Source organism: Lissotriton helveticus, chromosome 8 (genome assembly GCF_964261635.1).
Source record: "Lissotriton helveticus chromosome 8, aLisHel1.1, whole genome shotgun sequence".
Taxonomy (NCBI): domain Eukaryota; kingdom Metazoa; phylum Chordata; class Amphibia; order Caudata; family Salamandridae; genus Lissotriton; species Lissotriton helveticus.
Genome location: NC_136069.1, coordinates 108,273,293 through 108,417,471, shown reverse-complemented (window position 1 = coordinate 108,417,471; position 144,179 = coordinate 108,273,293).

The following is a 144,179-nucleotide window of genomic DNA, read 5'->3' as shown; positions in this document are numbered from 1 at the left end:
CCTCCAGCCAGGGGGATTACCTAAAATCTTACCCTGCTCTGAGCTCCATAACCCTGGGTAGAAAGTGTGACTTCGTCCCCTTGAAGCTTAACACCACCAAATGTCACAGGTATCAGTACAATTGGTGCCTGGAGGCTGGAAGTAGGCCCAGGGCCTTGCAGGCCTTTCCTGATACCGTGAAGGTGTGAAATAGACTTTCTTGGGCATGTGGAGTGTTTGGCTTTAACACCTCAATCCAGGGGGATAACCTGAAATCTTACCCTGCGCTGAGCTCCATGACCCTGGGTAAAAGGTGTGACTACATCCCCTTGAAGCTTAACACCACCACCTGTCACAGGTATCAGTAACATTGGTGCCTGGAGGCTGGAAGTAGGCCCAATGCCTTGCAGGCCTTTCCTGATACTGTGAAGAGGTGAAATAGACTTTATTGGGCATGTGGAGTGTTTGGCTTTAACACCTCAAGCCAGGGGGATAACCTGAAATCTTACCCTGCGCTGAGCTCCATAACCCTGGGTAGAAGGTGTGACTTAATCCCCTTGAAGCTTAACACCACCACATGTCACAGGTATCAGTAACATTGGTGCCTGGAGGCTGGAAGTAGGCACAAGGCCTTGCAGGCCTTTCCTGATACTGTGAAGGGGTGAAATAGACTTTAATGGGCGTGCAAAGTGTTTTCCTTTAACACCTCCAGCCAGGGGGATAACCTGAAATCTTACCCTGCGCTGAGCTCCATAACCCTGGGTAGAAGATGTGACTTCTTCCCCTTGAAGCTTAACACCACCAAATGTCACAGGTATCAGTAACATTGGTGCCTGGAGGCTGGAAGTAGGCACAAGGCCTTTCCTGATACAGTGAAGGGGTGAAATAGACTTTATTGGGCATGTGGAGTGTTTTGCTTTAACACCTCCAGCCAGGGGGATAACCTGAAATCTTACCCTGCACTGAGCTCCATAACCCAGGGTAGAAGGTGTGACTTCATACCCTTCAAGCTTAACACCTCCAAATGTCACAGGTATCAGTAAAATTGGTGCCTGGAGGCTGGAAGTAGGCCCAAGGCCTTGCAGGCCTTTTCTGATACTGAGAAAGGGGTGAAATAGACTTTATTGGGCATGTGAAGTGTTTTGCTTTAACACCTCAAGCCAGGGCGATAACCTGAATTCTTACCCTGCGCTGAGCTCCATAACCCTGGGTAAAAGGTGTGACTTCATCCCCTTGAAGCGTAACACCACCACATGTCACAGGTATCAGTAACATTGGTGCCTGGGGGCTGGAAGTAGGCCCAAGGCCTTGCAGGCCTTTCCTGATACTGTGAAGGGGTGAAATAGACTTTAATGGGCATGCGGAGTGTTTTGCTTTAACACCTCCAGCGAGGGGGATAACCTGAATTCTTACCCTGCACTGAGCTCCATAACACTTGGTAGAAGGTGTGACTTCTTCCCCTTGAAGCTTAACACCACCAAATGTCACAGGTATCAGTAACATTGGTGCCTGGAGGCTGGAAGTAGGCAGAAGGCCGTGCAGGCTTTTCCTGATACTGGGAAAGGGTGAAATAGACTTTATTGGGCATGTGGAGTGTTTTGCTTTAACACCTCCAGCCGGGGGGATAACCTGAATTCTTACCCTGCACTGAGCTCCATAACCCTGGGTGAGAGGTGTGACGTCATCCCCTTGAAGCTTAACACCACCATATGTCACAGGTATCAGTAACATTGGTGCCTGGAGGCTGGAAGTAAGCACAAGGCCTTGCAGGCCTTTCCTGATACTGTGAATGGGCGGAATACACTTTAATGGGCATGTGACGTGTTTTGCTTTACCCCCTCCAGCCGGGGGGATAACCTGAAATCTTACCCTGCGCTGAGCTCCATAACCCTGGGTAAAAGGTGAGACTTCATCCCCTTGAAGCTTAACACCTCCAAATGTCACAGGTATCGGTAACATTGGTGCCTGGAGGCTGGAAGTAGGCACAAGGCCTTGCAGGCCTTTCCTGATATCGTGAAAGGGGTGAAATAGACTTTGTTTGGCATGTGAAGTGTTTTGCTATAACACCTCAGGCCAGGGGGATAAACTGAAATCTTACCCTGCACTGAGCTCCATAACCCTGGGTAGAAGGTGTGACTTCATCCCCTTGAAGCTGAGCACCTCCAAATGTCACAAGTATCACAAAAACAGGTGCCTGGGGGCTGGAAGGAGGCCCAAGGCCTTGCAGGCCTTTCCTGATACTGTGAAGGGGTGAAATAGACTTTATTGGGCATGTGAAGTGTTTTGCTTTAACAACTCCAGCCAGGGGGATAACCTAAAATCTTACCCTGCGCTGAGCTCCATAACCCTGGGTATAAAGTGTGACTTCATCCCCTTGAAGCTTAAGACCACCAAATGTCACAGGTATCAGTCACATTGGTGCCTGGAGGCTGGAAGTAGGCACAAGGCCTTGCAGGACTATCCTGATACTGGGAAAGCGTGAAATACACTGTACTGGGCATGTGAGGTGTTTTGCTTAAACACCTCCAGCCAGGGGGATAACCTAAAATCTTACCCTGTGCTGAGCTCCATAACCCTGGGTAGAAAGTGTGACTTCATCCCCTTGAAGCTTAACACTACCAAATGTCACAGGTATCAGTAACATTGGTGCCTGGAAGTAGGCCCAAGGCCTTGCAGGCCTTTCCTGATACTGTGAATGGGTGAAATACACATTGTTGTGTATGGTAACTGTTCTATTTTCACGCCTTAAGCCTGGGGTGAAGCCTGAAATCTTACCCTGCGCGGAGCTCCATAACCCTGGGTAGAAGGTGCGACTTCATCCCCTTGAAGCTTAACACCACCAAATGTCACAGGTATCAGTAACATTGGTGCCTGGAGGCTGGAAGTAGGCACAAGGCCTTGCAGGCCTTTACTGATACTGGGAAAGGGTGAAATACACTGTACTGGGCATGTGAGGTGTTTTGCTTAAACACCTCCAGCCAGGGGGATAACCTGAATTCTTACCCTGCACTGAGCTCCATAACCCTGGGTAGAAGGTGTGACTTCTTCCCCTTGAAGCTTAACACCACCACATGTCACAGGTATCAGTAACATTGGTGCCTGGGGGCTGGAAGTAGGCCCAGGGCCTTGCAGGCCTTTCCTGATACTGTGAAAGGGGTGAAATAGACTTTATTGGGCATGTGAAGTGTTTTGCTTTAGCAACTCAAGCCCGGGCGATAACCTGAAATCTTACCCTGCGCTGAGCTCCATAACCCTGGGTAGAAGGTGTGACTTCTTCCCCTTGAAGCTTAACACCACCAAATGTCACAGGTATCAGTAACATTGGTGCCTGGGGGCTGGAAGTTGGCCCAAGGCCTTGCAGGCCTTTCCTGATACTGTGAAGGACTGAAATACAACGTATTGGGCATGTGAAGTGTTTTGCTTTAACACCTCCAGCCAGAGGGATGACCTGAAATCGTACCCTGCACTGAGCTCCATAACCCTGGGTAGAAGGTGTGACTTCTTCCCCTTGAAGCTTAACACCACCAAATGTCACAGGTATCAGTAACATTGGTGCCTGGAGGCTGGAAGTAGGCACAAGGCCTTGCAGGCCTTTCCTGATACTGGGAAAGGGTGAAATACACTGTACTGGGCATGTGAGGTGTTTTGCTTAAACACCTCCAGCCAGGGGGATAACCAAAAAATCTTACCCTGCGCTGAGCTCCATAACCCTGGGTATAAAGTGTGACTTCATCCCCTTGAAGCTTAACACCACCAAATGTCACAGGTATCAGTAAAATTGGTGCCTGGAGGCTGGAAGTAGGCCCACGGCCTTGCAGGCCTTTCCTGATACAGTAAAGGGGTGAAATAGACTTTATTGGGCATGTGGAGTGTTTTGCTTTAACACCTCCAGCCAGGGGGATAACCTGAATTCTTACCCTGTGCTGAGCTCCATAACCCTGGGTAGAAGGTGCGACTTCATCCCCTTGAAGCTTAACACCACCAAATGTCACAGGTATCAGTAACATTGGTGCCTGGAGGCTGGAAGTAGGCACAAGGCCTTGCAGGCCTTTACTGATACTGGGAAAGGGTGAAATACACTGTACTGGGCATGTGAGGTGTTTTGCTTAAACACCTCCAGCCAGGGGGATAACCTAAAATCTTACCCTGCGCTGAGCTCCATAACCCTGGGTAGAAGGTGTGACTTCATCCCCTTGAAGCTGAACACCACCAAATGTCACAGGTATCAGTACATTGGTGCCTGGAGGCTGGAAGTAGGCACAAGGCCTTGCAGGCCTTTCCTGATACAGTGAAGGGGTGAAATAGACTTTATTGGGCATGTGGAGTGTTTTGCTTTAACACCTCCAGCCAGGGGGATAACCTGAAATCTTACCCTGCACTGAGCTCCATAACCCTGGGTAGAAGGTGTGACTTCTTCCCCTTGAAGCTTAACACCACCAAATGTCACAGGTATCAGTAACATTGGTGCCTGGAGGCTGGAAGTAGGCACAAGGCCTTGCAGGCCTTTCCTGATACTGGGAAAGGGTTAAATACACTGTACTGGGCATGTGAGGTGTTTTGCTTAAACACCTCCAGCCAGGGGGATAACCTGAAATCTTACCCTGCGCGGAGCTCCATAACCCTGGGTAGAAGGTGCGACTTCATCCCCTTGAAGCTTAACACCACCACATGTCACAGGTATCAGTAACATTGGTGCCTGGAGGCTGGAGGTAGGCCCAAGGCCTTGCAGGCCTTTCCTGATACAGTGAAGGGGTGAAATGGACTTTATTGGGCATGTGGAGTGTTTTGCTTTAACACCTCCAGCCAGGCGGATAACCTGAAATCTTACCCTGCGCAGAGCTCCATAACCCTGGGTAGAAGGTGCGACTTCATCCCCTTGAAGCTTTACACCACAAATGTCACAGGCATCAGTAACATTGGTGCCTGGGGGCTGGAAGTAGGCACAAGGCCTTGCAGGCCTTTCCTGATACTGTGAAGGGGTGAAATAGAGTTTAATGGGCATGTGAAGTATTTTGCTTTAACACCTCCAGCCAGGGGGATAACCTGAATTCTTACCCTGCGCTGAGCTCCATAACCCTGGGTAGAAAGTGTGACTTCATCCCCTTGAAGCTTAACACCACCACATGTCACAGGTATCAGTAACATTGGTGCCTGGAGGCTGGAAGTAGGCCCAAGGCCTAGCAGGCCTTTCCTGATACTGTGAATGGGTGAAATACACATTGTTGTGTATGGTAATTGTTCTATGTTCACGCCTTAAGCCTGGGGTGAAGCCTGAAATCTTTCCCTGCGCGGAGCTCCATAACCCTGGGTAGAAGGTGCGACTTCATCCCCTTGAAGCTTAACACCACCAAATGTCACAGGTATCAGTAACATTGGTGCCTGGAGGCTGGAAGTAGGCACAAGGCCTTGCAGGCCTTTACTGATACTGGGAAAGGGTGAAATACACTGTACTGGGCATGTGAGGTGTTTTGCTTAAACACCTCCAGCCAGGGGGATAACCTAAAATCATACCCTGCGCTGAGCTCCATAACCCTGGGTAGAAGGTGTGACATCTTCCCCTTGAAGCTTAACACCACCAAATGTCACAGGTGTCAGTAACATTGGTGCCTGGGGGCTGCAAGTAGGCCCAAGGCCTTGCAGGCCTTTCCTGATACTGTGAAGGGGTGAAATACAATTTATTGGGCATGTGAAGTGTTTTGCTTTAACACCTCGAGCCAGGGGGAATAACCTGAATTCTTACCCTGCGCTGAGCTCCATAACCCTGGGTAGAAGGTGTGACTTCTTCCCCATGAAGCTTAACACCACCAAATGTCACAGGTGTCAGTAACATTGGTGCCTGGGGGCTGGAAGTAGGCACGAGGCCTTGCAGGCCTTTCCTGATACTGTGAAGGGGTGAAATACAATTTATTGGGCATGTGAAGTGTTTTGCTTTAACACCTCGAGCCAGGGGGAATAACCTGAAATCTTACCCTGCGCTGAGCTCCATAACCCTGGGTAGAAGGTGTGACTTCTTCCCCATGAAGCTTAACACCACCAAATGTCACAGGTGTCAGTAACATTGGTGCCTGGAGAATGGATGTAGGCCCAAGGCCTTACAGGCCTTTCCTGATACTGTGAAGGGTTGAAATAGACTTTATTGGGCATGAGAAGTGTTTTGCTTCAACACATCCAGCTAGGGGTGAAAAGCTGAAATCTTACCCTGCGCTGAGCTCCATAACCCTGGGTAGAAGGTGTGACTTCATCCCCTTGAAGCTGAACACCTCCAAATGTCACAAGTATCACAAACACAGGTGCCTGGACGCTGGAAGTAGGCCCAAGGCCTTGCAGGCCTTTCCTGATACTGTGAAGGGTTGAAATAGACTTTATTGGGCATGAGAAGTGTTTTGCTTCAACACATCCAGCTAGGGGTGAAAAGCTGAAATCTTACCCTGCGCTGAGCTCCATAACCCTGGGTAGAAGGTGTGACTTCTTCCCCTTGAAGCTTAACACCTCCAAATGTCCCAGGTATCAGTAACATTGGTGCCTGGAGGCTGGAAGTAGGCCCAAGGCCTTGCAGGCCTTTCCTGATACTGTGAAGGGGTGAAATAGACTTTATTGGGCATGTGAAGTGTTTTAATTTAACACCTCTAGCCAGGGGGATAACCCACATTCTTACCCTGCGCTGAGCTCCATAACCCTGGGTAGAAGATTTGACTTCTTCCCATTGAAGCTTAACACCACCAAATGTCACAGGTATCAGTAACATTGGTGCCTGGAGGCTGGAAGTAGGCACAAGGCCTTGCAAGCCTTCCCTGATACTGTGGAGGGGTGAAATAGACTTTATTGGGCATGTGAAGTGTTTTCCTTTAACACCTCCAGCCAGGGGGATGACCTAAATTCTTACCCTGCGCGGAGCTCCATAACCCTGGGTAGAAGGTGCAACTTCATCCCCTTGAAGCTTAACACCTCCAAATGTCACAGGTATCAGTATAATTGGTGCCAGGAGGCTGGAAGTAGGCCCAAGGCCTTGCAGGCCTTTCCTGATACTGTGGAGGGGTGAAATAGACTTTATTGGGCATGAGAAGTGTTTTGCTTTAACACCTCCAGTCAGGGGTGAAGCCTGGAATCTTACCCTGCGCTGAGTTCCATAACCCTGGATAGAAGGTGCAACTTCATCCCCTTGAAGTTGAACACCTACAAATGTCACAAGTTTCAGTGAAATTGGTGCCTAGAGGCTGGAAGAAGGCACAAGGCCTTTCCTAATACTGTGAAGGGGTGAAATAGACTTTATAGGGCATGTGAAGTGTTTTGCTTTAACACCTCAAGCCAGGGGGATAACCTGAATTCTTACCCTGCGCTGAGCTCCATAACCCTGGGTAGAAGGTGTTGACTTCATCCCCTTGAAGCTTAACACCACCACATGTCACAGGTATCAGTAACATTGGTGCCTGGAGGCTGGAAGTAGGCACACGGCCTTGCCTGCCTTTCCTGATACTGTGAAGGGGTGAAATAGACTTTAATGGGCATGCAAAGTGTTTTGCTTTAACACCTCCAGCCAGGGGGATAACCTGAATTCTTACCCTGCGCTGAGCTCCATAACCCTGGGTAGAAGGTGTGACTTCTTCCCCTTGAAGCTTAACACCACCAAATGTCACAGGTATCAGTAACATTGGTGCCTGGAGGCTGGAAGTAGGCACAAGGCCTTGCAGGCCTTTCCTGATACTGTGAAGGCGTGAAATAGACTTTATTGGGCATGTGGAGTGTTTGGCTTTAACACCTCAAGCCAGGGGGATAACCTGAAATCTTACCCTGCGCTGAGCTCCATAACCCTGGGTAAAAGGTGTGACTTCATCCCCTTGAAGCTTAACACCACCACATGTCACAGGTAACAGTAATATTGGTGCCTGGAGGCTGGAAGTAGGCACAAGGCCTTGCAGGCCTTTCCTGATACTGTGAAGGGGTGAAATAGACTTTAATGGGCATGTGAAGTGTTTTGCTTTAACACCTCCAGCCAGGGGGATAACCTGAATTCTTACCCTGCACTGAGCTCCATAACCCTGGGTAGAAGGCGTGACTTCTTCCCCTTGAAGCTTAACACCACCAAATGTCACAGGTATCAGTAACTTTGGTGCCTGGAGGCTGGAAGTAGGCCCAAGGCCTTGCAGGCCTTTCCTGATACTGTGAAGGGGTGAAATAGACTTTATTTGGCATGTGGAGTGTTTTGCTTTAACACCTCAAGCCAGGGCGATAACCTGAAATCTTACCCTGCGCTGAGCTCCATAACCCTGGGTAAAAGGTGTGACTTCATCCCCTTGAAGCTTACACCACCACATGTCACAGGTATCAGTAACATTGGTGCCTGGAGGCTGGAAGTAGGCACAAGGCCTTGCAGGCCTTTCCTGATACTGTGAAGGGGTGAACTAGACTTTATTGGGCATGTGAAGTGTTTTGCTTTAACACCTCAAGCCAGGGCGATAACCTGAAATCTTACTCTGCGCTGAGCTCCATAACCCTGGGTAAAAGGTGTGACTTCATCCCCTTGAAGCTTAACACCTCCAAATGTCACAGGTATCAGTATAATTGGTGCCAGGAGGCTGGAAGTAGGCCCAAGGCCTTGCAGGCCTTTCCTGATACTGTGAAGGGGTGAACTAGACTTTATTGGGCATGTGAAGTGTTTTCCTTTAACACCTCCAGCCAGGGGGATGACCTAAATTCTTACCCTGCGCGGAGCTCCATAACCCTGGGTAGAAGGTGCAACTTCATCCCCTTGAAGCTTAACACCTCCAAATGTCACAGGTATCAGTATAATTGGTGCCAGGAGGCTGGAAGTAGGCCCAAGGCCTTGCAGGCCTTTCCTGATACTGTGGAGGGGTGAAATAGACTTTATTGGGCATGAGAAGTGTTTTGCTTGAACACCTCCAGTCAGGGGTGAAGCCTGGAATCTTACCCTGCGCTGAGTTCCATAACCCTGGGTAGAAGGCGTGACTTCTTCCCCTTGAAGTTGAACACCTACAAATGTCACAAGTTTCAGTGAAATTGGTGCCTAGAGGCTGGAAGAAGGCACAAGGCCTTTCCTGATACTGTGAAGGGGTGAAATAGACTTTATAGGGCATGTGAAGTGTTTTGCTTTAACACCTCAAGCCAGGGGGATAACCTGAATTCTTACCCTGCGCTGAGCTCCATAACCCTGGGTAGAAGGTGTGACTTCATCCCCTTGAAGCTTAACACCACCACATGTCACAGGTATCAGTAACATTGGTGCCTGGAGGCTGGAAGTAGGCACACGACCTTGCCTGCCTTTCCTGATACTGTGAAGGGGTGAAATAGACCTTAATGGGCATGCAAAGTGTTTTGCTTTAACACCTCCAGCCAGGGGGATAACCTGAATTCTTACCCTGCGCTGAGCTCCATAACCCTGGGTAGAAGGTGTGACTTCTTCCCCTTGAAGCTTAACACCACCAAATGTCACAGGTATCAGTAACATTGGTGCCTGGAGGCTGGAAGTAGGCACAAGGCCTTGCAGGCCTTTCCTGATACTGTGAAGGCGTGAAATAGACTTTATTGGGCATGTGGAGTGTTTGGCTTTAACACCTCAAGCCAGGGGGATTACCTGAAATCTTACCCTGCGCTGAGCTCCATAACCCTGGGTAAAAGGTGTGACTTCATCCCCTTGAAGCTTAACACCACCACATGTCACAGGTAACAGTAACATTGGTGCCTGGACGCTGGAAGTAGGCCCAAGGCCTTGCAGGCCTTTCCTGATACTGTGAAGGGTTGAAATAGACTTTATTGGGCATGAGAAGTGTTTTGCTTCAACACATCCAGCTAGGGGTGAAAAGCTGAAATCTTACCCTGCGCTGAGCTCCATAACCCTGGGTAGAAGGTGTGACTTCTTCCCCTTGAAGCTTAACACCTCCAAATGTCCCAGGTATCAGTAACATTGGTGCCTGGAGGCTGGAAGTAGGCCCAAGGCCTTGCAGGCCTTTCCTGATACTGTGAAGGGGTGAAATAGACTTTATTGGGCATGTGAAGTGTTTTAATTTAACACCTCCAGCCAGGGGGATAACCCACATTCTTACCCTGCGCTGAGCTCCATAACCCTGGGTAGAAGATTTGACTTCTTCCCATTGAAGCTTAACACCACCAAATGTCACAGGTATCAGTAACATTGGTGCCTGGAGGCTGGAAGTAGGCACAAGGCCTTGCAAGCCTTCCCTGATACTGTGGAGGGGTGAAATAGACTTTATTGGGCATGTGAAGTGTTTTCCTTTAACACCTCCAGCCAGGGGGATGACCTAAATTCTTACCCTGCGCGGAGCTCCATAACCCTGGGTAGAAGGTGCAACTTCATCCCCTTGAAGCTTAACACCTCCAAATGTCACAGGTATCAGTATAATTGGTGCCAGGAGGCTGGAAGTAGGCCCAAGGCCTTGCAGGCCTTTCCTGATACTGTGGAGGGGTGAAATAGACTTTATTGGGCATGAGAAGTGTTTTGCTTTAACACCTCCAGTCAGGGGTGAAGCCTGGAATCTTACCCTGCGCTGAGTTCCATAACCCTGGATAGAAGGTGCAACTTCATCCCCTTGAAGTTGAACACCTACAAATGTCACAAGTTTCAGTGAAATTGGTGCCTAGAGGCTGGAAGAAGGCACAAGGCCTTTCCTAATACTGTGAAGGGGTGAAATAGACTTTATAGGGCATGTGAAGTGTTTTGCTTTAACACCTCAAGCCAGGGGGATAACCTGAATTCTTACCCTGCGCTGAGCTCCATAACCCTGGGTAGAAGGTGTTGACTTCATCCCCTTGAAGCTTAACACCACCACATGTCACAGGTATCAGTAACATTGGTGCCTGGAGGCTGGAAGTAGGCACACGGCCTTGCCTGCCTTTCCTGATACTGTGAAGGGGTGAAATAGACTTTAATGGGCATGCAAAGTGTTTTGCTTTAACACCTCCAGCCAGGGGGATAACCTGAATTCTTACCCTGCGCTGAGCTCCATAACCCTGGGTAGAAGGTGTGACTTCTTCCCCTTGAAGCTTAACACCACCAAATGTCACAGGTATCAGTAACATTGGTGCCTGGAGGCTGGAAGTAGGCACAAGGCCTTGCAGGCCTTTCCTGATACTGTGAAGGCGTGAAATAGACTTTATTGGGCATGTGGAGTGTTTGGCTTTAACACCTCAAGCCAGGGGGATAACCTGAAATCTTACCCTGCGCTGAGCTCCATAACCCTGGGTAAAAGGTGTGACTTCATCCCCTTGAAGCTTAACACCACCACATGTCACAGGTAACAGTAATATTGGTGCCTGGAGGCTGGAAGTAGGCACAAGGCCTTGCAGGCCTTTCCTGATACTGTGAAGGGGTGAAATAGACTTTAATGGGCATGTGAAGTGTTTTGCTTTAACACCTCCAGCCAGGGGGATAACCTGAATTCTTACCCTGCACTGAGCTCCATAACCCTGGGTAGAAGGCGTGACTTCTTCCCCTTGAAGCTTAACACCACCAAATGTCACAGGTATCAGTAACTTTGGTGCCTGGAGGCTGGAAGTAGGCCCAAGGCCTTGCAGGCCTTTCCTGATACTGTGAAGGGGTGAAATAGACTTTATTTGGCATGTGGAGTGTTTTGCTTTAACACCTCAAGCCAGGGCGATAACCTGAAATCTTACCCTGCGCTGAGCTCCATAACCCTGGGTAAAAGGTGTGACTTCATCCCCTTGAAGCTTACACCACCACATGTCACAGGTATCAGTAACATTGGTGCCTGGAGGCTGGAAGTAGGCACAAGGCCTTGCAGGCCTTTCCTGATACTGTGAAGGGGTGAACTAGACTTTATTGGGCATGTGAAGTGTTTTGCTTTAACACCTCAAGCCAGGGCGATAACCTGAAATCTTACTCTGCGCTGAGCTCCATAACCCTGGGTAAAAGGTGTGACTTCATCCCCTTGAAGCTTAACACCTCCAAATGTCACAGGTATCAGTATAATTGGTGCCAGGAGGCTGGAAGTAGGCCCAAGGCCTTGCAGGCCTTTCCTGATACTGTGAAGGGGTGAACTAGACTTTATTGGGCATGTGAAGTGTTTTCCTTTAACACCTCCAGCCAGGGGGATGACCTAAATTCTTACCCTGCGCGGAGCTCCATAACCCTGGGTAGAAGGTGCAACTTCATCCCCTTGAAGCTTAACACCTCCAAATGTCACAGGTATCAGTATAATTGGTGCCAGGAGGCTGGAAGTAGGCCCAAGGCCTTGCAGGCCTTTCCTGATACTGTGGAGGGGTGAAATAGACTTTATTGGGCATGAGAAGTGTTTTGCTTGAACACCTCCAGTCAGGGGTGAAGCCTGGAATCTTACCCTGCGCTGAGTTCCATAACCCTGGGTAGAAGGCGTGACTTCTTCCCCTTGAAGTTGAACACCTACAAATGTCACAAGTTTCAGTGAAATTGGTGCCTAGAGGCTGGAAGAAGGCACAAGGCCTTTCCTGATACTGTGAAGGGGTGAAATAGACTTTATAGGGCATGTGAAGTGTTTTGCTTTAACACCTCAAGCCAGGGGGAAAACCTGAATTCTTACCCTGCGCTGAGCTCCATAACCCTGGGTAGAAGGTGTGACTTCATCCCCTTGAAGCTTAACACCACCACATGTCACAGGTATCAGTAACATTGGTGCCTGGAGGCTGGAAGTAGGCACACGACCTTGCCTGCCTTTCCTGATACTGTGAAGGGGTGAAATAGACCTTAATGGGCATGCAAAGTGTTTTGCTTTAACACCTCCAGCCAGGGGGATAACCTGAATTCTTACCCTGCGCTGAGCTCCATAACCCTGGGTAGAAGGTGTGACTTCTTCCCCTTGAAGCTTAACACCACCAAATGTCACAGGTATCAGTAACATTGGTGCCTGGAGGCTGGAAGTAGGCACAAGGCCTTGCAGGCCTTTCCTGATACTGTGAAGGCGTGAAATAGACTTTATTGGGCATGTGGAGTGTTTGGCTTTAACACCTCAAGCCAGGGGGATTACCTGAAATCTTACCCTGCGCTGAGCTCCATAACCCTGGGTAAAAGGTGTGACTTCATCCCCTTGAAGCTTAACACCACCACATGTCACAGGTAACAGTAACATTGGTGCCTGGACGCTGGAAGTAGGCCCAAGGCCTTGCAGGCCTTTCCTGATACTGTGAAGGGTTGAAATAGACTTTATTGGGCATGAGAAGTGTTTTGCTTCAACACATCCAGCTAGGGGTGAAAAGCTGAAATCTTACCCTGCGCTGAGCTCCATAACCCTGGGTAGAAGGTGTGACTTCTTCCCCTTGAAGCTTAACACCTCCAAATGTCCCAGGTATCAGTAACATTGGTGCCTGGAGGCTGGAAGTAGGCCCAAGGCCTTGCAGGCCTTTCCTGATACTGTGAAGGGGTGAAATAGACTTTATTGGGCATGTGAAGTGTTTTAATTTAACACCTCCAGCCAGGGGGATAACCCACATTCTTACCCTGCGCTGAGCTCCATAACCCTGGGTAGAAGATTTGACTTCTTCCCATTGAAGCTTAACACCACCAAATGTCACAGGTATCAGTAACATTGGTGCCTGGAGGCTGGAAGTAGGCACAAGGCCTTGCAAGCCTTCCCTGATACTGTGGAGGGGTGAAATAGACTTTATTGGGCATGTGAAGTGTTTTCCTTTAACACCTCCAGCCAGGGGGATGACCTAAATTCTTACCCTGCGCGGAGCTCCATAACCCTGGGTAGAAGGTGCAACTTCATCCCCTTGAAGCTTAACACCTCCAAATGTCACAGGTATCAGTATAATTGGTGCCAGGAGGCTGGAAGTAGGCCCAAGGCCTTGCAGGCCTTTCCTGATACTGTGGAGGGGTGAAATAGACTTTATTGGGCATGAGAAGTGTTTTGCTTTAACACCTCCAGTCAGGGGTGAAGCCTGGAATCTTACCCTGCGCTGAGTTCCATAACCCTGGATAGAAGGTGCAACTTCATCCCCTTGAAGTTGAACACCTACAAATGTCACAAGTTTCAGTGAAATTGGTGCCTAGAGGCTGGAAGAAGGCACAAGGCCTTTCCTAATACTGTGAAGGGGTGAAATAGACTTTATAGGGCATGTGAAGTGTTTTGCTTTAACACCTCAAGCCAGGGGGATAACCTGAATTCTTACCCTGCGCTGAGCTCCATAACCCTGGGTAGAAGGTGTTGACTTCATCCCCTTGAAGCTTAACACCACCACATGTCACAGGTATCAGTAACATTGGTGCCTGGAGGCTGGAAGTAGGCACACGGCCTTGCCTGCCTTTCCTGATACTGTGAAGGGGTGAAATAGACTTTAATGGGCATGCAAAGTGTTTTGCTTTAACACCTCCAGCCAGGGGGATAACCTGAATTCTTACCCTGCGCTGAGCTCCATAACCCTGGGTAGAAGGTGTGACATCTTCCCCTTGAAGCTTAACACCACCAAATGTCACAGGTATCAGTAACATTGGTGCCTGGAGGCTGGAAGTAGGCACAAGGCCTTGCAGGCCTTTCCTGATACTGTGAAGGCGTGAAATAGACTTTATTGGGCATGTGGAGTGTTTGGCTTTAACACCTCAAGCCAGGGGGATAACCTGAAATCTTACCCTGCGCTGAGCTCCATAACCCTGGGTAAAAGGTGTGACTTCATCCCCTTGAAGCTTAACACCACCACATGTCACAGGTAACAGTAATATTGGTGCCTGGAGGCTGGAAGTAGGCACAAGGCCTTGCAGGCCTTTCCTGATACTGTGAAGGGGTGAAATAGACTTTAATGGGCATGTGAAGTGTTTTGCTTTAACACCTCCAGCCAGGGGGATAACCTGAATTCTTACCCTGCACTGAGCTCCATAACCCTGGGTAGAAGGCGTGACTTCTTCCCCTTGAAGCTTAACACCACCAAATGTCACAGGTATCAGTAACTTTGGTGCCTGGAGGCTGGAAGTAGGCCCAAGGCCTTGCAGGCCTTTCCTGATACTGTGAAGGGGTGAAATAGACTTTATTTGGCATGTGGAGTGTTTTGCTTTAACACCTCAAGCCAGGGCGATAACCTGAAATCTTACCCTGCGCTGAGCTCCATAACCCTGGGTAAAAGGTGTGACTTCATCCCCTTGAAGCTTACACCACCACATGTCACAGGTATCAGTAACATTGGTGCCTGGAGGCTGGAAGTAGGCACAAGGCCTTGCAGGCCTTTCCTGATACTGTGAAGGGGTGAACTAGACTTTATTGGGCATGTGAAGTGTTTTGCTTTAACACCTCAAGCCAGGGCGATAACCTGAAATCTTACTCTGCGCTGAGCTCCATAACCCTGGGTAAAAGGTGTGACTTCATCCCCTTGAAGCTTAACACCTCCAAATGTCACAGGTATCAGTATAATTGGTGCCAGGAGGCTGGAAGTAGGCCCAAGGCCTTGCAGGCCTTTCCTGATACTGTGAAGGGGTGAACTAGACTTTATTGGGCATGTGAAGTGTTTTCCTTTAACACCTCCAGCCAGGGGGATGACCTAAATTCTTACCCTGCGCGGAGCTCCATAACCCTGGGTAGAAGGTGCAACTTCATCCCCATGAAGCTTAACACCTCCAAATGTCACAGGTATCAGTATAATTGGTGCCAGGAGGCTGGAAGTAGGCCCAAGGCCTTGCAGGCCTTTCCTGATACTGTGGAGGGGTGAAATAGACTTTATTGGGCATGAGAAGTGTTTTGCTTGAACACCTCCAGTCAGGGGTGAAGCCTGGAATCTTACCCTGCGCTGAGTTCCATAACCCTGGGTAGAAGGCGTGACTTCTTCCCCTTGAAGTTGAACACCTACAAATGTCACAAGTTTCAGTGAAATTGGTGCCTAGAGGCTGGAAGAAGGCACACGGCCTTTCCTGATACTGTGAAGGGGTGAAATAGACTTTATAGGGCATGTGAAGTGTTTTGCTTTAACACCTCAAGCCAGGGGGATAACCTGAATTCTTACCCTGCGCTGAGCTCCATAACCCTGGGTAGAAGGTGTGACTTCATCCCCTTGAAGCTTAACACCACCACATGTCACAGGTATCAGTAACATTGGTGCCTGGAGGCTGGAAGTAGGCACACGGCCTTGCCTGCCTTTCCTGATACTGTGAAGGGGTGAAATAGACTTTAATGGGCATGCAAAGTGTTTTGCTTTAACACCTCCAGCCAGGGGGATAACCTGAATTCTTACCCTGCGCTGAGCTCCATAACCCTGGGTAGAAGGTGTGACTTCTTCCCCTTGAAGCTTAACACCACCAAATGTCACAGGTATCAGTAACATTGGTGCCTGGAGGCTGGAAGTAGGCACAAGGCCTTGCAGGCCTTTCCTGATACTGTGAAGGCGTGAAATAGACTTTATTGGGTATGTGGAGTGTTTGGCTTTAACACCTCAAGCCAGGGGGATTACCTGAAATCTTACCCTGCGCTGAGCTCCATAACCCTGGGTAAAAGGTGTGACTTCATCCCCTTGAAGCTTAACACCACCACATGTCACAGGTAACAGTAACATTGGTGCCTGGAGGCTGGAAGTAGGCACAAGGCCTTGCAGGCCTTTCCTGATACTGTGAAGGGGTGAAATAGACTTTAATGGGCATGTGAAGTGTTTTGCTTTAACACCTCCAGCCAGGGGGATAACCTGAATTCTTACCCTGCACTGAGCTCCATAACCCTGGGTAGAAGGCGTGACTTCTTCCCCTTGAAGCTTAACACCACCAAATGTCACAGGTATCAGTAACTTTGGTGCCTGGAGGCTGGAAGTAGGCCCAAGGCCTTGCAGGCCTTTCCTGATACTGTGAAGGGGTGAAATAGACTTTATTTGGCATGTGGAGTGTTTTGCTTTAACACCTCAAGCCAGGGCGATAACCTGAAATCTTACCCTGCGCTGAGCTCCATAACCCTGGGTAAAAGGTGTGACTTCATCCCCTTGAAGCTTACACCAGCACATGTCACAGGTATCAGTAACATTGGTGCCTGGAGGCTGAAAGTAGGCACAAGGCCTTGCAGGCCTTTCCTGATACTGTGAAGGGGTGAACTAGACTTTATTGGGCATGTGAAGTGTTTTGCTTTAACACCTCAAGCCAGGGCGATAACCTGAAATCTTACTCTGCGCTGAGCTCCATAACCCTGGGTAAAAGGTGTGGCTTCATCCCCTTGAAGCTTAACACCACCAAATATCACAGGTATCAGTAACATTGGTGCCTGGAGGCTGGAAGTAGGCCCAAGGCCTTGCAGGCCTTTCCTGATACTGTGAAGGGGTGAAATAGACTTTATTGGGCATGTGAAGTGTTTTGCTTTAACACCTCAAGCCAGGGGGGATAACCTGAAATCTTACCCTGCGCTGAGCTCCATAACCCTGGGTAGAAGGTGCGACTTCATCCCATTGAAGCTTAACACCACCACATGTCACAGGTATCAGTAACATTGGTGCCTGGAGGCTGGAAGTAGGCACAAGGCCTTGCAGGCCTTTCCTGATACTGTGAAGGGGTGAAACAGACTTTATTGGGCATGTGAAGTGTTTTGCTTTAACACCTCCAGCCAGGGGGATAACCCAAATTCTTACCCTGCACTGAGCTCCATAACCCTGGGTAGAAGGTGTGACTTCATCCCATTGAAGCTTAACACCACCACATGTCACAGGTATCAGTAACATTGGTGCCTGGAGCTTGAAGTAGGCACAAGGCCTTGCAGGCCTTTCATGATACTGTGAAGGGGTGAAACAGACTTTATTGGGCATGTGAAGTGTTTTAATTTAACACCTCCAGCCAGGGGGATAACCCAAATTCTTACCCTGCGCTGAGCTCCATAACCCTGGGTAGAAGATTTGACTTCTTCCCATTGAAGCTTAACACCACCAAATGTCACAGGTATCAGTAACATTGGTGCCTGGAGGCTGGAAGTAGGCACAAGGCCTTGCAGGCCTTTCCTGATACTGGGAAAGGGTTAAATACACTGTACTGGGCATGTGAGGTGTTTTGCTTAAACACCTCCAGCCAGGGGGATAACCTGAAATCTTACCCTGCGCGGAGCTCCATAACCCTGGGTAGAAGGTGCGACTTCATCCCCTTGGAGCTTAACACCACCAAAGGTCACAGGTATCAGTAACATTGGTGCCTGGAGGCTGGAAGTAGGCACAAGGCCTTGCAGGCCTTTACTGATCCTGGGAAAGGGTGAAATACACTGTACTGGGCATGTGAGGTGTTTTGCTTAAACACCTCCAGCCAGGGGGATAACCTAAAATCTTACCCTGTGCTGAGCTCCATAACCCTGGGTAGAAAGTGTGACTTCATCCCCTTGAAGCTTAACACTACCAAAATGTCACAGGTATCAGTAACATTGGTGCCTGGAGGCTGGAAGTAGGCCCAAGGCCTTGCAGGCCTTTCCTGATACTGTGAAGGGGTGAAATAGAGTTTAATGGGCATGTGAAGTGTTTTGCTTTAACACCTCCAGCCAGGGGGATAACCTGAATTCTTACCCTGCGCTGAGCTCCATAACCCTGGGTAGAAAGTGTGACTTCATCCCCTTGAAGCTTAACACTACCAAATGTCACAGGTATCAGTAACATTGGTGCCTGGAGGCTGGAAGTAGGCCCAAGGCCTTGCAGGCCTTTCCTGATACTGTGAATGGGTGAAATACACATTGTTGTGTATGGTAACTGTTCTATTTTCACGCCTTAAGCCTGGGGTGAAGCCTGAAATCTTACCCTGCGCGGAGCTCCATAACCCTGGGTAGAAGGTGCGACTTCATCCCCTTGAAGCTTAACACCACCAAATGTCACAGGTATCAGTAACATTGGTGCCTGGAGGCTGGAAGTAGGCACAAGGCCTTGCAGGCCTTTCCTGATACTGGGAAAGGGTGAAATACACTGTACTGGGCGTGTGAGGTGTTTTGCTTAAACACCTCCAGCCAGGGGGATTACCTAAAATCTTACCCTGCTCTGAGCTCCATAACCCTGGGTAGAAAGTGTGACTTCGTCCCCTTGAAGCTTAACACCACCAAATGTCACAGGTATCAGTACAATTGGTGCCTGGAGGCTGGAAGTAGGCCCAGGGCCTTGCAGGCCTTTCCTGATACCGTGAAGGTGTGAAATAGACTTTCTTGGGCATGTGGAGTGTTTGGCTTTAACACCTCAATCCAGGGGGATAACCTGAAATCTTACCCTGCGCTGAGCTCCATGACCCTGGGTAAAAGGTGTGACTACATCCCCTTGAAGCTTAACACCACCACCTGTCACAGGTATCAGTAACATTGGTGCCTGGAGGCTGGAAGTAGGCCCAATGCCTTGCAGGCCTTTCCTGATACTGTGAAGAGGTGAAATAGACTTTATTGGGCATGTGGAGTGTTTGGCTTTAACACCTCAAGCCAGGGGGATAACCTGAAATCTTACCCTGCGCTGAGCTCCATAACCCTGGGTAGAAGGTGTAACTTAATCCCCTTGAAGCTTAACACCACCACATGTCACAGGTATCAGTAACATTGGTGCCTGGAGGCTGGAAGTAGGCACAAGGCCTTGCAGGCCTTTCCTGATACTGTGAAGGGGTGAAATAGACTTTAATGGGCGTGCAAAGTGTTTTCCTTTAACACCTCCAGCCAGGGGGATAACCTGAAATCTTACCCTGCGCTGAGCTCCATAACCCTGGGTAGAAGATGTGACTTCTTCCCCTTGAAGCTTAACACCACCAAATGTCACAGGTATCAGTAACATTGGTGCCTGGAGGCTGGAAGTAGGCACAAGGCCTTTCCTGATACAGTGAAGGGGTGAAATAGACTTTATTGGGCATGTGGAGTGTTTTGCTTTAACACCTCCAGCCAGGGGGATAACCTGACATCTTACCCTGCACTGAGCTCCATAACCCAGGGTAGAAGGTGTGACTTCATACCCTTCAAGCTTAACACCTCCAAATGTCACAGGTATCAGTAAAATTGGTGCCTGGAGGCTGGAAGTAGGCCCAAGGCCTTGCAGGCCTTTTCTGATACTGAGAAAGGGGTGAAATAGACTTTATTGGGCATGTGAAGTGTTTTGCTTTAACACCTCAAGCCAGGGCGATAACCTGAATTCTTACCCTGCGCTGAGCTCCATAACCCTGGGTAAAAGGTGTGACTTCATCCCCTTGAAGCGTAACACCTCCAAATGTCACAGGTATCAGTAAAATTGGTGCCTGGAGGCTGGAAGTAGGCCCAAGGCCTTGCAGGCCTTTCCTGATACTGAGAAAGGGGTGAAATAGACTGTATTGGGCATGTCAAGTGTTTTGCTTTAACACCTCAAGCCAGGGCGATAACCTGAATTCTTACCCTGCGCTGAGCTCCATAACCCTGGGTAAAAGGTGTGACTTCATCCCCTTGAAGCGTAACACCACCACATGTCACAGGTATCAGTAACATTGGTGCCTGGGGGCTGGAAGTAGGCCCAAGGCCTTGCAGGCCTTTCCTGATACTGTGAAGGGGTGAAATAGACTTTAATGGGCATGCAGAGTGTTTTGCTTTAACACCTCCAGCGAGGGGGATAACCTGAATTCTTACCCTGCACTGAGCTCCATAACACTTGGTAGAAGGTGTGACTTCTTCCCCTTGAAGCTTAACACCACCAAATGTCACAGGTATCAGTAACATTGGTGCCTGGAGGCTGGAAGTAGGCAGAAGGCCGTGCAGGCTTTCCTGATACTGGGAAAGGGTGAAATAGACTTTATTGGGCATGTGGAGTGTTTTGCTTTAACACCTCCAGCCGGGGGGATAACCTGAATTCTTACCCTGCACTGAGCTCCATAACCCTGGGTGAGAGGTGTGACGTCATCCCCTTGAAGCTTAACACCACCATATGTCACAGGTATCAGTAACATTGGTGCCTGGAGGCTGGAAGTAAGCACAAGGCCTTGCAGGCCTTTCCTGATACTGTGAATGGGCGGAATACACTTTAATGGGCATGTGACGTGTTTTGCTTTACCCCCTCCAGCCGGGGGGATAACCTGAAATCTTACCCTGCGCTGAGCTCCATAACCCTGGGTAAAAGGTGAGACTTCATCCCCTTGAAGCTTAACACCTCCAAATGTCACAGGTATCGGTAACATTGGTGCCTGGAGGCTGGAAGTAGGCACAAGGCCTTGCAGGCCTTTCCTGATATCGTGAAAGGGGTGAAATAGACTTTGTTTGGCATGTGAAGTGTTTTGCTATAACACCTCAGGCCAGGGGGATAAACTGAAATCTTACCCTGCACTGAGCTCCATAACCCTGGGTAGAAGGTGTGACTTCATCCCCTTGAAGCTGAGCACCTCCAAATGTCACAAGTATCACAAAAACAGGTGCCTGGGGGCTGGAAGGAGGCCCAAGGCCTTGCAGGCCTTTCCTGATACTGTGAAGGGGTGAAATAGACTTTATTGGGCATGTGAAGTGTTTTGCTTTAACAACTCCAGCCAGGGGGATAACCTAAAATCTTACCCTGCGCTGAGCTCCATAACCCTGGGTATAAAGTGTGACTTCATCCCCTTGAAGCTTAAGACCACCAAATGTCACAGGTATCAGTCACATTGGTGCCTGGAGGCTGGAAGTAGGCACAAGGCCTTGCAGGACTATCCTGATACTGGGAAAGCGTGAAATACACTGTACTGGGCATGTGAGGTGTTTTGCTTAAACACCTCCAGCCAGGGGGATAACCTAAAATCTTACCCTGTGCTGAGCTCCATAACCCTCGGTAGAAAGTGTGACTTCATCCCCTTGAAGCTTAACACTACCAAATGTCACAGGTATCAGTAACATTGGTGCCTGGAAGTAGGCCCAAGGCCTTGCAGGCCTTTCCTGATACTGTGAATGGGTGAAATACACATTGTTGTGTATGGTAACTGTTCTATTTTCACGCCTTAAGCCTGGGGTGAAGCCTGAAATCTTACCCTGCGCGGAGCTCCATAACCCTGGGTAGAACGTGCGACTTCATCCCCTTGAAGCTTAACACCACCAAATGTCACAGGTATCAGTAACATTGGTGCCTGGAGGCTGGAAGTAGGCACAAGGCCTTGCAGGCCTTTACTGATACTGGGAAAGGGTGAAATACACTGTACTGGGCATGTGAGGTGTTTTGCTTAAACACCTCCAGCCAGGGGGATAACCTGAATTCTTACCCTGCACTGAGCTCCATAACCCTGGGTAGAAGGTGTGACTTCTTCCCCTTGAAGCTTAACACCACCACATGTCACAGGTATCAGTAACATTGGTGCCTGGGGGCTGGAAGTAGGCCCAGGGCCTTGCAGGCCTTTCCTGATACTGTGAAAGGGGTGAAATAGACTTTATTGGGCATGTGAAGTGTTTTGCTTTAGCAACTCAAGCCCGGGCGATAACCTGAAATCTTACCCTGCGCTGAGCTCCATAACCCTGGGTAGAAGGTGTGACTTCTTCCCCTTGAAGCTTAACACCACCAAATGTCACAGGTATCAGTAACATTGGTGCCTGGGGGCTGGAAGTTGGCCCAAGGCCTTGCAGGCCTTTCCTGATACTGTGAAGGACTGAAATACAACGTATTGGGCATGTGAAGTGTTTTGCTTTAACACCTCCAGCCAGAGGGATGACCTGAAATCGTACCCTGCACTGAGCTCCATAACCCTGGGTAGAAGGTGTGACTTCTTCCCCTTGAAGCTTAACACCACCAAATGTCACAGGTATCAGTAACATTGGTGCCTGGAGGCTGGAAGTAGGCACAAGGCCTTGCAGGCCTTTCCTGATACTGGGAAAGGGTGAAATACACTGTACTGGGCATGTGAGGTGTTTTGCTTAAACACCTCCAGCCAGGGGGATAACCAAAAAATCTTACCCTGCGCTGAGCTCCATAACCCTGGGTATAAAGTGTGACTTCATCCCCTTGAAGCTTAACACCACCAAATGTCACAGGTATCAGTAAAATTGGTGCCTGGAGGCTGGAAGTAGGCCCACGGCCTTGCAGGCCTTTCCTGATACAGTAAAGGGGTGAAATAGACTTTATTGGGCATGTGGAGTGTTTTGCTTTAACACCTCCAGCCAGGGGGATAACCTGAATTCTTACCCTGTGCTGAGCTCCATAACCCTGGGTAGAAGGTGCGACTTCATCCCCTTGAAGCTTAACACCACCAAATGTCACAGGTATCAGTAACATTGGTGCCTGGAGGCTGGAAGTAGGCACAAGGCCTTGCAGGCCTTTACTGATACTGGGAAAGGGTGAAATACACTGTACTGGGCATGTGAGGTGTTTTGCTTAAACACCTCCAGCCAGGGGGATAACCTAAAATCTTACCCTGCGCTGAGCTCCATAACCCTGGGTAGAAGGTGTGACTTCATCCCCTTGAAGCTGAACACCACCAAATGTCACAGGTATCAGTACATTGGTGCCTGGAGGCTGGAAGTAGGCACAAGGCCTTGCAGGCCTTTCCTGATACAGTGAAGGGGTGAAATAGACTTTATTGGGCATGTGGAGTGTTTTGCTTTAACACCTCCAGCCAGGGGGATAACCTGAAATCTTACCCTGCACTGAGCTCCATAACCCTGGGTAGAAGGTGTGACTTCTTCCCCTTGAAGCTTAACACCACCAAATGTCACAGGTATCAGTAACATTGGTGCCTGGAGGCTGGAAGTAGGCACAAGGCCTTGCAGGCCTTTCCTGATACTGGGAAAGGGTTAAATACACTGTACTGGGCATGTGAGGTGTTTTGCTTAAACACCTCCAGCCAGGGGGATAACCTGAAATCTTACCCTGCGCGGAGCTCCATAACCCTGGGTAGAAGGTGCGACTTCATCCCCTTGAAGCTTAACACCACCACATGTCACAGGTATCAGTAACATTGGTGCCTGGAGGCTGGAGGTAGGCCCAAGGCCTTGCAGGCCTTTCCTGATACAGTGAAGGGGTGAAATGGACTTTATTGGGCATGTGGAGTGTTTTGCTTTAACACCTCCAGCCAGGCGGATAACCTGAAATCTTACCCTGCGCAGAGCTCCATAACCCTGGGTAGAAGGTGCGACTTCATCCCCTTGAAGCTTTACACCACAAATGTCACAGGCATCAGTAACATTGGTGCCTGGGGGCTGGAAGTAGGCACAAGGCCTTGCAGGCCTTTCCTGATACTGTGAAGGGGTGAAATAGAGTTTAATGGGCATGTGAAGTATTTTGCTTTAACACCTCCAGCCAGGGGGATAACCTGAATTCTTACCCTGCGCTGAGCTCCATAACCCTGGGTAGAAAGTGTGACTTCATCCCCTTGAAGCTTAACACCACCACATGTCACAGGTATCAGTAACATTGGTGCCTGGAGGCTGGAAGTAGGCCCAAGGCCTAGCAGGCCTTTCCTGATACCGTGAATGGGTGAAATACACATTGTTGTGTATGGTAATTGTTCTATGTTCACGCCTTAAGCCTGGGGTGAAGCCTGAAATCTTTCCCTGCGCGGAGCTCCATAACCCTGGGTAGAAGGTGCGACTTCATCCCCTTGAAGCTTAACACCACCAAATGTCACAGGTATCAGTAACATTGGTGCCTGGAGGCTGGAAGTAGGCACAAGGCCTTGCAGGCCTTTACTGATACTGGGAAAGGGTGAAATACACTGTACTGGGCATGTGAGGTGTTTTGCTTAAACACCTCCAGCCAGGGGGATAACCTAAAATCATACCCTGCGCTGAGCTCCATAACCCTGGGTAGAAGGTGTGACATCTTCCCCTTGAAGCTTAACACCACCAAATGTCACAGGTGTCAGTAACATTGGTGCCTGGGGGCTGCAAGTAGGCCCAAGGCCTTGCAGGCCTTTCCTGATACTGTGAAGGGGTGAAATACAATTTATTGGGCATGTGAAGTGTTTTGCTTTAACACCTCGAGCCAGGGGGAATAACCTGAATTCTTACCCTGCGCTGAGCTCCATAACCCTGGGTAGAAGGTGTGACTTCTTCCCCATGAAGCTTAACACCACCAAATGTCACAGGTGTCAGTAACATTGGTGCCTGGGGGCTGGAAGTAGGCACGAGGCCTTGCAGGCCTTTCCTGATACTGTGAAGGGGTGAAATACAATTTATTGGGCATGTGAAGTGTTTTGCTTTAACACCTCGAGCCAGGGGGAATAACCTGAAATCTTACCCTGCGCTGAGCTCCATAACCCTGGGTAGAAGGTGTGACTTCTTCCCCATGAAGCTTAACACCACCAAATGTCACAGGTGTCAGTAACATTGGTGCCTGGAGAATGGATGTAGGCCCAAGGCCTTACAGGCCTTTCCTGATACTGTGAAGGGTTGAAATAGACTTTATTGGGCATGAGAAGTGTTTTGCTTCAACACATCCAGCTAGGGGTGAAAAGCTGAAATCTTACCCTGCGCTGAGCTCCATAACCCTGGGTAGAAGGTGTGACTTCATCCCCTTGAAGCTGAACACCTCCAAATGTCACAAGTATCACAAACACAGGTGCCTGGACGCTGGAAGTAGGCCCAAGGCCTTGCAGGCCTTTCCTGATACTGTGAAGGGTTGAAATAGACTTTATTGGGCATGAGAAGTGTTTTGCTTCAACACATCCAGCTAGGGGTGAAAAGCTGAAATCTTACCCTGCGCTGAGCTCCATAACCCTGGGTAGAAGGTGTGACTTCTTCCCCTTGAAGCTTAACACCTCCAAATGTCCCAGGTATCAGTAACATTGGTGCCTGGAGGCTGGAAGTAGGCCCAAGGCCTTGCAGGCCTTTCCTGATACTGTGAAGGGGTGAAATAGACTTTATTGGGCATGTGAAGTGTTTTAATTTAACACCTCCAGCCAGGGGGATAACCCACATTCTTACCCTGCGCTGAGCTCCATAACCCTGGGTAGAAGATTTGACTTCTTCCCATTGAAGCTTAACACCACCAAATGTCACAGGTATCAGTAACATTGGTGCCTGGAGGCTGGAAGTAGGCACAAGGCCTTGCAAGCCTTCCCTGATACTGTGGAGGGGTGAAATAGACTTTATTGGGCATGTGAAGTGTTTTCCTTTAACACCTCCAGCCAGGGGGATGACCTAAATTCTTACCCTGCGCGGAGCTCCATAACCCTGGGTAGAAGGTGCAACTTCATCCCCTTGAAGCTTAACACCTCCAAATGTCACAGGTATCAGTATAATTGGTGCCAGGAGGCTGGAAGTAGGCCCAAGGCCTTGCAGGCCTTTCCTGATACTGTGGAGGGGTGAAATAGACTTTATTGGGCATGAGAAGTGTTTTGCTTTAACACCTCCAGTCAGGGGTGAAGCCTGGAATCTTACCCTGCGCTGAGTTCCATAACCCTGGATAGAAGGTGCAACTTCATCCCCTTGAAGTTGAACACCTACAAATGTCACAAGTTTCAGTGAAATTGGTGCCTAGAGGCTGGAAGAAGGCACAAGGCCTTTCCTAATACTGTGAAGGGGTGAAATAGACTTTATAGGGCATGTGAAGTGTTTTGCTTTAACACCTCAAGCCAGGGGGATAACCTGAATTCTTACCCTGCGCTGAGCTCCATAACCCTGGGTAGAAGGTGTTGACTTCATCCCCTTGAAGCTTAACACCACCACATGTCACAGGTATCAGTAACATTGGTGCCTGGAGGCTGGAAGTAGGCACACGGCCTTGCCTGCCTTTCCTGATACTGTGAAGGGGTGAAATAGACTTTAATGGGCATGCAAAGTGTTTTGCTTTAACACCTCCAGCCAGGGGGATAACCTGAATTCTTACCCTGCGCTGAGCTCCATAACCCTGGGTAGAAGGTGTGACTTCTTCCCCTTGAAGCTTAACACCACCAAATGTCACAGGTATCAGTAACATTGGTGCCTGGAGGCTGGAAGTAGGCACAAGGCCTTGCAGGCCTTTCCTGATACTGTGAAGGCGTGAAATAGACTTTATTGGGCATGTGGAGTGTTTGGCTTTAACACCTCAAGCCAGGGGGATAACCTGAAATCTTACCCTGCGCTGAGCTCCATAACCCTGGGTAAAAGGTGTGACTTCATCCCCTTGAAGCTTAACACCACCACATGTCACAGGTAACAGTAATATTGGTGCCTGGAGGCTGGAAGTAGGCACAAGGCCTTGCAGGCCTTTCCTGATACTGTGAAGGGGTGAAATAGACTTTAATGGGCATGTGAAGTGTTTTGCTTTAACACCTCCAGCCAGGGGGATAACCTGAATTCTTACCCTGCACTGAGCTCCATAACCCTGGGTAGAAGGCGTGACTTCTTCCCCTTGAAGCTTAACACCACCAAATGTCACAGGTATCAGTAACTTTGGTGCCTGGAGGCTGGAAGTAGGCCCAAGGCCTTGCAGGCCTTTCCTGATACTGTGAAGGGGTGAAATAGACTTTATTTGGCATGTGGAGTGTTTTGCTTTAACACCTCAAGCCAGGGCGATAACCTGAAATCTTACCCTGCGCTGAGCTCCATAACCCTGGGTAAAAGGTGTGACTTCATCCCCTTGAAGCTTACACCACCACATGTCACAGGTATCAGTAACATTGGTGCCTGGAGGCTGGAAGTAGGCACAAGGCCTTGCAGGCCTTTCCTGATACTGTGAAGGGGTGAACTAGACTTTATTGGGCATGTGAAGTGTTTTGCTTTAACACCTCAAGCCAGGGCGATAACCTGAAATCTTACTCTGCGCTGAGCTCCATAACCCTGGGTAAAAGGTGTGACTTCATCCCCTTGAAGCTTAACACCTCCAAATGTCACAGGTATCAGTATAATTGGTGCCAGGAGGCTGGAAGTAGGCCCAAGGCCTTGCAGGCCTTTCCTGATACTGTGAAGGGGTGAACTAGACTTTATTGGGCATGTGAAGTGTTTTCCTTTAACACCTCCAGCCAGGGGGATGACCTAAATTCTTACCCTGCGCGGAGCTCCATAACCCTGGGTAGAAGGTGCAACTTCATCCCCTTGAAGCTTAACACCTCCAAATGTCACAGGTATCAGTATAATTGGTGCCAGGAGGCTGGAAGTAGGCCCAAGGCCTTGCAGGCCTTTCCTGATACTGTGGAGGGGTGAAATAGACTTTATTGGGCATGAGAAGTGTTTTGCTTGAACACCTCCAGTCAGGGGTGAAGCCTGGAATCTTACCCTGCGCTGAGTTCCATAACCCTGGGTAGAAGGCGTGACTTCTTCCCCTTGAAGTTGAACACCTACAAATGTCACAAGTTTCAGTGAAATTGGTGCCTAGAGGCTGGAAGAAGGCACAAGGCCTTTCCTGATACTGTGAAGGGGTGAAATAGACTTTATAGGGCATGTGAAGTGTTTTGCTTTAACACCTCAAGCCAGGGGGATAACCTGAATTCTTACCCTGCGCTGAGCTCCATAACCCTGGGTAGAAGGTGTGACTTCATCCCCTTGAAGCTTAACACCACCACATGTCACAGGTATCAGTAACATTGGTGCCTGGAGGCTGGAAGTAGGCACACGGCCTTGCCTGCCTTTCCTGATACTGTGAAGGGGTGAAATAGACCTTAATGGGCATGCAAAGTGTTTTGCTTTAACACCTCCAGCCAGGGGGATAACCTGAATTCTTACCCTGCGCTGAGCTCCATAACCCTGGGTAGAAGGTGTGACTTCTTCCCCTTGAAGCTTAACACCACCAAATGTCACAGGTATCAGTAACATTGGTGCCTGGAGGCTGGAAGTAGGCACAAGGCCTTGCAGGCCTTTCCTGATACTGTGAAGGCGTGAAATAGACTTTATTGGGCATGTGGAGTGTTTGGCTTTAACACCTCAAGCCAGGGGGATTACCTGAAATCTTACCCTGCGCTGAGCTCCATAACCCTGGGTAAAAGGTGTGACTTCATCCCCTTGAAGCTTAACACCACCACATGTCACAGGTAACAGTAACATTGGTGCCTGGACGCTGGAAGTAGGCCCAAGGCCTTGCAGGCCTTTCCTGATACTGTGAAGGGTTGAAATAGACTTTATTGGGCATGAGAAGTGTTTTGCTTCAACACATCCAGCTAGGGGTGAAAAGCTGAAATCTTACCCTGCGCTGAGCTCCATAACCCTGGGTAGAAGGTGTGACTACTTCCCCTTGAAGCTTAACACCTCCAAATGTCCCAGGTATCAGTAACATTGGTGCCTGGAGGCTGGAAGTAGGCCCAAGGCCTTGCAGGCCTTTCCTGATACTGTGAAGGGGTGAAATAGACTTTATTGGGCATGTGAAGTGTTTTAATTTAACACCTCCAGCCAGGGGGATAACCCACATTCTTACCCTGCGCTGAGCTCCATAACCCTGGGTAGAAGATTTGACTTCTTCCCATTGAAGCTTAACACCACCAAATGTCACAGGTATCAGTAACATTGGTGCCTGGAGGCTGGAAGTAGGCACAAGGCCTTGCAAGCCTTCCCTGATACTGTGGAGGGGTGAAATAGACTTTATTGGGCATGTGAAGTGTTTTCCTTTAACACCTCCAGCCAGGGGGATGACCTAAATTCTTACCCTGCGCGGAGCTCCATAACCCTGGGTAGAAGGTGCAACTTCATCCCCTTGAAGCTTAACACCTCCAAATGTCACAGGTATCAGTATAATTGGTGCCAGGAGGCTGGAAGTAGGCCCAAGGCCTTGCAGGCCTTTCCTGATACTGTGGAGGGGTGAAATAGACTTTATTGGGCATGAGAAGTGTTTTGCTTTAACACCTCCAGTCAGGGGTGAAGCCTGGAATCTTACCCTGCGCTGAGTTCCATAACCCTGGATAGAAGGTGCAACTTCATCCCCTTGAAGTTGAACACCTACAAATGTCACAAGTTTCAGTGAAATTGGTGCCTAGAGGCTGGAAGAAGGCACAAGGCCTTTCCTAATACTGTGAAGGGGTGAAATAGACTTTATAGGGCATGTGAAGTGTTTTGCTTTAACACCTCAAGCCAGGGGGATAACCTGAATTCTTACCCTGCGCTGAGCTCCATAACCCTGGGTAGAAGGTGTTGACTTCATCCCCTTGAAGCTTAACACCACCACATGTCACAGGTATCAGTAACATTGGTGCCTGGAGGCTGGAAGTAGGCACACGGCCTTGCCTGCCTTTCCTGATACTGTGAAGGGGTGAAATAGACTTTAATGGGCATGCAAAGTGTTTTGCTTTAACACCTCCAGCCAGGGGGATAACCTGAATTCTTACCCTGCGCTGAGCTCCATAACCCTGGGTAGAAGGTGTGACTTCTTCCCCTTGAAGCTTAACACCACCAAATGTCACAGGTATCAGTAACATTGGTGCCTGGAGGCTGGAAGTAGGCACAAGGCCTTGCAGGCCTTTCCTGATACTGTGAAGGCGTGAAATAGACTTTATTGGGCATGTGGAGTGTTTGGCTTTAACACCTCAAGCCAGGGGGATAACCTGAAATCTTACCCTGCGCTGAGCTCCATAACCCTGGGTAAAAGGTGTGACTTCATCCCCTTGAAGCTTAACACCACCACATGTCACAGGTAACAGTAATATTGGTGCCTGGAGGCTGGAAGTAGGCACAAGGCCTTGCAGGCCTTTCCTGATACTGTGAAGGGGTGAAATAGACTTTAATGGGCATGTGAAGTGTTTTGCTTTAACACCTCCAGCCAGGGGGATAACCTGAATTCTTACCCTGCACTGAGCTCCATAACCCTGGGTAGAAGGCGTGACTTCTTCCCCTTGAAGCTTAACACCACCAAATGTCACAGGTATCAGTAACTTTGGTGCCTGGAGGCTGGAAGTAGGCCCAAGGCCTTGCAGGCCTTTCCTGATACTGTGAAGGGGTGAAATAGACTTTATTTGGCATGTGGAGTGTTTTGCTTTAACACCTCAAGCCAGGGCGATAACCTGAAATCTTACCCTGCGCTGAGCTCCATAACCCTGGGTAAAAGGTGTGACTTCATCCCCTTGAAGCTTACACCACCACATGTCACAGGTATCAGTAACATTGGTGCCTGGAGGCTGGAAGTAGGCACAAGGCCTTGCAGGCCTTTCCTGATACTGTGAAGGGGTGAACTAGACTTTATTGGGCATGTGAAGTGTTTTGCTTTAACACCTCAAGCCAGGGCGATAACCTGAAATCTTACTCTGCGCTGAGCTCCATAACCCTGGGTAAAAGGTGTGACTTCATCCCCTTGAAGCTTAACACCTCCAAATGTCACAGGTATCAGTATAATTGGTGCCAGGAGGCTGGAAGTAGGCCCAAGGCCTTGCAGGCCTTTCCTGATACTGTGAAGGGGTGAACTAGACTTTATTGGGCATGTGAAGTGTTTTCCTTTAACACCTCCAGCCAGGGGGATGACCTAAATTCTTACCCTGCGCGGAGCTCCATAACCCTGGGTAGAAGGTGCAACTTCATCCCCTTGAAGCTTAACACCTCCAAATGTCACAGGTATCAGTATAATTGGTGCCAGGAGGCTGGAAGTAGGCCCAAGGCCTTGCAGGCCTTTCCTGATACTGTGGAGGGGTGAAATAGACTTTATTGGGCATGAGAAGTGTTTTGCTTGAACACCTCCAGTCAGGGGTGAAGCCTGGAATCTTACCCTGCGCTGAGTTCCATAACCCTGGGTAGAAGGCGTGACTTCTTCCCCTTGAAGTTGAACACCTACAAATGTCACAAGTTTCAGTGAAATTGGTGCCTAGAGGCTGGAAGAAGGCACAAGGCCTTTCCTGATACTGTGAAGGGGTGAAATAGACTTTATAGGGCATGTGAAGTGTTTTGCTTTAACACCTCAAGCCAGGGGGATAACCTGAATTCTTACCCTGCGCTGAGCTCCATAACCATGGGTAGAAGGTGTGACTTCATCCCCTTGAAGCTTAACACCACCACATGTCACAGGTATCAGTAACATTGGTGCCTGGAGGCTGGAAGTAGGCACACGACCTTGCCTGCCTTTCCTGATACTGTGAAGGGGTGAAATAGACCTTAATGGGCATGCAAAGTGTTTTGCTTTAACACCTCCAGCCAGGGGGATAACCTGAATTCTTACCCTGCGCTGAGCTCCATAACCCTGGGTAGAAGGTGTGACTTCTTCCCCTTGAAGCTTAACACCACCAAATGTCACAGGTATCAGTAACATTGGTGCCTGGAGGCTGGAAGTAGGCACAAGGCCTTGCAGGCCTTTCCTGATACTGTGAAGGCGTGAAATAGACTTTATTGGGCATGTGGAGTGTTTGGCTTTAACACCTCAAGCCAGGGGGATTACCTGAAATCTTACCCTGCGCTGAGCTCCATAACCCTGGGTAAAAGGTGTGACTTCATCCCCTTGAAGCTTAACACCACCACATGTCACAGGTAACAGTAACATTGGTGCCTGGACGCTGGAAGTAGGCCCAAGGCCTTGCAGGCCTTTCCTGATACTGTGAAGGGTTGAAATAGACTTTATTGGGCATGAGAAGTGTTTTGCTTCAACACATCCAGCTAGGGGTGAAAAGCTGAAATCTTACCCTGCGCTGAGCTCCATAACCCTGGGTAGAAGGTGTGACTTCTTCCCCTTGAAGCTTAACACCTCCAAATGTCCCAGGTATCAGTAACATTGGTGCCTGGAGGCTGGAAGTAGGCCCAAGGCCTTGCAGGCCTTTCCTGATACTGTGAAGGGGTGAAATAGACTTTATTGGGCATGTGAAGTGTTTTAATTTAACACCTCCAGCCAGGGGGATAACCCACATTCTTACCCTGCGCTGAGCTCCATAACCCTGGGTAGAAGATTTGACTTCTTCCCATTGAAGCTTAACACCACCAAATGTCACAGGTATCAGTAACATTGGTGCCTGGAGGCTGGAAGTAGGCACAAGGCCTTGCAAGCCTTCCCTGATACTGTGGAGGGGTGAAATAGACTTTATTGGGCATGTGAAGTGTTTTCCTTTAACACCTCCAGCCAGGGGGATGACCTAAATTCTTACCCTGCGCGGAGCTCCATAACCCTGGGTAGAAGGTGCAACTTCATCCCCTTGAAGCTTAACACCTCCAAATGTCACAGGTATCAGTATAATTGGTGCCAGGAGGCTGGAAGTAGGCCCAAGGCCTTGCAGGCCTTTCCTGATACTGTGGAGGGGTGAAATAGACTTTATTGGGCATGAGAAGTGTTTTGCTTTAACACCTCCAGTCAGGGGTGAAGCCTGGAATCTTACCCTGCGCTGAGTTCCATAACCCTGGATAGAAGGTGCAACTTCATCCCCTTGAAGTTGAACACCTACAAATGTCACAAGTTTCAGTGAAATTGGTGCCTAGAGGCTGGAAGAAGGCACAAGGCCTTTCCTAATACTGTGAAGGGGTGAAATAGACTTTATAGGGCATGTGAAGTGTTTTGCTTTAACACCTCAAGCCAGGGGGATAACCTGAATTCTTACCCTGCGCTGAGCTCCATAACCCTGGGTAGAAGGTGTTGACTTCATCCCCTTGAAGCTTAACACCACCACATGTCACAGGTATCAGTAACATTGGTGCCTGGAGGCTGGAAGTAGGCACACGGCCTTGCCTGCCTTTCCTGATACTGTGAAGGGGTGAAATAGACTTTAATGGGCATGCAAAGTGTTTTGCTTTAACACCTCCAGCCAGGGGGATAACCTGAATTCTTACCCTGCGCTGAGCTCCATAACCCTGGGTAGAAGGTGTGACTTCTTCCCCTTGAAGCTTAACACCACCAAATGTCACAGGTATCAGTAACATTGGTGCCTGGAGGCTGGAAGTAGGCACAAGGCCTTGCAGGCCTTTCCTGATACTGTGAAGGCGTGAAATAGACTTTATTGGGCATGTGGAGTGTTTGGCTTTAACACCTCAAGCCAGGGGGATAACCTGAAATCTTACCCTGCGCTGAGCTCCATAACCCTGGGTAAAAGGTGTGACTTCATCCCCTTGAAGCTTAACACCACCACATGTCACAGGTAACAGTAATATTGGTGCCTGGAGGCTGGAAGTAGGCACAAGGCCTTGCAGGCCTTTCCTGATACTGTGAAGGGGTGAAATAGACTTTAATGGGCATGTGAAGTGTTTTGCTTTAACACCTCCAGCCAGGGGGATAACCTGAATTCTTACCCTGCACTGAGCTCCATAACCCTGGGTAGAAGGCGTGACTTCTTCCCCTTGAAGCTTAACACCACCAAATGTCACAGGTATCAGTAACTTTGGTGCCTGGAGGCTGGAAGTAGGCCCAAGGCCTTGCAGGCCTTTCCTGATACTGTGAAGGGGTGAAATAGACTTTATTTGGCATGTGGAGTGTTTTGCTTTAACACCTCAAGCCAGGGCGATAACCTGAAATCTTACCCTGCGCTGAGCTCCATAACCCTGGGTAAAAGGTGTGACTTCATCCCCTTGAAGCTTACACCACCACATGTCACAGGTATCAGTAACATTGGTGCCTGGAGGCTGGAAGTAGGCACAAGGCCTTGCAGGCCTTTCCTGATACTGTGAAGGGGTGAACTAGACTTTATTGGGCATGTGAAGTGTTTTGCTTTAACACCTCAAGCCAGGGCGATAACCTGAAATCTTACTCTGCGCTGAGCTCCATAACCCTGGGTAAAAGGTGTGACTTCATCCCCTTGAAGCTTAACACCTCCAAATGTCACAGGTATCAGTATAATTGGTGCCAGGAGGCTGGAAGTAGGCCCAAGGCCTTGCAGGCCTTTCCTGATACTGTGAAGGGGTGAACTAGACTTTATTGGGCATGTGAAGTGTTTTCCTTTAACACCTCCAGCCAGGGGGATGACCTAAATTCTTACCCTGCGCGGAGCTCCATAACCCTGGGTAGAAGGTGCAACTTCATCCCCTTGAAGCTTAACACCTCCAAATGTCACAGGTATCAGTATAATTGGTGCCAGGAGGCTGGAAGTAGGCCCAAGGCCTTGCAGGCCTTTCCTGATACTGTGGAGGGGTGAAATAGACTTTATTGGGCATGAGAAGTGTTTTGCTTGAACACCTCCAGTCAGGGGTGAAGCCTGGAATCTTACCCTGCGCTGAGTTCCATAACCCTGGGTAGAAGGCGTGACTTCTTCCCCTTGAAGTTGAACACCTACAAATGTCACAAGTTTCAGTGAAATTGGTGCCTAGAGGCTGGAAGAAGGCACAAGGCCTTTCCTGATACTGTGAAGGGGTGAAATAGACTTTATAGGGCATGTGAAGTGTTTTGCTTTAACACCTCAAGCCAGGGGGATAACCTGAATTCTTACCCTGCGCTGAGCTCCATAACCCTGGGTAGAAGGTGTGACTTCATCCCCTTGAAGCTTAACACCACCACATGTCACAGGTATCAGTAACATTGGTGCCTGGAGGCTGGAAGTAGGCACACGACCTTGCCTGCCTTTCCTGATACTGTGAAGGGGTGAAATAGACCTTAATGGGCATGCAAAGTGTTTTGCTTTAACACCTCCAGCCAGGGGGATAACCTGAATTCTTACCCTGCGCTGAGCTCCATAACCCTGGGTAGAAGGTGTGACTTCTTCCCCTTGAAGCTTAACACCACCAAATGTCACAGGTATCAGTAACATTGGTGCCTGGAGGCTGGAAGTAGGCACAAGGCCTTGCAGGCCTTTCCTGATACTGTGAAGGCGTGAAATAGACTTTATTGGGCATGTGGAGTGTTTGGCTTTAACACCTCAAGCCAGGGGGATTACCTGAAATCTTACCCTGCGCTGAGCTCCATAACCCTGGGTAAAAGGTGTGACTTCATCCCCTTGAAGCTTAACACCACCACATGTCACAGGTAACAGTAACATTGGTGCCTGGACGCTGGAAGTAGGCCCAAGGCCTTGCAGGCCTTTCCTGATACTGTGAAGGGTTGAAATAGACTTTATTGGGCATGAGAAGTGTTTTGCTTCAACACATCCAGCTAGGGGTGAAAAGCTGAAATCTTACCCTGCGCTGAGCTCCATAACCCTGGGTAGAAGGTGTGACTTCTTCCCCTTGAAGCTTAACACCTCCAAATGTCCCAGGTATCAGTAACATTGGTGCCTGGAGGCTGGAAGTAGGCCCAAGGCCTTGCAGGCCTTTCCTGATACTGTGAAGGGGTGAAATAGACTTTATTGGGCATGTGAAGTGTTTTAATTTAACACCTCCAGCCAGGGGGATAACCCACATTCTTACCCTGCGCTGAGCTCCATAACCCTGGGTAGAAGATTTGACTTCTTCCCATTGAAGCTTAACACCACCAAATGTCACAGGTATCAGTAACATTGGTGCCTGGAGGCTGGAAGTAGGCACAAGGCCTTGCAAGCCTTCCCTGATACTGTGGAGGGGTGAAATAGACTTTATTGGGCATGTGAAGTGTTTTCCTTTAACACCTCCAGCCAGGGGGATGACCTAAATTCTTACCCTGCGCGGAGCTCCATAACCCTGGGTAGAAGGTGCAACTTCATCCCCTTGAAGCTTAACACCTCCAAATGTCACAGGTATCAGTATAATTGGTGCCAGGAGGCTGGAAGTAGGCCCAAGGCCTTGCAGGCCTTTCCTGATACTGTGGAGGGGTGAAATAGACTTTATTGGGCATGAGAAGTGTTTTGCTTTAACACCTCCAGTCAGGGGTGAAGCCTGGAATCTTACCCTGCGCTGAGTTCCATAACCCTGGATAGAAGGTGCAACTTCATCCCCTTGAAGTTGAACACCTACAAATGTCACAAGTTTCAGTGAAATTGGTGCCTAGAGGCTGGAAGAAGGCACAAGGCCTTTCCTAATACTGTGAAGGGGTGAAATAGACTTTATAGGGCATGTGAAGTGTTTTGCTTTAACACCTCAAGCCAGGGGGATAACCTGAATTCTTACCCTGCGCTGAGCTCCATAACCCTGGGTAGAAGGTGTTGACTTCATCCCCTTGAAGCTTAACACCACCACATGTCACAGGTATCAGTAACATTGGTGCCTGGAGGCTGGAAGTAGGCACACGGCCTTGCCTGCCTTTCCTGATACTGTGAAGGGGTGAAATAGACTTTAATGGGCATGCAAAGTGTTTTGCTTTAACACCTCCAGCCAGGGGGATAACCTGAATTCTTACCCTGCGCTGAGCTCCATAACCCTGGGTAGAAGGTGTGACATCTTCCCCTTGAAGCTTAACACCACCAAATGTCACAGGTATCAGTAACATTGGTGCCTGGAGGCTGGAAGTAGGCACAAGGCCTTGCAGGCCTTTCCTGATACTGTGAAGGCGTGAAATAGACTTTATTGGGCATGTGGAGTGTTTGGCTTTAACACCTCAAGCCAGGGGGATAACCTGAAATCTTACCCTGCGCTGAGCTCCATAACCCTGGGTAAAAGGTGTGACTTCATCCCCTTGAAGCTTAACACCACCACATGTCACAGGTAACAGTAATATTGGTGCCTGGAGGCTGGAAGTAGGCACAAGGCCTTGCAGGCCTTTCCTGATACTGTGAAGGGGTGAAATAGACTTTAATGGGCATGTGAAGTGTTTTGCTTTAACACCTCCAGCCAGGGGGATAACCTGAATTCTTACCCTGCACTGAGCTCCATAACCCTGGGTAGAAGGCGTGACTTCTTCCCCTTGAAGCTTAACACCACCAAATGTCACAGGTATCAGTAACTTTGGTGCCTGGAGGCTGGAAGTAGGCCCAAGGCCTTGCAGGCCTTTCCTGATACTGTGAAGGGGTGAAATAGACTTTATTTGGCATGTGGAGTGTTTTGCTTTAACACCTCAAGCCAGGGCGATAACCTGAAATCTTACCCTGCGCTGAGCTCCATAACCCTGGGTAAAAGGTGTGACTTCATCCCCTTGAAGCTTACACCACCACATGTCACAGGTATCAGTAACATTGGTGCCTGGAGGCTGGAAGTAGGCACAAGGCCTTGCAGGCCTTTCCTGATACTGTGAAGGGGTGAACTAGACTTTATTGGGCATGTGAAGTGTTTTGCTTTAACACCTCAAGCCAGGGCGATAACCTGAAATCTTACTCTGCGCTGAGCTCCATAACCCTGGGTAAAAGGTGTGACTTCATCCCCTTGAAGCTTAACACCTCCAAATGTCACAGGTATCAGTATAATTGGTGCCAGGAGGCTGGAAGTAGGCCCAAGGCCTTGCAGGCCTTTCCTGATACTGTGAAGGGGTGAACTAGACTTTATTGGGCATGTGAAGTGTTTTCCTTTAACACCTCCAGCCAGGGGGATGACCTAAATTCTTACCCTGCGCGGAGCTCCATAACCCTGGGTAGAAGGTGCAACTTCATCCCCTTGAAGCTTAACACCTCCAAATGTCACAGGTATCAGTATAATTGGTGCCAGGAGGCTGGAAGTAGGCCCAAGGCCTTGCAGGCCTTTCCTGATACTGTGGAGGGGTGAAATAGACTTTATTGGGCATGAGAAGTGTTTTGCTTGAACACCTCCAGTCAGGGGTGAAGCCTGGAATCTTACCCTGCGCTGAGTTCCATAACCCTGGGTAGAAGGCGTGACTTCTTCCCCTTGAAGTTGAACACCTACAAATGTCACAAGTTTCAGTGAAATTGGTGCCTAGAGGCTGGAAGAAGGCACACGGCCTTTCCTGATACTGTGAAGGGGTGAAATAGACTTTATAGGGCATGTGAAGTGTTTTGCTTTAACACCTCAAGCCAGGGGGATAACCTGAATTCTTACCCTGCGCTGAGCTCCATAACCCTGGGTAGAAGGTGTGACTTCATCCCCTTGAAGCTTAACACCACCACATGTCACAGGTATCAGTAACATTGGTGCCTGGAGGCTGGAAGTAGGCACACGGCCTTGCCTGCCTTTCCTGATACTGTGAAGGGGTGAAATAGACTTTAATGGGCATGCAAAGTGTTTTGCTTTAACACCTCCAGCCAGGGGGATAACCTGAATTCTTACCCTGCGCTGAGCTCCATAACCCTGGGTAGAAGGTGTGACTTCTTCCCCTTGAAGCTTAACACCACCAAATGTCACAGGTATCAGTAACATTGGTGCCTGGAGGCTGGAAGTAGGCACAAGGCCTTGCAGGCCTTTCCTGATACTGTGAAGGCGTGAAATAGACTTTATTGGGTATGTGGAGTGTTTGGCTTTAACACCTCAAGCCAGGGGGATTACCTGAAATCTTACCCTGCGCTGAGCTCCATAACCCTGGGTAAAAGGTGTGACTTCATCCCCTTGAAGCTTAACACCACCACATGTCACAGGTAACAGTAACATTGGTGCCTGGAGGCTGGAAGTAGGCACAAGGCCTTGCAGGCCTTTCCTGATACTGTGAAGGGGTGAAATAGACTTTAATGGGCATGTGAAGTGTTTTGCTTTAACACCTCCAGCCAGGGGGATAACCTGAATTCTTACCCTGCACTGAGCTCCATAACCCTGGGTAGAAGGCGTGACTTCTTCCCCTTGAAGCTTAACACCACCAAATGTCACAGGTATCAGTAACTTTGGTGCCTGGAGGCTGGAAGTAGGCCCAAGGCCTTGCAGGCCTTTCCTGATACTGTGAAGGGGTGAAATAGACTTTATTTGGCATGTGGAGTGTTTTGCTTTAACACCTCAAGCCAGGGCGATAACCTGAAATCTTACCCTGCGCTGAGCTCCATAACCCTGGGTAAAAGGTGTGACTTCATCCCCTTGAAGCTTACACCAGCACATGTCACAGGTATCAGTAACATTGGTGCCTGGAGGCTGAAAGTAGGCACAAGGCCTTGCAGGCCTTTCCTGATACTGTGAAGGGGTGAACTAGACTTTATTGGGCATGTGAAGTGTTTTGCTTTAACACCTCAAGCCAGGGCGATAACCTGAAATCTTACTCTGCGCTGAGCTCCATAACCCTGGGTAAAAGGTGTGGCTTCATCCCCTTGAAGCTTAACACCACCAAATATCACAGGTATCAGTAACATTGGTGCCTGGAGGCTGGAAGTAGGCCCAAGGCCTTGCAGGCCTTTCCTGATACTGTGAAGGGGTGAAATAGACTTTATTGGGCATGTGAAGTGTTTTGCTTTAACACCTCAAGCCAGGGGGGATAACCTGAAATCTTACCCTGCGCTGAGCTCCATAACCCTGGGTAGAAGGTGCGACTTCATCCCATTGAAGCTTACCACCACCACATGTCACAGGTATCAGTAACATTGGTGCCTGGAGGCTGGAAGTAGGCACAAGGCCTTGCAGGCCTTTCCTGATACTGTGAAGGGGTGAAACAGACTTTATTGGGCATGTGAAGTGTTTTGCTTTAACACCTCCAGCCAGGGGGATAACCCAAATTCTTACCCTGCACTGAGCTCCATAACCCTGGGTAGAAGGTGTGACTTCATCCCATTGAAGCTTAACACCACCACATGTCACAGGTATCAGTAACATTGGTGCCTGGAGCTTGAAGTAGGCACAAGGCCTTGCAGGCCTTTCATGATACTGTGAAGGGGTGAAACAGACTTTATTGGGCATGTGAAGTGTTTTAATTTAACACCTCCAGCCAGGGGGATAACCCAAATTCTTACCCTGCGCTGAGCTCCATAACCCTGGGTAGAAGATTTGACTTCTTCCCATTGAAGCTTAACACCACCAAATGTCACAGGTATCAGTAACATTGGTGCCTGGAGGCTGGAAGTAGGCACAAGGCCTTGCAGGCCTTTCCTGATACTGGGAAAGGGTTAAATACACTGTACTGGGCATGTGAGGTGTTTTGCTTAAACACCTCCAGCCAGGGGGATAACCTGAAATCTTACCCTGCGCGGAGCTCCATAACCCTGGGTAGAAGGTGCGACTTCATCCCCTTGGAGCTTAACACCACCAAAGGTCACAGGTATCAGTAACATTGGTGCCTGGAGGCTGGAAGTAGGCACAAGGCCTTGCAGGCCTTTACTGATCCTGGGAAAGGGTGAAATACACTGTACTGGGCATGTGAGGTGTTTTGCTTAAACACCTCCAGCCAGGGGGATAACCTAAAATCTTACCCTGTGCTGAGCTCCATAACCCTGGGTAGAAAGTGTGACTTCATCCCCTTGAAGCTTAACACTACCAAAATGTCACAGGTATCAGTAACATTGGTGCCTGGAGGCTGGAAGTAGGCCCAAGGCCTTGCAGGCCTTTCCTGATACTGTGAAGGGGTGAAATAGAGTTTAATGGGCATGTGAAGTGTTTTGCTTTAACACCTCCAGCCAGGGGGATAACCTGAATTCTTACCCTGCGCTGAGCTCCATAACCCTGGGTAGAAAGTGTGACTTCATCCCCTTGAAGCTTAACACTACCAAATGTCACAGGTATCAGTAACATTGGTGCCTGGAGGCTGGAAGTAGGCCCAAGGCCTTGCAGGCCTTTCCTGATACTGTGAATGGGTGAAATACACATTGTTGTGTATGGTAACTGTTCTATTTTCACGCCTTAAGCCTGGGGTGAAGCCTGAAATCTTACCCTGCGCGGAGCTCCATAACCCTGGGTAGAAGGTGCGACTTCATCCCCTTGAAGCTTAACACCACCAAATGTCACAGGTATCAGTAACATTGGTGCCTGGAGGCTGGAAGTAGGCACAAGGCCTTGCAGGCCTTTCCTGATACTGGGAAAGGGTGAAATACACTGTACTGGGCGTGTGAGGTGTTTTGCTTAAACACCTCCAGCCAGGGGGATTACCTAAAATCTTACCCTGCTCTGAGCTCCATAACCCTGGGTAGAAAGTGTGACTTCGTCCCCTTGAAGCTTAACACCACCAAATGTCACAGGTATCAGTACAATTGGTGCCTGGAGGCTGGAAGTAGGCCCAGGGCCTTGCAGGCCTTTCCTGATACCGTGAAGGTGTGAAATAGACTTTCTTGGGCATGTGGAGTGTTTGGCTTTAACACCTCAATCCAGGGGGATAACCTGAAATCTTACCCTGCGCTGAGCTCCATGACCCTGGGTAAAAGGTGTGACTACATCCCCTTGAAGCTTAACACCACCACCTGTCACAGGTATCAGTAACATTGGTGCCTGGAGGCTGGAAGTAGGCCCAATGCCTTGCAGGCCTTTCCTGATACTGTGAAGAGGTGAAATAGACTTTATTGGGCATGTGGAGTGTTTGGCTTTAACACCTCAAGCCAGGGGGATAACCTGAAATCTTACCCTGCGCTGAGCTCCATAACCCTGGGTAGAAGGTGTAACTTAATCCCCTTGAAGCTTAACACCACCACATGTCACAGGTATCAGTAACATTGGTGCCTGGAGGCTGGAAGTAGGCACAAGGCCTTGCAGGCCTTTCCTGATACTGTGAAGGGGTGAAATAGACTTTAATGGGCGTGCAAAGTGTTTTCCTTTAACACCTCCAGCCAGGGGGATAACCTGAAATCTTACCCTGCGCTGAGCTCCATAACCCTGGGTAGAAGATGTGACTTCTTCCCCTTGAAGCTTAACACCACCAAATGTCACAGGTATCAGTAACATTGGTGCCTGGAGGCTGGAAGTAGGCACAAGGCCTTTCCTGATACAGTGAAGGGGTGAAATAGACTTTATTGGGCATGTGGAGTGTTTTGCTTTAACACCTCCAGCCAGGGGGATAACCTGACATCTTACCCTGCACTGAGCTCCATAACCCAGGGTAGAAGGTGTGACTTCATACCCTTCAAGCTTAACACCTCCAAATGTCACAGGTATCAGTAAAATTGGTGCCTGGAGGCTGGAAGTAGGCCCAAGGCCTTGCAGGCCTTTTCTGATACTGAGAAAGGGGTGAAATAGACTTTATTGGGCATGTGAAGTGTTTTGCTTTAACACCTCAAGCCAGGGCGATAACCTGAATTCTTACCCTGCGCTGAGCTCCATAACCCTGGGTAAAAGGTGTGACTTCATCCCCTTGAAGCGTAACACCTCCAAATGTCACAGGTATCAGTAAAATTGGTGCCTGGAGGCTGGAAGTAGGCCCAAGGCCTTGCAGGCCTTTCCTGATACTGAGAAAGGGGTGAAATAGACTGTATTGGGCATGTCAAGTGTTTTGCTTTAACACCTCAAGCCAGGGCGATAACCTGAATTCTTACCCTGCGCTGAGCTCCATAACCCTGGGTAAAAGGTGTGACTTCATCCCCTTGAAGCGTAACACCACCACATGTCACAGGTATCAGTAACATTGGTGCCTGGGGGCTGGAAGTAGGCCCAAGGCCTTGCAGGCCTTTCCTGATACTGTGAAGGGGTGAAATAGACTTTAATGGGCATGCAGAGTGTTTTGCTTTAACACCTCCAGCGAGGGGGATAACCTGAATTCTTACCCTGCACTGAGCTCCATAACACTTGGTAGAAGGTGTGACTTCTTCCCCTTGAAGCTTAACACCACCAAATGTCACAGGTATCAGTAACATTGGTGCCTGGAGGCTGGAAGTAGGCAGAAGGCCGTGCAGGCTTTCCTGATACTGGGAAAGGGTGAAATAGACTTTATTGGGCATGTGGAGTGTTTTGCTTTAACACCTCCAGCCGGGGGGATAACCTGAATTCTTACCCTGCACTGAGCTCCATAACCCTGGGTGAGAGGTGTGACGTCATCCCCTTGAAGCTTAACACCACCATATGTCACAGGTATCAGTAACATTGGTGCCTGGAGGCTGGAAGTAAGCACAAGGCCTTGCAGGCCTTTCCTGATACTGTGAATGGGCGGAATACACTTTAATGGGCATGTGACGTGTTTTGCTTTACCCCCTCCAGCCGGGGGGATAACCTGAAATCTTACCCTGCGCTGAGCTCCATAACCCTGGGTAAAAGGTGAGACTTCATCCCCTTGAAGCTTAACACCTCCAAATGTCACAGGTATCGGTAACATTGGTGCCTGGAGGCTGGAAGTAGGCACAAGGCCTTGCAGGCCTTTCCTGATATCGTGAAAGGGGTGAAATAGACTTTGTTTGGCATGTGAAGTGTTTTGCTATAACACCTCAGGCCAGGGGGATAAACTGAAATCTTACCCTGCACTGAGCTCCATAACCCTGGGTAGAAGGTGTGACTTCATCCCCTTGAAGCTGAGCACCTCCAAATGTCACAAGTATCACAAAAACAGGTGCCTGGGGGCTGGAAGGAGGCCCAAGGCCTTGCAGGCCTTTCCTGATACTGTGAAGGGGTGAAATAGACTTTATTGGGCATGTGAAGTGTTTTGCTTTAACAACTCCAGCCAGGGGGATAACCTAAAATCTTACCCTGCGCTGAGCTCCATAACCCTGGGTATAAAGTGTGACTTCATCCCCTTGAAGCTTAAGACCACCAAATGTCACAGGTATCAGTCACATTGGTGCCTGGAGGCTGGAAGTAGGCACAAGGCCTTGCAGGACTATCCTGATACTGGGAAAGCGTGAAATACACTGTACTGGGCATGTGAGGTGTTTTGCTTAAACACCTCCAGCCAGGGGGATAACCTAAAATCTTACCCTGTGCTGAGCTCCATAACCCTCGGTAGAAAGTGTGACTTCATCCCCTTGAAGCTTAACACTACCAAATGTCACAGGTATCAGTAACATTGGTGCCTGGAAGTAGGCCCAAGGCCTTGCAGGCCTTTCCTGATACTGTGAATGGGTGAAATACACATTGTTGTGTATGGTAACTGTTCTATTTTCACGCCTTAAGCCTGGGGTGAAGCCTGAAATCTTACCCTGCGCGGAGCTCCATAACCCTGGGTAGAACGTGCGACTTCATCCCCTTGAAGCTTAACACCACCAAATGTCACAGGTATCAGTAACATTGGTGCCTGGAGGCTGGAAGTAGGCACAAGGCCTTGCAGGCCTTTACTGATACTGGGAAAGGGTGAAATACACTGTACTGGGCATGTGAGGTGTTTTGCTTAAACACCTCCAGCCAGGGGGATAACCTGAATTCTTACCCTGCACTGAGCTCCATAACCCTGGGTAGAAGGTGTGACTTCTTCCCCTTGAAGCTTAACACCACCACATGTCACAGGTATCAGTAACATTGGTGCCTGGGGGCTGGAAGTAGGCCCAGGGCCTTGCAGGCCTTTCCTGATACTGTGAAAGGGGTGAAATAGACTTTATTGGGCATGTGAAGTGTTTTGCTTTAGCAACTCAAGCCCGGGCGATAACCTGAAATCTTACCCTGCGCTGAGCTCCATAACCCTGGGTAGAAGGTGTGACTTCTTCCCCTTGAAGCTTAACACCACCAAATGTCACAGGTATCAGTAACATTGGTGCCTGGGGGCTGGAAGTTGGCCCAAGGCCTTGCAGGCCTTTCCTGATACTGTGAAGGACTGAAATACAACGTATTGGGCATGTGAAGTGTTTTGCTTTAACACCTCCAGCCAGAGGGATGACCTGAAATCGTACCCTGCACTGAGCTCCATAACCCTGGGTAGAAGGTGTGACTTCTTCCCCTTGAAGCTTAACACCACCAAATGTCACAGGTATCAGTAACATTGGTGCCTGGAGGCTGGAAGTAGGCACAAGGCCTTGCAGGCCTTTCCTGATACTGGGAAAGGGTGAAATACACTGTACTGGGCATGTGAGGTGTTTTGCTTAAACACCTCCAGCCAGGGGGATAACCAAAAAATCTTACCCTGCGCTGAGCTCCATAACCCTGGGTATAAAGTGTGACTTCATCCCCTTGAAGCTTAACACCACCAAATGTCACAGGTATCAGTAAAATTGGTGCCTGGAGGCTGGAAGTAGGCCCACGGCCTTGCAGGCCTTTCCTGATACAGTAAAGGGGTGAAATAGACTTTATTGGGCATGTGGAGTGTTTTGCTTTAACACCTCCAGCCAGGGGGATAACCTGAATTCTTACCCTGTGCTGAGCTCCATAACCCTGGGTAGAAGGTGCGACTTCATCCCCTTGAAGCTTAACACCACCAAATGTCACAGGTATCAGTAACATTGGTGCCTGGAGGCTGGAAGTAGGCACAAGGCCTTGCAGGCCTTTACTGATACTGGGAAAGGGTGAAATACACTGTACTGGGCATGTGAGGTGTTTTGCTTAAACACCTCCAGCCAGGGGGATAACCTAAAATCTTACCCTGCGCTGAGCTCCATAACCCTGGGTAGAAGGTGTGACTTCATCCCCTTGAAGCTGAACACCACCAAATGTCACAGGTATCAGTACATTGGTGCCTGGAGGCTGGAAGTAGGCACAAGGCCTTGCAGGCCTTTCCTGATACAGTGAAGGGGTGAAATAGACTTTATTGGGCATGTGGAGTGTTTTGCTTTAACACCTCCAGCCAGGGGGATAACCTGAAATCTTACCCTGCACTGAGCTCCATAACCCTGGGTAGAAGGTGTGACTTCTTCCCCTTGAAGCTTAACACCACCAAATGTCACAGGTATCAGTAACATTGGTGCCTGGAGGCTGGAAGTAGGCACAAGGCCTTGCAGGCCTTTCCTGATACTGGGAAAGGGTTAAATACACTGTACTGGGCATGTGAGGTGTTTTGCTTAAACACCTCCAGCCAGGGGGATAACCTGAAATCTTACCCTGCGCGGAGCTCCATAACCCTGGGTAGAAGGTGCGACTTCATCCCCTTGAAGCTTAACACCACCACATGTCACAGGTATCAGTAACATTGGTGCCTGGAGGCTGGAGGTAGGCCCAAGGCCTTGCAGGCCTTTCCTGATACAGTGAAGGGGTGAAATGGACTTTATTGGGCATGTGGAGTGTTTTGCTTTAACACCTCCAGCCAGGCGGATAACCTGAAATCTTACCCTGCGCAGAGCTCCATAACCCTGGGTAGAAGGTGCGACTTCATCCCCTTGAAGCTTTACACCACAAATGTCACAGGCATCAGTAACATTGGTGCCTGGGGGCTGGAAGTAGGCACAAGGCCTTGCAGGCCTTTCCTGATACTGTGAAGGGGTGAAATAGAGTTTAATGGGCATGTGAAGTATTTTGCTTTAACACCTCCAGCCAGGGGGATAACCTGAATTCTTACCCTGCGCTGAGCTCCATAACCCTGGGTAGAAAGTGTGACTTCATCCCCTTGAAGCTTAACACCACCACATGTCACAGGTATCAGTAACATTGGTGCCTGGAGGCTGGAAGTAGGCCCAAGGCCTAGCAGGCCTTTCCTGATACCGTGAATGGGTGAAATACACATTGTTGTGTATGGTAATTGTTCTATGTTCACGCCTTAAGCCTGGGGTGAAGCCTGAAATCTTTCCCTGCGCGGAGCTCCATAACCCTGGGTAGAAGGTGCGACTTCATCCCCTTGAAGCTTAACACCACCAAATGTCACAGGTATCAGTAACATTGGTGCCTGGAGGCTGGAAGTAGGCACAAGGCCTTGCAGGCCTTTACTGATACTGGGAAAGGGTGAAATACACTGTACTGGGCATGTGAGGTGTTTTGCTTAAACACCTCCAGCCAGGGGGATAACCTAAAATCATACCCTGCGCTGAGCTCCATAACCCTGGGTAGAAGGTGTGACATCTTCCCCTTGAAGCTTAACACCACCAAATGTCACAGGTGTCAGTAACATTGGTGCCTGGGGGCTGCAAGTAGGCCCAAGGCCTTGCAGGCCTTTCCTGATACTGTGAAGGGGTGAAATACAATTTATTGGGCATGTGAAGTGTTTTGCTTTAACACCTCGAGCCAGGGGGAATAACCTGAATTCTTACCCTGCGCTGAGCTCCATAACCCTGGGTAGAAGGTGTGACTTCTTCCCCATGAAGCTTAACACCACCAAATGTCACAGGTGTCAGTAACATTGGTGCCTGGGGGCTGGAAGTAGGCACGAGGCCTTGCAGGCCTTTCCTGATACTGTGAAGGGGTGAAATACAATTTATTGGGCATGTGAAGTGTTTTGCTTTAACACCTCGAGCCAGGGGGAATAACCTGAAATCTTACCCTGCGCTGAGCTCCATAACCCTGGGTAGAAGGTGTGACTTCTTCCCCATGAAGCTTAACACCACCAAATGTCACAGGTGTCAGTAACATTGGTGCCTGGAGAATGGATGTAGGCCCAAGGCCTTACAGGCCTTTCCTGATACTGTGAAGGGTTGAAATAGACTTTATTGGGCATGAGAAGTGTTTTGCTTCAACACATCCAGCTAGGGGTGAAAAGCTGAAATCTTACCCTGCGCTGAGCTCCATAACCCTGGGTAGAAGGTGTGACTTCATCCCCTTGAAGCTGAACACCTCCAAATGTCACAAGTATCACAAACACAGGTGCCTGGACGCTGGAAGTAGGCCCAAGGCCTTGCAGGCCTTTCCTGATACTGTGAAGGGTTGAAATAGACTTTATTGGGCATGAGAAGTGTTTTGCTTCAACACATCCAGCTAGGGGTGAAAAGCTGAAATCTTACCCTGCGCTGAGCTCCATAACCCTGGGTAGAAGGTGTGACTTCTTCCCCTTGAAGCTTAACACCTCCAAATGTCCCAGGTATCAGTAACATTGGTGCCTGGAGGCTGGAAGTAGGCCCAAGGCCTTGCAGGCCTTTCCTGATACTGTGAAGGGGTGAAATAGACTTTATTGGGCATGTGAAGTGTTTTAATTTAACACCTCCAGCCAGGGGGATAACCCACATTCTTACCCTGCGCTGAGCTCCATAACCCTGGGTAGAAGATTTGACTTCTTCCCATTGAAGCTTAACACCACCAAATGTCACAGGTATCAGTAACATTGGTGCCTGGAGGCTGGAAGTAGGCACAAGGCCTTGCAAGCCTTCCCTGATACTGTGGAGGGGTGAAATAGACTTTATTGGGCATGTGAAGTGTTTTCCTTTAACACCTCCAGCCAGGGGGATGACCTAAATTCTTACCCTGCGCGGAGCTCCATAACCCTGGGTAGAAGGTGCAACTTCATCCCCTTGAAGCTTAACACCTCCAAATGTCACAGGTATCAGTATAATTGGTGCCAGGAGGCTGGAAGTAGGCCCAAGGCCTTGCAGGCCTTTCCTGATACTGTGGAGGGGTGAAATAGACTTTATTGGGCATGAGAAGTGTTTTGCTTTAACACCTCCAGTCAGGGGTGAAGCCTGGAATCTTACCCTGCGCTGAGTTCCATAACCCTGGATAGAAGGTGCAACTTCATCCCCTTGAAGTTGAACACCTACAAATGTCACAAGTTTCAGTGAAATTGGTGCCTAGAGGCTGGAAGAAGGCACAAGGCCTTTCCTAATACTGTGAAGGGGTGAAATAGACTTTATAGGGCATGTGAAGTGTTTTGCTTTAACACCTCAAGCCAGGGGGATAACCTGAATTCTTACCCTGCGCTGAGCTCCATAACCCTGGGTAGAAGGTGTTGACTTCATCCCCTTGAAGCTTAACACCACCACATGTCACAGGTATCAGTAACATTGGTGCCTGGAGGCTGGAAGTAGGCACACGGCCTTGCCTGCCTTTCCTGATACTGTGAAGGGGTGAAATAGACTTTAATGGGCATGCAAAGTGTTTTGCTTTAACACCTCCAGCCAGGGGGATAACCTGAATTCTTACCCTGCGCTGAGCTCCATAACCCTGGGTAGAAGGTGTGACTTCTTCCCCTTGAAGCTTAACACCACCAAATGTCACAGGTATCAGTAACATTGGTGCCTGGAGGCTGGAAGTAGGCACAAGGCCTTGCAGGCCTTTCCTGATACTGTGAAGGCGTGAAATAGACTTTATTGGGCATGTGGAGTGTTTGGCTTTAACACCTCAAGCCAGGGGGATAACCTGAAATCTTACCCTGCGCTGAGCTCCATAACCCTGGGTAAAAGGTGTGACTTCATCCCCTTGAAGCTTAACACCACCACATGTCACAGGTAACAGTAATATTGGTGCCTGGAGGCTGGAAGTAGGCACAAGGCCTTGCAGGCCTTTCCTGATACTGTGAAGGGGTGAAATAGACTTTAATGGGCATGTGAAGTGTTTTGCTTTAACACCTCCAGCCAGGGGGATAACCTGAATTCTTACCCTGCACTGAGCTCCATAACCCTGGGTAGAAGGCGTGACTTCTTCCCCTTGAAGCTTAACACCACCAAATGTCACAGGTATCAGTAACTTTGGTGCCTGGAGGCTGGAAGTAGGCCCAAGGCCTTGCAGGCCTTTCCTGATACTGTGAAGGGGTGAAATAGACTTTATTTGGCATGTGGAGTGTTTTGCTTTAACACCTCAAGCCAGGGCGATAACCTGAAATCTTACCCTGCGCTGAGCTCCATAACCCTGGGTAAAAGGTGTGACTTCATCCCCTTGAAGCTTACACCACCACATGTCACAGGTATCAGTAACATTGGTGCCTGGAGGCTGGAAGTAGGCACAAGGCCTTGCAGGCCTTTCCTGATACTGTGAAGGGGTGAACTAGACTTTATTGGGCATGTGAAGTGTTTTGCTTTAACACCTCAAGCCAGGGCGATAACCTGAAATCTTACTCTGCGCTGAGCTCCATAACCCTGGGTAAAAGGTGTGACTTCATCCCCTTGAAGCTTAACACCTCCAAATGTCACAGGTATCAGTATAATTGGTGCCAGGAGGCTGGAAGTAGGCCCAAGGCCTTGCAGGCCTTTCCTGATACTGTGAAGGGGTGAACTAGACTTTATTGGGCATGTGAAGTGTTTTCCTTTAACACCTCCAGCCAGGGGGATGACCTAAATTCTTACCCTGCGCGGAGCTCCATAACCCTGGGTAGAAGGTGCAACTTCATCCCCTTGAAGCTTAACACCTCCAAATGTCACAGGTATCAGTATAATTGGTGCCAGGAGGCTGGAAGTAGGCCCAAGGCCTTGCAGGCCTTTCCTGATACTGTGGAGGGGTGAAATAGACTTTATTGGGCATGAGAAGTGTTTTGCTTGAACACCTCCAGTCAGGGGTGAAGCCTGGAATCTTACCCTGCGCTGAGTTCCATAACCCTGGGTAGAAGGCGTGACTTCTTCCCCTTGAAGTTGAACACCTACAAATGTCACAAGTTTCAGTGAAATTGGTGCCTAGAGGCTGGAAGAAGGCACAAGGCCTTTCCTGATACTGTGAAGGGGTGAAATAGACTTTATAGGGCATGTGAAGTGTTTTGCTTTAACACCTCAAGCCAGGGGGATAACCTGAATTCTTACCCTGCGCTGAGCTCCATAACCCTGGGTAGAAGGTGTGACTTCATCCCCTTGAAGCTTAACACCACCACATGTCACAGGTATCAGTAACATTGGTGCCTGGAGGCTGGAAGTAGGCACACGGCCTTGCCTGCCTTTCCTGATACTGTGAAGGGGTGAAATAGACCTTAATGGGCATGCAAAGTGTTTTGCTTTAACACCTCCAGCCAGGGGGATAACCTGAATTCTTACCCTGCGCTGAGCTCCATAACCCTGGGTAGAAGGTGTGACTTCTTCCCCTTGAAGCTTAACACCACCAAATGTCACAGGTATCAGTAACATTGGTGCCTGGAGGCTGGAAGTAGGCACAAGGCCTTGCAGGCCTTTCCTGATACTGTGAAGGCGTGAAATAGACTTTATTGGGCATGTGGAGTGTTTGGCTTTAACACCTCAAGCCAGGGGGATTACCTGAAATCTTACCCTGCGCTGAGCTCCATAACCCTGGGTAAAAGGTGTGACTTCATCCCCTTGAAGCTTAACACCACCACATGTCACAGGTAACAGTAACATTGGTGCCTGGACGCTGGAAGTAGGCCCAAGGCCTTGCAGGCCTTTCCTGATACTGTGAAGGGTTGAAATAGACTTTATTGGGCATGAGAAGTGTTTTGCTTCAACACATCCAGCTAGGGGTGAAAAGCTGAAATCTTACCCTGCGCTGAGCTCCATAACCCTGGGTAGAAGGTGTGACTACTTCCCCTTGAAGCTTAACACCTCCAAATGTCCCAGGTATCAGTAACATTGGTGCCTGGAGGCTGGAAGTAGGCCCAAGGCCTTGCAGGCCTTTCCTGATACTGTGAAGGGGTGAAATAGACTTTATTGGGCATGTGAAGTGTTTTAATTTAACACCTCCAGCCAGGGGGATAACCCACATTCTTACCCTGCGCTGAGCTCCATAACCCTGGGTAGAAGATTTGACTTCTTCCCATTGAAGCTTAACACCACCAAATGTCACAGGTATCAGTAACATTGGTGCCTGGAGGCTGGAAGTAGGCACAAGGCCTTGCAAGCCTTCCCTGATACTGTGGAGGGGTGAAATAGACTTTATTGGGCATGTGAAGTGTTTTCCTTTAACACCTCCAGCCAGGGGGATGACCTAAATTCTTACCCTGCGCGGAGCTCCATAACCCTGGGTAGAAGGTGCAACTTCATCCCCTTGAAGCTTAACACCTCCAAATGTCACAGGTATCAGTATAATTGGTGCCAGGAGGCTGGAAGTAGGCCCAAGGCCTTGCAGGCCTTTCCTGATACTGTGGAGGGGTGAAATAGACTTTATTGGGCATGAGAAGTGTTTTGCTTTAACACCTCCAGTCAGGGGTGAAGCCTGGAATCTTACCCTGCGCTGAGTTCCATAACCCTGGATAGAAGGTGCAACTTCATCCCCTTGAAGTTGAACACCTACAAATGTCACAAGTTTCAGTGAAATTGGTGCCTAGAGGCTGGAAGAAGGCACAAGGCCTTTCCTAATACTGTGAAGGGGTGAAATAGACTTTATAGGGCATGTGAAGTGTTTTGCTTTAACACCTCAAGCCAGGGGGATAACCTGAATTCTTACCCTGCGCTGAGCTCCATAACCCTGGGTAGAAGGTGTTGACTTCATCCCCTTGAAGCTTAACACCACCACATGTCACAGGTATCAGTAACATTGGTGCCTGGAGGCTGGAAGTAGGCACACGGCCTTGCCTGCCTTTCCTGATACTGTGAAGGGGTGAAATAGACTTTAATGGGCATGCAAAGTGTTTTGCTTTAACACCTCCAGCCAGGGGGATAACCTGAATTCTTACCCTGCGCTGAGCTCCATAACCCTGGGTAGAAGGTGTGACTTCTTCCCCTTGAAGCTTAACACCACCAAATGTCACAGGTATCAGTAACATTGGTGCCTGGAGGCTGGAAGTAGGCACAAGGCCTTGCAGGCCTTTCCTGATACTGTGAAGGCGTGAAATAGACTTTATTGGGCATGTGGAGTGTTTGGCTTTAACACCTCAAGCCAGGGGGATAACCTGAAATCTTACCCTGCGCTGAGCTCCATAACCCTGGGTAAAAGGTGTGACTTCATCCCCTTGAAGCTTAACACCACCACATGTCACAGGTAACAGTAATATTGGTGCCTGGAGGCTGGAAGTAGGCACAAGGCCTTGCAGGCCTTTCCTGATACTGTGAAGGGGTGAAATAGACTTTAATGGGCATGTGAAGTGTTTTGCTTTAACACCTCCAGCCAGGGGGATAACCTGAATTCTTACCCTGCACTGAGCTCCATAACCCTGGGTAGAAGGCGTGACTTCTTCCCCTTGAAGCTTAACACCACCAAATGTCACAGGTATCAGTAACTTTGGTGCCTGGAGGCTGGAAGTAGGCCCAAGGCCTTGCAGGCCTTTCCTGATACTGTGAAGGGGTGAAATAGACTTTATTTGGCATGTGGAGTGTTTTGCTTTAACACCTCAAGCCAGGGCGATAACCTGAAATCTTACCCTGCGCTGAGCTCCATAACCCTGGGTAAAAGGTGTGACTTCATCCCCTTGAAGCTTACACCACCACATGTCACAGGTATCAGTAACATTGGTGCCTGGAGGCTGGAAGTAGGCACAAGGCCTTGCAGGCCTTTCCTGATACTGTGAAGGGGTGAACTAGACTTTATTGGGCATGTGAAGTGTTTTGCTTTAACACCTCAAGCCAGGGCGATAACCTGAAATCTTACTCTGCGCTGAGCTCCATAACCCTGGGTAAAAGGTGTGACTTCATCCCCTTGAAGCTTAACACCTCCAAATGTCACAGGTATCAGTATAATTGGTGCCAGGAGGCTGGAAGTAGGCCCAAGGCCTTGCAGGCCTTTCCTGATACTGTGAAGGGGTGAACTAGACTTTATTGGGCATGTGAAGTGTTTTCCTTTAACACCTCCAGCCAGGGGGATGACCTAAATTCTTACCCTGCGCGGAGCTCCATAACCCTGGGTAGAAGGTGCAACTTCATCCCCTTGAAGCTTAACACCTCCAAATGTCACAGGTATCAGTATAATTGGTGCCAGGAGGCTGGAAGTAGGCCCAAGGCCTTGCAGGCCTTTCCTGATACTGTGGAGGGGTGAAATAGACTTTATTGGGCATGAGAAGTGTTTTGCTTGAACACCTCCAGTCAGGGGTGAAGCCTGGAATCTTACCCTGCGCTGAGTTCCATAACCCTGGGTAGAAGGCGTGACTTCTTCCCCTTGAAGTTGAACACCTACAAATGTCACAAGTTTCAGTGAAATTGGTGCCTAGAGGCTGGAAGAAGGCACAAGGCCTTTCCTGATACTGTGAAGGGGTGAAATAGACTTTATAGGGCATGTGAAGTGTTTTGCTTTAACACCTCAAGCCAGGGGGATAACCTGAATTCTTACCCTGCGCTGAGCTCCATAACCCTGGGTAGAAGGTGTGACTTCATCCCCTTGAAGCTTAACACCACCACATGTCACAGGTATCAGTAACATTGGTGCCTGGAGGCTGGAAGTAGGCACACGGCCTTGCCTGCCTTTCCTGATACTGTGAAGGGGTGAAATAGACTTTAATGGGCATGCAAAGTGTTTTGCTTTAACACCTCCAGCCAGGGGGATAACCTGAATTCTTACCCTGCGCTGAGCTCCATAACCCTGGGTAGAAGGTGTGACTTCTTCCCCTTGAAGCTTAACACCACCAAATGTCACAGGTATCAGTAACATTGGTGCCTGGAGGCTGGAAGTAGGCACAAGGCCTTGCAGGCCTTTCCTGATACTGTGAAGGCGTGAAATAGACTTTATTGGGCATGTGGAGTGTTTGGCTTTAACACCTCAAGCCAGGGGGATTACCTGAAATCTTACCCTGCGCTGAGCTCCATAACCCTGGGTAAAAGGTGTGACTTCATCCCCTTGAAGCTTAACACCACCACATGTCACAGGTAACAGTAACATTGGTGCCTGGAGGCTGGAAGTAGGCACAAGGCCTTGCAGGCCTTTCCTGATACTGTGAAGGGGTGAAATAGACTTTAATGGGCATGTGAAGTGTTTTGCTTTAACACCTCCAGCCAGGGGGATAACCTGAATTCTTACCCTGCACTGAGCTCCATAACCCTGGGTAGAAGGCGTGACTTCTTCCCCTTGAAGCTTAACACCACCAAATGTCACAGGTATCAGTAACTTTGGTGCCTGGAGGCTGGAAGTAGGCCCAAGGCCTTGCAGGCCTTTCCTGATACTGTGAAGGGGTGAAATAGACTTTATTTGGCATGTGGAGTGTTTTGCTTTAACACCTCAAGCCAGGGCGATAACCTGAAATCTTACCCTGCGCTGAGCTCCATAACCCTGGGTAAAAGGTGTGACTTCATCCCCTTGAAGCTTACACCAGCACATGTCACAGGTATCAGTAACATTGGTGCCTGGAGGCTGAAAGTAGGCACAAGGCCTTGCAGGCCTTTCCTGATACTGTGAAGGGGTGAACTAGACTTTATTGGGCATGTGAAGTGTTTTGCTTTAACACCTCAAGCCAGGGCGATAACCTGAAATCTTACTCTGCGCTGAGCTCCATAACCCTGGGTAAAAGGTGTGGCTTCATCCCCTTGAAGCTTAACACCACCAAATATCACAGGTATCAGTAACATTGGTGCCTGGAGGCTGGAAGTAGGCCCAAGGCCTTGCAGGCCTTTCCTGATACTGTGAAGGGGTGAAATAGACTTTATTGGGCATGTGAAGTGTTTTGCTTTAACACCTCAAGCCAGGGGGGATAACCTGAAATCTTACCCTGCGCTGAGCTCCATAACCCTGGGTAGAAGGTGCGACTTCATCCCATTGAAGCTTAACACCACCACATGTCACAGGTATCAGTAACATTGGTGCCTGGAGGCTGGAAGTAGGCACAAGGCCTTGCAGGCCTTTCCTGATACTGTGAAGGGGTGAAACAGACTTTATTGGGCATGTGAAGTGTTTTGCTTTAACACCTCCAGCCAGGGGGATAACCCAAATTCTTACCCTGCACTGAGCTCCATAACCCTGGGTAGAAGGTGTGACTTCATCCCATTGAAGCTTAACACCACCACATGTCACAGGTATCAGTAACATTGGTGCCTGGAGGCTGGAAGTAGGCACAAGGCCTTGCAGGCCTTTCATGATACTGTGAAGGGGTGAAACAGACTTTATTGGGCATGTGAAGTGTTTTAATTTAACACCTCCAGCCAGGGGGATAACCCAAATTCTTACCCTGGGCTGAGCTCCATAACCCTGGGTAGAAGATTTGACTTCTTCCCATTGAAGCTTAACACCACCAAATGTCACAGGTATCAGTAACATTGGTGCCTGGAGGCTGGAAGTAGGCACAAGGCCTTGCAGGCCTTTCCTGATACTGGGAAAGGGTTAAATACACTGTACTGGGCATGTGAGGTGTTTTGCTTAAACACCTCCAGCCAGGGGGATAACCTGAAATCTTACCCTGCGCGGAGCTCCATAACCCTGGGTAGAAGGTGCGACTTCATCCCCTTGGAGCTTAACACCACCAAAGGTCACAGGTATCAGTAACATTGGTGCCTGGAGGCTGGAAGTAGGCACAAGGCCTTGCAGGCCTTTACTGATCCTGGGAAAGGGTGAAATACACTGTACTGGGCATGTGAGGTGTTTTGCTTAAACACCTCCAGCCAGGGGGATAACCTAAAATCTTACCCAGTGCTGAGCTCCATAACCCTGGGTAGAAAGTGTGACTTCATCCCCTTGAAGCTTAACACTACCAAAATGTCACAGGTATCAGTAACATTGGTGCCTGGAGGCTGGAAGTAGGCCCAAGGCCTTGCAGGCCTTTCCTGATACTGTGAAGGGGTGAAATAGAGTTTAATGGGCATGTGAAGTGTTTTGCTTTAACACCTCCAGCCAGGGGGATAACCTGAATTCTTACCCTGCGCTGAGCTCCATAACCCTGGGTAGAAAGTGTGACTTCATCCCCTTGAAGCTTAACACTACCAAATGTCACAGGTATCAGTAACATTGGTGCCTGGAGGCTGGAAGTAGGCCCAAGGCCTTGCAGGCCTTTCCTGATACTGTGAATGGGTGAAATACACATTGTTGTGTATGGTAACTGTTCTATTTTCACGCCTTAAGCCTGGGGTGAAGCCTGAAATCTTACCCTGCGCGGAGCTCCATAACCCTGGGTAGAAGGTGCGACTTCATCCCCTTGAAGCTTAACACCACCAAATGTCACAGGTATCAGTAACATTGGTGCCTGGAGGCTGGAAGTAGGCACAAGGCCTTGCAGGCCTTTCCTGATACTGGGAAAGGGTGAAATACACTGTACTGGGCGTGTGAGGTGTTTTGCTTAAACACCTCCAGCCAGGGGGATTACCTAAAATCTTACCCTGCTCTGAGCTCCATAACCCTGGGTAGAAAGTGTGACTTCGTCCCCTTGAAGCTTAACACCACCAAATGTCACAGGTATCAGTACAATTGGTGCCTGGAGGCTGGAAGTAGGCCCAGGGCCTTGCAGGCCTTTCCTGATACCGTGAAGGTGTGAAATAGACTTTCTTGGGCATGTGGAGTGTTTGGCTTTAACACCTCAATCCAGGGGGATAACCTGAAATCTTACCCTGCGCTGAGCTCCATGACCCTGGGTAAAAGGTGTGACTACATCCCCTTGAAGCTTAACACCACCACCTGTCACAGGTATCAGTAACATTGGTGCCTGGAGGCTGGAAGTAGGCACAAGGCCTTGCAGGCCTTTCCTGATACTGTGAAGGGGTGAAATAGACTTTAATGGGCATGTGAAGTGTTTTGCTTTAACACCTCCAGCCAGGGGGATAACCTGAATTCTTACCCTGCACTGAGCTCCATAACCCTGGGTAGAAGGCGTGACTTCTTCCCCTTGAAGCTTAACACCACCAAATGTCACAGGTATCAGTAACTTTGGTGCCTGGAGGCTGGAAGTAGGCCCAAGGCCTTGCAGGCCTTTCCTGATACTGTGAAGGGGTGAAATAGACTTTATTTGGCATGTGGAGTGTTTTGCTTTAACACCTCAAGCCAGGGCGATAACCTGAAATCTTACCCTGCGCTGAGCTCCATAACCCTGGGTAAAAGGTGTGACTTCATCCCCTTGAAGCTTACACCACCACATGTCACAGGTATCAGTAACATTGGTGCCTGGAGGCTGGAAGTAGGCACAAGGCCTTGCAGGCCTTTCCTGATACTGTGAAGGGGTGAACTAGACTTTATTGGGCATGTGAAGTGTTTTGCTTTAACACCTCAAGCCAGGGCGATAACCTGAAATCTTACTCTGCGCTGAGCTCCATAACCCTGGGTAAAAGGTGTGACTTCATCCCCTTGAAGCTTAACACCTCCAAATGTCACAGGTATCAGTATAATTGGTGCCAGGAGGCTGGAAGTAGGCCCAAGGCCTTGCAGGCCTTTCCTGATACTGTGAAGGGGTGAACTAGACTTTATTGGGCATGTGAAGTGTTTTCCTTTAACACCTCCAGCCAGGGGGATGACCTAAATTCTTACCCTGCGCGGAGCTCCATAACCCTGGGTAGAAGGTGCAACTTCATCCCCTTGAAGCTTAACACCTCTAAATGTCACAGGTATCAGTATAATTGGTGCCAGGAGGCTGGAAGTAGGCCCAAGGCCTTGCAGGCCTTTCCTGATACTGTGGAGGGGTGAAATAGACTTTATTGGGCATGAGAAGTGTTTTGCTTTAACACCTCCAGTCAGGGGTGAAGCCTGGAATCTTACCCTGCGCTGAGTTCCATAACCCTGGATAGAAGGTGCAACTTCATCCCCTTGAAGCTTAACACTACCAAATGTCACAGGTATCAGTAACATTGGTGCCTGGAGGCTGGAAGTAGGCCCAAGGCCTTGCAGGCCTTTCCTGATACTGTGAATGGGTGAAATACACATTGTTGTGTATGGTAACTGTTCTATTTTCACGCCTTAAGCCTGGGGTGAAGCCTGAAATCTTACCCTGCGCGGAGCTCCATAACCCTGGGTAGAAGGTGCGACTTCATCCCCTTGAAGCTTAACACCACCAAATGTCACAGGTATCAGTAACATTGGTGCCTGGAGGCTGGAAGTAGGCACAAGGCCTTGCAGGCCTTTCCTGATACTGGGAAAGGGTGAAATACACTGTACTGGGCGTGTGAGGTGTTTTGCTTAAACACCTCCAGCCAGGGGGATAACCTAAAATCTTACCCTGTGCTGAGCTCCATAACCCTGGGTAGAAAGTGTGACTTCATCCCCTTGAAGCTTAACACTACCAAAATGTCACAGGTATCAGTAACATTGGTGCCTGGAGGCTGGAAGTAGGCCCAAGGCCTTGCAGGCCTTTCCTGATACTGTGAAGGGGTGAAATAGAGTTTAATGGGCATGTGAAGTGTTTTGCTTTAACACCTCCAGCCAGGGGGATAACCTGAATTCTTACCCTGCGCTGAGCTCCATAACCCTGGGTAGAAAGTGTGACTTCATCCCCTTGAAGCTTAACACTACCAAATGTCACAGGTATCAGTAACATTGGTGCCTGGAGGCTGGAAGTAGGCCCAAGGCCTTGCAGGCCTTTCCTGATACTGTGAATGGGTGAAATACACATTGTTGTGTATGGTAACTGTTCTATTTTCACGCCTTAAGCCTGGGGTGAAGCCTGAAATCTTACCCTGCTCTGAGCTCCATAACCCTGGGTAGAAAGTGTGACTTTGTCCCCTTGAAGCTTAACACCACCAAATGTCACAGGTATCAGTACAATTGGTGCCTGGAGGCTGGAAGTAGGCCCAGGGCCTTGCAGGCCTTTCCTGATACCGTGAAGGTGTGAAATAGACTTTCTTGGGCATGTGGAGTGTTTGGCTTTAACACCTCAATCCAGGGGGATAACCTGAAATCTTACCCTGCGCTGAGCTCCATGACCCTGGGTAAAAGGTGTGACTACATCCCCTTGAAGCTTAACACCACCACCTGTCACAGGTATCAGTAACATTGGTGCCTGGAGGCTGGAAGTAGGCCCAATGCCTTGCAGGCCTTTCCTGATACTGTGAAGAGGTGAAATAGACTTTATTGGGCATGTGGAGTGTTTGGCTTTAACACCTCAAGCCAGGGGGATAACCTGAAATCTTACCCTGCGCTGAGCTCCATAACCCTGGGTAGAAGGTGTGACTTAATCCCCTTGAAGCTTAACACCACCACATGTCACAGGTATCAGTAACATTGGTGCCTGGAGGCTGGAAGTAGGCACAAGGCCTTGCAGGCCTTTCCTGATACTGTGAAGGGGTGAAATAGACTTTAATGGGCGTGCAAAGTGTTTTCCTTTAACACCTCCAGCCAGGGGGATAACCTGAAATCTTACCCTGCGCTGAGCTCCATAACCCTGGGTAGAAGATGTGACTTCTTCCCCTTGAAGCTTAACACCACCAAATGTCACAGGTATCAGTAACATTGGTGCCTGGAGGCTGGAAGTAGGCACAAGGCCTTTCCTGATACAGTGAAGGGGTGAAATAGACTTTATTGGGCATGTGGAGTGTTTTGCTTTAACACCTCCAGCCAGGGGGATAACCTGAAATCTTACCCTGCACTGAGCTCCATAACCCAGGGTAGAAGGTGTGACTTCATACCCTTCAAGCTTAACACCTCCAAATGTCACAGGTATCAGTAAAATTGGTGCCTGGAGGCTGGAAGTAGGCCCAAGGCCTTGCAGGCCTTTTCTGATACTGAGAAAGGGGTGAAATAGACTTTATTGGGCATGTGAAGTGTTTTGCTTTAACACCTCAAGCCAGGGCGATAACCTGAATTCTTACCCTGCGCTGAGCTCCATAACCCTGGGTAAAAGGTGTGACTTCATCCCCTTGAAGCGTAACACCTCCAAATGTCACAGGTATCAGTAAAATTGGTGCCTGGAGGCTGGAAGTAGGCCCAAGGCCTTGCAGGCCTTTCCTGATACTGAGAAAGGGGTGAAATAGACTGTATTGGGCATGTCAAGTGTTTTGCTTTAACACCTCAAGCCAGGGCGATAACCTGAATTCTTACCCTGCGCTGAGCTCCATAACCCTGGGTAAAAGGTGTGACTTCATCCCCTTGAAGCGTAACACCACCACATGTCACAGGTATCAGTAACATTGGTGCCTGGGGGCTGGAAGTAGGCCCAAGGCCTTGCAGGCCTTTCCTGATACTGTGAAGGGGTGAAATAGACTTTAATGGGCATGCGGAGTGTTTTGCTTTAACACCTCCAGCGAGGGGGATAACCTGAATTCTTACCCTGCACTGAGCTCCATAACACTTGGTAGAAGGTGTGACTTCTTCCCCTTGAAGCTTAACACCACCAAATGTCACAGGTATCAGTAACATTGGTGCCTGGAGGCTGGAAGTAGGCACAAGGCCTTGCAGGCCTTTCCTGATACTGTGAAGGCGTGAAATAGACTTTATTGGGCATGTGGAGTGTTTGGCTTTAACACCTCAAGCCAGGGGGATAACCTGAAATCTTACCCTGCGCTGAGCTCCATAACCCTGGGTAAAAGGTGTGACTTCATCCCCTTGAAGCTTAACACCACCACATGTCACAGGTAACAGTAACATTGGTGCCTGGAGGCTGGAAGTAGGCACAAGGCCTTGCAGGCCTTTCCTGATACTGTGAAGGGGTGAAATAGACTTTAATGGGCATGTGAAGTGTTTTGCTTTAACACCTCCAGCCAGGGGGATAACCTGAATTCTTACCCTGCACTGAGCTCCATAACCCTGGGTAGAAGGCGTGACTTCTTCCCCTTGAAGCTTAACACCACCAAATGTCACAGGTATCAGTAACTTTGGTGCCTGGAGGCTGGAAGTAGGCCCAAGGCCTTGCAGGCCTTTCCTGATACTGTGAAGGGGTGAAATAGACTTTATTTGGCATGTGGAGTGTTTTGCTTTAACACCTCAAGCCAGGGCGATAACCTGAAATCTTACCCTGCGCTGAGCTCCATAACCCTGGGTAAAAGGTGTGACTTCATCCCATTGAAGCTTAACACCACCACATGTCACAGGTATCAGTAACATTGGTGCCTGGAGGCTGGAAGTAGGCACAAGGCCTTGCAGGCCTTTCATGATACTGTGAAGGGGTGAAACAGACTTTATTGGGCATGTGAAGTGTTTTAATTTAACACCTCCAGCCAGGGGGATAACCCAAATTCTTACCCTGCGCTGAGCTCCATAACCCTGGGTAGAAGATTTGACTTCTTCCCATTGAAGCTTAACACCACCAAATGTCACAGGTATCAGTAACATTGGTGCCTGGAGGCTGGAAGTAGGCACAAGGCCTTGCAGGCCTTTCCTGATACTGGGAAAGGGTTAAATACACTGTACTGGGCATGTGAGGTGTTTTGCTTAAACACCTCCAGCCAGGGGGATAACCTGAAATCTTACCCTGCGCGGAGCTCCATAACCCTGGGTAGAAGGTGCGACTTCATCCCCTTGGAGCTTAACACCACCAAAGGTCACAGGTATCAGTAACATTGGTGCCTGGAGGCTGGAAGTAGGCACAAGGCCTTGCAGGCCTTTACTGATCCTGGGAAAGGGTGAAATACACTGTACTGGGCATGTGAGGTGTTTTGCTTAAACACCTCCAGCCAGGGGGATAACCTAAAATCTTACCCTGTGCTGAGCTCCATAACCCTGGGTAGAAAGTGTGACTTCATCCCCTTGAAGCTTAACACTACCAAAATGTCACAGGTATCAGTAACATTGGTGCCTGGAGGCTGGAAGTAGGCCCAAGGCCTTGCAGGCCTTTCCTGATACTGTGAAGGGGTGAAATAGAGTTTAATGGGCATGTGAAGTGTTTTGCTTTAACACCTCCAGCCAGGGGGATAACCTGAATTCTTACCCTGCGCTGAGCTCCATAACCCTGGGTAGAAAGTGTGACTTCATCCCCTTGAAGCTTAACACTACCAAATGTCACAGGTATCAGTAACATTGGTGCGTGGAGGCTGGAAGTAGGCCCAAGGCCTTGCAGGCCTTTCCTGATACTGTGAATGGGTGAAATACACATTGTTGTGTATGGTAACTGGTCTATTTTCACGCCTTAAGCCTGGGGTGAAGCCTGAAATCTTACCCTGCGCGGAGCTCCATAACCCTGGGTAGAAGGTGCGACTTCATCCCCTTGAAGCTTAACACCACCAAATGTCACAGGTATCAGTAACATTGGTGCCTGGAGGCTGGAAGTAGGCACAAGGCCTTGCAGGCCTTTCCTGATACTGGGAAAGGGTGAAATACACTGTACTGGGCGTGTGAGGTGTTTTGCTTAAACACCTCCAGCCAGGGGGATTACCTAAAATCTTACCCTGCTCTGAGCTCCATAACCCTGGGTAGAAAGTGTGACTTCGTCCCCTTGAAGCTTAACACCACCAAATGTCACAGGTATCAGTACAATTGGTGCCTGGAGGCTGGAAGTAGGCCCAGGGCCTTGCAGGCCTTTCCTGATACCGTGAAGGTGTGAAATAGACTTTCTTGGGCATGTGGAGTGTTTGGCTTTAACACCTCAATCCAGGGGGATAACCTGAAATCTTACCCTGCGCTGAGCTCCATGACCCTGGGTAAAAGGTGTGACTACATCCCCTTGAAGCTTAACACCACCACCTGTCACAGGTATCAGTAACATTGGTGCCTGGAGGCTGGAAGTAGGCCCAATGCCTTGCAGGCCTTTCCTGATACTGTGAAGAGGTGAAATAGACTTTATTGGGCATGTGGAGTGTTTGGCTTTAACACCTCAAGCCAGGGGGATAACCTGAAATCTTACCCTGCGCTGAGCTCCATAACCCTGGGTAGAAGGTGTGACTTAATCCCCTTGAAGCTTAACACCACCACATGTCACAGGTATCAGTAACATTGGTGCCTGGAGGCTGGAAGTAGGCACAAGGCCTTGCAGGCCTTTCCTGATACTGTGAAGGGGTGAAATAGACTTTAATGGGCGTGCAAAGTGTTTTCCTTTAACACCTCCAGCCAGGGGGATAACCTGAAATCTTACCCTGCGCTGAGCTCCATAACCCTGGGTAGAAGATGTGACTTCTTCCCCTTGAAGCTTAACACCACCAAATGTCACAGGTATCAGTAACATTGGTGCCTGGAGGCTGGAAGTAGGCACAAGGCCTTTCCTGATACAGTGAAGGGGTGAAATAGACTTTATTGGGCATGTGGAGTGTTTTGCTTTAACACCTCCAGCCAGGGGGATAACCTGAAATCTTACCCTGCACTGAGCTCCATAACCCAGGGTAGAAGGTGTGACTTCATACCCTTCAAGCTTAACACCTCCAAATGTCACAGGTATCAGTAAAATTGGTGCCTGGAGGCTGGAAGTAGGCCCAAGGCCTTGCAGGCCTTTTCTGATACTGAGAAAGGGGTGAAATAGACTTTATTGGGCATGTGAAGTGTTTTGCTTTAACACCTCAAGCCAGGGCGATAACCTGAATTCTTACCCTGCGCTGAGCTCCATAACCCTGGGTAAAAGGTGTGACTTCATCCCCTTGAAGCGTAACACCTCCAAATGTCACAGGTATCAGTAAAATTGGTGCCTGGAGGCTGGAAGTAGGCCCAAGGCCTTGCAGGCCTTTCCTGATACTGAGAAAGGGGTGAAATAGACTGTATTGGGCATGTCAAGTGTTTTGCTTTAACACCTCAAGCCAGGGCGATAACCTGAATTCTTACCCTGCGCTGAGCTCCATAACCCTGGGTAAAAGGTGTGACTTCATCCCCTTGAAGCGTAACACCACCACATGTCACAGGTATCAGTAACATTGGTGCCTGGGGGCTGGAAGTAGGCCCAAGGCCTTGCAGGCCTTTCCTGATACTGTGAAGGGGTGAAATAGACTTTAATGGGCATGCGGAGTGTTTTGCTTTAACACCTCCAGCGAGGGGGATAACCTGAATTCTTACCCTGCACTGAGCTCCATAACACTTGGTAGAAGGTGTGACTTCTTCCCCTTGAAGCTTAACACCACCAAATGTCACAGGTATCAGTAACATTGGTGCCTGGAGGCTGGAAGTAGGCAGAAGGCCGTGCAGGCTTTTCCTGATACTGGGAAAGGGTGAAATAGACTTTATTGGGCATGTGGAGTGTTTTGCTTTAACACCTCCAGCCGGGGGGATAACCTGAATTCTTACCCTGCACTGAGCTCCATAACCCTGGGTGAGAGGTGTGACGTCATCCCCTTGAAGCTTAACACCACCATATGTCACAGGTATCAGTAACATTGGTGCCTGGAGGCTGGAAGTAAGCACAAGGCCTTGCAGGCCTTTCCTGATACTGTGAATGGGCGGAATACACTTTAATGGGCATGTGACGTGTTTTGCTTTACCCCCTCCAGCCGGGGGGATAACCTGAAATCTTACCCTGCGCTGAGCTCCATAACCCTGGGTAAAAGGTGAGACTTCATCCCCTTGAAGCTTAACACCTCCAAATGTCACAGGTATCGGTAACATTGGTGCCTGGAGGCTGGAAGTAGGCACAAGGCCTTGCAGGCCTTTCCTGATATCGTGAAAGGGGTGAAATAGACTTTGTTTGGCATGTGAAGTGTTTTGCTATAACACCTCAGGCCAGGGGGATAAACTGAAATCTTACCCTGCACTGAGCTCCATAACCCTGGGTAGAAGGTGTGACTTCATCCCCTTGAAGCTGAGCACCTCCAAATGTCACAAGTATCACAAAAACAGGTGCCTGGGGGCTGGAAGGAGGCCCAAGGCCTTGCAGGCCTTTCCTGATACTGTGAAGGGGTGAAATAGACTTTATTGGGCATGTGAAGTGTTTTGCTTTAACAACTCCAGCCAGGGGGATAACCTAAAATCTTACCCTGCGCTGAGCTCCATAACCCTGGGTATAAAGTGTGACTTCATCCCCTTGAAGCTTAAGACCACCAAATGTCACAGGTATCAGTCACATTGGTGCCTGGAGGCTGGAAGTAGGCACAAGGCCTTGCAGGACTATCCTGATACTGGGAAAGCGTGAAATACACTGTACTGGGCATGTGAGGTGTTTTGCTTAAACACCTCCAGCCAGGGGGATAACCTAAAATCTTAACCTGTGCTGAGCTCCATAACCCTGGGTAGAAAGTGTGACTTCATCCCCTTGAAGCTTAACACTACCAAATGTCACAGGTATCAGTAACATTGGTGCCTGGAAGTAGGCCCAAGGCCTTGCAGGCCTTTCCTGATACTGTGAATGGGTGAAATACACATTGTTGTGTATGGTAACTGTTCTATTTTCACGCCTTAAGCCTGGGGTGAAGCCTGAAATCTTACCCTGCGCGGAGCTCCATAACCCTGGGTAGAAGGTGCGACTTCATCCCCTTGAAGCTTAACACCACCAAATGTCACAGGTATCAGTAACATTGGTGCCTGGAGGCTGGAAGTAGGCACAAGGCCTTGCAGGCCTTTACTGATACTGGGAAAGGGTGAAATACACTGTACTGGGCATGTGAGGTGTTTTGCTTAAACACCTCCAGCCAGGGGGATAACCTGAATTCTTACCCTGCACTGAGCTCCATAACCCTGGGTAGAAGGTGTGACTTCTTCCCCTTGAAGCTTAACACCACCACATGTCACAGGTATCAGTAACATTGGTGCCTGGGGGCTGGAAGTAGGCCCAGGGCCTTGCAGGCCTTTCCTGATACTGTGAAAGGGGTGAAATAGACTTTATTGGGCATGTGAAGTGTTTTGCTTTAGCAACTCAAGCCCGGGCGATAACCTGAAATCTTACCCTGCGCTGAGCTCCATAACCCTGGGTAGAAGGTGTGACTTCTTCCCCTTGAAGCTTAACACCACCAAATGTCACAGGTATCAGTAACATTGGTGCCTGGGGGCTGGAAGTTGGCCCAAGGCCTTGCAGGCCTTTCCTGATACTGTGAAGGACTGAAATACAACGTATTGGGCATGTGAAGTGTTTTGCTTTAACACCTCCAGCCAGAGGGATGACCTGAAATCGTACCCTGCACTGAGCTCCATAACCCTGGGTAGAAGGTGTGACTTCTTCCCCTTGAAGCTTAACACCACCAAATGTCACAGGTATCAGTAACATTGGTGCCTGGAGGCTGGAAGTAGGCACAAGGCCTTGCAGGCCTTTCCTGATACTGGGAAAGGGTGAAATACACTGTACTGGGCATGTGAGGTGTTTTGCTTAAACACCTCCAGCCAGGGGGATAACCAAAAAATCTTACCCTGCGCTGAGCTCCATAACCCTGGGTATAAAGTGTGACTTCATCCCCTTGAAGCTTAACACCACCAAATGTCACAGGTATCAGTAAAATTGGTGCCTGGAGGCTGGAAGTAGGCCCACGGCCTTGCAGGCCTTTCCTGATACAGTAAAGGGGTGAAATAGACTTTATTGGGCATGTGGAGTGTTTTGCTTTAACACCTCCAGCCAGGGGGATAACCTGAATTCTTACCCTGTGCTGAGCTCCATAACCCTGGGTAGAAGGTGCGACTTCATCCCCTTGAAGCTTAACACCACCAAATGTCACAGGTATCAGTAACATTGGTGCCTGGAGGCTGGAAGTAGGCACAAGGCCTTGCAGGCCTTTACTGATACTGGGAAAGGGTGAAATACACTGTACTGGGCATGTGAGGTGTTTTGCTTAAACACCTCCAGCCAGGGGGATAACCTAAAATCTTACCCTGCGCTGAGCTCCATAACCCTGGGTAGAAGGTGTGACTTCATCCCCTTGAAGCTGAACACCACCAAATGTCACAGGTATCAGTACATTGGTGCCTGGAGGCTGGAAGTAGGCACAAGGCCTTGCAGGCCTTTCCTGATACAGTGAAGGGGTGAAATAGACTTTATTGGGCATGTGGAGTGTTTTGCTTTAACACCTCCAGCCAGGGGGATAACCTGAAATCTTACCCTGCACTGAGCTCCATAACCCTGGGTAGAAGGTGTGACTTCTTCCCCTTGAAGCTTAACACCACCAAATGTCACAGGTATCAGTAACATTGGTGCCTGGAGGCTGGAAGTAGGCACAAGGCCTTGCAGGCCTTTCCTGATACTGGGAAAGGGTTAAATACACTGTACTGGGCATGTGAGGTGTTTTGCTTAAACACCTCCAGCCAGGGGGATAACCTGAAATCTTACCCTGCGCGGAGCTCCATAACCCTGGGTAGAAGGTGCGACTTCATCCCCTTGAAGCTTAACACCACCACATGTCACAGGTATCAGTAACATTGGTGCCTGGAGGCTGGAGGTAGGCCCAAGGCCTTGCAGGCCTTTCCTGATACAGTGAAGGGGTGAAATGGACTTTATTGGGCATGTGGAGTGTTTTGCTTTAACACCTCCAGCCAGGCGGATAACCTGAAATCTTACCCTGCGCAGAGCTCCATAACCCTGGGTAGAAGGTGCGACTTCATCCCCTTGAAGCTTTACACCACAAATGTCACAGGCATCAGTAACATTGGTGCCTGGGGGCTGGAAGTAGGCACAAGGCCTTGCAGGCCTTTCCTGATACTGTGAAGGGGTGAAATAGAGTTTAATGGGCATGTGAAGTATTTTGCTTTAACACCTCCAGCCAGGGGGATAACCTGAATTCTTACCCTGCGCTGAGCTCCATAACCCTGGGTAGAAAGTGTGACTTCATCCCCTTGAAGCTTAACACCACCACATGTCACAGGTATCAGTAACATTGGTGCCTGGAGGCTGGAAGTAGGCCCAAGGCCTAGCAGGCCTTTCCTGATACTGTGAATGGGTGAAATACACATTGTTGTGTATGGTAATTGTTCTATGTTCACGCCTTAAGCCTGGGGTGAAGCCTGAAATCTTTCCCTGCGCGGAGCTCCATAACCCTGGGTAGAAGGTGCGACTTCATCCCCTTGAAGCTTAACACCACCAAATGTCACAGGTATCAGTAACATTGGTGCCTGGAGGCTGGAAGTAGGCACAAGGCCTTGCAGGCCTTTACTGATACTGGGAAAGGGTGAAATACACTGTACTGGGCATGTGAGGTGTTTTGCTTAAACACCTCCAGCCAGGGGGATAACCTAAAATCATACCCTGCGCTGAGCTCCATAACCCTGGGTAGAAGGTGTGACATCTTCCCCTTGAAGCTTAACACCACCAAATGTCACAGGTGTCAGTAACATTGGTGCCTGGGGGCTGCAAGTAGGCCCAAGGCCTTGCAGGCCTTTCCTGATACTGTGAAGGGGTGAAATACAATTTATTGGGCATGTGAAGTGTTTTGCTTTAACACCTCGAGCCAGGGGGAATAACCTGAATTCTTACCCTGCGCTGAGCTCCATAACCCTGGGTAGAAGGTGTGACTTCTTCCCCATGAAGCTTAACACCACCAAATGTCACAGGTGTCAGTAACATTGGTGCCTGGGGGCTGGAAGTAGGCACGAGGCCTTGCAGGCCTTTCCTGATACTGTGAAGGGGTGAAATACAATTTATTGGGCATGTGAAGTGTTTTGCTTTAACACCTCGAGCCAGGGGGAATAACCTGAAATCTTACCCTGCGCTGAGCTCCATAACCCTGGGTAGAAGGTGTGACTTCTTCCCCATGAAGCTTAACACCACCAAATGTCACAGGTGTCAGTAACATTGGTGCCTGGAGAATGGATGTAGGCCCAAGGCCTTACAGGCCTTTCCTGATACTGTGAAGGGTTGAAATAGACTTTATTGGGCATGAGAAGTGTTTTGCTTCAACACATCCAGCTAGGGGTGAAAAGCTGAAATCTTACCCTGCGCTGAGCTCCATAACCCTGGGTAGAAGGTGTGACTTCATCCCCTTGAAGCTGAACACCTCCAAATGTCACAAGTATCACAAACACAGGTGCCTGGACGCTGGAAGTAGGCCCAAGGCCTTGCAGGCCTTTCCTGATACTGTGAAGGGTTGAAATAGACTTTATTGGGCATGAGAAGTGTTTTGCTTCAACACATCCAGCTAGGGGTGAAAAGCTGAAATCTTACCCTGCGCTGAGCTCCATAACCCTGGGTAGAAGGTGTGACTTCTTCCCCTTGAAGCTTAACACCTCCAAATGTCCCAGGTATCAGTAACATTGGTGCCTGGAGGCTGGAAGTAGGCCCAAGGCCTTGCAGGCCTTTCCTGATACTGTGAAGGGGTGAAATAGACTTTATTGGGCATGTGAAGTGTTTTAATTTAACACCTCCAGCCAGGGGGATAACCCACATTCTTACCCTGCGCTGAGCTCCATAACCCTGGGTAGAAGATTTGACTTCTTCCCATTGAAGCTTAACACCACCAAATGTCACAGGTATCAGTAACATTGGTGCCTGGAGGCTGGAAGTAGGCACAAGGCCTTGCAAGCCTTCCCTGATACTGTGGAGGGGTGAAATAGACTTTATTGGGCATGTGAAGTGTTTTCCTTTAACACCTCCAGCCAGGGGGATGACCTAAATTCTTACCCTGCGCGGAGCTCCATAACCCTGGGTAGAAGGTGCAACTTCATCCCCTTGAAGCTTAACACCTCCAAATGTCACAGGTATCAGTATAATTGGTGCCAGGAGGCTGGAAGTAGGCCCAAGGCCTTGCAGGCCTTTCCTGATACTGTGGAGGGGTGAAATAGACTTTATTGGGCATGAGAAGTGTTTTGCTTTAACACCTCCAGTCAGGGGTGAAGCCTGGAATCTTACCCTGCGCTGAGTTCCATAACCCTGGATAGAAGGTGCAACTTCATCCCCTTGAAGTTGAACACCTACAAATGTCACAAGTTTCAGTGAAATTGGTGCCTAGAGGCTGGAAGAAGGCACAAGGCCTTTCCTAATACTGTGAAGGGGTGAAATAGACTTTATAGGGCATGTGAAGTGTTTTGCTTTAACACCTCAAGCCAGGGGGATAACCTGAATTCTTACCCTGCGCTGAGCTCCATAACCCTGGGTAGAAGGTGTTGACTTCATCCCCTTGAAGCTTAACACCACCACATGTCACAGGTATCAGTAACATTGGTGCCTGGAGGCTGGAAGTAGGCACACGGCCTTGCCTGCCTTTCCTGATACTGTGAAGGGGTGAAATAGACTTTAATGGGCATGCAAAGTGTTTTGCTTTAACACCTCCAGCCAGGGGGATAACCTGAATTCTTACCCTGCGCTGAGCTCCATAACCCTGGGTAGAAGGTGTGACTTCTTCCCCTTGAAGCTTAACACCACCAAATGTCACAGGTATCAGTAACATTGGTGCCTGGAGGCTGGAAGTAGGCACAAGGCCTTGCAGGCCTTTCCTGATACTGTGAAGGCGTGAAATAGACTTTATTGGGCATGTGGAGTGTTTGGCTTTAACACCTCAAGCCAGGGGGATAACCTGAAATCTTACCCTGCGCTGAGCTCCATAACCCTGGGTAAAAGGTGTGACCTCATCCCCTTGAAGCTTAACACCACCACATGTCACAGGTAACAGTAATATTGGTGCCTGGAGGCTGGAAGTAGGCACAAGGCCTTGCAGGCCTTTCCTGATACTGTGAAGGGGTGAAATAGACTTTAATGGGCATGTGAAGTGTTTTGCTTTAACACCTCCAGCCAGGGGGATAACCTGAATTCTTACCCTGCACTGAGCTCCATAACCCTGGGTAGAAGGCGTGACTTCTTCCCCTTGAAGCTTAACACCACCAAATGTCACAGGTATCAGTAACTTTGGTGCCTGGAGGCTGGAAGTAGGCCCAAGGCCTTGCAGGCCTTTCCTGATACTGTGAAGGGGTGAAATAGACTTTATTTGGCATGTGGAGTGTTTTGCTTTAACACCTCAAGCCAGGGCGATAACCTGAAATCTTACCCTGCGCTGAGCTCCATAACCCTGGGTAAAAGGTGTGACTTCATCCCCTTGAAGCTTACACCACCACATGTCACAGGTATCAGTAACATTGGTGCCTGGAGGCTGGAAGTAGGCACAAGGCCTTGCAGGCCTTTCCTGATACTGTGAAGGGGTGAACTAGACTTTATTGGGCATGTGAAGTGTTTTGCTTTAACACCTCAAGCCAGGGCGATAACCTGAAATCTTACTCTGCGCTGAGCTCCATAACCCTGGGTAAAAGGTGTGACTTCATCCCCTTGAAGCTTAACACCTCCAAATGTCACAGGTATCAGTATAATTGGTGCCAGGAGGCTGGAAGTAGGCCCAAGGCCTTGCAGGCCTTTCCTGATACTGTGAAGGGGTGAACTAGACTTTATTGGGCATGTGAAGTGTTTTCCTTTAACACCTCCAGCCAGGGGGATGACCTAAATTCTTACCCTGCGCGGAGCTCCATAACCCTGGGTAGAAGGTGCAACTTCATCCCCTTGAAGCTTAACACCTCCAAATGTCACAGGTATCAGTATAATTGGTGCCAGGAGGCTGGAAGTAGGCCCAAGGCCTTGCAGGCCTTTCCTGATACTGTGGAGGGGTGAAATAGACTTTATTGGGCATGAGAAGTGTTTTGCTTGAACACCTCCAGTCAGGGGTGAAGCCTGGAATCTTACCCTGCGCTGAGTTCCATAACCCTGGGTAGAAGGCGTGACTTCTTCCCCTTGAAGTTGAACACCTACAAATGTCACAAGTTTCAGTGAAATTGGTGCCTAGAGGCTGGAAGAAGGCACAAGGCCTTTCCTGATACTGTGAAGGGGTGAAATAGACTTTATAGGGCATGTGAAGTGTTTTGCTTTAACACCTCAAGCCAGGGGGATAACCTGAATTCTTACCCTGCGCTGAGCTCCATAACCCTGGGTAGAAGGTGTGACTTCATCCCCTTGAAGCTTAACACCACCACATGTCACAGGTATCAGTAACATTGGTGCCTGGAGGCTGGAAGTAGGCACACGGCCTTGCCTGCCTTTCCTGATACTGTGAAGGGGTGAAATAGACTTTAATGGGCATGCAAAGTGTTTTGCTTTAACACCTCCAGCCAGGGGGATAACCTGAATTCTTACCCTGCGCTGAGCTCCATAACCCTGGGTAGAAGGTGTGACTTCTTCCCCTTGAAGCTTAACACCACCAAATGTCACAGGTATCAGTAACATTGGTGCCTGGAGGCTGGAAGTAGGCACAAGGCCTTGCAGGCCTTTCCTGATACTGTGAAGGCGTGAAATAGACTTTATTGGGCATGTGGAGTGTTTGGCTTTAACACCTCAAGCCAGGGGGATTACCTGAAATCTTACCCTGCGCTGAGCTCCATAACCCTGGGTAAAAGGTGTTACTTCATCCCCTTGAAGCTTAACACCACCACATGTCACAGGTAACAGTAACATTGGTGCCTGGAGGCTGGAAGTAGGCACAAGGCCTTGCAGGCCTTTCCTGATACTGTGAAGGGGTGAAATAGACTTTAATGGGCATGTGAAGTGTTTTGCTTTAACACCTCCAGCCAGGGGGATAACCTGAATTCTTACCCTGCACTGAGCTCCATAACCCTGGGTAGAAGGCGTGACTTCTTCCCCTTGAAGCTTAACACCACCAAATGTCACAGGTATCAGTAACTTTGGTGCCTGGAGGCTGGAAGTAGGCCCAAGGCCTTGCAGGCCTTTCCTGATACTGTGAAGGGGTGAAATAGACTTTATTTGGCATGTGGAGTGTTTTGCTTTAACACCTCAAGCCAGGGCGATAACCTGAAATCTTACCCTGCGCTGAGCTCCATAACCCTGGGTAAAAGGTGTGACTTCATCCCCTTGAAGCTTACACCAGCACATGTCACAGGTATCAGTAACATTGGTGCCTGGAGGCTGAAAGTAGGCACAAGGCCTTGCAGGCCTTTCCTGATACTGTGAAGGGGTGAACTAGACTTTATTGGGCATGTGAAGTGTTTTGCTTTAACACCTCAAGCCAGGGCGATAACCTGAAATCTTACTCTGCGCTGAGCTCCATAACCCTGGGTAAAAGGTGTGGCTTCATCCCCTTGAAGCTTAACACCACCAAATATCACAGGTATCAGTAACATTGGTGCCTGGAGGCTGGAAGTAGGCCCAAGGCCTTGCAGGCCTTTCCTGATACTGTGAAGGGGTGAAATAGACTTTATTGGGCATGTGAAGTGTTTTGCTTTAACACCTCAAGCCAGGGGGGATAACCTGAAATCTTACCCTGCGCTGAGCTCCATAACCCTGGGTAGAAGGTGCGACTTCATCCCATTGAAGCTTAACACCACCACATGTCACAGGTATCAGTAACATTGGTGCCTGGAGGCTGGAAGTAGGCACAAGGCCTTGCAGGCCTTTCCTGATACTGTGAAGGGGTGAAACAGACTTTATTGGGCATGTGAAGTGTTTTGCTTTAACACCTCCAGCCAGGGGGATAACCCAAATTCTTACCCTGCACTGAGCTCCATAACCCTGGGTAGAAGGTGTGACTTCATCCCATTGAAGCTTAACACCACCACATGTCACAGGTATCAGTAACATTGGTGCCTGGAGGCTGGAAGTAGGCACAAGGCCTTGCAGGCCTTTCATGATACTGTGAAGGGGTGAAACAGACTTTATTGGGCATGTGAAGTGTTTTAATTTAACACCTCCAGCCAGGGGGATAACCCAAATTCTTACCCTGCGCTGAGCTCCATAACCCTGGGTAGAAGATTTGACTTCTTCCCATTGAAGCTTAACACCACCAAATGTCACAGGTATCAGTAACATTGGTGCCTGGAGGCTGGAAGTAGGCACAAGGCCTTGCAGGCCTTTCCTGATACTGGGAAAGGGTTAAATACACTGTACTGGGCATGTGAGGTGTTTTGCTTAAACACCTCCAGCCAGGGGGATAACCTGAAATCTTACCCTGCGCGGAGCTCCATAACCCTGGGTAGAAGGTGCGACTTCATCCCCTTGGAGCTTAACACCACCAAAGGTCACAGGTATCAGTAACATTGGTGCCTGTAGGCTGGAAGTAGGCACAAGGCCTTGCAGGCCTTTACTGATCCTGGGAAAGGGTGAAATACACTGTACTGGGCATGTGAGGTGTTTTGCTTAAACACCTCCAGCCAGGGGGATAACCTAAAATCTTACCCTGTGCTGAGCTCCATAACCCTGGGTAGAAAGTGTGACTTCATCCCCTTGAAGCTTAACACTACCAAAATGTCACAGGTATCAGTAACATTGGTGCCTGGAGGCTGGAAGTAGGCCCAAGGCCTTGCAGGCCTTTCCTGATACTGTGAAGGGGTGAAATAGAGTTTAATGGGCATGTGAAGTGTTTTGCTTTAACACCTCCAGCCAGGGGGATAACCTGAATTCTTACCCTGCGCTGAGCTCCATAACCCTGGGTAGAAAGTGTGACTTCATCCCCTTGAAGCTTAACACTACCAAATGTCACAGGTATCAGTAACATTGGTGCCTGGAGGCTGGAAGTAGGCCCAAGGCCTTGCAGGCCTTTCCTGATACTGTGAATGGGTGAAATACACATTGTTGTGTATGGTAACTGTTCTATTTTCACGCCTTAAGCCTGGGGTGAAGCCTGAAATCTTACCCTGCGCGGAGCTCCATAACCCTGGGTAGAAGGTGCGACTTCATCCCCTTGAAGCTTAACACCACCAAATGTCACAGGTATCAGTAACATTGGTGCCTGGAGGCTGGAAGTAGGCACAAGGCCTTGCAGGCCTTTCCTGATACTGGGAAAGGGTGAAATACACTGTACTGGGCGTGTGAGGTGTTTTGCTTAAACACCTCCAGCCAGGGGGATTACCTAAAATCTTACCCTGCTCTGAGCTCCATAACCCTGGGTAGAAAGTGTGACTTCGTCCCCTTGAAGCTTAACACCACCAAATGTCACAGGTATCAGTATAATTGGTGCCAGGAGGCTGGAAGTAGGCCCAAGGCCTTGCAGGCCTTTCCTGATACTGTGAAGGGGTGAACTAGACTTTATTGGGCATGTGAAGTGTTTTCCTTTAACACCTCCAGCCAGGGGGATGACCTAAATTCTTACCCTGCGCGGAGCTCCATAACCCTGGGTAGAAGGTGCAACTTCATCCCCTTGAAGCTTAACACCTCCAAATGTCACAGGTATCAGTATAATTGGTGCCAGGAGGCTGGAAGTAGGCCCAAGGCCTTGCAGGCCTTTCCTGATACTGTGGAGGGGTGAAATAGACTTTATTGGGCATGAGAAGTGTTTTGCTTGAACACCTCCAGTCAGGGGTGAAGCCTGGAATCTTACCCTGCGCTGAGTTCCATAACCCTGGGTAGAAGGCGTGACTTCTTCCCCTTGAAGTTGAACACCTACAAATGTCACAAGTTTCAGTGAAATTGGTGCCTAGAGGCTGGAAGAAGGCACAAGGCCTTTCCTGATACTGTGAAGGGGTGAAATAGACTTTATAGGGCATGTGAAGTGTTTTGCTTTAACACCTCAAGCCAGGGGGATAACCTGAATTCTTACCCTGCGCTGAGCTCCATAACCCTGGGTAGAAGGTGTGACTTCATCCCCTTGAAGCTTAACACCACCACATGTCACAGGTATCAGTAACATTGGTGCCTGGAGGCTGGAAGTAGGCACACGGCCTTGCCTGCCTTTCCTGATACTGTGAAGGGGTGAAATAGACTTTAATGGGCATGCAAAGTGTTTTGCTTTAACACCTCCAGCCAGGGGGATAACCTGAATTCTTACCCTGCGCTGAGCTCCATAACCCTGGGTAGAAGGTGTGACTTCTTCCCCTTGAAGCTTAACACCACCAAATGTCACAGGTATCAGTAACATTGGTGCCTGGAGGCTGGAAGTAGGCACAAGGCCTTGCAGGCCTTTCCTGATACTGTGAAGGCGTGAAATAGACTTTATTGGGCATGTGGAGTGTTTGGCTTTAACACCTCAAGCCAGGGGGATTACCTGAAATCTTACCCTGCGCTGAGCTCCATAACCCTGGGTAAAAGGTGTTACTTCATCCCCTTGAAGCTTAACACCACCACATGTCACAGGTAACAGTAACATTGGTGCCTGGAGGCTGGAAGTAGGCACAAGGCCTTGCAGGCCTTTCCTGATACTGTGAAGGGGTGAAATAGACTTTAATGGGCATGTGAAGTGTTTTGCTTTAACACCTCCAGCCAGGGGGATAACCTGAATTCTTACCCTGCACTGAGCTCCATAACCCTGGGTAGAAGGCGTGACTTCTTCCCCTTGAAGCTTAACACCACCAAATGTCACAGGTATCAGTAACTTTGGTGCCTGGAGGCTGGAAGTAGGCCCAAGGCCTTGCAGGCCTTTCCTGATACTGTGAAGGGGTGAAATAGACTTTATTTGGCATGTGGAGTGTTTTGCTTTAACACCTCAAGCCAGGGCGATAACCTGAAATCTTACCCTGCGCTGAGCTCCATAACCCTGGGTAAAAGGTGTGACTTCATCCCCTTGAAGCTTACACCAGCACATGTCACAGGTATCAGTAACATTGGTGCCTGGAGGCTGGAAGTAGGCCCAAGGCCTTGCAGGCCTTTCCTGATACTGTGAAGGGGTGAAATAGACTTTATTTGGCATGTGGAGTGTTTTGCTTTAACACCTCAAGCCAGGGCGATAACCTGAAATCTTACTCTGCGCTGAGCTCCATAACCCTGGGTAAAAGGTGTGACTTCATCCCCTTGAAGCTTAACACCTCCAAATGTCACAGGTATCAGTATAATTGGTGCCAGGAGGCTGGAAGTAGGCCCAAGGCCTTGCAGGCCTTTCCTGATACTGTGAAGGCGTGAAATAGACTTTATTGGGCATGTGGAGTGTTTGGCTTTAACACCTCAAGCCAGGGGGATTACCTGAAATCTTACCCTGCGCTGAGCTCCATAACCCTGGGTAAAAGGTGTTACTTCATCCCCTTGAAGCTTAACACCACCACATGTCACAGGTAACAGTAACATTGGTGCCTGGAGGCTGGAAGTAGGCACAAGGCCTTGCAGGCCTTTCCTGATACTGTGAAGGGGTGAAATAGACTTTAATGGGCATGTGAAGTGTTTTGCTTTAACACCTCCAGCCAGGGGGATAACCTGAATTCTTACCCTGCACTGAGCTCCATAACCCTGGGTAGAAGGCGTGACTTCTTCCCCTTGAAGCTTAACACCACCAAATGTCACAGGTATCAGTAACTTTGGTGCCTGGAGGCTGGAAGTAGGCCCAAGGCCTTGCAGGCCTTTCCTGATACTGTGAAGGGGTGAAATAGACTTTATTTGGCATGTGGAGTGTTTTGCTTTAACACCTCAAGCCAGGGCGATAACCTGAAATCTTACCCTGCGCTGAGCTCCATAACCCTGGGTAAAAGGTGTGACTTCATCCCCTTGAAGCTTACACCAGCACATGTCACAGGTATCAGTAACATTGGTGCCTGGAGGCTGAAAGTAGGCACAAGGCCTTGCAGGCCTTTCCTGATACTGTGAAGGGGTGAACTAGACTTTATTGGGCATGTGAAGTGTTTTGCTTTAACACCTCAAGCCAGGGCGATAACCTGAAATCTTACTCTGCGCTGAGCTCCATAACCCTGGGTAAAAGGTGTGGCTTCATCCCCTTGAAGCTTAACACCACCAAATATCACAGGTATCAGTAACATTGGTGCCTGGAGGCTGGAAGTAGGCCCAAGGCCTTGCAGGCCTTTCCTGATACTGTGAAGGGGTGAAATAGACTTTATTGGGCATGTGAAGTGTTTTGCTTTAACACCTCAAGCCAGGGGGGATAACCTGAAATCTTACCCTGCGCTGAGCTCCATAACCCTGGGTAGAAGGTGCGACTTCATCCCATTGAAGCTTAACACCACCACATGTCACAGGTATCAGTAACATTGGTGCCTGGAGGCTGGAAGTAGGCACAAGGCCTTGCAGGCCTTTCCTGATACTGTGAAGGGGTGAAACAGACTTTATTGGGCATGTGAAGTGTTTTGCTTTAACACCTCCAGCCAGGGGGATAACCCAAATTCTTACCCTGCACTGAGCTCCATAACCCTGGGTAGAAGGTGTGACTTCATCCCATTGAAGCTTAACACCACCACATGTCACAGGTATCAGTAACATTGGTGCCTGGAGGCTGGAAGTAGGCACAAGGCCTTGCAGGCCTTTCATGATACTGTGAAGGGGTGAAACAGACTTTATTGGGCATGTGAAGTGTTTTAATTTAACACCTCCAGCCAGGGGGATAACCCAAATTCTTACCCTGCGCTGAGCTCCATAACCCTGGGTAGAAGATTTGACTTCTTCCCATTGAAGCTTAACACCACCAAATGTCACAGGTATCAGTAACATTGGTGCCTGGAGGCTGGAAGTAGGCACAAGGCCTTGCAGGCCTTTCCTGATACTGGGAAAGGGTTAAATACACTGTACTGGGCATGTGAGGTGTTTTGCTTAAACACCTCCAGCCAGGGGGATAACCTGAAATCTTACCCTGCGCGGAGCTCCATAACCCTGGGTAGAAGGTGCGACTTCATCCCCTTGGAGCTTAACACCACCAAAGGTCACAGGTATCAGTAACATTGGTGCCTGTAGGCTGGAAGTAGGCACAAGGCCTTGCAGGCCTTTACTGATCCTGGGAAAGGGTGAAATACACTGTACTGGGCATGTGAGGTGTTTTGCTTAAACACCTCCAGCCAGGGGGATAACCTAAAATCTTACCCTGTGCTGAGCTCCATAACCCTGGGTAGAAAGTGTGACTTCATCCCCTTGAAGCTTAACACTACCAAAATGTCACAGGTATCAGTAACATTGGTGCCTGGAGGCTGGAAGTAGGCCCAAGGCCTTGCAGGCCTTTCCTGATACTGTGAAGGGGTGAAATAGAGTTTAATGGGCATGTGAAGTGTTTTGCTTTAACACCTCCAGCCAGGGGGATAACCTGAATTCTTACCCTGCGCTGAGCTCCATAACCCTGGGTAGAAAGTGTGACTTCATCCCCTTGAAGCTTAACACTACCAAATGTCACAGGTATCAGTAACATTGGTGCCTGGAGGCTGGAAGTAGGCCCAAGGCCTTGCAGGCCTTTCCTGATACTGTGAATGGGTGAAATACACATTGTTGTGTATGGTAACTGTTCTATTTTCACGCCTTAAGCCTGGGGTGAAGCCTGAAATCTTACCCTGCGCGGAGCTCCATAACCCTGGGTAGAAGGTGCGACTTCATCCCCTTGAAGCTTAACACCACCAAATGTCACAGGTATCAGTAACATTGGTGCCTGGAGGCTGGAAGTAGGCACAAGGCCTTGCAGGCCTTTCCTGATACTGGGAAAGGGTGAAATACACTGTACTGGGCGTGTGAGGTGTTTTGCTTAAACACCTCCAGCCAGGGGGATTACCTAAAATCTTACCCTGCTCTGAGCTCCATAACCCTGGGTAGAAAGTGTGACTTCGTCCCCTTGAAGCTTAACACCACCAAATGTCACAGGTATCAGTACAATTGGTGCCTGGAGGCTGGAAGTAGGCCCAGGGCCTTGCAGGCCTTTCCTGATACCGTGAAGGTGTGAAATAGACTTTCTTGGGCATGTGGAGTGTTTGGCTTTAACACCTCAATCCAGGGGGATAACCTGAAATCTTACCCTGCGCTGAGCTCCATGACCCTGGGTAAAAGGTGTGACTACATCCCCTTGAAGCTTAACACCACCACCTGTCACAGGTATCAGTAACATTGGTGCCTGGAGGCTGGAAGTAGGCCCAATGCCTTGCAGGCCTTTCCTGATACTGTGAAGAGGTGAAATAGACTTTATTGGGCATGTGGAGTGTTTGGCTTTAACACCTCAAGCCAGGGGGATAACCTGAAATCTTACCCTGCGCTGAGCTCCATAACCCTGGGTAGAAGGTGTGACTTAATCCCCTTGAAGCTTAACACCACCACATGTCACAGGTATCAGTAACATTGGTGCCTGGAGGCTGGAAGTAGGCACAAGGCCTTGCAGGCCTTTCCTGATACTGTGAAGGGGTGAAATAGACTTTAATGGGCGTGCAAAGTGTTTTCCTTTAACACCTCCAGCCAGGGGGATAACCTGAAATCTTACCCTGCGCTGAGCTCCATAACCCTGGGTAGAAGATGTGACTTCTTCCCCTTGAAGCTTAACACCACCAAATGTCACAGGTATCAGTAACATTGGTGCCTGGAGGCTGGAAGTAGGCACAAGGCCTTTCCTGATACAGTGAAGGGGTGAAATAGACTTTATTGGGCATGTGGAGTGTTTTGCTTTAACACCTCCAGCCAGGGGGATAACCTGAAATCTTACCCTGCACTGAGCTCCATAACCCAGGGTAGAAGGTGTGACTTCATACCCTTCAAGCTTAACACCTCCAAATGTCACAGGTATCAGTAAAATTGGTGCCTGGAGGCTGGAAGTAGGCCCAAGGCCTTGCAGGCCTTTTCTGATACTGAGAAAGGGGTGAAATAGACTTTATTGGGCATGTGAAGTGTTTTGCTTTAACACCTCAAGCCAGGGCGATAACCTGAATTCTTACCCTGCGCTGAGCTCCATAACCCTGGGTAAAAGGTGTGACTTCATCCCCTTGAAGCGTAACACCTCCAAATGTCACAGGTATCAGTAAAATTGGTGCCTGGAGGCTGGAAGTAGGCCCAAGGCCTTGCAGGCCTTTCCTGATACTGAGAAAGGGGTGAAATAGACTGTATTGGGCATGTCAAGTGTTTTGCTTTAACACCTCAAGCCAGGGCGATAACCTGAATTCTTACCCTGCGCTGAGCTCCATAACCCTGGGTAAAAGGTGTGACTTCATCCCCTTGAAGCGTAACACCACCACATGTCACAGGTATCAGTAACATTGGTGCCTGGGGGCTGGAAGTAGGCCCAAGGCCTTGCAGGCCTTTCCTGATACTGTGAAGGGGTGAAATAGACTTTAATGGGCATGCAGAGTGTTTTGCTTTAACACCTCCAGCGAGGGGGATAACCTGAATTCTTACCCTGCACTGAGCTCCATAACACTTGGTAGAAGGTGTGACTTCTTCCCCTTGAAGCTTAACACCACCAAATGTCACAGGTATCAGTAACATTGGTGCCTGGAGGCTGGAAGTAGGCAGAAGGCCGTGCAGGCTTTCCTGATACTGGGAAAGGGTGAAATAGACTTTATTGGGCATGTGGAGTGTTTTGCTTTAACACCTCCAGCCGGGGGGATAACCTGAATTCTTACCCTGCACTGAGCTCCATAACCCTGGGTGAGAGGTGTGACGTCATCCCCTTGAAGCTTAACACCACCATATGTCACAGGTATCAGTAACATTGGTGCCTGGAGGCTGGAAGTAAGCACAAGGCCTTGCAGGCCTTTCCTGATACTGTGAATGGGCGGAATACACTTTAATGGGCATGTGACGTGTTTTGCTTTACCCCCTCCAGCCGGGGGGATAACCTGAAATCTTACCCTGCGCTGAGCTCCATAACCCTGGGTAAAAGGTGAGACTTCATCCCCTTGAAGCTTAACACCTCCAAATGTCACAGGTATCGGTAACATTGGTGCCTGGAGGCTGGAAGTAGGCACAAGGCCTTGCAGGCCTTTCCTGATATCGTGAAAGGGGTGAAATAGACTTTGTTTGGCATGTGAAGTGTTTTGCTATAACACCTCAGGCCAGGGGGATAAACTGAAATCTTACCCTGCACTGAGCTCCATAACCCTGGGTAGAAGGTGTGACTTCATCCCCTTGAAGCTGAGCACCTCCAAATGTCACAAGTATCACAAAAACAGGTGCCTGGGGGCTGGAAGGAGGCCCAAGGCCTTGCAGGCCTTTCCTGATACTGTGAAGGGGTGAAATAGACTTTATTGGGCATGTGAAGTGTTTTGCTTTAACAACTCCAGCCAGGGGGATAACCTAAAATCTTACCCTGCGCTGAGCTCCATAACCCTGGGTATAAAGTGTGACTTCATCCCCTTGAAGCTTAAGACCACCAAATGTCACAGGTATCAGTCACATTGGTGCCTGGAGGCTGGAAGTAGGCACAAGGCCTTGCAGGACTATCCTGATACTGGGAAAGCGTGAAATACACTGTACTGGGCATGTGAGGTGTTTTGCTTAAACACCTCCAGCCAGGGGGATAACCTAAAATCTTACCCTGTGCTGAGCTCCATAACCCTGGGTAGAAAGTGTGACTTCATCCCCTTGAAGCTTAACACTACCAAATGTCACAGGTATCAGTAACATTGGTGCCTGGAAGTAGGCCCAAGGCCTTGCAGGCCTTTCCTGATACTGTGAATGGGTGAAATACACATTGTTGTGTATGGTAACTGTTTTATTTTCACGCCTTAAGCCTGGGGTGAAGCCTGAAATCTTACCCTGTGCGGAGCTCCATAACCCTGGGTAGAAGGTGCGACTTCATCCCCTTGAAGCTTAACACCACCAAATGTCACAGGTATCAGTAACATTGGTGCCTGGAGGCTGGAAGTAGGCACAAGGCCTTGCAGGCCTTTACTGATACTGGGAAAGGGTGAAATACACTGTACTGGGCATGTGAGGTGTTTTGCTTAAACACCTCCAGCCAGGGGGATAACCTAAAATCTTACCCTGTGCTGAGCTCCATAACCCTGGGTAGAAAGTGTGACTTCATCCCCTTGAAGCTTAACACTACCAAAATGTCACAGGTATCAGTAACATTGGTGCCTGGAGGCTGGAAGTAGGCCCAAGGCCTCGCAGGCCTTTCCTGATACAGTGAAGGGGTGAAATGGACTTTATTGGTCATGTGAGGTGTTTTGCTTAAACACCTCCAGCCAGGCGGATAACCTGAATTCTTACCCTGCACTGAGCTCCATAACCCTGGGTAGAAGGTGTGACTTCTTCCCCTTGAAGCTTAACACCACCACATGTCACAGGTATCAGTAACATTGGTGCCTGGGGGCTGGAAGTAGGCCCAGGGCCTTGCAGGCCTTTCCTGATACTGTGAAAGGGGTGAAATAGACTTTATTGGGCATGTGAAGTGTTTTGCTTTAGCAACTCAAGCCCGGGCGATAACCTGAAATCTTACCCTGCGCTGAGCTCCATAACCCTGGGTAGAAGGTGTGACTTCTTCCCCTTGAAGCTTAACACCACCAAATGTCACAGGTATCAGTAACATTGGTGCCTGGGGGCTGGAAGTTGGCCCAAGGCCTTGCAGGCCTTTCCTGATACTGTGAAGGACTGAAATACAACGTATTGGGCATGTGAAGTGTTTTGCTTTAACACCTCCAGCCAGAGGGATGACCTGAAATCGTACCCTGCACTGAGCTCCATAACCCTGGGTAGAAGGTGTGACTTCTTCCCCTTGAAGCTTAACACCACCAAATGTCACAGGTATCAGTAACATTGGTGCCTGGAGGCTGGAAGTAGGCACAAGGCCTTGCAGGCCTTTCCTGATACTGGGAAAGGGTGAAATACACTGTACTGGGCATGTGAGGTGTTTTGCTTAAACACCTCCAGCCAGGGGGATAACCAAAAAATCTTACCCTGCGCTGAGCTCCATAACCCTGGGTATAAAGTGTGACTTCATCCCCTTGAAGCTTAACACCACCAAATGTCACAGGTATCAGTAAAATTGGTGCCTGGAGGCTGGAAGTAGGCCCACGGCCTTGCAGGCCTTTCCTGATACAGTAAAGGGGTGAAATAGACTTTATTGGGCATGTGGAGTGTTTTGCTTTAACACCTCCAGCCAGGGGGATAACCTGAATTCTTACCCTGTGCTGAGCTCCATAACCCTGGGTAGAAGGTGCGACTTCATCCCCTTGAAGCTTAACACCACCAAATGTCACAGGTATCAGTAACATTGGTGCCTGGAGGCTGGAAGTAGGCACAAGGCCTTGCAGGCCTTTACTGATACTGGGAAAGGGTGAAATACACTGTACTGGGCATGTGAGGTGTTTTGCTTAAACACCTCCAGCCAGGGGGATAACCTAAAATCTTACCCTGCGCTGAGCTCCATAACCCTGGGTAGAAGGTGTGACTTCATCCCCTTGAAGCTGAACACCACCAAATGTCACAGGTATCAGTACATTGGTGCCTGGAGGCTGGAAGTAGGCACAAGGCCTTGCAGGCCTTTCCTGATACAGTGAAGGGGTGAAATAGACTTTATTGGGCATGTGGAGTGTTTTGCTTTAACACCTCCAGCCAGGGGGATAACCTGAAATCTTACCCTGCACTGAGCTCCATAACCCTGGGTAGAAGGTGTGACTTCTTCCCCTTGAAGCTTAACACCACCAAATGTCACAGGTATCAGTAACATTGGTGCCTGGAGGCTGGAAGTAGGCACAAGGCCTTGCAGGCCTTTCCTGATACTGGGAAAGGGTTAAATACACTGTACTGGGCATGTGAGGTGTTTTGCTTAAACACCTCCAGCCAGGGGGATAACCTGAAATCTTACCCTGCGCGGAGCTCCATAACCCTGGGTAGAAGGTGCGACTTCATCCCCTTGAAGCTTAACACCACCACATGTCACAGGTATCAGTAACATTGGTGCCTGGAGGCTGGAGGTAGGCCCAAGGCCTTGCAGGCCTTTCCTGATACAGTGAAGGGGTGAAATGGACTTTATTGGGCATGTGGAGTGTTTTGCTTTAACACCTCCAGCCAGGCGGATAACCTGAAATCTTACCCTGCGCAGAGCTCCATAACCCTGGGTAGAAGGTGCGACTTCATCCCCTTGAAGCTTTACACCACAAATGTCACAGGCATCAGTAACATTGGTGCCTGGGGGCTGGAAGTAGGCACAAGGCCTTGCAGGCCTTTCCTGATACTGTGAAGGGGTGAAATAGAGTTTAATGGGCATGTGAAGTATTTTGCTTTAACACCTCCAGCCAGGGGGATAACCTGAATTCTTACCCTGCGCTGAGCTCCATAACCCTGGGTAGAAAGTGTGACTTCATCCCCTTGAAGCTTAACACCACCACATGTCACAGGTATCAGTAACATTAGTGCCTGGAGGCTGGAAGTAGGCCCAAGGCCTAGCAGGCCTTTCCTGATACTGTGAATGGGTGAAATACACATTGTTGTGTATGGTAATTGTTCTATGTTCACGCCTTAAGCCTGGGGTGAAGCCTGAAATCTTTCCCTGCGCGGAGCTCCATAACCCTGGGTAGAAGGTGCGACTTCATCCCCTTGAAGCTTAACACCACCAAATGTCACAGGTATCAGTAACATTGGTGCCTGGAGGCTGGAAGTAGGCACAAGGCCTTGCAGGCCTTTACTGATACTGGGAAAGGGTGAAATACACTGTACTGGGCATGTGAGGTGTTTTGCTTAAACACCTCCAGCCAGGGGGATAACCTAAAATCATACCCTGCGCTGAGCTCCATAACCCTGGGTAGAAGGTGTGACATCTTCCCCTTGAAGCTTAACACCACCAAATGTCACAGGTGTCAGTAACATTGGTGCCTGGGGGCTGCAAGTAGGCCCAAGGCCTTGCAGGCCTTTCCTGATACTGTGAAGGGGTGAAATACAATTTATTGGGCATGTGAAGTGTTTTGCTTTAACACCTCGAGCCAGGGGGAATAACCTGAATTCTTACCCTGCGCTGAGCTCCATAACCCTGGGTAGAAGGTGTGACTTCTTCCCCATGAAGCTTAACACCACCAAATGTCACAGGTGTCAGTAACATTGGTGCCTGGGGGCTGGAAGTAGGCACGAGGCCTTGCAGGCCTTTCCTGATACTGTGAAGGGGTGAAATACAATTTATTGGGCATGTGAAGTGTTTTGCTTTAACACCTCGAGCCAGGGGGAATAACCTGAAATCTTACCCTGCGCTGAGCTCCATAACCCTGGGTAGAAGGTGTGACTTCTTCCCCATGAAGCTTAACACCACCAAATGTCACAGGTGTCAGTAACATTGGTGCCTGGAGAATGGATGTAGGCCCAAGGCCTTACAGGCCTTTCCTGATACTGTGAAGGGTTGAAATAGACTTTATTGGGCATGAGAAGTGTTTTGCTTCAACACATCCAGCTAGGGGTGAAAAGCTGAAATCTTACCCTGCGCTGAGCTCCATAACCCTGGGTAGAAGGTGTGACTTCATCCCCTTGAAGCTGAACACCTCCAAATGTCACAAGTATCACAAACACAGGTGCCTGGACGCTGGAAGTAGGCCCAAGGCCTTGCAGGCCTTTCCTGATACTGTGAAGGGTTGAAATAGACTTTATTGGGCATGAGAAGTGTTTTGCTTCAACACATCCAGCTAGGGGTGAAAAGCTGAAATCTTACCCTGCGCTGAGCTCCATAACCCTGGGTAGAAGGTGTGACTTCTTCCCCTTGAAGCTTAACACCTCCAAATGTCCCAGGTATCAGTAACATTGGTGCCTGGAGGCTGGAAGTAGGCCCAAGGCCTTGCAGGCCTTTCCTGATACTGTGAAGGGGTGAAATAGACTTTATTGGGCATGTGAAGTGTTTTAATTTAACACCTCCAGCCAGGGGGATAACCCACATTCTTACCCTGCGCTGAGCTCCATAACCCTGGGTAGAAGATTTGACTTCTTCCCATTGAAGCTTAACACCACCAAATGTCACAGGTATCAGTAACATTGGTGCCTGGAGGCTGGAAGTAGGCACAAGGCCTTGCAAGCCTTCCCTGATACTGTGGAGGGGTGAAATAAACTTTATTGGGCATGTGAAGTGTTTTCCTTTAACACCTCCAGCCAGGGGGATGACCTAAATTCTTACCCTGCGCGGAGCTCCATAACCCTGGGTAGAAGGTGCAACTTCATCCCCTTGAAGCTTAACACCTCCAAATGTCACAGGTATCAGTATAATTGGTGCCAGGAGGCTGGAAGTAGGCCCAAGGCCTTGCAGGCCTTTCCTGATACTGTGGAGGGGTGAAATAGACTTTATTGGGCATGAGAAGTGTTTTGCTTTAACACCTCCAGTCAGGGGTGAAGCCTGGAATCTTACCCTGCGCTGAGTTCCATAACCCTGGATAGAAGGTGCAACTTCATCCCCTTGAAGTTGAACACCTACAAATGTCACAAGTTTCAGTGAAATTGGTGCCTAGAGGCTGGAAGAAGGCACAAGGCCTTTCCTAATACTGTGAAGGGGTGAAATAGACTTTATAGGGCATGTGAAGTGTTTTGCTTTAACACCTCAAGCCAGGGGGATAACCTGAATTCTTACCCTGCGCTGAGCTCCATAACCCTGGGTAGAAGGTGTTGACTTCATCCCCTTGAAGCTTAACACCACCACATGTCACAGGTATCAGTAACATTGGTGCCTGGAGGCTGGAAGTAGGCACACGGCCTTGCCTGCCTTTCCTGATACTGTGAAGGGGTGAAATAGACTTTAATGGGCATGCAAAGTGTTTTGCTTTAACACCTCCAGCCAGGGGGATAACCTGAATTCTTACCCTGCGCTGAGCTCCATAACCCTGGGTAGAAGGTGTGACTTCTTCCCCTTGAAGCTTAACACCACCAAATGTCACAGGTATCAGTAACATTGGTGCCTGGAGGCTGGAAGTAGGCACAAGGCCTTGCAGGCCTTTCCTGATACTGTGAAGGCGTGAAATAGACTTTATTGGGCATGTGGAGTGTTTGGCTTTAACACCTCAAGCCAGGGGGATAACCTGAAATCTTACCCTGCGCTGAGCTCCATAACCCTGGGTAAAAGGTGTGACTTCATCCCCTTGAAGCTTAACACCACCACATGTCACAGGTAACAGTAATATTGGTGCCTGGAGGCTGGAAGTAGGCACAAGGCCTTGCAGGCCTTTCCTGATACTGTGAAGGGGTGAAATAGACTTTAATGGGCATGTGAAGTGTTTTGCTTTAACACCTCCAGCCAGGGGGATAACCTGAATTCTTACCCTGCACTGAGCTCCATAACCCTGGGTAGAAGGCGTGACTTCTTCCCCTTGAAGCTTAACACCACCAAATGTCACAGGTATCAGTAACTTTGGTGCCTGGAGGCTGGAAGTAGGCCCAAGGCCTTGCAGGCCTTTCCTGATACTGTGAAGGGGTGAAATAGACTTTATTTGGCATGTGGAGTGTTTTGCTTTAACACCTCAAGCCAGGGCGATAACCTGAAATCTTACCCTGCGCTGAGCTCCATAACCCTGGGTAAAAGGTGTGACTTCATCCCCTTGAAGCTTACACCACCACATGTCACAGGTATCAGTAACATTGGTGCCTGGAGGCTGGAAGTAGGCACAAGGCCTTGCAGGCCTTTCCTGATACTGTGAAGGGGTGAACTAGACTTTATTGGGCATGTGAAGTGTTTTGCTTTAACACCTCAAGCCAGGGCGATAACCTGAAATCTTACTCTGCGCTGAGCTCCATAACCCTGGGTAAAAGGTGTGACTTCATCCCCTTGAAGCTTAACACCTCCAAATGTCACAGGTATCAGTATAATTGGTGCCAGGAGGCTGGAAGTAGGCCCAAGGCCTTGCAGGCCTTTCCTGATACTGTGAAGGGGTGAACTAGACTTTATTGGGCATGTGAAGTGTTTTCCTTTAACACCTCCAGCCAGGGGGATGACCTAAATTCTTACCCTGCGCGGAGCTCCATAACCCTGGGTAGAAGGTGCAACTTCATCCCCTTGAAGCTTAACACCTCCAAATGTCACAGGTATCAGTATAATTGGTGCCAGGAGGCTGGAAGTAGGCCCAAGGCCTTGCAGGCCTTTCCTGATACTGTGGAGGGGTGAAATAGACTTTATTGGGCATGAGAAGTGTTTTGCTTGAACACCTCCAGTCAGGGGTGAAGCCTGGAATCTTACCCTGCGCTGAGTTCCATAACCCTGGGTAGAAGGCGTGACTTCTTCCCCTTGAAGTTGAACACCTACAAATGTCACAAGTTTCAGTGAAATTGGTGCCTAGAGGCTGGAAGAAGGCACAAGGCCTTTCCTGATACTGTGAAGGGGTGAAATAGACTTTATAGGGCATGTGAAGTGTTTTGCTTTAACACCTCAAGCCAGGGGGATAACCTGAATTCTTACCCTGCGCTGAGCTCCATAACCCTGGGTAGAAGGTGTGACTTCATCCCCTTGAAGCTTAACACCACCACATGTCACAGGTATCAGTAACATTGGTGCCTGGAGGCTGGAAGTAGGCACACGGCCTTGCCTGCCTTTCCTGATACTGTGAAGGGGTGAAATAGACCTTAATGGGCATGCAAAGTGTTTTGCTTTAACACCTCCAGCCAGGGGGATAACCTGAATTCTTACCCTGCGCTGAGCTCCATAACCCTGGGTAGAAGGTGTGACTTCTTCCCCTTGAAGCTTAACACCACCAAATGTCACAGGTATCAGTAACATTGGTGCCTGGAGGCTGGAAGTAGGCACAAGGCCTTGCAGGCCTTTCCTGATACTGTGAAGGCGTGAAATAGACTTTATTGGGCATGTGGAGTGTTTGGCTTTAACACCTCAAGCCAGGGGGATTACCTGAAATCTTACCCTGCGCTGAGCTCCATAACCCTGGGTAAAAGGTGTGACTTCATCCCCTTGAAGCTTAACACCATCACATGTCACAGGTAACAGTAACATTGGTGCCTGGACGCTGGAAGTAGGCCCAAGGCCTTGCAGGCCTTTCCTGATACTGTGAAGGGTTGAAATAGACTTTATTGGGCATGAGAAGTGTTTTGCTTCAACACATCCAGCTAGGGGTGAAAAGCTGAAATCTTACCCTGCGCTGAGCTCCATAACCCTGGGTAGAAGGTGTGACTTCTTCCCCTTGAAGCTTAACACCTCCAAATGTCCCAGGTATCAGTAACATTGGTGCCTGGAGGCTGGAAGTAGGCCCAAGGCCTTGCAGGCCTTTCCTGATACTGTGAAGGGGTGAAATAGACTTTATTGGGCATGTGAAGTGTTTTAATTTAACACCTCCAGCCAGGGGGATAACCCACATTCTTACCCTGCGCTGAGCTCCATAACCCTGGGTAGAAGATTTGACTTCTTCCCATTGAAGCTTAACACCACCAAATGTCACAGGTATCAGTAACATTGGTGCCTGGAGGCTGGAAGTAGGCACAAGGCCTTGCAAGCCTTCCCTGATACTGTGGAGGGGTGAAATAGACTTTATTGGGCATGTGAAGTGTTTTCCTTTAACACCTCCAGCCAGGGGGATGACCTAAATTCTTACCCTGCGCGGAGCTCCATAACCCTGGGTAGAAGGTGCAACTTCATCCCCTTGAAGCTTAACACCTCCAAATGTCACAGGTATCAGTATAATTGGTGCCAGGAGGCTGGAAGTAGGCCCAAGGCCTTGCAGGCCTTTCCTGATACTGTGGAGGGGTGAAATAGACTTTATTGGGCATGAGAAGTGTTTTGCTTTAACACCTCCAGTCAGGGGTGAAGCCTGGAATCTTACCCTGCGCTGAGTTCCATAACCCTGGATAGAAGGTGCAACTTCATCCCCTTGAAGTTGAACACCTACAAATGTCACAAGTTTCAGTGAAATTGGTGCCTAGAGGCTGGAAGAAGGCACAAGGCCTTTCCTAATACTGTGAAGGGGTGAAATAGACTTTATAGGGCATGTGAAGTGTTTTGCTTTAACACCTCAAGCCAGGGGGATAACCTGAATTCTTACCCTGCGCTGAGCTCCATAACCCTGGGTAGAAGGTGTTGACTTCATCCCCTTGAAGCTTAACACCACCACATGTCACAGGTATCAGTAACATTGGTGCCTGGAGGCTGGAAGTAGGCACACGGCCTTGCCTGCCTTTCCTGATACTGTGAAGGGGTGAAATAGACTTTAATGGGCATGCAAAGTGTTTTGCTTTAACACCTCCAGCCAGGGGGATAACCTGAATTCTTACCCTGCGCTGAGCTCCATAACCCTGGGTAGAAGGTGTGACTTCTTCCCCTTGAAGCTTAACACCACCAAATGTCACAGGTATCAGTAACATTGGTGCCTGGAGGCTGGAAGTAGGCACAAGGCCTTGCAGGCCTTTCCTGATACTGTGAAGGCGTGAAATAGACTTTATTGGGCATGTGGAGTGTTTGGCTTTAACACCTCAAGCCAGGGGGATAACCTGAAATCTTACCCTGCGCTGAGCTCCATAACCCTGGGTAAAAGGTGTGACTTCATCCCCTTGAAGCTTAACACCACCACATGTCACAGGTAACAGTAATATTGGTGCCTGGAGGCTGGAAGTAGGCACAAGGCCTTGCAGGCCTTTCCTGATACTGTGAAGGGGTGAAATAGACTTTAATGGGCATGTGAAGTGTTTTGCTTTAACACCTCCAGCCAGGGGGATAACCTGAATTCTTACCCTGCACTGAGCTCCATAACCCTGGGTAGAAGGCGTGACTTCTTCCCCTTGAAGCTTAACACCACCAAATGTCACAGGTATCAGTAACTTTGGTGCCTGGAGGCTGGAAGTAGGCCCAAGGCCTTGCAGGCCTTTCCTGATACTGTGAAGGGGTGAAATAGACTTTATTTGGCATGTGGAGTGTTTTGCTTTAACACCTCAAGCCAGGGCGATAACCTGAAATCTTACCCTGCGCTGAGCTCCATAACCCTGGGTAAAAGGTGTGACTTCATCCCCTTGAAGCTTACACCACCACATGTCACAGGTATCAGTAACATTGGTGCCTGGAGGCTGGAAGTAGGCACAAGGCCTTGCAGGCCTTTCCTGATACTGTGAAGGGGTGAACTAGACTTTATTGGGCATGTGAAGTGTTTTGCTTTAACACCTCAAGCCAGGGCGATAACCTGAAATCTTACTCTGCGCTGAGCTCCATAACCCTGGGTAAAAGGTGTGACTTCATCCCCTTGAAGCTTAACACCTCCAAATGTCACAGGTATCAGTATAATTGGTGCCAGGAGGCTGGAAGTAGGCCCAAGGCCTTGCAGGCCTTTCCTGATACTGTGAAGGGGTGAACTAGACTTTATTGGGCATGTGAAGTGTTTTCCTTTAACACCTCCAGCCAGGGGGATGACCTAAATTCTTACCCTGCGCGGAGCTCCATAACCCTGGGTAGAAGGTGCAACTTCATCCCCTTGAAGCTTAACACCTCCAAATGTCACAGGTATCAGTATAATTGGTGCCAGGAGGCTGGAAGTAGGCCCAAGGCCTTGCAGGCCTTTCCTGATACTGTGGAGGGGTGAAATAGACTTTATTGGGCATGAGAAGTGTTTTGCTTGAACACCTCCAGTCAGGGGTGAAGCCTGGAATCTTACCCTGCGCTGAGTTCCATAACCCTGGGTAGAAGGCGTGACTTCTTCCCCTTGAAGTTGAACACCTACAAATGTCACACGTTTCAGTGAAATTGGTGCCTAGAGGCTGGAAGAAGGCACAAGGCCTTTCCTGATACTGTGAAGGGGTGAAATAGACTTTATAGGGCATGTGAAGTGTTTTGCTTTAACACCTCAAGCCAGGGGGATAACCTGAATTCTTACCCTGCGCTGAGCTCCATAACCCTGGGTAGAAGGTGTGACTTCATCCCCTTGAAGCTTAACACCACCACATGTCACAGGTATCAGTAACATTGGTGCCTGGAGGCTGGAAGTAGGCACACGGCCTTGCCTGCCTTTCCTGATACTGTGAAGGGGTGAAATAGACTTTAATGGGCATGCAAAGTGTTTTGCTTTAACACCTCCAGCCAGGGGGATAACCTGAATTCTTACCCTGCGCTGAGCTCCATAACCCTGGGTAGAAGGTGTGACTTCTTCCCCTTGAAGCTTAACACCACCAAATGTCACAGGTATCAGTAACATTGGTGCCTGGAGGCTGGAAGTAGGCACAAGGCCTTGCAGGCCTTTCCTGATACTGTGAAGGCGTGAAATAGACTTTATTGGGCATGTGGAGTGTTTGGCTTTAACACCTCAAGCCAGGGGGATTACCTGAAATCTTACCCTGCGCTGAGCTCCATAACCCTGGGTAAAAGGTGTGACTTCATCCCCTTGAAGCTTAACACCACCACATGTCACAGGTAACAGTAACATTGGTGCCTGGAGGCTGGAAGTAGGCACAAGGCCTTGCAGGCCTTTCCTGATACTGTGAAGGGGTGAAATAGACTTTAATGGGCATGTGAAGTGTTTTGCTTTAACACCTCCAGCCAGGGGGATAACCTGAATTCTTACCCTGCACTGAGCTCCATAACCCTGGGTAGAAGGCGTGACTTCTTCCCCTTGAAGCTTAACACCACCAAATGTCACAGGTATCAGTAACTTTGGTGCCTGGAGGCTGGAAGTAGGCCCAAGGCCTTGCAGGCCTTTCCTGATACTGTGAAGGGGTGAAATAGACTTTATTTGGCATGTGGAGTGTTTTGCTTTAACACCTCAAGCCAGGGCGATAACCTGAAATCTTACCCTGCGCTGAGCTCCATAACCCTGGGTAAAAGGTGTGACTTCATCCCCTTGAAGCTTACACCAGCACATGTCACAGGTATCAGTAACATTGGTGCCTGGAGGCTGAAAGTAGGCACAAGGCCTTGCAGGCCTTTCCTGATACTGTGAAGGGGTGAACTAGACTTTATTGGGCATGTGAAGTGTTTTGCTTTAACACCTCAAGCCAGGGCGATAACCTGAAATCTTACTCTGCGCTGAGCTCCATAACCCTGGGTAAAAGGTGTGGCTTCATCCCCTTGAAGCTTAACACCACCAAATATCACAGGTATCAGTAACATTGGTGCCTGGAGGCTGGAAGTAGGCCCAAGGCCTTGCAGGCCTTTCCTGATACTGTGAAGGGGTGAAATAGACTTTATTGGGCATGTGAAGTGTTTTGCTTTAACACCTCAAGCCAGGGGGGATAACCTGAAATCTTACCCTGCGCTGAGCTCCATAACCCTGGGTAGAAGGTGCGACTTCATCCCATTGAAGCTTAACACCACCACATGTCACAGGTATCAGTAACATTGGTGCCTGGAGGCTGGAAGTAGGCACAAGGCCTTGCAGGCCTTTCCTGATACTGTGAAGGGGTGAAACAGACTTTATTGGGCATGTGAAGTGTTTTGCTTTAACACCTCCAGCCAGGGGGATAACCCAAATTCTTACCCTGCACTGAGCTCCATAACCCTGGGTAGAAGGTGTGACTTCATCCCATTGAAGCTTAACACCACCACATGTCACAGGTATCAGTAACATTGGTGCCTGGAGGCTGGAAGTAGGCACAAGGCCTTGCAGGCCTTTCATGATACTGTGAAGGGGTGAAACAGACTTTATTGGGCATGTGAAGTGTTTTAATTTAACACCTCCAGCCAGGGGGATAACCCAAATTCTTACCCTGCGCTGAGCTCCATAACCCTGGGTAGAAGATTTGACTTCTTCCCATTGAAGCTTAACACCACCAAATGTCACAGGTATCAGTAACATTGGTGCCTGGAGGCTGGAAGTAGGCACAAGGCCTTGCAGGCCTTTCCTGATACTGGGAAAGGGTTAAATACACTGTACTGGGCATGTGAGGTGTTTTGCTTAAACACCTCCAGCCAGGGGGATAACCTGAAATCTTACCCTGCGCGGAGCTCCATAACCCTGGGTAGAAGGTGCGACTTCATCCCCTTGGAGCTTAACACCACCAAAGGTCACAGGTATCAGTAACATTGGTGCCTGGAGGCTGGAAGTAGGCACAAGGCCTTGCAGGCCTTTACTGATCCTGGGAAAGGGTGAAATACACTGTACTGGGCATGTGAGGTGTTTTGCTTAAACACCTCCAGCCAGGGGGATAACCTAAAATCTTACCCTGTGCTGAGCTCCATAACCCTGGGTAGAAAGTGTGACTTCATCCCCTTGAAGCTTAACACTACCAAAATGTCACAGGTATCAGTAACATTGGTGCCTGGAGGCTGGAAGTAGGCCCAAGGCCTTGCAGGCCTTTCCTGATACTGTGAAGGGGTGAAATAGAGTTTAATGGGCATGTGAAGTGTTTTGCTTTAACACCTCCAGCCAGGGGGATAACCTGAATTCTTACCCTGCGCTGAGCTCCATAACCCTGGGTAGAAAGTGTGACTTCATCCCCTTGAAGCTTAACACTACCAAATGTCACAGGTATCAGTAACATTGGTGCCTGGAGGCTGGAAGTAGGCCCAAGGCCTTGCAGGCCTTTCCTGATACTGTGAATGGGTGAAATACACATTGTTGTGTATGGTAACTGTTCTATTTTCACGCCTTAAGCCTGGGGTGAAGCCTGAAATCTTACCCTGCGCGGAGCTCCATAACCCTGGGTAGAAGGTGCGACTTCATCCCCTTGAAGCTTAACACCACCAAATGTCACAGGTATCAGTAACATTGGTGCCTGGAGGCTGGAAGTAGGCACAAGGCCTTGCAGGCCTTTCCTGATACTGGGAAAGGGTGAAATACACTGTACTGGGCGTGTGAGGTGTTTTGCTTAAACACCTCCAGCCAGGGGGATTACCTAAAATCTTACCCTGCTCTGAGCTCCATAACCCTGGGTAGAAAGTGTGACTTCGTCCCCTTGAAGCTTAACACCACCAAATGTCACAGGTATCAGTACAATTGGTGCCTGGAGGCTGGAAGTAGGCCCAGGGCCTTGCAGGCCTTTCCTGATACCGTGAAGGTGTGAAATAGACTTTCTTGGGCATGTGGAGTGTTTGGCTTTAACACCTCAATCCAGGGGGATAACCTGAAATCTTACCCTGCGCTGAGCTCCATGACCCTGGGTAAAAGGTGTGACTACATCCCCTTGAAGCTTAACACCACCACCTGTCACAGGTATCAGTAACATTGGTGCCTGGAGGCTGGAAGTAGGCCCAATGCCTTGCAGGCCTTTCCTGATACTGTGAAGAGGTGAAATAGACTTTATTGGGCATGTGGAGTGTTTGGCTTTAACACCTCAAGCCAGGGGGATAACCTGAAATCTTACCCTGCGCTGAGCTCCATAACCCTGGGTAGAAGGTGTGACTTAATCCCCTTGAAGCTTAACACCACCACATGTCACAGGTATCAGTAACATTGGTGCCTGGAGGCTGGAAGTAGGCACAAGGCCTTGCAGGCCTTTCCTGATACTGTGAAGGGGTGAAATAGACTTTAATGGGCGTGCAAAGTGTTTTCCTTTAACACCTCCAGCCAGGGGGATAACCTGAAATCTTACCCTGCGCTGAGCTCCATAACCCTGGGTAGAAGATGTGACTTCTTCCCCTTGAAGCTTAACACCACCAAATGTCACAGGTATCAGTAACATTGGTGCCTGGAGGCTGGAAGTAGGCACAAGGCCTTTCCTGATACAGTGAAGGGGTGAAATAGACTTTATTGGGCATGTGGAGTGTTTTGCTTTAACACCTCCAGCCAGGGGGATAACCTGAAATCTTACCCTGCACTGAGCTCCATAACCCAGGGTAGAAGGTGTGACTTCATACCCTTCAAGCTTAACACCTCCAAATGTCACAGGTATCAGTAAAATTGGTGCCTGGAGGCTGGAAGTAGGCCCAAGGCCTTGCAGGCCTTTTCTGATACTGAGAAAGGGGTGAAATAGACTTTATTGGGCATGTGAAGTGTTTTGCTTTAACACCTCAAGCCAGGGCGATAACCTGAATTCTTACCCTGCGCTGAGCTCCATAACCCTGGGTAAAAGGTGTGACTTCATCCCCTTGAAGCGTAACACCTCCAAATGTCACAGGTATCAGTAAAATTGGTGCCTGGAGGCTGGAAGTAGGCCCAAGGCCTTGCAGGCCTTTCCTGATACTGAGAAAGGGGTGAAATAGACTGTATTGGGCATGTCAAGTGTTTTGCTTTAACACCTCAAGCCAGGGCGATAACCTGAATTCTTACCCTGCGCTGAGCTCCATAACCCTGGGTAAAAGGTGTGACTTCATCCCCTTGAAGCGTAACACCACCACATGTCACAGGTATCAGTAACATTGGTGCCTGGGGGCTGGAAGTAGGCCCAAGGCCTTGCAGGCCTTTCCTGATACTGTGAAGGGGTGAAATAGACTTTAATGGGCATGCAGAGTGTTTTGCTTTAACACCTCCAGCGAGGGGGATAACCTGAATTCTTACCCTGCACTGAGCTCCATAACACTTGGTAGAAGGTGTGACTTCTTCCCCTTGAAGCTTAACACCACCAAATGTCACAGGTATCAGTAACATTGGTGCCTGGAGGCTGGAAGTAGGCAGAAGGCCGTGCAGGCTTTCCTGATACTGGGAAAGGGTGAAATAGACTTTATTGGGCATGTGGAGTGTTTTGCTTTAACACCTCCAGCCGGGGGGATAACCTGAATTCTTACCCTGCACTGAGCTCCATAACCCTGGGTGAGAGGTGTGACGTCATCCCCTTGAAGCTTAACACCACCATATGTCACAGGTATCAGTAACATTGGTGCCTGGAGGCTGGAAGTAAGCACAAGGCCTTGCAGGCCTTTCCTGATACTGTGAATGGGCGGAATACACTTTAATGGGCATGTGACGTGTTTTGCTTTACCCCCTCCAGCCGGGGGGATAACCTGAAATCTTACCCTGCGCTGAGCTCCATAACCCTGGGTAAAAGGTGAGACTTCATCCCCTTGAAGCTTAACACCTCCAAATGTCACAGGTATCGGTAACATTGGTGCCTGGAGGCTGGAAGTAGGCACAAGGCCTTGCAGGCCTTTCCTGATATCGTGAAAGGGGTGAAATAGACTTTGTTTGGCATGTGAAGTGTTTTGCTATAACACCTCAGGCCAGGGGGATAAACTGAAATCTTACCCTGCACTGAGCTCCATAACCCTGGGTAGAAGGTGTGACTTCATCCCCTTGAAGCTGAGCACCTCCAAATGTCACAAGTATCACAAAAACAGGTGCCTGGGGGCTGGAAGGAGGCCCAAGGCCTTGCAGGCCTTTCCTGATACTGTGAAGGGGTGAAATAGACTTTATTGGGCATGTGAAGTGTTTTGCTTTAACAACTCCAGCCAGGGGGATAACCTAAAATCTTACCCTGCGCTGAGCTCCATAACCCTGGGTATAAATTGTGACTTCATCCCCTTGAAGCTTAAGACCACCAAATGTCACAGGTATCAGTCACATTGGTGCCTGGAGGCTGGAAGTAGGCACAAGGCCTTGCAGGACTATCCTGATACTGGGAAAGCGTGAAATACACTGTACTGGGCATGTGAGGTGTTTTGCTTAAACACCTCCAGCCAGGGGGATAACCTAAAATCTTACCCTGTGCTGAGCTCCATAACCCTGGGTAGAAAGTGTGACTTCATCCCCTTGAAGCTTAACACTACCAAATGTCACAGGTATCAGTAACATTGGTGCCTGGAAGTAGGCCCAAGGCCTTGCAGGCCTTTCCTGATACTGTGAATGGGTGAAATACACATTGTTGTGTATGGTAACTGTTCTATTTTCACGCCTTAAGCCTGGGGTGAAGCCTGAAATCTTACCCTGCGCGGAGCTCCATAACCCTGGGTAGAAGGTGCGACTTCATCCCCTTGAAGCTTAACACCACCAAATGTCACAGGTATCAGTAACATTGGTGCCTGGAGGCTGGAAGTAGGCACAAGGCCTTGCAGGCCTTTACTGATACTGGGAAAGGGTGAAATACACTGTACTGGGCATGTGAGGTGTTTTGCTTAAACACCTCCAGCCAGGGGGATAACCTGAATTCTTACCCTGCACTGAGCTCCATAACCCTGGGTAGAAGGTGTGACTTCTTCCCCTTGAAGCTTAACACCACCACATGTCACAGGTATCAGTAACATTGGTGCCTGGGGGCTGGAAGTAGGCCCAGGGCCTTGCAGGCCTTTCCTGATACTGTGAAAGGGGTGAAATAGACTTTATTGGGCATGTGAAGTGTTTTGCTTTAGCAACTCAAGCCCGGGCGATAACCTGAAATCTTACCCTGCGCTGAGCTCCATAACCCTGGGTAGAAGGTGTGACTTCTTCCCCTTGAAGCTTAACACCACCAAATGTCACAGGTATCAGTAACATTGGTGCCTGGGGGCTGGAAGTTGGCCCAAGGCCTTGCAGGCCTTTCCTGATACTGTGAAGGACTGAAATACAACGTATTGGGCATGTGAAGTGTTTTGCTTTAACACCTCCAGCCAGAGGGATGACCTGAAATCGTACCCTGCACTGAGCTCCATAACCCTGGGTAGAAGGTGTGACTTCTTCCCCTTGAAGCTTAACACCACCAAATGTCACAGGTATCAGTAACATTGGTGCCTGGAGGCTGGAAGTAGGCACAAGGCCTTGCAGGCCTTTCCTGATACTGGGAAAGGGTGAAATACACTGTACTGGGCATGTGAGGTGTTTTGCTTAAACACCTCCAGCCAGGGGGATAACCAAAAAATCTTACCCTGCGCTGAGCTCCATAACCCTGGGTATAAAGTGTGACTTCATCCCCTTGAAGCTTAACACCACCAAATGTCACAGGTATCAGTAAAATTGGTGCCTGGAGGCTGGAAGTAGGCCCACGGCCTTGCAGGCCTTTCCTGATACAGTAAAGGGGTGAAATAGACTTTATTGGGCATGTGGAGTGTTTTGCTTTAACACCTCCAGCCAGGGGGATAACCTGAATTCTTACCCTGTGCTGAGCTCCATAACCCTGGGTAGAAGGTGCGACTTCATCCCCTTGAAGCTTAACACCACCAAATGTCACAGGTATCAGTAACATTGGTGCCTGGAGGCTGTAAGTAGGCACAAGGCCTTGCAGGCCTTTACTGATACTGGGAAAGGGTGAAATACACTGTACTGGGCATGTGAGGTGTTTTGCTTAAACACCTCCAGCCAGGGGGATAACCTAAAATCTTACCCTGCGCTGAGCTCCATAACCCTGGGTAGAAGGTGTGACTTCATCCCCTTGAAGCTGAACACCACCAAATGTCACAGGTATCAGTACATTGGTGCCTGGAGGCTGGAAGTAGGCACAAGGCCTTGCAGGCCTTTCCTGATACAGTGAAGGGGTGAAATAGACTTTATTGGGCATGTGGAGTGTTTTGCTTTAACACCTCCAGCCAGGGGGATAACCTGAAATCTTACCCTGCACTGAGCTCCATAACCCTGGGTAGAAGGTGTGACTTCTTCCCCTTGAAGCTTAACACCACCAAATGTCACAGGTATCAGTAACATTGGTGCCTGGAGGCTGGAAGTAGGCACAAGGCCTTGCAGGCCTTTCCTGATACTGGGAAAGGGTTAAATACACTGTACTGGGCATGTGAGGTGTTTTGCTTAAACACCTCCAGCCAGGGGGATAACCTGAAATCTTACCCTGCGCGGAGCTCCATAACCCTGGGTAGAAGGTGCGACTTCATCCCCTTGAAGCTTAACACCACCACATGTCACAGGTATCAGTAACATTGGTGCCTGGAGGCTGGAGGTAGGCCCAAGGCCTTGCAGGCCTTTCCTGATACAGTGAAGGGGTGAAATGGACTTTATTGGGCATGTGGAGTGTTTTGCTTTAACACCTCCAGCCAGGCGGATAACCTGAAATCTTACCCTGCGCAGAGCTCCATAACCCTGGGTAGAAGGTGCGACTTCATCCCCTTGAAGCTTTACACCACAAATGTCACAGGCATCAGTAACATTGGTGCCTGGGGGCTGGAAGTAGGCACAAGGCCTTGCAGGCCTTTCCTGATACTGTGAAGGGGTGAAATAGAGTTTAATGGGCATGTGAAGTATTTTGCTTTAACACCTCCAGCCAGGGGGATAACCTGAATTCTTACCCTGCGCTGAGCTCCATAACCCTGGGTAGAAAGTGTGACTTCATCCCCTTGAAGCTTAACACCACCACATGTCACAGGTATCAGTAACATTGGTGCCTGGAGGCTGGAAGTAGGCCCAAGGCCTAGCAGGCCTTTCCTGATACTGTGAATGGGTGAAATACACATTGTTGTGTATGGTAATTGTTCTATGTTCACGCCTTAAGCCTGGGGTGAAGCCTGAAATCTTTCCCTGCGCGGAGCTCCATAACCCTGGGTAGAAGGTGCGACTTCATCCCCTTGAAGCTTAACACCACCAAATGTCACAGGTATCAGTAACATTGGTGCCTGGAGGCTGGAAGTAGGCACAAGGCCTTGCAGGCCTTTACTGATACTGGGAAAGGGTGAAATACACTGTACTGGGCATGTGAGGTGTTTTGCTTAAACACCTCCAGCCAGGGGGATAACCTAAAATCATACCCTGCGCTGAGCTCCATAACCCTGGGTAGAAGGTGTGACATCTTCCCCTTGAAGCTTAACACCACCAAATGTCACAGGTGTCAGTAACATTGGTGCCTGGGGGCTGCAAGTAGGCCCAAGGCCTTGCAGGCCTTTCCTGATACTGTGAAGGGGTGAAATGCAATTTATTGGGCATGTGAAGTGTTTTGCTTTAACACCTCGAGCCAGGGGGAATAACCTGAATTCTTACCCTGCGCTGAGCTCCATAACCCTGGGTAGAAGGTGTGACTTCTTCCCCATGAAGCTTAACACCACCAAATGTCACAGGTGTCAGTAACATTGGTGCCTGGGGGCTGGAAGTAGGCACGAGGCCTTGCAGGCCTTTCCTGATACTGTGAAGGGGTGAAATACAATTTATTGGGCATGTGAAGTGTTTTGCTTTAACACCTCGAGCCAGGGGGAATAACCTGAAATCTTACCCTGCGCTGAGCTCCATAACCCTGGGTAGAAGGTGTGACTTCTTCCCCATGAAGCTTAACACCACCAAATGTCACAGGTGTCAGTAACATTGGTGCCTGGAGAATGGATGTAGGCCCAAGGCCTTACAGGCCTTTCCTGATACTGTGAAGGGTTGAAATAGACTTTATTGGGCATGAGAAGTGTTTTGCTTCAACACATCCAGCTAGGGGTGAAAAGCTGAAATCTTACCCTGCGCTGAGCTCCATAACCCTGGGTAGAAGGTGTGACTTCATCCCCTTGAAGCTGAACACCTCCAAATGTCACAAGTATCACAAACACAGGTGCCTGGACGCTGGAAGTAGGCCCAAGGCCTTGCAGGCCTTTCCTGATACTGTGAAGGGTTGAAATAGACTTTATTGGGCATGAGAAGTGTTTTGCTTCAACACATCCAGCTAGGGGTGAAAAGCTGAAATCTTACCCTGCGCTGAGCTCCATAACCCTGGGTAGAAGGTGTGACTTCTTCCCCTTGAAGCTTAACACCTCCAAATGTCCCAGGTATCAGTAACATTGGTGCCTGGAGGCTGGAAGTAGGCCCAAGGCCTTGCAGGCCTTTCCTGATACTGTGAAGGGGTGAAATAGACTTTATTGGGCATGTGAAGTGTTTTAATTTAACACCTCCAGCCAGGGGGATAACCCACATTCTTACCCTGCGCTGAGCTCCATAACCCTGGGTAGAAGATTTGACTTCTTCCCATTGAAGCTTAACACCACCAAATGTCACAGGTATCAGTAACATTGGTGCCTGGAGGCTGGAAGTAGGCACAAGGCCTTGCAAGCCTTCCCTGATACTGTGGAGGGGTGAAATAGACTTTATTGGGCATGTGAAGTGTTTTCCTTTAACACCTCCAGCCAGGGGGATGACCTAAATTCTTACCCTGCGCGGAGCTCCATAACCCTGGGTAGAAGGTGCAACTTCATCCCCTTGAAGCTTAACACCTCCAAATGTCACAGGTATCAGTATAATTGGTGCCAGGAGGCTGGAAGTAGGCCCAAGGCCTTGCAGGCCTTTCCTGATACTGTGGAGGGGTGAAATAGACTTTATTGGGCATGAGAAGTGTTTTGCTTTAACACCTCCAGTCAGGGGTGAAGCCTGGAATCTTACCCTGCGCTGAGTTCCATAACCCTGGATAGAAGGTGCAACTTCATCCCCTTGAAGTTGAACACCTACAAATGTCACAAGTTTCAGTGAAATTGGTGCCTAGAGGCTGGAAGAAGGCACAAGGCCTTTCCTAATACTGTGAAGGGGTGAAATAGACTTTATAGGGCATGTGAAGTGTTTTGCTTTAACACCTCAAGCCAGGGGGATAACCTGAATTCTTACCCTGCGCTGAGCTCCATAACCCTGGGTAGAAGGTGTTGACTTCATCCCCTTGAAGCTTAACACCACCACATGTCACAGGTATCAGTAACATTGGTGCCTGGAGGCTGGAAGTAGGCACACGGCCTTGCCTGCCTTTCCTGATACTGTGAAGGGGTGAAATAGACTTTAATGGGCATGCAAAGTGTTTTGCTTTAACACCTCCAGCCAGGGGGATAACCTGAATTCTTACCCTGCGCTGAGCTCCATAACCCTGGGTAGAAGGTGTGACTTCTTCCCCTTGAAGCTTAACACCACCAAATGTCACAGGTATCAGTAACATTGGTGCCTGGAGGCTGGAAGTAGGCACAAGGCCTTGCAGGCCTTTCCTGATACTGTGAAGGCGTGAAATAGACTTTATTGGGCATGTGGAGTGTTTGGCTTTAACACCTCAAGCCAGGGGGATAACCTGAAATCTTACCCTGCGCTGAGCTCCATAACCCTGGGTAAAAGGTGTGACTTCATCCCCTTGAAGCTTAACACCACCACATGTCACAGGTAACAGTAATATTGGTGCCTGGAGGCTGGAAGTAGGCACAAGGCCTTGCAGGCCTTTCCTGATACTGTGAAGGGGTGAAATAGACTTTAATGGGCATGTGAAGTGTTTTGCTTTAACACCTCCAGCCAGGGGGATAACCTGAATTCTTACCCTGCACTGAGCTCCATAACCCTGGGTAGAAGGCGTGACTTCTTCCCCTTGAAGCTTAACACCACCAAATGTCACAGGTATCAGTAACTTTGGTGCCTGGAGGCTGGAAGTAGGCCCAAGGCCTTGCAGGCCTTTCCTGATACTGTGAAGGGGTGAAATAGACTTTATTTGGCATGTGGAGTGTTTTGCTTTAACACCTCAAGCCAGGGCGATAACCTGAAATCTTACTCTGCGCTGAGCTCCATAACCCTGGGTAAAAGGTGTGACTTCATCCCCTTGAAGCTTAACACCTCCAAATGTCACAGGTATCAGTATAATTGGTGCCAGGAGGCTGGAAGTAGGCCCAAGGCCTTGCAGGCCTTTCCTGATACTGTGAAGGGGTGAACTAGACTTTATTGGGCATGTGAAGTGTTTTCCTTTAACACCTCCAGCCAGGGGGATGACCTAAATTCTTACCCTGCGCGGAGCTCCATAACCCTGGGTAGAAGGTGCAACTTCATCCCCTTGAAGCTTAACACCTCCAAATGTCACAGGTATCAGTATAATTGGTGCCAGGAGGCTGGAAGTAGGCCCAAGGCCTTGCAGGCCTTTCCTGATACTGTGGAGGGGTGAAATAGACTTTATTGGGCATGAGAAGTGTTTTGCTTGAACACCTCCAGTCAGGGGTGAAGCCTGGAATCTTACCCTGCGCTGAGTTCCATAACCCTGGGTAGAAGGCGTGACTTCTTCCCCTTGAAGTTGAACACCTACAAATGTCACAAGTTTCAGTGAAATTGGTGCCTAGAGGCTGGAAGAAGGCACAAGGCCTTTCCTGATACTGTGAAGGGGTGAAATAGACTTTATAGGGCATGTGAAGTGTTTTGCTTTAACACCTCAAGCCAGGGGGATAACCTGAATTCTTACCCTGCGCTGAGCTCCATAACCCTGGGTAGAAGGTGTGACTTCATCCCCTTGAAGCTTAACACCACCACATGTCACAGGTATCAGTAACATTGGTGCCTGGAGGCTGGAAGTAGGCACACGGCCTTGCCTGCCTTTCCTGATACTGTGAAGGGGTGAAATAGACCTTAATGGGCATGCAAAGTGTTTTGCTTTAACACCTCCAGCCAGGGGGATAACCTGAATTCTTACCCTGCGCTGAGCTCCATAACCCTGGGTAGAAGGTGTGACTTCTTCCCCTTGAAGCTTAACACCACCAAATGTCACAGGTATCAGTAACATTGGTGCCTGGAGGCTGGAAGTAGGCACAAGGCCTTGCAGGCCTTTCCTGATACTGTGAAGGCGTGAAATAGACTTTATTGGGCATGTGGAGTGTTTGGCTTTAACACCTCAAGCCAGGGGGATTACCTGAAATCTTACCCTGCGCTGAGCTCCATAACCCTGGGTAAAAGGTGTGACTTCATCCCCTTGAAGCTTAACACCACCACATGTCACAGGTAACAGTAACATTGGTGCCTGGACGCTGGAAGTAGGCCCAAGGCCTTGCAGGCCTTTCCTGATACTGTGAAGGGTTGAAATAGACTTTATTGGGCATGAGAAGTGTTTTGCTTCAACACATCCAGCTAGGGGTGAAAAGCTGAAATCTTACCCTGCGCTGAGCTCCATAACCCTGGGTAGAAGGTGTGACTTCTTCCCCTTGAAGCTTAACACCTCCAAATGTCCCAGGTATCAGTAACATTGGTGCCTGGAGGCTGGAAGTAGGCCCAAGGCCTTGCAGGCCTTTCCTGATACTGTGAAGGGGTGAAATAGACTTTATTGGGCATGTGAAGTGTTTTAATTTAACACCTCCAGCCAGGGGGATAACCCACATTCTTACCCTGCGCTGAGCTCCATAACCCTGGGTAGAAGATTTGACTTCTTCCCATTGAAGCTTAACACCACCAAATGTCACAGGTATCAGTAACATTGGTGCCTGGAGGCTGGAAGTAGGCACAAGGCCTTGCAAGCCTTCCCTGATACTGTGGAGGGGTGAAATAGACTTTATTGGGCATGTGAAGTGTTTTCCTTTAACACCTCCAGCCAGGGGGATGACCTAAATTCTTACCCTGCGCGGAGCTCCATAACCCTGGGTAGAAGGTGCAACTTCATCCCCTTGAAGCTTAACACCTCCAAATGTCACAGGTATCAGTATAATTGGTGCCAGGAGGCTGGAAGTAGGCCCAAGGCCTTGCAGGCCTTTCCTGATACTGTGGAGGGGTGAAATAGACTTTATTGGGCATGAGAAGTGTTTTGCTTTAACACCTCCAGTCAGGGGTGAAGCCTGGAATCTTACCCTGCGCTGAGTTCCATAACCCTGGATAGAAGGTGCAACTTCATCCCCTTGAAGTTGAACACCTACAAATGTCACAAGTTTCAGTGAAATTGGTGCCTAGAGGCTGGAAGAAGGCACAAGGCCTTTCCTAATACTGTGAAGGGGTGAAATAGACTTTATAGGGCATGTGAAGTGTTTTGCTTTAACACCTCAAGCCAGGGGGATAACCTGAATTCTTACCCTGCGCTGAGCTCCATAACCCTGGGTAGAAGGTGTTGACTTCATCCCCTTGAAGCTTAACACCACCACATGTCACAGGTATCAGTAACATTGGTGCCTGGAGGCTGGAAGTAGGCACACGGCCTTGCCTGCCTTTCCTGATACTGTGAAGGGGTGAAATAGACTTTAATGGGCATGCAAAGTGTTTTGCTTTAACACCTCCAGCCAGGGGGATAACCTGAATTCTTACCCTGCGCTGAGCTCCATAACCCTGGGTAGAAGGTGTGACTTCTTCCCCTTGAAGCTTAACACCACCAAATGTCACAGGTATCAGTAACATTGGTGCCTGGAGGCTGGAAGTAGGCACAAGGCCTTGCAGGCCTTTCCTGATACTGTGAAGGCGTGAAATAGACTTTATTGGGCATGTGGAGTGTTTGGCTTTAACACCTCAAGCCAGGGGGATAACCTGAAATCTTACCCTGCGCTGAGCTCCATAACCCTGGGTAAAAGGTGTGACTTCATCCCCTTGAAGCTTAACACCACCACATGTCACAGGTAACAGTAATATTGGTGCCTGGAGGCTGGAAGTAGGCACAAGGCCTTGCAGGCCTTTCCTGATACTGTGAAGGGGTGAAATAGACTTTAATGGGCATGTGAAGTGTTTTGCTTTAACACCTCCAGCCAGGGGGATAACCTGAATTCTTACCCTGCACTGAGCTCCATAACCCTGGGTAGAAGGCGTGACTTCTTCCCCTTGAAGCTTAACACCACCAAATGTCACAGGTATCAGTAACTTTGGTGCCTGGAGGCTGGAAGTAGGCCCAAGGCCTTGCAGGCCTTTCCTGATACTGTGAAGGGGTGAAATAGACTTTATTTGGCATGTGGAGTGTTTTGCTTTAACACCTCAAGCCAGGGCGATAACCTGAAATCTTACCCTGCGCTGAGCTCCATAACCCTGGGTAAAAGGTGTGACTTCATCCCCTTGAAGCTTACACCACCACATGTCACAGGTATCAGTAACATTGGTGCCTGGAGGCTGGAAGTAGGCACAAGGCCTTGCAGGCCTTTCCTGATACTGTGAAGGGGTGAACTAGACTTTATTGGGCATGTGAAGTGTTTTGCTTTAACACCTCAAGCCAGGGCGATAACCTGAAATCTTACTCTGCGCTGAGCTCCATAACCCTGGGTAAAAGGTGTGACTTCATCCCCTTGAAGCTTAACACCTCCAAATGTCACAGGTATCAGTATAATTGGTGCCAGGAGGCTGGAAGTAGGCCCAAGGCCTTGCAGGCCTTTCCTGATACTGTGAAGGGGTGAACTAGACTTTATTGGGCATGTGAAGTGTTTTCCTTTAACACCTCCAGCCAGGGGGATGACCTAAATTCTTACCCTGCGCGGAGCTCCATAACCCTGGGTAGAAGGTGCAACTTCATCCCCTTGAAGCTTAACACCTCCAAATGTCACAGGTATCAGTATAATTGGTGCCAGGAGGCTGGAAGTAGGCCCAAGGCCTTGCAGGCCTTTCCTGATACTGTGGAGGGGTGAAATAGACTTTATTGGGCATGAGAAGTGTTTTGCTTGAACACCTCCAGTCAGGGGTGAAGCCTGGAATCTTACCCTGCGCTGAGTTCCATAACCCTGGGTAGAAGGCGTGACTTCTTCCCCTTGAAGTTGAACACCTACAAATGTCACAAGTTTCAGTGAAATTGGTGCCTAGAGGCTGGAAGAAGGCACAAGGCCTTTCCTGATACTGTGAAGGGGTGAAATAGACTTTATAGGGCATGTGAAGTGTTTTGCTTTAACACCTCAAGCCAGGGGGATAACCTGAATTCTAACCCTGCGCTGAGCTCCATAACCCTGGGTAGAAGGTGTGACTTCATCCCCTTGAAGCTTAACACCACCACATGTCACAGGTATCAGTAACATTGGTGCCTGGAGGCTGGAAGTAGGCACACGGCCTTGCCTGCCTTTCCTGATACTGTGAAGGGGTGAAATAGACTTTAATGGGCATGCAAAGTGTTTTGCTTTAACACCTCCAGCCAGGGGGATAACCTGAATTCTTACCCTGCGCTGAGCTCCATAACCCTGGGTAGAAGGTGTGACTTCTTCCCCTTGAAGCTTAACACCACCAAATGTCACAGGTATCAGTAACATTGGTGCCTGGAGGCTGGAAGTAGGCACAAGGCCTTGCAGGCCTTTCCTGATACTGTGAAGGCGTGAAATAGACTTTATTGGGCATGTGGAGTGTTTGGCTTTAACACCTCAAGCCAGGGGGATTACCTGAAATCTTACCCTGCGCTGAGCTCCATAACCCTGGGTAAAAGGTGTGACTTCATCCCCTTGAAGCTTAACACCACCACATGTCACAGGTAACAGTAACATTGGTGCCTGGAGGCTGGAAGTAGGCACAAGGCCTTGCAGGCCTTTCCTGATACTGTGAAGGGGTGAAATAGACTTTAATGGGCATGTGAAGTGTTTTGCTTTAACACCTCCAGCCAGGGGGATAACCTGAATTCTTACCCTGCACTGAGCTCCATAACCCTGGGTAGAAGGCGTGACTTCTTCCCCTTGAAGCTTAACACCACCAAATGTCACAGGTATCAGTAACTTTGGTGCCTGGAGGCTGGAAGTAGGCCCAAGGCCTTGCAGGCCTTTCCTGATACTGTGAAGGGGTGAAATAGACTTTATTTGGCATGTGGAGTGTTTTGCTTTAACACCTCAAGCCAGGGCGATAACCTGAAATCTTACTCTGCGCTGAGCTCCATAACCCTGGGTAAAAGGTGTGGCTTCATCCCCTTGAAGCTTAACACCACCAAATATCACAGGTATCAGTAACATTGGTGCCTGGAGGCTGGAAGTAGGCCCAAGGCCTTGCAGGCCTTTCCTGATACTGTGAAGGGGTGAAATAGACTTTATTGGGCATGTGAAGTGTTTTGCTTTAACACCTCAAGCCAGGGGGGATAACCTGAAATCTTACCCTGCGCTGAGCTCCATAACCCTGGGTAGAAGGTGCGACTTCATCCCATTGAAGCTTAACACCACCACATGTCACAGGTATCAGTAACATTGGTGCCTGGAGGCTGGAAGTAGGCACAAGGCCTTGCAGGCCTTTCCTGATACTGTGAAGGGGTGAAACAGACTTTATTGGGCATGTGAAGTGTTTTGCTTTAACACCTCCAGCCAGGGGGATAACCCAAATTCTTACCCTGCACTGAGCTCCATAACCCTGGGTAGAAGGTGTGACTTCATCCCATTGAAGCTTAACACCACCACATGTCACAGGTATCAGTAACATTGGTGCCTGGAGGCTGGAAGTAGGCACAAGGCCTTGCAGGCCTTTCATGATACTGTGAAGGGGTGAAACAGACTTTATTGGGCATGTGAAGTGTTTTAATTTAACACCTCCAGCCAGGGGGATAACCCAAATTCTTACCCTGCGCTGAGCTCCATAACCCTGGGTAGAAGATTTGACTTCTTCCCATTGAAGCTTAACACCACCAAATGTCACAGGTATCAGTAACATTGGTGCCTGGAGGCTGGAAGTAGGCACAAGGCCTTGCAGGCCTTTCCTGATACTGGGAAAGGGTTAAATACACTGTACTGGGCATGTGAGGTGTTTTGCTTAAACACCTCCAGCCAGGGGGATAACCTGAAATCTTACCCTGCGCGGAGCTCCATAACCCTGGGTAGAAGGTGCGACTTCATCCCCTTGGAGCTTAACACCACCAAAGGTCACAGGTATCAGTAACATTGGTGCCTGGAGGCTGGAAGTAGGCACAAGGCCTTGCAGGCCTTTACTGATCCTGGGAAAGGGTTAAATACACTGTACTGGGCATGTGAGGTGTTTTGCTTAAACACCTCCAGCCAGGGGGATAACCTAAAATCTTACCCAGTGCTGAGCTCCATAACCCTGGGTAGAAAGTGTGACTTCATCCCCTTGAAGCTTAACACTACCAAAATGTCACAGGTATCAGTAACATTGGTGCCTGGAGGCTGGAAGTAGGCCCAAGGCCTTGCAGGCCTTTCCTGATACTGTGAAGGGGTGAAATAGAGTTTAATGGGCATGTGAAGTGTTTTGCTTTAACACCTCCAGCCAGGGGGATAACCTGAATTCTTACCCTGCGCTGAGCTCCATAACCCTGGGTAGAAAGTGTGACTTCATCCCCTTGAAGCTTAACACTACCAAATGTCACAGGTATCAGTAACATTGGTGCCTGGAGGCTGGAAGTAGGCCCAAGGCCTTGCAGGCCTTTCCTGATACTGTGAATGGGTGAAATACACATTGTTGTGTATGGTAACTGTTCTATTTTCACGCCTTAAGCCTGGGGTGAAGCCTGAAATCTTACCCTGCGCGGAGCTCCATAACCCTGGGTAGAAGGTGCGACTTCATCCCCTTGAAGCTTAACACCACCAAATGTCACAGGTATCAGTAACATTGGTGCCTGGAGGCTGGAAGTAGGCACAAGGCCTTGCAGGCCTTTCCTGATACTGGGAAAGGGTGAAATACACTGTACTGGGCGTGTGAGGTGTTTTGCTTAAACACCTCCAGCCAGGGGGATTACCTAAAATCTTACCCTGCTCTGAGCTCCATAACCCTGGGTAGAAAGTGTGACTTCGTCCCCTTGAAGCTTAACACCACCAAATGTCACAGGTATCAGTACAATTGGTGCCTGGAGGCTGGAAGTAGGCCCAGGGCCTTGCAGGCCTTTCCTGATACCGTGAAGGTGTGAAATAGACTTTCTTGGGCATGTGGAGTGTTTGGCTTTAACACCTCAATCCAGGGGGATAACCTGAAATCTTACCCTGCGCTGAGCTCCATGACCCTGGGTAAAAGGTGTGACTACATCCCCTTGAAGCTTAACACCACCACCTGTCACAGGTATCAGTAACATTGGTGCCTGGAGGCTGGAAGTAGGCACAAGGCCTTGCAGGCCTTTCCTGATACTGTGAAGGGGTGAAATAGACTTTAATGGGCATGTGAAGTGTTTTGCTTTAACACCTCCAGCCAGGGGGATAACCTGAATTCTTACCCTGCACTGAGCTCCATAACCCTGGGTAGAAGGCGTGACTTCTTCCCCTTGAAGCTTAACACCACCAAATGTCACAGGTATCAGTAACTTTGGTGCCTGGAGGCTGGAAGTAGGCCCAAGGCCTTGCAGGCCTTTCCTGATACTGTGAAGGGGTGAAATAGACTTTATTTGGCATGTGGAGTGTTTTGCTTTAACACCTCAAGCCAGGGCGATAACCTGAAATCTTACCCTGCGCTGAGCTCCATAACCCTGGGTAAAAGGTGTGACTTCATCCCCTTGAAGCTTACACCACCACATGTCACAGGTATCAGTAACATTGGTGCCTGGAGGCTGGAAGTAGGCACAAGGCCTTGCAGGCCTTTCCTGATACTGTGAAGGGGTGAACTAGACTTTATTGGGCATGTGAAGTGTTTTGCTTTAACACCTCAAGCCAGGGCGATAACCTGAAATCTTACTCTGCGCTGAGCTCCATAACCCTGGGTAAAAGGTGTGACTTCATCCCCTTGAAGCTTAACACCTCCAAATGTCACAGGTATCAGTATAATTGGTGCCAGGAGGCTGGAAGTAGGCCCAAGGCCTTGCAGGCCTTTCCTGATACTGTGAAGGGGTGAACTAGACTTTATTGGGCATGTGAAGTGTTTTCCTTTAACACCTCCAGCCAGGGGGATGACCTAAATTCTTACCCTGCGCGGAGCTCCATAACCCTGGGTAGAAGGTGCAACTTCATCCCCTTGAAGCTTAACACCTCTAAATGTCACAGGTATCAGTATAATTGGTGCCAGGAGGCTGGAAGTAGGCCCAAGGCCTTGCAGGCCTTTCCTGATACTGTGGAGGGGTGAAATAGACTTTATTGGGCATGAGAAGTGTTTTGCTTGAACACCTCCAGTCAGGGGTGAAGCCTGGAATCTTACCCTGCGCTGAGTTCCATAACCCTGGGTAGAAGGCGTGACTTCTTCCCCTTGAAGTTGAACACCTACAAATGTCACAAGTTTCAGTGAAATTGGTGCCTAGAGGCTGGAAGAAGGCACAAGGCCTTTCCTGATACTGTGAAGGGGTGAAATAGACTTTATAGGGCATGTGAAGTGTTTTGCTTTAACACCTCAAGCCAGGGGGATAACCTGAATTCTTACCCTGCGCTGAGCTCCATAACCCTGGGTAGAAGGTGTGACTTCATCCCCTTGAAGCTTAACACCACCACATGTCACAGGTATCAGTAACATTGGTGCCTGGAGGCTGGAAGTAGGCACACGGCCTTGCCTGCCTTTCCTGATACTGTGAAGGGGTGAAATAGACTTTAATGGGCATGCAAAGTGTTTTGCTTTAACACCTCCAGCCAGGGGGATAACCTGAATTCTTACCCTGCGCTGAGCTCCATAACCCTGGGTAGAAGGTGTGACTTCTTCCCCTTGAAGCTTAACACCACCAAATGTCACAGGTATCAGTAACATTGGTGCCTGGAGGCTGGAAGTAGGCACAAGGCCTTGCAGGCCTTTCCTGATACTGTGAAGGCGTGAAATAGACTTTATTGGGCATGTGGAGTGTTTGGCTTTAACACCTCAAGCCAGGGGGATAACCTGAAATCTTACCCTGCGCTGAGCTCCATAACCCTGGGTAAAAGGTGTGACTTCATCCCCTTGAAGCTTAACACCACCACATGTCACAGGTAACAGTAACATTGGTGCCTGGAGGCTGGAAGTAGGCACAAGGCCTTGCAGGCCTTTCCTGATACTGTGAAGGGGTGAAATAGACTTTAATGGGCATGTGAAGTGTTTTGCTTTAACACCTCCAGCCAGGGGGATAACCTGAATTCTTACCCTGCACTGAGCTCCATAACCCTGGGTAGAAGGCGTGACTTCTTCCCCTTGAAGCTTAACACCACCAAATGTCACAGGTATCAGTAACTTTGGTGCCTGGAGGCTGGAAGTAGGCCCAAGGCCTTGCAGGCCTTTCCTGATACTGTGAAGGGGTGAAATAGACTTTATTTGGCATGTGGAGTGTTTTGCTTTAACACCTCAAGCCAGGGCGATAACCTGAAATCTTACCCTGCGCTGAGCTCCATAACCCTGGGTAAAAGGTGTGACTTCATCCCCTTGAAGCTTACACCAGCACATGTCACAGGTATCAGTAACATTGGTGCCTGGAGGCTGAAAGTAGGCACAAGGCCTTGCAGGCCTTTCCTGATACTGTGAAGGGGTGAACTAGACTTTATTGGGCATGTGAAGTGTTTTGCTTTAACACCTCAAGCCAGGGCGATAACCTGAAATCTTACTCTGCGCTGAGCTCCATAACCCTGGGTAAAAGGTGTGACTTCATCCCCTTGAAGCTTAACACCTCCAAATGTCACAGGTATCAGTATAATTGGTGCCAGGAGGCTGGAAGTAGGCCCAAGGCCTTGCAGGCCTTTCCTGATACTGTGAAGGGGTGAACTAGACTTTATTGGGCATGTGAAGTGTTTTCCTTTAACACCTCCAGCCAGGGGGATGACCTAAATTCTTACCCTGCGCGGAGCTCCATAACCCTGGGTAGAAGGTGCAACTTCATCCCCTTGAAGCTTAACACCTCTAAATGTCACAGGTATCAGTATAATTGGTGCCAGGAGGCTGGAAGTAGGCCCAAGGCCTTGCAGGCCTTTCCTGATACTGTGGAGGGGTGAAATAGACTTTATTGGGCATGAGAAGTGTTTTGCTTGAACACCTCCAGTCAGGGGTGAAGCCTGGAATCTTACCCTGCGCTGAGTTCCATAACCCTGGGTAGAAGGCGTGACTTCTTCCCCTTGAAGTTGAACACCTACAAATGTCACAAGTTTCAGTGAAATTGGTGCCTAGAGGCTGGAAGAAGGCACAAGGCCTTTCCTGATACTGTGAAGGGGTGAAATAGACTTTATAGGGCATGTGAAGTGTTTTGCTTTAACACCTCAAGCCAGGGGGATAACCTGAATTCTTACCCTGCGCTGAGCTCCATAACCCTGGGTAGAAGGTGTGACTTCATCCCCTTGAAGCTTAACACCACCACATGTCACAGGTATCAGTAACATTGGTGCCTGGAGGCTGGAAGTAGGCACACGGCCTTGCCTGCCTTTCCTGATACTGTGAAGGGGTGAAATAGACTTTAATGGGCATGCAAAGTGTTTTGCTTTAACACCTCCAGCCAGGGGGATAACCTGAATTCTTACCCTGCGCTGAGCTCCATAACCCTGGGTAGAAGGTGTGACTTCTTCCCCTTGAAGCTTAACACCACCAAATGTCACAGGTATCAGTAACATTGGTGCCTGGAGGCTGGAAGTAGGCACAAGGCCTTGCAGGCCTTTCCTGATACTGTGAAGGCGTGAAATAGACTTTATTGGGCATGTGGAGTGTTTGGCTTTAACACCTCAAGCCAGGGGGATAACCTGAAATCTTACCCTGCGCTGAGCTCCATAACCCTGGGTAAAAGGTGTGACTTCATCCCCTTGAAGCTTAACACCACCACATGTCACAGGTAACAGTAACATTGGTGCCTGGAGGCTGGAAGTAGGCACAAGGCCTTGCAGGCCTTTCCTGATACTGTGAAGGGGTGAAATAGACTTTAATGGGCATGTGAAGTGTTTTGCTTTAACACCTCCAGCCAGGGGGATAACCTGAATTCTTACCCTGCACTGAGCTCCATAACCCTGGGTAGAAGGCGTGACTTCTTCCCCTTGAAGCTTAACACCACCAAATGTCACAGGTATCAGTAACTTTGGTGCCTGGAGGCTGGAAGTAGGCCCAAGGCCTTGCAGGCCTTTCCTGATACTGTGAAGGGGTGAAATAGACTTTATTTGGCATGTGGAGTGTTTTGCTTTAACACCTCAAGCCAGGGCGATAACCTGAAATCTTACCCTGCGCTGAGCTCCATAACCCTGGGTAAAAGGTGTGACTTCATCCCCTTGAAGCTTACACCAGCACATGTCACAGGTATCAGTAACATTGGTGCCTGGAGGCTGAAAGTAGGCACAAGGCCTTGCAGGCCTTTCCTGATACTGTGAAGGGGTGAACTAGACTTTATTGGGCATGTGAAGTGTTTTGCTTTAACACCTCAAGCCAGGGCGATAACCTGAAATCTTACTCTGCGCTGAGCTCCATAACCCTGGGTAAAAGGTGTGGCTTCATCCCCTTGAAGCTTAACACCACCAAATATCACAGGTATCAGTAACATTGGTGCCTGGAGGCTGGAAGTAGGCCCAAGGCCTTGCAGGCCTTTCCTGATACTGTGAAGGGGTGAAATAGACTTTATTGGGCATGTGAAGTGTTTTGCTTTAACACCTCAAGCCAGGGGGGATAACCTGAAATCTTACCCTGCGCTGAGCTCCATAACCCTGGGTAGAAGGTGCGACTTCATCCCATTGAAGCTTAACACCACCACATGTCACAGGTATCAGTAACATTGGTGCCTGGAGGCTGGAAGTAGGCACAAGGCCTTGCAGGCCTTTCCTGATACTCTGAAGGGGTGAAACAGACTTTATTGGGCATGTGAAGTGTTTTGCTTTAACACCTCCAGCCAGGGGGATAACCCAAATTCTTACCCTGCACTGAGCTCCATAACCCTGGGTAGAAGGTGTGACTTCATCCCATTGAAGCTTAACACCACCACATGTCACAGGTATCAGTAACATTGGTGCCTGGAGGCTGGAAGTAGGCACAAGGCCTTGCAGGCCTTTCATGATACTGTGAAGGGGTGAAACAGACTTTATTGGGCATGTGAAGTGTTTTAATTTAACACCTCCAGCCAGGGGGATAACCCAAATTCTTACCCTGCGCTGAGCTCCATAACCCTGGGTAGAAGATTTGACTTCTTCCCATTGAAGCTTAACACCACCAAATGTCACAGGTATCAGTAACATTGGTGCCTGGAGGCTGGAAGTAGGCACAAGGCCTTGCAGGCCTTTCCTGATACTGGGAAAGGGTTAAATACACTGTACTGGGCATGTGAGGTGTTTTGCTTAAACACCTCCAGCCAGGGGGATAACCTGAAATCTTACCCTGCGCGGAGCTCCATAACCCTGGGTAGAAGGTGCGACTTCATCCCCTTGGAGCTTAACACCACCAAAGGTCACAGGTATCAGTAACATTGGTGCCTGGAGGCTGGAAGTAGGCACAAGGCCTTGCAGGCCTTTACTGATCCTGGGAAAGGGTGAAATACACTGTACTGGGCATGTGAGGTGTTTTGCTTAAACACCTCCAGCCAGGGGGATAACCTAAAATCTTACCCTGTGCTGAGCTCCATAACCCTGGGTAGAAAGTGTGACTTCATCCCCTTGAAGCTTAACACTACCAAAATGTCACAGGTATCAGTAACATTGGTGCCTGGAGGCTGGAAGTAGGCCCAAGGCCTTGCAGGCCTTTCCTGATACTGTGAAGGGGTGAAATAGAGTTTAATGGGCATGTGAAGTGTTTTGCTTTAACACCTCCAGCCAGGGGGATAACCTGAATTCTTACCCTGCGCTGAGCTCCATAACCCTGGGTAGAAAGTGTGACTTCATCCCCTTGAAGCTTAACACTACCAAATGTCACAGGTATCAGTAACATTGGTGCCTGGAGGCTGGAAGTAGGCCCAAGGCCTTGCAGGCCTTTCCTGATACTGTGAATGGGTGAAATACACATTGTTGTGTATGGTAACTGTTCTATTTTCACGCCTTAAGCCTGGGGTGAAGCCTGAAATCTTACCCTGCGCGGAGCTCCATAACCCTGGGTAGAAGGTGCGACTTCATCCCCTTGAAGCTTAACACCACCAAATGTCACAGGTATCAGTAACATTGGTGCCTGGAGGCTGGAAGTAGGCACAAGGCCTTGCAGGCCTTTCCTGATACTGGGAAAGGGTGAAATACACTGTACTGGGCGTGTGAGGTGTTTTGCTTAAACACCTCCAGCCAGGGGGATTACCTAAAATCTTACCCTGCTCTGAGCTCCATAACCCTGGGTAGAAAGTGTGACTTCGTCCCCTTGAAGCTTAACACCACCAAATGTCACAGGTATCAGTACAATTGGTGCCTGGAGGCTGGAAGTAGGCCCAGGGCCTTGCAGGCCTTTCCTGATACCGTGAAGGTGTGAAATAGACTTTCTTGGGCATGTGGAGTGTTTGGCTTTAACACCTCAATCCAGGGGGATAACCTGAAATCTTACCCTGCGCTGAGCTCCATGACCCTGGGTAAAAGGTGTGACTACATCCCCTTGAAGCTTAACACCACCACCTGTCACAGGTATCAGTAACATTGGTGCCTGGAGGCTGGAAGTAGGCCCAATGCCTTGCAGGCCTTTCCTGATACTGTGAAGAGGTGAAATAGACTTTATTGGGCATGTGGAGTGTTTGGCTTTAACACCTCAAGCCAGGGGGATAACCTGAAATCTTACCCTGCGCTGAGCTCCATAACCCTGGGTAGAAGGTGTGACTTAATCCCCTTGAAGCTTAACACCACCACATGTCACAGGTATCAGTAACATTGGTGCCTGGAGGCTGGAAGTAGGCACAAGGCCTTGCAGGCCTTTCCTGATACTGTGAAGGGGTGAAATAGACTTTAATGGGCGTGCAAAGTGTTTTCCTTTAACACCTCCAGCCAGGGGGATAACCTGAAATCTTACCCTGCGCTGAGCTCCATAACCCTGGGTAGAAGATGTGACTTCTTCCCCTTGAAGCTTAACACCACCAAATGTCACAGGTATCAGTAACATTGGTGCCTGGAGGCTGGAAGTAGGCACAAGGCCTTTCCTGATACAGTGAAGGGGTGAAATAGACTTTATTGGGCATGTGGAGTGTTTTGCTTTAACACCTCCAGCCAGGGGGATAACCTGAAATCTTACCCTGCACTGAGCTCCATAACCCAGGGTAGAAGGTGTGACTTCATACCCTTCAAGCTTAACACCTCCAAATGTCACAGGTATCAGTAAAATTGGTGCCTGGAGGCTGGAAGTAGGCCCAAGGCCTTGCAGGCCTTTTCTGATACTGAGAAAGGGGTGAAATAGACTTTATTGGGTATGTGAAGTGTTTTGCTTTAACACCTCAAGCCAGGGCGATAACCTGAATTCTTACCCTGCGCTGAGCTCCATAACCCTGGGTAAAAGGTGTGACTTCATCCCCTTGAAGCGTAACACCTCCAAATGTCACAGGTATCAGTAAAATTGGTGCCTGGAGGCTGGAAGTAGGCCCAAGGCCTTGCAGGCCTTTCCTGATACTGAGAAAGGGGTGAAATAGACTGTATTGGGCATGTCAAGTGTTTTGCTTTAACACCTCAAGCCAGGGCGATAACCTGAATTCTTACCCTGCGCTGAGCTCCATAACCCTGGGTAAAAGGTGTGACTTCATCCCCTTGAAGCGTAACACCACCACATGTCACAGGTATCAGTAACATTGGTGCCTGGGGGCTGGAAGTAGGCCCAAGGCCTTGCAGGCCTTTCCTGATACTGTGAAGGGGTGAAATAGACTTTAATGGGCATGCGGAGTGTTTTGCTTTAACACCTCCAGCGAGGGGGATAACCTGAATTCTTACCCTGCACTGAGCTCCATAACACTTGGTAGAAGGTGTGACTTCTTCCCCTTGAAGCTTAACACCACCAAATGTCACAGGTATCAGTAACATTGGTGCCTGGAGGCTGGAAGTAGGCACAAGGCCTTGCAGGCCTTTCCTGATACTGTGAAGGCGTGAAATAGACTTTATTGGGCATGTGGAGTGTTTGGCTTTAACACCTCAAGCCAGGGGGATAACCTGAAATCTTACCCTGCGCTGAGCTCCATAACCCTGGGTAAAAGGTGTGACTTCATCCCCTTGAAGCTTAACACCACCACATGTCACAGGTAACAGTAACATTGGTGCCTGGAGGCTGGAAGTAGGCACAAGGCCTTGCAGGCCTTTCCTGATACTGTGAAGGGGTGAAATAGACTTTAATGGGCATGTGAAGTGTTTTGCTTTAACACCTCCAGCCAGGGGGATAACCTGAATTCTTACCCTGCACTGAGCTCCATAACCCTGGGTAGAAGGCGTGACTTCTTCCCCTTGAAGCTTAACACCACCAAATGTCACAGGTATCAGTAACTTTGGTGCCTGGAGGCTGGAAGTAGGCCCAAGGCCTTGCAGGCCTTTCCTGATACTGTGAAGGGGTGAAATAGACTTTATTTGGCATGTGGAGTGTTTTGCTTTAACACCTCAAGCCAGGGCGATAACCTGAAATCTTACCCTGCGCTGAGCTCCATAACCCTGGGTAAAAGGTGTGACTTCATCCCCTTGAAGCTTACACCAGCACATGTCACAGGTATCAGTAACATTGGTGCCTGGAGGCTGAAAGTAGGCACAAGGCCTTGCAGGCCTTTCCTGATACTGTGAAGGGGTGAACTAGACTTTATTGGGCATGTGAAGTGTTTTGCTTTAACACCTCAAGCCAGGGCGATAACCTGAAATCTTACTCTGCGCTGAGCTCCATAACCCTGGGTAAAAGGTGTGGCTTCATCCCCTTGAAGCTTAACACCACCAAATATCACAGGTATCAGTAACATTGGTGCCTGGAGGCTGGAAGTAGGCCCAAGGCCTTGCAGGCCTTTCCTGATACTGTGAAGGGGTGAAATAGACTTTATTGGGCATGTGAAGTGTTTTGCTTTAACACCTCAAGCCAGGGGGGATAACCTGAAATCTTACCCTGCGCTGAGCTCCATAACCCTGGGTAGAAGGTGCGACTTCATCCCATTGAAGCTTAACACCACCACATGTCACAGGTATCAGTAACATTGGTGCCTGGAGGCTGGAAGTAGGCACAAGGCCTTGCAGGCCTTTCCTGATACTGTGAAGGGGTGAAACAGACTTTATTGGGCATGTGAAGTGTTTTGCTTTAACACCTCCAGCCAGGGGGATAACCCAAATTCTTACCCTGCACTGAGCTCCATAACCCTGGGTAGAAGGTGTGACTTCATCCCATTGAAGCTTAACACCACCACATGTCACAGGTATCAGTAACATTGGTGCCTGGAGGCTGGAAGTAGGCACAAGGCCTTGCAGGCCTTTCATGATACTGTGAAGGGGTGAAACAGACTTTATTGGGCATGTGAAGTGTTTTAATTTAACACCTCCAGCCAGGGGGATAACCCAAATTCTTACCCTGCGCTGAGCTCCATAACCCTGGGTAGAAGATTTGACTTCTTCCCATTGAAGCTTAACACCACCAAATGTCACAGGTATCAGTAACATTGGTGCCTGGAGGCTGGAAGTAGGCACAAGGCCTTGCAGGCCTTTCCTGATACTGGGAAAGGGTTAAATACACTGTACTGGGCATGTGAGGTGTTTTGCTTAAACACCTCCAGCCAGGGGGATAACCTGAAATCTTACCCTGCGCGGAGCTCCATAACCCTGGGTAGAAGGTGCGACTTCATCCCCTTGGAGCTTAACACCACCAAAGGTCACAGGTATCAGTAACATTGGTGCCTGGAGGCTGGAAGTAGGCACAAGGCCTTGCAGGCCTTTACTGATCCTGGGAAAGGGTGAAATACACTGTACTGGGCATGTGAGGTGTTTTGCTTAAACACCTCCAGCCAGGGGGATAACCTAAAATCTTACCCTGTGCTGAGCTCCATAACCCTGGGTAGAAAGTGTGACTTCATCCCCTTGAAGCTTAACACTACCAAAATGTCACAGGTATCAGTAACATTGGTGCCTGGAGGCTGGAAGTAGGCCCAAGGCCTTGCAGGCCTTTCCTGATACTGTGAAGGGGTGAAATAGAGTTTAATGGGCATGTGAAGTGTTTTGCTTTAACACCTCCAGCCAGGGGGATAACCTGAATTCTTACCCTGCGCTGAGCTCCATAACCCTGGGTAGAAAGTGTGACTTCATCCCCTTGAAGCTTAACACTACCAAATGTCACAGGTATCAGTAACATTGGTGCCTGGAGGCTGGAAGTAGGCCCAAGGCCTTGCAGGCCTTTCCTGATACTGTGAATGGGTGAAATACACATTGTTGTGTATGGTAACTGTTCTATTTTCACGCCTTAAGCCTGGGGTGAAGCCTGAAATCTTACCCTGCGCGGAGCTCCATAACCCTGGGTAGAAGGTGCGACTTCATCCCCTTGAAGCTTAACACCACCAAATGTCACAGGTATCAGTAACATTGGTGCCTGGAGGCTGGAAGTAGGCACAAGGCCTTGCAGGCCTTTCCTGATACTGGGAAAGGGTATAATACACTGTACTGGGCGTGTGAGGTGTTTTGCTTAAACACCTCCAGCCAGGGGGATTACCTAAAATCTTACCCTGCTCTGAGCTCCATAACCCTGGGTAGAAAGTGTGACTTCGTCCCCTTGAAGCTTAACACCACCAAATGTCACAGGTATCAGTACAATTGGTGCCTGGAGGCTGGAAGTAGGCCCAGGGCCTTGCAGGCCTTTCCTGATACCGTGAAGGTGTGAAATAGACTTTCTTGGGCATGTGGAGTGTTTGGCTTTAACACCTCAATCCAGGGGGATAACCTGAAATCTTACCCTGCGCTGAGCTCCATGACCCTGGGTAAAAGGTGTGACTACATCCCCTTGAAGCTTAACACCACCACCTGTCACAGGTATCAGTAACATTGGTGCCTGGAGGCTGGAAGTAGGCCCAATGCCTTGCAGGCCTTTCCTGATACTGTGAAGAGGTGAAATAGACTTTATTGGGCATGTGGAGTGTTTGGCTTTAACACCTCAAGCCAGGGGGATAACCTGAAATCTTACCCTGCGCTGAGCTCCATAACCCTGGGTAGAAGGTGTGACTTAATCCCCTTGAAGCTTAACACCACCACATGTCACAGGTATCAGTAACATTGGTGCCTGGAGGCTGGAAGTAGGCACAAGGCCTTGCAGGCCTTTCCTGATACTGTGAAGGGGTGAAATAGACTTTAATGGGCGTGCAAAGTGTTTTCCTTTAACACCTCCAGCCAGGGGGATAACCTGAAATCTTACCCTGCGCTGAGCTCCATAACCCTGGGTAGAAGATGTGACTTCTTCCCCTTGAAGCTTAACACCACCAAATGTCACAGGTATCAGTAACATTGGTGCCTGGAGGCTGGAAGTAGGCACAAGGCCTTTCCTGATACAGTGAAGGGGTGAAATAGACTTTATTGGGCATGTGGAGTGTTTTGCTTTAACACCTCCAGCCAGGGGGATAACCTGAAATCTTACCCTGCACTGAGCTCCATAACCCAGGGTAGAAGGTGTGACTTCATACCCTTCAAGCTTAACACCTCCAAATGTCACAGGTATCAGTAAAATTGGTGCCTGGAGGCTGGAAGTAGGCCCAAGGCCTTGCAGGCCTTTTCTGATACTGAGAAAGGGGTGAAATAGACTTTATTGGGCATGTGAAGTGTTTTGCTTTAACACCTCAAGCCAGGGCGATAACCTGAATTCTTACCCTGCGCTGAGCTCCATAACCCTGGGTAAAAGGTGTGACTTCATCCCCTTGAAGCGTAACACCTCCAAATGTCACAGGTATCAGTAAAATTGGTGCCTGGAGGCTGGAAGTAGGCCCAAGGCCTTGCAGGCCTTTCCTGATACTGAGAAAGGGGTGAAATAGACTGTATTGGGCATGTCAAGTGTTTTGCTTTAACACCTCAAGCCAGGGCGATAACCTGAATTCTTACCCTGCGCTGAGCTCCATAACCCTGGGTAAAAGGTGTGACTTCATCCCCTTGAAGCGTAACACCACCACATGTCACAGGTATCAGTAACATTGGTGCCTGGGGGCTGGAAGTAGGCCCAAGGCCTTGCAGGCCTTTCCTGATACTGTGAAGGGGTGAAATAGACTTTAATGGGCATGCGGAGTGTTTTGCTTTAACACCTCCAGCGAGGGGGATAACCTGAATTCTTACCCTACACTGAGCTCCATAACACTTGGTAGAAGGTGTGACTTCTTCCCCTTGAAGCTTAACACCACCAAATGTCACAGGTATCAGTAACATTGGTGCCTGGAGGCTGGAAGTAGGCAGAAGGCCGTGCAGGCTTTTCCTGATACTGGGAAAGGGTGAAATAGACTTTATTGGGCATGTGGAGTGTTTTGCTTTAACACCTCCAGCCGGGGGATAACCTGAATTCTTACCCTGCACTGAGCTCCATAACCCTGGGTGAGAGGTGTGACGTCATCCCCTTGAAGCTTAACACCACCATATGTCACAGGTATCAGTAACATTGGTGCCTGGAGGCTGGAAGTAAGCACAAGGCCTTGCAGGCCTTTCCTGATACTGTGAATGGGCGGAATACACTTTAATGGGCATGTGACGTGTTTTGCTTTACCCCCTCCAGCCGGGGGGATAACCTGAAATCTTACCCTGCGCTGAGCTCCATAACCCTGGGTAAAAGGTGAGACTTCATCCCCTTGAAGCTTAACACCTCCAAATGTCACAGGTATCGGTAACATTGGTGCCTGGAGGCTGGAAGTAGGCACAAGGCCTTGCAGGCCTTTCCTGATATCGTGAAAGGGGTGAAATAGACTTTGTTTGGCATGTGAAGTGTTTTGCTATAACACCTCAGGCCAGGGGGATAAACTGAAATCTTACCCTGCACTGAGCTCCATAACCCTGGGTAGAAGGTGTGACTTCATCCCCTTGAAGCTGAGCACCTCCAAATGTCACAAGTATCACAAAAACAGGTGCCTGGGGGCTGGAAGGAGGCCCAAGGCCTTGCAGGCCTTTCCTGATACTGTGAAGGGGTGAAATAGACTTTATTGGGCATGTGAAGTGTTTTGCTTTAACAACTCCAGCCAGGGGGATAACCTAAAATCTTACCCTGCGCTGAGCTCCATAACCCTGGGTATAAAGTGTGACTTCATCCCCTTGAAGCTTAAGACCACCAAATGTCACAGGTATCAGTCACATTGGTGCCTGGAGGCTGGAAGTAGGCACAAGGCCTTGCAGGACTATCCTGATACTGGGAAAGCGTGAAATACACTGTACTGGGCATGTGAGGTGTTTTGCTTAAACACCTCCAGCCAGGGGGATAACCTAAAATCTTACCCTGTGCTGAGCTCCATAACCCTGGGTAGAAAGTGTGACTTCATCCCCTTGAAGCTTAACACTACCAAATGTCACAGGTATCAGTAACATTGGTGCCTGGAAGTAGGCCCAAGGCCTTGCAGGCCTTTCCTGATACTGTGAATGGGTGAAATACACATTGTTGTGTATGGTAACTGTTCTATTTTCACGCCTTAAGCCTGGGGTGAAGCCTGAAATCTTACCCTGCGCGGAGCTCCATAACCCTGGGTAGAAGGTGCGACTTCATCCCCTTGAAGCTTAACACCACCAAATGTCACAGGTATCAGTAACATTGGTGCCTGGAGGCTGGAAGTAGGCACAAGGCCTTGCAGGCCTTTACTGATACTGGGAAAGGGTGAAATACACTGTACTGGGCATGTGAGGTGTTTTGCTTAAACACCTCCAGCCAGGGGGATAACCTGAATTCTTACCCTGCACTGAGCTCCATAACCCTGGGTAGAAGGTGTGACTTCTTCCCCTTGAAGCTTAACACCACCACATGTCACAGGTATCAGTAACATTGGTGCCTGGGGGCTGGAAGTAGGCCCAGGGCCATGCAGGTCTTTCCTGATACTGTGAAAGGGGTGAAATAGACTTTATTGGGCATGTGAAGTGTTTTGCTTTAGCAACTCAAGCCCGGGCGATAACCTGAAATCTTACCCTGCGCTGAGCTCCATAACCCTGGGTAGAAGGTGTGACTTCTTCCCCTTGAAGCTTAACACCACCAAATGTCACAGGTATCAGTAACATTGGTGCCTGGGGGCTGGAAGTTGGCCCAAGGCCTTGCAGGCCTTTCCTGATACTGTGAAGGACTGAAATACAACGTATTGGGCATGTGAAGTGTTTTGCTTTAACACCTCCAGCCAGAGGGATGACCTGAAATCGTACCCTGCACTGAGCTCCATAACCCTGGGTAGAAGGTGTGACTTCTTCCCCTTGAAGCTTAACACCACCAAATGTCACAGGTATCAGTAACATTGGTGCCTGGAGGCTGGAAGTAGGCACAAGGCCTTGCAGGCCTTTCCTGATACTGGGAAAGGGTGAAATACACTGTACTGGGCATGTGAGGTGTTTTGCTTAAACACCTCCAGCCAGGGGGATAACCAAAAAATCTTACCCTGCGCTGAGCTCCATAACCCTGGGTATAAAGTGTGACTTCATCCCCTTGAAGCTTAACACCACCAAATGTCACAGGTATCAGTAAAATTGGTGCCTGGAGGCTGGAAGTAGGCCCACGGCCTTGCAGGCCTTTCCTGATACAGTAAAGGGGTGAAATAGACTTTATTGGGCATGTGGAGTGTTTTGCTTTAACACCTCCAGCCAGGGGGATAACCTGAATTCTTACCCTGTGCTGAGCTCCATAACCCTGGGTAGAAGGTGTGACTTCTTCCCCTTGAAGCTTAACACCACCAAATGTCACAGGTATCAGTAACATTGGTGCCTGGAGGCTGGAAGTAGGCACAAGGCCTTGCAGGCCTTTCCTGATACTGTGAAGGCGTGAAATAGACTTTATTGGGCATGTGGAGTGTTTGGCTTTAACACCTCAAGCCAGGGGGATTACCTGAAATCTTACCCTGCGCTGAGCTCCATAACCCTGGGTAAAAGGTGTGACTTCATCCCCTTGAAGCTTAACACCACCACATGTCACAGGTAACAGTAACATTGGTGCCTGGACGCTGGAAGTAGGCCCAAGGCCTTGCAGGCCTTTCCTGATACTGTGAAGGGTTGAAATAGACTTTATTGGGCATGAGAAGTGTTTTGCTTCAACACATCCAGCTAGGGGTGAAAAGCTGAAATCTTACCCTGCGCTGAGCTCCATAACCCTGGGTAGAAGGTGTGACTTCTTCCCCTTGAAGCTTAACACCTCCAAATGTCCCAGGTATCAGTAACATTGGTGCCTGGAGGCTGGAAGTAGGCCCAAGGCCTTGCAGGCCTTTCCTGATACTGTGAAGGGGTGAAATAGACTTTATTGGGCATGTGAAGTGTTTTAATTTAACACCTCCAGCCAGGGGGATAACCCACATTCTTACCCTGCGCTGAGCTCCATAACCCTGGGTAGAAGATTTGACTTCTTCCCATTGAAGCTTAACACCACCAAATGTCACAGGTATCAGTAACATTGGTGCCTGGAGGCTGGAAGTAGGCACAAGGCCTTGCAAGCCTTCCCTGATACTGTGGAGGGGTGAAATAGACTTTATTGGGCATGTGAAGTGTTTTCCTTTAACACCTCCAGCCAGGGGGATGACCTAAATTCTTACCCTGCGCGGAGCTCCATAACCCTGGGTAGAAGGTGCAACTTCATCCCCTTGAAGCTTAACACCTCCAAATGTCACAGGTATCAGTATAATTGGTGCCAGGAGGCTGGAAGTAGGCCCAAGGCCTTGCAGGCCTTTCCTGATACTGTGGAGGGGTGAAATAGACTTTATTGGGCATGAGAAGTGTTTTGCTTTAACACCTCCAGTCAGGGGTGAAGCCTGGAATCTTACCCTGCGCTGAGTTCCATAACCCTGGATAGAAGGTGCAACTTCATCCCCTTGAAGTTGAACACCTACAAATGTCACAAGTTTCAGTGAAATTGGTGCCTAGAGGCTGGAAGAAGGCACAAGGCCTTTCCTAATACTGTGAAGGGGTGAAATAGACTTTATAGGGCATGTGAAGTGTTTTGCTTTAACACCTCAAGCCAGGGGGATAACCTGAATTCTTACCCTGCGCTGAGCTCCATAACCCTGGGTAGAAGGTGTTGACTTCATCCCCTTGAAGCTTAACACCACCACATGTCACAGGTATCAGTAACATTGGTGCCTGGAGGCTGGAAGTAGGCACACGGCCTTGCCTGCCTTTCCTGATACTGTGAAGGGGTGAAATAGACTTTAATGGGCATGCAAAGTGTTTTGCTTTAACACCTCCAGCCAGGGGGATAACCTGAATTCTTACCCTGCGCTGAGCTCCATAACCCTGGGTAGAAGGTGTGACTTCTTCCCCTTGAAGCTTAACACCACCAAATGTCACAGGTATCAGTAACATTGGTGCCTGGAGGCTGGAAGTAGGCACAAGGCCTTGCAGGCCTTTCCTGATACTGTGAAGGCGTGAAATAGACTTTATTGGGCATGTGGAGTGTTTGGCTTTAACACCTCAAGCCAGGGGGATAACCTGAAATCTTACCCTGCGCTGAGCTCCATAACCCTGGGTAAAAGGTGTGACTTCATCCCCTTGAAGCTTAACACCACCACATGTCACAGGTAACAGTAATATTGGTGCCTGGAGGCTGGAAGTAGGCACAAGGCCTTGCAGGCCTTTCCTGATACTGTGAAGGGGTGAAATAGACTTTAATGGGCATGTGAAGTGTTTTGCTTTAACACCTCCAGCCAGGGGGATAACCTGAATTCTTACCCTGCACTGAGCTCCATAACCCTGGGTAGAAGGCGTGACTTCTTCCCCTTGAAGCTTAACACCACCAAATGTCACAGGTATCAGTAACTTTGGTGCCTGGAGGCTGGAAGTAGGCCCAAGGCCTTGCAGGCCTTTCCTGATACTGTGAAGGGGTGAAATAGACTTTATTTGGCATGTGGAGTGTTTTGCTTTAACACCTCAAGCCAGGGCGATAACCTGAAATCTTACCCTGCGCTGAGCTCCATAACCCTGGGTAAAAGGTGTGACTTCATCCCCTTGAAGCTTACACCACCACATGTCACAGGTATCAGTAACATTGGTGCCTGGAGGCTGGAAGTAGGCACAAGGCCTTGCAGGCCTTTCCTGATACTGTGAAGGGGTGAACTAGACTTTATTGGGCATGTGAAGTGTTTTGCTTTAACACCTCAAGCCAGGGCGATAACCTGAAATCTTACTCTGCGCTGAGCTCCATAACCCTGGGTAAAAGGTGTGACTTCATCCCCTTGAAGCTTAACACCTCCAAATGTCACAGGTATCAGTATAATTGGTGCCAGGAGGCTGGAAGTAGGCCCAAGGCCTTGCAGGCCTTTCCTGATACTGTGAAGGGGTGAACTAGACTTTATTGGGCATGTGAAGTGTTTTCCTTTAACACCTCCAGCCAGGGGGATGACCTAAATTCTTACCCTGCGCGGAGCTCCATAACCCTGGGTAGAAGGTGCAACTTCATCCCCTTGAAGCTTAACACCTCCAAATGTCACAGGTATCAGTATAATTGGTGCCAGGAGGCTGGAAGTAGGCCCAAGGCCTTGCAGGCCTTTCCTGATACTGTGGAGGGGTGAAATAGACTTTATTGGGCATGAGAAGTGTTTTGCTTGAACACCTCCAGTCAGGGGTGAAGCCTGGAATCTTACCCTGCGCTGAGTTCCATAACCCTGGGTAGAAGGCGTGACTTCTTCCCCTTGAAGTTGAACACCTACAAATGTCACAAGTTTCAGTGAAATTGGTGCCTAGAGGCTGGAAGAAGGCACAAGGCCTTTCCTGATACTGTGAAGGGGTGAAATAGACTTTATAGGGCATGTGAAGTGTTTTGCTTTAACACCTCAAGCCAGGGGGATAACCTGAATTCTAACCCTGCGCTGAGCTCCATAACCCTGGGTAGAAGGTGTGACTTCATCCCCTTGAAGCTTAACACCACCACATGTCACAGGTATCAGTAACATTGGTGCCTGGAGGCTGGAAGTAGGCACACGGCCTTGCCTGCCTTTCCTGATACTGTGAAGGGGTGAAATAGACTTTAATGGGCATGCAAAGTGTTTTGCTTTAACACCTCCAGCCAGGGGGATAACCTGAATTCTTACCCTGCGCTGAGCTCCATAACCCTGGGTAGAAGGTGTGACTTCTTCCCCTTGAAGCTTAACACCACCAAATGTCACAGGTATCAGTAACATTGGTGCCTGGAGGCTGGAAGTAGGCACAAGGCCTTGCAGGCCTTTCCTGATACTGTGAAGGCGTGAAATAGACTTTATTGGGCATGTGGAGTGTTTGGCTTTAACACCTCAAGCCAGGGGGATTACCTGAAATCTTACCCTGCGCTGAGCTCCATAACCCTGGGTAAAAGGTGTGACTTCATCCCCTTGAAGCTTAACACCACCACATGTCACAGGTAACAGTAACATTGGTGCCTGGAGGCTGGAAGTAGGCACAAGGCCTTGCAGGCCTTTCCTGATACTGTGAAGGGGTGAAATAGACTTTAATGGGCATGTGAAGTGTTTTGCTTTAACACCTCCAGCCAGGGGGATAACCTGAATTCTTACCCTGCACTGAGCTCCATAACCCTGGGTAGAAGGCGTGACTTCTTCCCCTTGAAGCTTAACACCACCAAATGTCACAGGTATCAGTAACTTTGGTGCCTGGAGGCTGGAAGTAGGCCCAAGGCCTTGCAGGCCTTTCCTGATACTGTGAAGGGGTGAAATAGACTTTATTTGGCATGTGGAGTGTTTTGCTTTAACACCTCAAGCCAGGGCGATAACCTGAAATCTTACTCTGCGCTGAGCTCCATAACCCTGGGTAAAAGGTGTGGCTTCATCCCCTTGAAGCTTAACACCACCAAATATCACAGGTATCAGTAACATTGGTGCCTGGAGGCTGGAAGTAGGCCCAAGGCCTTGCAGGCCTTTCCTGATACTGTGAAGGGGTGAAATAGACTTTATTGGGCATGTGAAGTGTTTTGCTTTAACACCTCAAGCCAGGGGGGATAACCTGAAATCTTACCCTGCGCTGAGCTCCATAACCCTGGGTAGAAGGTGCGACTTCATCCCATTGAAGCTTAACACCACCACATGTCACAGGTATCAGTAACATTGGTGCCTGGAGGCTGGAAGTAGGCACAAGGCCTTGCAGGCCTTTCCTGATACTGTGAAGGGGTGAAACAGACTTTATTGGGCATGTGAAGTGTTTTGCTTTAACACCTCCAGCCAGGGGGATAACCCAAATTCTTACCCTGCACTGAGCTCCATAACCCTGGGTAGAAGGTGTGACTTCATCCCATTGAAGCTTAACACCACCACATGTCACAGGTATCAGTAACATTGGTGCCTGGAGGCTGGAAGTAGGCACAAGGCCTTGCAGGCCTTTCATGATACTGTGAAGGGGTGAAACAGACTTTATTGGGCATGTGAAGTGTTTTAATTTAACACCTCCAGCCAGGGGGATAACCCAAATTCTTACCCTGCGCTGAGCTCCATAACCCTGGGTAGAAGATTTGACTTCTTCCCATTGAAGCTTAACACCACCAAATGTCACAGGTATCAGTAACATTGGTGCCTGGAGGCTGGAAGTAGGCACAAGGCCTTGCAGGCCTTTCCTGATACTGGGAAAGGGTTAAATACACTGTACTGGGCATGTGAGGTGTTTTGCTTAAACACCTCCAGCCAGGGGGATAACCTGAAATCTTACCCTGCGCGGAGCTCCATAACCCTGGGTAGAAGGTGCGACTTCATCCCCTTGGAGCTTAACACCACCAAAGGTCACAGGTATCAGTAACATTGGTGCCTGGAGGCTGGAAGTAGGCACAAGGCCTTGCAGGCCTTTACTGATCCTGGGAAAGGGTTAAATACACTGTACTGGGCATGTGAGGTGTTTTGCTTAAACACCTCCAGCCAGGGGGATAACCTAAAATCTTACCCAGTGCTGAGCTCCATAACCCTGGGTAGAAAGTGTGACTTCATCCCCTTGAAGCTTAACACTACCAAAATGTCACAGGTATCAGTAACATTGGTGCCTGGAGGCTGGAAGTAGGCCCAAGGCCTTGCAGGCCTTTCCTGATACTGTGAAGGGGTGAAATAGAGTTTAATGGGCATGTGAAGTGTTTTGCTTTAACACCTCCAGCCAGGGGGATAACCTGAATTCTTACCCTGCGCTGAGCTCCATAACCCTGGGTAGAAAGTGTGACTTCATCCCCTTGAAGCTTAACACTACCAAATGTCACAGGTATCAGTAACATTGGTGCCTGGAGGCTGGAAGTAGGCCCAAGGCCTTGCAGGCCTTTCCTGATACTGTGAATGGGTGAAATACACATTGTTGTGTATGGTAACTGTTCTATTTTCACGCCTTAAGCCTGGGGTGAAGCCTGAAATCTTACCCTGCGCGGAGCTCCATAACCCTGGGTAGAAGGTGCGACTTCATCCCCTTGAAGCTTAACACCACCAAATGTCACAGGTATCAGTAACATTGGTGCCTGGAGGCTGGAAGTAGGCACAAGGCCTTGCAGGCCTTTCCTGATACTGGGAAAGGGTGAAATACACTGTACTGGGCGTGTGAGGTGTTTTGCTTAAACACCTCCAGCCAGGGGGATTACCTAAAATCTTACCCTGCTCTGAGCTCCATAACCCTGGGTAGAAAGTGTGACTTCGTCCCCTTGAAGCTTAACACCACCAAATGTCACAGGTATCAGTACAATTGGTGCCTGGAGGCTGGAAGTAGGCCCAGGGCCTTGCAGGCCTTTCCTGATACCGTGAAGGTGTGAAATAGACTTTCTTGGGCATGTGGAGTGTTTGGCTTTAACACCTCAATCCAGGGGGATAACCTGAAATCTTACCCTGCGCTGAGCTCCATGACCCTGGGTAAAAGGTGTGACTACATCCCCTTGAAGCTTAACACCACCACCTGTCACAGGTATCAGTAACATTGGTGCCTGGAGGCTGGAAGTAGGCACAAGGCCTTGCAGGCCTTTCCTGATACTGTGAAGGGGTGAAATAGACTTTAATGGGCATGTGAAGTGTTTTGCTTTAACACCTCCAGCCAGGGGGATAACCTGAATTCTTACCCTGCACTGAGCTCCATAACCCTGGGTAGAAGGCGTGACTTCTTCCCCTTGAAGCTTAACACCACCAAATGTCACAGGTATCAGTAACTTTGGTGCCTGGAGGCTGGAAGTAGGCCCAAGGCCTTGCAGGCCTTTCCTGATACTGTGAAGGGGTGAAATAGACTTTATTTGGCATGTGGAGTGTTTTGCTTTAACACCTCAAGCCAGGGCGATAACCTGAAATCTTACCCTGCGCTGAGCTCCATAACCCTGGGTAAAAGGTGTGACTTCATCCCCTTGAAGCTTACACCACCACATGTCACAGGTATCAGTAACATTGGTGCCTGGAGGCTGGAAGTAGGCACAAGGCCTTGCAGGCCTTTCCTGATACTGTGAAGGGGTGAACTAGACTTTATTGGGCATGTGAAGTGTTTTGCTTTAACACCTCAAGCCAGGGCGATAACCTGAAATCTTACTCTGCGCTGAGCTCCATAACCCTGGGTAAAAGGTGTGACTTCATCCCCTTGAAGCTTAACACCTCCAAATGTCACAGGTATCAGTATAATTGGTGCCAGGAGGCTGGAAGTAGGCCCAAGGCCTTGCAGGCCTTTCCTGATACTGTGAAGGGGTGAACTAGACTTTATTGGGCATGTGAAGTGTTTTCCTTTAACACCTCCAGCCAGGGGGATGACCTAAATTCTTACCCTGCGCGGAGCTCCATAACCCTGGGTAGAAGGTGCAACTTCATCCCCTTGAAGCTTAACACCTCTAAATGTCACAGGTATCAGTATAATTGGTGCCAGGAGGCTGGAAGTAGGCCCAAGGCCTTGCAGGCCTTTCCTGATACTGTGGAGGGGTGAAATAGACTTTATTGGGCATGAGAAGTGTTTTGCTTGAACACCTCCAGTCAGGGGTGAAGCCTGGAATCTTACCCTGCGCTGAGTTCCATAACCCTGGGTAGAAGGCGTGACTTCTTCCCCTTGAAGTTGAACACCTACAAATGTCACAAGTTTCAGTGAAATTGGTGCCTAGAGGCTGGAAGAAGGCACAAGGCCTTTCCTGATACTGTGAAGGGGTGAAATAGACTTTATAGGGCATGTGAAGTGTTTTGCTTTAACACCTCAAGCCAGGGGGATAACCTGAATTCTTACCCTGCGCTGAGCTCCATAACCCTGGGTAGAAGGTGTGACTTCATCCCCTTGAAGCTTAACACCACCACATGTCACAGGTATCAGTAACATTGGTGCCTGGAGGCTGGAAGTAGGCACACGGCCTTGCCTGCCTTTCCTGATACTGTGAAGGGGTGAAATAGACTTTAATGGGCATGCAAAGTGTTTTGCTTTAACACCTCCAGCCAGGGGGATAACCTGAATTCTTACCCTGCGCTGAGCTCCATAACCCTGGGTAGAAGGTGTGACTTCTTCCCCTTGAAGCTTAACACCACCAAATGTCACAGGTATCAGTAACATTGGTGCCTGGAGGCTGGAAGTAGGCACAAGGCCTTGCAGGCCTTTCCTGATACTGTGAAGGCGTGAAATAGACTTTATTGGGCATGTGGAGTGTTTGGCTTTAACACCTCAAGCCAGGGGGATAACCTGAAATCTTACCCTGCGCTGAGCTCCATAACCCTGGGTAAAAGGTGTGACTTCATCCCCTTGAAGCTTAACACCACCACATGTCACAGGTAACAGTAACATTGGTGCCTGGAGGCTGGAAGTAGGCACAAGGCCTTGCAGGCCTTTCCTGATACTGTGAAGGGGTGAAATAGACTTTAATGGGCATGTGAAGTGTTTTGCTTTAACACCTCCAGCCAGGGGGATAACCTGAATTCTTACCCTGCACTGAGCTCCATAACCCTGGGTAGAAGGCGTGACTTCTTCCCCTTGAAGCTTAACACCACCAAATGTCACAGGTATCAGTAACTTTGGTGCCTGGAGGCTGGAAGTAGGCCCAAGGCCTTGCAGGCCTTTCCTGATACTGTGAAGGGGTGAAATAGACTTTATTTGGCATGTGGAGTGTTTTGCTTTAACACCTCAAGCCAGGGCGATAACCTGAAATCTTACCCTGCGCTGAGCTCCATAACCCTGGGTAAAAGGTGTGACTTCATCCCCTTGAAGCTTACACCAGCACATGTCACAGGTATCAGTAACATTGGTGCCTGGAGGCTGAAAGTAGGCACAAGGCCTTGCAGGCCTTTCCTGATACTGTGAAGGGGTGAACTAGACTTTATTGGGCATGTGAAGTGTTTTGCTTTAACACCTCAAGCCAGGGCGATAACCTGAAATCTTACTCTGCGCTGAGCTCCATAACCCTGGGTAAAAGGTGTGGCTTCATCCCCTTGAAGCTTAACACCACCAAATATCACAGGTATCAGTAACATTGGTGCCTGGAGGCTGGAAGTAGGCCCAAGGCCTTGCAGGCCTTTCCTGATACTGTGAAGGGGTGAAATAGACTTTATTGGGCATGTGAAGTGTTTTGCTTTAACACCTCAAGCCAGGGGGGATAACCTGAAATCTTACCCTGCGCTGAGCTCCATAACCCTGGGTAGAAGGTGCGACTTCATCCCATTGAAGCTTAACACCACCACATGTCACAGGTATCAGTAACATTGGTGCCTGGAGGCTGGAAGTAGGCACAAGGCCTTGCAGGCCTTTCCTGATACTCTGAAGGGGTGAAACAGACTTTATTGGGCATGTGAAGTGTTTTGCTTTAACACCTCCAGCCAGGGGGATAACCCAAATTCTTACCCTGCACTGAGCTCCATAACCCTGGGTAGAAGGTGTGACTTCATCCCATTGAAGCTTAACACCACCACATGTCACAGGTATCAGTAACATTGGTGCCTGGAGGCTGGAAGTAGGCACAAGGCCTTGCAGGCCTTTCATGATACTGTGAAGGGGTGAAACAGACTTTATTGGGCATGTGAAGTGTTTTAATTTAACACCTCCAGCCAGGGGGATAACCCAAATTCTTACCCTGCGCTGAGCTCCATAACCCTGGGTAGAAGATTTGACTTCTTCCCATTGAAGCTTAACACCACCAAATGTCACAGGTATCAGTAACATTGGTGCCTGGAGGCTGGAAGTAGGCACAAGGCCTTGCAGGCCTTTCCTGATACTGGGAAAGGGTTAAATACACTGTACTGGGCATGTGAGGTGTTTTGCTTAAACACCTCCAGCCAGGGGGATAACCTGAAATCTTACCCTGCGCGGAGCTCCATAACCCTGGGTAGAAGGTGCGACTTCATCCCCTTGGAGCTTAACACCACCAAAGGTCACAGGTATCAGTAACATTGGTGCCTGGAGGCTGGAAGTAGGCACAAGGCCTTGCAGGCCTTTACTGATCCTGGGAAAGGGTGAAATACACTGTACTGGGCATGTGAGGTGTTTTGCTTAAACACCTCCAGCCAGGGGGATAACCTAAAATCTTACCCTGTGCTGAGCTCCATAACCCTGGGTAGAAAGTGTGACTTCATCCCCTTGAAGCTTAACACTACCAAAATGTCACAGGTATCAGTAACATTGGTGCCTGGAGGCTGGAAGTAGGCCCAAGGCCTTGCAGGCCTTTCCTGATACTGTGAAGGGGTGAAATAGAGTTTAATGGGCATGTGAAGTGTTTTGCTTTAACACCTCCAGCCAGGGGGATAACCTGAATTCTTACCCTGCGCTGAGCTCCATAACCCTGGGTAGAAAGTGTGACTTCATCCCCTTGAAGCTTAACACTACCAAATGTCACAGGTATCAGTAACATTGGTGCCTGGAGGCTGGAAGTAGGCCCAAGGCCTTGCAGGCCTTTCCTGATACTGTGAATGGGTGAAATACACATTGTTGTGTATGGTAACTGTTCTATTTTCACGCCTTAAGCCTGGGGTGAAGCCTGAAATCTTACCCTGCGCGGAGCTCCATAACCCTGGGTAGAAGGTGCGACTTCATCCCCTTGAAGCTTAACACCACCAAATGTCACAGGTATCAGTAACATTGGTGCCTGGAGGCTGGAAGTAGGCACAAGGCCTTGCAGGCCTTTCCTGATACTGGGAAAGGGTGAAATACACTGTACTGGGCGTGTGAGGTGTTTTGCTTAAACACCTCCAGCCAGGGGGATTACCTAAAATCTTACCCTGCTCTGAGCTCCATAACCCTGGGTAGAAAGTGTGACTTCGTCCCCTTGAAGCTTAACACCACCAAATGTCACAGGTATCAGTACAATTGGTGCCTGGAGGCTGGAAGTAGGCCCAGGGCCTTGCAGGCCTTTCCTGATACCGTGAAGGTGTGAAATAGACTTTCTTGGGCATGTGGAGTGTTTGGCTTTAACACCTCAATCCAGGGGGATAACCTGAAATCTTACCCTGCGCTGAGCTCCATGACCCTGGGTAAAAGGTGTGACTACATCCCCTTGAAGCTTAACACCACCACCTGTCACAGGTATCAGTAACATTGGTGCCTGGAGGCTGGAAGTAGGCCCAATGCCTTGCAGGCCTTTCCTGATACTGTGAAGAGGTGAAATAGACTTTATTGGGCATGTGGAGTGTTTGGCTTTAACACCTCAAGCCAGGGGGATAACCTGAAATCTTACCCTGCGCTGAGCTCCATAACCCTGGGTAGAAGGTGTGACTTAATCCCCTTGAAGCTTAACACCACCACATGTCACAGGTATCAGTAACATTGGTGCCTGGAGGCTGGAAGTAGGCACAAGGCCTTGCAGGCCTTTCCTGATACTGTGAAGGGGTGAAATAGACTTTAATGGGCGTGCAAAGTGTTTTCCTTTAACACCTCCAGCCAGGGGGATAACCTGAAATCTTACCCTGCGCTGAGCTCCATAACCCTGGGTAGAAGATGTGACTTCTTCCCCTTGAAGCTTAACACCACCAAATGTCACAGGTATCAGTAACATTGGTGCCTGGAGGCTGGAAGTAGGCACAAGGCCTTTCCTGATACAGTGAAGGGGTGAAATAGACTTTATTGGGCATGTGGAGTGTTTTGCTTTAACACCTCCAGCCAGGGGGATAACCTGAAATCTTACCCTGCACTGAGCTCCATAACCCAGGGTAGAAGGTGTGACTTCATACCCTTCAAGCTTAACACCTCCAAATGTCACAGGTATCAGTAAAATTGGTGCCTGGAGGCTGGAAGTAGGCCCAAGGCCTTGCAGGCCTTTTCTGATACTGAGAAAGGGGTGAAATAGACTTTATTGGGTATGTGAAGTGTTTTGCTTTAACACCTCAAGCCAGGGCGATAACCTGAATTCTTACCCTGCGCTGAGCTCCATAACCCTGGGTAAAAGGTGTGACTTCATCCCCTTGAAGCGTAACACCTCCAAATGTCACAGGTATCAGTAAAATTGGTGCCTGGAGGCTGGAAGTAGGCCCAAGGCCTTGCAGGCCTTTCCTGATACTGAGAAAGGGGTGAAATAGACTGTATTGGGCATGTCAAGTGTTTTGCTTTAACACCTCAAGCCAGGGCGATAACCTGAATTCTTACCCTGCGCTGAGCTCCATAACCCTGGGTAAAAGGTGTGACTTCATCCCCTTGAAGCGTAACACCACCACATGTCACAGGTATCAGTAACATTGGTGCCTGGGGGCTGGAAGTAGGCCCAAGGCCTTGCAGGCCTTTCCTGATACTGTGAAGGGGTGAAATAGACTTTAATGGGCATGCGGAGTGTTTTGCTTTAACACCTCCAGCGAGGGGGATAACCTGAATTCTTACCCTGCACTGAGCTCCATAACACTTGGTAGAAGGTGTGACTTCTTCCCCTTGAAGCTTAACACCACCAAATGTCACAGGTATCAGTAACATTGGTGCCTGGAGGCTGGAAGTAGGCACAAGGCCTTGCAGGCCTTTCCTGATACTGTGAAGGCGTGAAATAGACTTTATTGGGCATGTGGAGTGTTTGGCTTTAACACCTCAAGCCAGGGGGATAACCTGAAATCTTACCCTGCGCTGAGCTCCATAACCCTGGGTAAAAGGTGTGACTTCATCCCCTTGAAGCTTAACACCACCACATGTCACAGGTAACAGTAACATTGGTGCCTGGAGGCTGGAAGTAGGCACAAGGCCTTGCAGGCCTTTCCTGATACTGTGAAGGGGTGAAATAGACTTTAATGGGCATGTGAAGTGTTTTGCTTTAACACCTCCAGCCAGGGGGATAACCTGAATTCTTACCCTGCACTGAGCTCCATAACCCTGGGTAGAAGGCGTGACTTCTTCCCCTTGAAGCTTAACACCACCAAATGTCACAGGTATCAGTAACTTTGGTGCCTGGAGGCTGGAAGTAGGCCCAAGGCCTTGCAGGCCTTTCCTGATACTGTGAAGGGGTGAAATAGACTTTATTTGGCATGTGGAGTGTTTTGCTTTAACACCTCAAGCCAGGGCGATAACCTGAAATCTTACCCTGCGCTGAGCTCCATAACCCTGGGTAAAAGGTGTGACTTCATCCCCTTGAAGCTTACACCAGCACATGTCACAGGTATCAGTAACATTGGTGCCTGGAGGCTGAAAGTAGGCACAAGGCCTTGCAGGCCTTTCCTGATACTGTGAAGGGGTGAACTAGACTTTATTGGGCATGTGAAGTGTTTTGCTTTAACACCTCAAGCCAGGGCGATAACCTGAAATCTTACTCTGCGCTGAGCTCCATAACCCTGGGTAAAAGGTGTGGCTTCATCCCCTTGAAGCTTAACACCACCAAATATCACAGGTATCAGTAACATTGGTGCCTGGAGGCTGGAAGTAGGCCCAAGGCCTTGCAGGCCTTTCCTGATACTGTGAAGGGGTGAAATAGACTTTATTGGGCATGTGAAGTGTTTTGCTTTAACACCTCAAGCCAGGGGGGATAACCTGAAATCTTACCCTGCGCTGAGCTCCATAACCCTGGGTAGAAGGTGCGACTTCATCCCATTGAAGCTTAACACCACCACATGTCACAGGTATCAGTAACATTGGTGCCTGGAGGCTGGAAGTAGGCACAAGGCCTTGCAGGCCTTTCCTGATACTGTGAAGGGGTGAAACAGACTTTATTGGGCATGTGAAGTGTTTTGCTTTAACACCTCCAGCCAGGGGGATAACCCAAATTCTTACCCTGCACTGAGCTCCATAACCCTGGGTAGAAGGTGTGACTTCATCCCATTGAAGCTTAACACCACCACATGTCACAGGTATCAGTAACATTGGTGCCTGGAGGCTGGAAGTAGGCACAAGGCCTTGCAGGCCTTTCATGATACTGTGAAGGGGTGAAACAGACTTTATTGGGCATGTGAAGTGTTTTAATTTAACACCTCCAGCCAGGGGGATAACCCAAATTCTTACCCTGCGCTGAGCTCCATAACCCTGGGTAGAAGATTTGACTTCTTCCCATTGAAGCTTAACACCACCAAATGTCACAGGTATCAGTAACATTGGTGCCTGGAGGCTGGAAGTAGGCACAAAGCCTTGCAGGCCTTTCCTGATACTGGGAAAGGGTTAAATACACTGTACTGGGCATGTGAGGTGTTTTGCTTAAACACCTCCAGCCAGGGGGATAACCTGAAATCTTACCCTGCGCGGAGCTCCATAACCCTGGGTAGAAGGTGCGACTTCATCCCCTTGGAGCTTAACACCACCAAAGGTCACAGGTATCAGTAACATTGGTGCCTGGAGGCTGGAAGTAGGCACAAGGCCTTGCAGGCCTTTACTGATCCTGGGAAAGGGTGAAATACACTGTACTGGGCATGTGAGGTGTTTTGCTTAAACACCTCCAGCCAGGGGGATAACCTAAAATCTTACCCTGTGCTGAGCTCCATAACCCTGGGTAGAAAGTGTGACTTCATCCCCTTGAAGCTTAACACTACCAAAATGTCACAGGTATCAGTAACATTGGTGCCTGGAGGCTGGAAGTAGGCCCAAGGCCTTGCAGGCCTTTCCTGATACTGTGAAGGGGTGAAATAGAGTTTAATGGGCATGTGAAGTGTTTTGCTTTAACACCTCCAGCCAGGGGGATAACCTGAATTCTTACCCTGCGCTGAGCTCCATAACCCTGGGTAGAAAGTGTGACTTCATCCCCTTGAAGCTTAACACTACCAAATGTCACAGGTATCAGTAACATTGGTGCCTGGAGGCTGGAAGTAGGCCCAAGGCCTTGCAGGCCTTTCCTGATACTGTGAATGGGTGAAATACACATTGTTGTGTATGGTAACTGTTCTATTTTCACGCCTTAAGCCTGGGGTGAAGCCTGAAATCTTACCCTGCGCGGAGCTCCATAACCCTGGGTAGAAGGTGCGACTTCATCCCCTTGAAGCTTAACACCACCAAATGTCACAGGTATCAGTAACATTGGTGCCTGGAGGCTGGAAGTAGGCACAAGGCCTTGCAGGCCTTTCCTGATACTGGGAAAGGGTGAAATACACTGTACTGGGCGTGTGAGGTGTTTTGCTTAAACACCTCCAGCCAGGGGGATTACCTAAAATCTTACCCTGCTCTGAGCTCCATAACCCTGGGTAGAAAGTGTGACTTCGTCCCCTTGAAGCTTAACACCACCAAATGTCACAGGTATCAGTACAATTGGTGCCTGGAGGCTGGAAGTAGGCCCAGGGCCTTGCAGGCCTTTCCTGATACCGTGAAGGTGTGAAATAGACTTTCTTGGGCATGTGGAGTGTTTGGCTTTAACACCTCAATCCAGGGGGATAACCTGAAATCTTACCCTGCGCTGAGCTCCATGACCCTGGGTAAAAGGTGTGACTACATCCCCTTGAAGCTTAACACCACCACCTGTCACAGGTATCAGTAACATTGGTGCCTGGAGGCTGGAAGTAGGCCCAATGCCTTGCAGGCCTTTCCTGATACTGTGAAGAGGTGAAATAGACTTTATTGGGCATGTGGAGTGTTTGGCTTTAACACCTCAAGCCAGGGGGATAACCTGAAATCTTACCCTGCGCTGAGCTCCATAACCCTGGGTAGAAGGTGTGACTTAATCCCCTTGAAGCTTAACACCACCACATGTCACAGGTATCAGTAACATTGGTGCCTGGAGGCTGGAAGTAGGCACAAGGCCTTGCAGGCCTTTCCTGATACTGTGAAGGGGTGAAATAGACTTTAATGGGCGTGCAAAGTGTTTTCCTTTAACACCTCCAGCCAGGGGGATAACCTGAAATCTTACCCTGCGCTGAGCTCCATAACCCTGGGTAGAAGATGTGACTTCTTCCCCTTGAAGCTTAACACCACCAAATGTCACAGGTATCAGTAACATTGGTGCCTGGAGGCTGGAAGTAGGCACAAGGCCTTTCCTGATACAGTGAAGGGGTGAAATAGACTTTATTGGGCATGTGGAGTGTTTTGCTTTAACACCTCCAGCCAGGGGGATAACCTGAAATCTTACCCTGCACTGAGCTCCATAACCCAGGGTAGAAGGTGTGACTTCATACCCTTCAAGCTTAACACCTCCAAATGTCACAGGTATCAGTAAAATTGGTGCCTGGAGGCTGGAAGTAGGCCCAAGGCCTTGCAGGCCTTTTCTGATACTGAGAAAGGGGTGAAATAGACTTTATTGGGCATGTGAAGTGTTTTGCTTTAACACCTCAAGCCAGGGCGATAACCTGAATTCTTACCCTGCGCTGAGCTCCATAACCCTGGGTAAAAGGTGTGACTTCATCCCCTTGAAGCGTAACACCTCCAAATGTCACAGGTATCAGTAAAATTGGTGCCTGGAGGCTGGAAGTAGGCCCAAGGCCTTGCAGGCCTTTCCTGATACTGAGAAAGGGGTGAAATAGACTGTATTGGGCATGTCAAGTGTTTTGCTTTAACACCTCAAGCCAGGGCGATAACCTGAATTCTTACCCTGCGCTGAGCTCCATAACCCTGGGTAAAAGGTGTGACTTCATCCCCTTGAAGCGTAACACCACCACATGTCACAGGTATCAGTAACATTGGTGCCTGGGGGCTGGAAGTAGGCCCAAGGCCTTGCAGGCCTTTCCTGATACTGTGAAGGGGTGAAATAGACTTTAATGGGCATGCGGAGTGTTTTGCTTTAACACCTCCAGCGAGGGGGATAACCTGAATTCTTACCCTACACTGAGCTCCATAACACTTGGTAGAAGGTGTGACTTCTTCCCCTTGAAGCTTAACACCACCAAATGTCACAGGTATCAGTAACATTGGTGCCTGGAGGCTGGAAGTAGGCAGAAGGCCGTGCAGGCTTTTCCTGATACTGGGAAAGGGTGAAATAGACTTTATTGGGCATGTGGAGTGTTTTGCTTTAACACCTCCAGCCGGGGGGATAACCTGAATTCTTACCCTGCACTGAGCTCCATAACCCTGGGTGAGAGGTGTGACGTCATCCCCTTGAAGCTTAACACCACCATATGTCACAGGTATCAGTAACATTGGTGCCTGGAGGCTGGAAGTAAGCACAAGGCCTTGCAGGCCTTTCCTGATACTGTGAATGGGCGGAATACACTTTAATGGGCATGTGACGTGTTTTGCTTTACCCCCTCCAGCCGGGGGGATAACCTGAAATCTTACCCTGCGCTGAGCTCCATAACCCTGGGTAAAAGGTGAGACTTCATCCCCTTGAAGCTTAACACCTCCAAATGTCACAGGTATCGGTAACATTGGTGCCTGGAGGCTGGAAGTAGGCACAAGGCCTTGCAGGCCTTTCCTGATATCGTGAAAGGGGTGAAATAGACTTTGTTTGGCATGTGAAGTGTTTTGCTATAACACCTCAGGCCAGGGGGATAAACTGAAATCTTACCCTGCACTGAGCTCCATAACCCTGGGTAGAAGGTGTGACTTCATCCCCTTGAAGCTGAGCACCTCCAAATGTCACAAGTATCACAAAAACAGGTGCCTGGGGGCTGGAAGGAGGCCCAAGGCCTTGCAGGCCTTTCCTGATACTGTGAAGGGGTGAAATAGACTTTATTGGGCATGTGAAGTGTTTTGCTTTAACAACTCCAGCCAGGGGGATAACCTAAAATCTTACCCTGCGCTGAGCTCCATAACCCTGGGTATAAAGTGTGACTTCATCCCCTTGAAGCTTAAGACCACCAAATGTCACAGGTATCAGTCACATTGGTGCCTGGAGGCTGGAAGTAGGCACAAGGCCTTGCAGGACTATCCTGATACTGGGAAAGCGTGAAATACACTGTACTGGGCATGTGAGGTGTTTTGCTTAAACACCTCCAGCCAGGGGGATAACCTAAAATCTTACCCTGTGCTGAGCTCCATAACCCTGGGTAGAAAGTGTGACTTCATCCCCTTGAAGCTTAACACTACCAAATGTCACAGGTATCAGTAACATTGGTGCCTGGAAGTAGGCCCAAGGCCTTGCAGGCCTTTCCTGATACTGTGAATGGGTGAAATACACATTGTTGTGTATGGTAACTGTTCTATTTTCACGCCTTAAGCCTGGGGTGAAGCCTGAAATCTTACCCTGCGCGGAGCTCCATAACCCTGGGTAGAAGGTGCGACTTCATCCCCTTGAAGCTTAACACCACCAAATGTCACAGGTATCAGTAACATTGGTGCCTGGAGGCTGGAAGTAGGCACAAGGCCTTGCAGGCCTTTACTGATACTGGGAAAGGGTGAAATACACTGTACTGGGCATGTGAGGTGTTTTGCTTAAACACCTCCAGCCAGGGGGATAACCTGAATTCTTACCCTGCACTGAGCTCCATAACCCTGGGTAGAAGGTGTGACTTCTTCCCCTTGAAGCTTAACACCACCACATGTCACAGGTATCAGTAACATTGGTGCCTGGGGGCTGGAAGTAGGCCCAGGGCCATGCAGGCCTTTCCTGATACTGTGAAAGGGGTGAAATAGACTTTATTGGGCATGTGAAGTGTTTTGCTTTAGCAACTCAAGCCCGGGCGATAACCTGAAATCTTACCCTGCGCTGAGCTCCATAACCCTGGGTAGAAGGTGTGACTTCTTCCCCTTGAAGCTTAACACCACCAAATGTCACAGGTATCAGTAACATTGGTGCCTGGGGGCTGGAAGTTGGCCCAAGGCCTTGCAGGCCTTTCCTGATACTGTGAAGGACTGAAATACAACGTATTGGGCATGTGAAGTGTTTTGCTTTAACACCTCCAGCCAGAGGGAT